Source organism: Sebastes umbrosus, chromosome 17 (assembly GCF_015220745.1).
Source record: "Sebastes umbrosus isolate fSebUmb1 chromosome 17, fSebUmb1.pri, whole genome shotgun sequence".
Lineage (NCBI taxonomy): Eukaryota > Metazoa > Chordata > Actinopteri > Perciformes > Sebastidae > Sebastes > Sebastes umbrosus.
This window is the reverse complement of record NC_051285.1, coordinates 2,924,465-3,068,643: the sequence shown is the minus strand read 5'-3', so window position 1 is coordinate 3,068,643 and position 144,179 is coordinate 2,924,465. Positions and strand designations below refer to the sequence as shown.

At 40.8% G+C, this 144,179-nt stretch overlaps 1 protein-coding gene and 1 long non-coding RNA gene across 3 annotated transcripts; one reads left to right on the top strand and one right to left on the bottom strand.

Annotated features, from left to right (window-relative positions):
* The first annotated feature begins 49,892 nt into the window (after positions 1–49,892).
* Positions 49,893–64,026, top strand: LOC119476276. Its single transcript, XR_005203984.1, has 3 exons — positions 49,893–49,903; positions 53,170–53,174; positions 63,223–64,026. It is a non-coding gene; the product is annotated as an uncharacterized LOC119476276 (long non-coding RNA).
* On the bottom strand, positions 55,707–121,664 carry LOC119476275 (polypeptide N-acetylgalactosaminyltransferase 10-like). Of its 2 annotated transcripts, none has more exons than XM_037749654.1 (14): positions 121,440–121,595; positions 104,651–104,753; positions 102,096–102,234; positions 98,066–98,232; positions 75,823–76,008; positions 73,492–73,675; positions 68,045–68,162; positions 62,873–62,980; positions 60,534–60,755; positions 57,767–57,883; positions 57,383–57,532; positions 56,861–57,097; positions 56,578–56,718; positions 55,707–56,455 (listed from the first exon to the last, which is right to left on the bottom strand). In XM_037749654.1, the coding sequence occupies exons 1-12, from the start codon at positions 121,593–121,595 to the stop codon at positions 56,933–56,935; spliced, it is 1,815 nt and encodes a 604-aa protein (XP_037605582.1). In that variant the 3' UTR covers positions 55,707–56,455; positions 56,578–56,718; positions 56,861–56,932. The 2 variants fall into 2 exon arrangements, with proteins under 2 accessions (XP_037605582.1, XP_037605581.1); XM_037749653.1 differs by having other exon boundaries at positions 55,709–56,460; positions 121,440–121,664.
* Between the last annotated feature and the right edge of the window lie 22,515 nt (positions 121,665–144,179).

The window sequence follows — 144,179 nt, the reverse complement described above, 5'->3', positions numbered from 1 at the left end:
AGAGCATTTGATTTATTGATTGCTGTCGGGATGTAAAGAGAATTTCAACTAATATAACCCTTGCCTCGCCTTTTGTTGCAGACACTGGAGGATTTTTCGTCTTGGTTTCTTTCCCGAAAACCATTAGAGTCCTCTTTATCCTTAATGCTGTATGTAAGCCTTGACATCATACTGGCTACTCGCTGCCTGAGGCAAAAGGTTAGAAGGCCTCATATTAAATGGGAGCAGTAATAATTCAGGACACACACAGTGAGACTAAGGACTATGGTTTCACCTGTTATTTAGAAGATAAATCACACTGAATGTTGTGATGCCACTATGCAACAGACCAGCCAAGCATCTTTGCGGCATTTTGTTCGCTTCATGGAAGTCAGTAGTAATTCCCAAAGAGAGGAAACAATATACCCAAACCTGTGAAGACTTGTTTCAGTAGCAGATTCTGCTGAACAGTATTTAAAAAAAGAAATGGATCCTGACTCACTCCTGGCTGAAGCACAGACTGAGCGCGTGCAGAAGCTGCTCTGTAGGCCTGTCAGGGATCTGCTGCCCCAGATCAGCTCTAGGAGCCAAATGAGGGACAGGTGCAGCAGACAGCCCCCTGGATACGGGCCGAGGAGTCGGGCTTTTAATTACAGCTATGTGGGTTATGAAGATTTCATTTTCAGATGATTAAGATCTTCCACAGACATAAATTCTCTTTATGTCACTGGATGTAAGAAGCCTAAGGGCTCTTACCTAGAGTACTGTCACGCATTATGAGGTACAATACGTGTATATTATGTGAAATATATAGAACATAATAGTTGTTCATTGGGTAAACGGCAGAATTACAACAGCGTTATGAAGCTTAATATGCACAACAGTCACCGGTGAGTAACATATGGTCCAAAAGCTTGTAGAAATTATTTATTTATAAAAAATGACTTCATTTGAGCAGGTGATTTCATCTAAATTGCATAATTTCAAACCTATTCAAGCAAAAACATTCAAATATTTCTATGAAGCCATTATCCATTATTATAGTAGAGCAAGCTATTACATCTTTTTTTGAAGGATACCGCCTGCAAGAGAATCGGGAAGGTAGTTTATTAAGTGAGAAAACATAATGACTTGTTCCAGCTGTTCCAATCTAGCAAACTTCCTGACACAAGCTCACTTTTTTAAAAACACTTATAGGCTCCTGACGTCTCACTTTTTTTTTTTTTTTTCACACCAGCATTGAAAACATGGAGACATGGGATGACAGGAGTGCTTATCTGTCAGATTGGATTCCAACTGCGATGGGACAGTAAGCTGCTTTTGGAGCTGGCAGCAGTATGCCTCAGCACTTCATGTGCCACCACACCGTTATTACTCTGCTGTTATCTACACACCTGCTTCTCCCATATAGAATAAGTTTACAAGCAACATCGTATTTTTCCACCGGAGAGGTTTGAAATAAATCCCCAGTTCAACCCAGTTTTAAAGCCTTTATTTGGATTAAATATATTTAGAGTACTTAACCATAGTTGTGCAACCTTGTAGTTTTACAATCCAGTGTGCATGTGTGTTGGACATTTTAGGTGTCTTCACCTTGTTTTCACTTCCAAATAAGTGGGTCCAGTCATTTCTAGTCATATCCCTGAACTCGGCGTTGTTTGAAAGCCGTCTGCTATGATTTTGGCTAGCATCACTGAATCTCTGTGTCTTTGTCATTAACTTAGCAAGTAAAATATCATAACTGATTGTGCGACCCGATTGACCGAAAGGGTGTGTGAATGACACAATAATGCTAAAGGCAAGCATGTAGTAAGAACGCTGTTCTTGCATTAGATGTCTCATTTGTACACCATGTCGTCTGTACTGACTGCAATGTATAAAGGCATCCACGTAAATATGCTCAGAGCTAGGGACGTAGAATAAAAAGGGAGAAAGACAGCTTATGGTGGGTGGGAAGGGAGGTGGATGGGTCCAACAAACACAGGACTTTCAACCAGGAGATGTTTGAGGACCAGTATTCAAAGTGTTGTTGAGTTATTTTGAAGTTACCTCAGTGACGTTTGTAACATGTTTTCCGTTCTTATATTATGTTGTTTATGTACGTATTATACTTAGTTTACATTATTATTATAAGTGGCAGTAGTCAGTAATAATAACCGTCATAACCTTTCAGCATATTGTAATTCAAGTGTTCTGAGAGACAACTAGACTTATGCATCTAACACAAGTAACCATCAAACACACCTGCAGTTTTCATGTATTTCAAGTGAACTTCACAGGGCTTTAACTTGTTATATTCCTGTCTGGGAATTGTAAAAACACATCAGGCTATATTGGAATCAAACAGGAATACAATCAGCAGCATCCGCCCTCACATGAGTCGATTATTAAAAGGAGACATCAAAGTTAATTAAGGATCAGTCATTTAAGGTAAAATTGGCTTGTGTGCCTGTCCTCCAATCTCTCAGTGTCTCTCTCTCAGCTGCTTTGTGTTTTCATCTGAATTAATTGCTTGATTTAAGATGCATTTCCTGCCACTTGTGAGACGTTGTCAGTTAATGAGCGGCCTGTTGATAGAGACAAAATAGGTTGTGTGGCTCATTGGAAAGTGCCTGCCCGAATGCCCTGCTGGAGTGTTTGTGGTGTTTCTTGAATATTAAGAGGGTGGAAAAGAGCCCAGAGTGGAATGATTTTGTGCCAGCGCGGTGGCTCGGCCTTCTCTGGAGCACCAGAGCATGAGAGTGATAATGTCCAAAATATACCAGGCAGTGTGTCCCACGCTGCAGGAATTCCACACCTTAAAGTGTTTAGAGGGAAATTGAAGAAACCTTATTTATTAGCAGTAAACATGTCTTCTGCTACTCTTGCTCAGTATATTGCTTTTCTGTCAGTGAACAGTGCCTCTGTCAGCCACCAGAAGATCAATTGTTGTAATTATACTTGGAAGTTGCTGAAATAGTATGAGGGCTGCTTTAAAGAGAAAAAATAAATACTCTTACAGCCTTGATGCCCAGTGCATAAACAAGTATTTTGTGAAGAAGCACTTTTTTTCTGTTCACTTTCCCTCAACTTGCATTGTCTTACTTCTGCTTTAGTTAGTGGTTTCCTACCTACAACCAACTCACCAACTTAATAAAGTGTATTAATGACACAAGCTTGTTTAGTTTGTTTGTTTTATGGGTTCATAGGATTGTTTGTTGTTGTTCAGCCTGGGATGTTGGGGTAGATCTCTGCAGCTTAATCAAAGAAAGTGGGAACAGGTTTGCTTCATTATGTCCTCCTAGCAGGTAGGAGCTGGCCACTGTTAAGATTTAGGAAGATAGGTAAGATAGTTCTGCAGTGAATGACATTCTGTTATAGTTGATGTGCTCATTGGTATGGATGGGTGCTCATAGACAGATTGAGGTGTCAGCAGTAACTTAGAGATCTTGTATTAATGGTGTGTTCATTATTTTGTATGATTTGGATTCCTGCTCGGTTTAACTCCCCCTGTACTTACCTGGGCAGGTGGTACGTTCCAGTTAGGTGCGGCTGAAAAGAAAGTAAAATGTCATTCATTAGAGGGAGAGAGGAGTTGGCAGCTTGATGTGAGACTGCAGATTTCTGTTGTTTGGTGTTCTTTTTTCTTCAGTTTAATTTAGTTTTAAGGCGGTTCTTCAACATCCCTTTAAAAAGTTTTCTGATGTCAAACCACCTCGAAAATTGTCTTAATGTAAATAATCAATCCCAGATGTTTCATGAGCATATTTATTACAATGTGTACCCAACTCACCTGCAGTGTCTCCCCTTAACGGCATTACTTTAGTGCAATGTGTGAACGACTGAACGTGTACATGTTAAAGAGGCAATCGGTGCAGTAGTCTCCCTGTATTTCATGAACACTCGACTGTATTTTCTGTGGAGACTTGCTTTGTTATTTAATGTCTGAGTTGCATCAGCCTACAGCTTGATTAATAATGAATGGACTCGACGCAATTACTCCTGCCATTTTCATTTATATTGTTCCACTCGTAAAGATTAAGAATTTAAGCTGATTTCAATCTCTTCGATTCCACTAATTGCATCCTCTCACATGTGAGGTAATTATTTCTGCATTGTGTCGAGCTACTGTAGAGCTGCTGAAACTCATTTCTGCGGTGTAAAACAATTTGTCGAAATAAATGACTGTATCTGCCCTTCCCTGTTTAGTAGCTCGAAAGAAAGATAACACAGGAAACGTGTGCACCTGCGTGCACGTGCGGAGGCCGCCTTCCATTGTCACAGAATTGATATTCTCCTCACAGCGCCATCAAGCATGAAATAGAAGAGCACATTTTCTTTGTGTAAACTTGCAGCTCTCAGCAGTGCACATTTGGCCATTCAAGGAGGAAAATTCTGTGACAAAGGGCTCGGCTGAAAACCAGGAAATTGATGGAATTGAATCTTAAATCCATTTTATTCTTTTAATGTGGAATCTCTGAATAAAATAAGACCTGCAGGAGGGAGAGTGGCCTACACAGAGCTTTATATGTATCTGTACTATCAATAACTTTGTGGGGACAGATATCTATTCACACAATATGGGGATTCTTTTGCTATGAGGGGTATAAAACTCTGGTCCCCACAAAACATAGGTCCCCACAAGGTAAATCTGGGGGCTGGTCCCCATAAAACATAGGTCCCCACAAGGTAAATCTGGGGGCTGGTCCCCACAAAACATAGGTCCCCACAAGGTAAATCTGAGGGCTGGTCCCCACAAGGTAAATTTGAGGGCTGCTCCCCACAAAACATAAGTCCCCACAAGGTAAATCTGGGGGCTGGTCCCCACAAAACATAGGTTCCCACAAGGTAAATCTGGGGGCTAGTCCCCACAAAACATAGGTCCCCACAAGGTAAATTTGAGAGCTGGTCCCCATCATTGGTGTACAGTATGTGTGTGTGAATGAGAGGCAAATTGTAAAGTGCTTTGTCTGGTAGAAAAGGGCTATATGCAGTCAATGCAATTAATGAAATTAATTTAAACAATGAAGACCGTTTATCTGGCTGCCATGTGTGCTGCTGACAGTACAGCTGGTTCCAAGGACTTTTTGGCTGTAACGGAGGTCACAGTTGTTGTGGCTGATAACGAATGGATGTTTCCGTAGTACTAAGTAGTGTTTATCACAAGCAAGTTAGTCCTCGCTCTCTTGTGTGTGTTTTACTGATACTAATATGTGAGAGGGAGTTATGTACAAGTTGCCAGTTTTTAGTTTCACCACATATACCTCACCAGAATAGCCAGAACAACAGTCAAGTAATACATTTTATTTTTCTAAAAACTCATTATATGTAGCTGTTATAAAGTCTGTGTTAGAGAGTTTTTGGTTAAGGTATGTAGCAAGCTGTACCTAATAATCTGGCAACTCAGTGTACGTGATACGGTACAATAACACATCGTAAATCATTACTCAGGGAGAAAAAAGGTTCACTCCACAGTTATATCTGCTTAATATTTGGTACTTTACCCAGTCCCTGAATAAGACATGGGTTATAAATAGTGTATTTCTGCAGGAAAGACAGCTATATTTCAGTATTCTATAACTACTAAGGCAGTTGTAGCAAAACATGCATAACAGAAATTCAATATTTCCTTCATGAGATAACCCTAAACCTGCGAAAAAGTGGATCGTTGCCATGCAGCACATGAATATGCACATTAGTCTTGCACATTAATTTTTCATGTACAGTATCAATACTATGTTATTCTGCTGTACGGTGGGTCTACTGATGAAGCAGACATGCTTTAAAATAAAGATCACCATTTGGTGTACACTCTCCCCCCTATGTGTCTTTACAACAACAACAACAACAACCTGATTGTATCCAATGGTAGTATTGGAGGTGGGAGTCAAAAACCCATTAAAATCAGTGGGAATTAAATCTGACAGTGTATTAAAGTCCGCACACCCGAGTTAATTTAATGCTTAAGGTCATTTTGTACTGCCACTCTCGAGCTGAATCTGATTGGACAAACAAGTATCTTATTACAATTTGTCATTAAAAAATCTACACTCATTAATAATTGATGTGGTGCTTTTGCTGTTTTGTTTTTTTACCAGTTGGTTGTGTGGGCTGACTTGGTGGTCTATATATGTGACAATACATAAAGAGGCGTCCTGATAATTGTGAGAAAATAATGAGGTGGGGGTTGTACCAGGAAATCAGCCATTTATGCTAAAGGCTTTAGTGTAATGGGATGGTCGGTCAATAGTTGAATTTTAGACAAAAATTTATGGATTTACATTAAAGTCAACTGACGGAAACCACTCTATTGATTTTAATGCAAGTCACCCCCTCAGAGTAAATTGTTTTTTTGTTGATCTGTTATGCTTTACAATGTTTCATCTATCATATAAAGGCCTTTACACACCGGGGGCGTGACGGATAAACAACACGAAACTTCGAAATACTCGCCTGTGAATATTATATATCTAGCTGGCTTTTATTGTGAAATGTAAGAACGGAGGGAGTGGATCTGGTATGTGCTGCCTTTGTCAAGGTTAAAGGCGTAATAATTTGCCGTGTCTGGGTTCAGACTACGGAGCCTCCGTGTTGTTGATTCATAAACACAGACACAACTCAATCCGTTCCGCAAAACATGATTGGTTGATACCATCATTCGCAGTGCAAAAGCTCAGAAAAATCAACCTAATTCTGGAAAAAAAATGTTGCTTTTCAACAACATAATATTTGATTTCTGTGTGAAAGTATTTGTGACAAAAACAACAGTTTGAAAAAATGTATCGAGGTGCAAATTAATCAAAGAAAAAAAACACTGCCAGTGTTAAGGCCTTTAGTCAGTAAGAACATATCGCTCCATCTAGCAAGTTCCAGTTAATTTTGAGTGAGTGGTTGACATGTTCGAGCTCCCTCTGACAGACATTTGAGGACTGTGATATGTTGCCCTGGATTAGTACTAGGACTGATTGTACTTAAAGTAGATCTTACCTGGTGGAAGCTCATAGTACAATATACTCAGGAGCTCGGATGAGAATCTAAATCATCCCTATTAACGTCTCTCACTACAATGTCTCTGTGCCAAACACACTTCCTGACCGATGTGATAGCTGGCCTTTCACATTGCCCATTATTTTATTCTTTCAGGCTTTTCAGCTCAGCGATGTTTACTGAACCACAGAGAGCTCAGGCTCTATATAACTTTCTCTTGCTCAATGCTCAATACTATTGCTCAATACCTGTCTTAATCAAAAGTTATGGGTATGGACTCTACAGAGTTCAGCTGCAGGCTTTACATCGGCCTCCGGTGTTTTCTGATCTGATTGATTTCCTTTAAGACTCTTCGTGACCTGGCTCTATTCTATATTTCTCTCATATTAGCCCTGTATGAGCCTGTGCAGAGTTTGAGATTCTCGGGCAGAGGTATTTCTTTTACTTGGGTTGTCTTAGTATTTGTTTTACTGGACTTTCGTGTACTTTATCCATAAGTTTTATTATTTGCTTCAATATAATTGTCCGTTAGCCATGCCAGTGCCGTGGCTCTAGAGATGGCAGGTTCACCACTTTGGTCCAGGCTGAAATATCTCAACTATTGGATGGGTTATCATCAAAATTTGTACAGACATTGATGGTCTCCAGAGGATGAAACATACTCACTTACCTCTGCTTATCTATTTTGCAAGGGCACCATTGCTGCATGCTCTGCTTAGTCCCACTCAAGATGACTGTGATTGGTTGAAAGAACTACAAACAAGCCAGAGCATTTTTTCCCTATAGGCTACCTGAATGACAATATGTGGAGCCAGACCTTTCTATAGCACTGATACAGCGCTGTAGAGATAGGTCTGGCTATGCGAGACTAGTGATCCTAGCGCCACCATGGGGTTGACATTCAGGTTTTTTTCAGGCTCTGAAGCTCAGTTATCCTCGTCGCTGCTTTGCAAACCGCTCCAAGAACGGCAAAATCTGTACTGCTTCGCCATTTTTCAAGCTTCTCCTGTTGACTGAATGAAAACAGCAGCTGGTGGGTAGGCCCTTAAGTGTCCATTGGTTAGTGTGAGTCACGTACGATCTTGCGAGAAAAAGGATGCGGAAGTGAAGAGTCCATAGATTCCGGCAATATTTGAACCGTATCTCTGGGCTGCACTATCACAAAGATATTAATAGAAACATCGAGTAAACACTGCATATACCCGCCGCCACATTTGTCGACCTCACCTGTTACGAATGCCGCGATAATGTGCAAGACATTTAGTGTGCAATAATTGCGCCATTCTTGATTTCCACGTGTCATTCGTACGCCATGTATTCTTTACTGACTGCAATGTAAACGCAACCGAGTATAAATGCTACAGTAAGAGTTAGTGACCTGATATAAAAAGAAAGAAAGACTACTTATGGTGGGTGGTTCTAACAAACAATGGTCTTTTAACCAGGAGACCGGTGTTCGAGAACGTTGTTTTGTAAGTTACAAACAAATGTCACTAACGTAACTGACGATTGTCACCTTTCTTAGTGACAATTGTGACGTGTTTTCCGTAGTTGTGTTACGTTGTTTCCGTACGTATTTAATTTAGTTTACATATTTATTTTAAGTCCAACCATGACGTTTTTCCTAGCTACTGTATGCGTTTCTTAACTGGATGTTTGCTTACAAATGACACGCGAAAAGGTTAAAATGTGTACTCGTGAGACACGTAATGTCCATGTCGTGGTATTTATACGCCTTCCCGTGGTTGAAGATGTAATAAAAAGTCTCTGCAGATGTATATTGCTTAAGTTATGACTGACTAAAATGTCCACGATTATCAAAATAATAACGAAATATGTAGAGTTTAACCAATCACGATGAAACAAAACTCAATTGCCTCAAGACAGGACAAAATCTAAAACCGCTATCAAATTTAACTGTTATAGATTCCAGGACTCTGGGCCACTTTTCCCTCGATATTAACCTTGAACCCACCTGAAAGACAGCTGGGAGAAGAAATTAGATGGATGAAATATAGTCTAAGTAGAGAGGCAGGAGGTATTTTTAAAATGAAATCCCACTCAACCACAATATAATCCATATCTGCCATGTCTTAGACCCCGAAGCTCCTCTGTGATTACTTCTGCTTCCCTCAGGGCGGACAGTAAAACATGACATATAAGGAGGGGACTCAGTCGTCGAAGACTTCCTCTTAGGTCATAATTCTCTCTGATAAGACAGAAGTTGAGTAGGTAGAAAATTGAAAAGGCCACTGGAGGCAAGATATTCTCATAACATTTTTTACAAATAAGCATGACCTATGTGATGGAGATTAAATGCTGTGGACATTTTTTGTTCTAACGTTATGTTACCTATGCAAAGAGACCATAGCACAAATCTGATTAAAACCTTTATGTAAAGGTATAATTATATTAATTCAGTCCCTGAAAACCTTGTATCAGTACTCCGTCATTTTAGTTCCACTAATCAACATCGGAATGAAGCAATGAAGCACATAACTTTGTATAATGTGAAACCACTTGCTTGCAGTGATGAACCCGAAGAGACTCGTTACCTAATTCTGAGCTTTTATTTAGCCTCATTGTTTTGGTGTTACAGCATGTACGGCATGCTTCAGTCTCAGCGCTCTCATCAACATGTGTTCCAGCAGCAGCCAGCTGTTTTCCCAAAACAAGCTCCAGCAAATCTATTGTACATCCAGCCTGTTCATTCCCAGGGCGTCAAATACCGAGGTTTTGTCACGACTGTCGGCGTTCGGTATCGCCGTCACCGCCTGAAAGCGACGTTGTCAGCTCAACTGTGATTCACAGTATACGTCACGCGTTGAAAGCCAAATCATAATAGTTTGTCTATATGTATATACAGCGCTTATATAGGCCTAACGTTGTACTGGACTGAACCTAGCTTGGACTAGCAACAGACTGAACGTACAACTGAACTGAAGATAGTCAGAATGAGCAATGAACGTTGGGCTGTATGAACGGTGATGCGTTCACTTACTGACGTGCATAGTAAAGTGCATTGAATTGTGATGTGACTGCTGAAGGAAAAAAGTGAACAAACTATGTAGTCATCTTGAAAGAGGTGATTTGTTATTTTCACCTGTAATTTGATCCAGCATATATATATATATATATATATATATATATATATATATATAAGAATAGTGGAGCTTTTCATTTGCTATAGGCATTTACTTGTCCATAGTACATCAGGACATTTGGGGTTTCGGGCTCCTGAAATACTTGGTAAGAAAACTTTTTTTATTGACTCTTTCCTCGTATACGAAATAACTTCTTCAATAGATTTATGAATCAAAAGAAACGGTGAGACTACAAACCAAACCACCGAAAGCTGATTGCTTTGCCTTGTGTTGCAGCAGGAACATTACAGAGAATAATGCAAAACAGCTCCCGTGTGCATCCGTCTTCTCACGCAGGCAGCTTAATCAGTTTGAACTATGGAGTCAATGCATGGCTTCGGACCCTTACATAATAAATCAGGGGACAAGTGCAATATTATCACTGGGATTTAAGAGGAGGGAGGAAGAGGAGATTTATCATAAAGTGTGGCTCTGAACCACCGTGTGATGCATAATTTCCTGTTCATATTTCCATTTCCCGAGGTGTTAAATAATGCACTAAAAGTATATGGAGAGAGGAGGCAAAAGAAATGAAACCATAGTTTTACTGTTTTCTTCCATCCTGATTGTGATGGCATTTTGTTTTAAACTCGATGCACAACATATATGTCACATATTGTATATTGTGCAGTATTTTAGTTAGTATATAACTTACAATTTGTGAAATGATGAAGGGAGGAAACACGTTTGGCGTTGACGTGCTTATCCAGAATCCAGAAATGCAATATGAGCAGTTGGACTGATCTGCGTTTTCAGAGATTTGATGTGAATGTGGTTTGAATATAATAATACAGAATATACGTGCCCTTTTTTTGGGTGGAAAGAAGAAAAAAAACATGCCAATAGTTTTGATTTCCTGTCTGTCAGAGAGTGGGTGTTCGCAGTGTGAAGAGCAATGTTCACAGTGAGCTGTCAATAGAGCAACAGCATGTGTGTGGCCCTTTACAGTTGTTATTCTGAGTTATGCCTTTAATTCGGAGCACCCTATACTGTATGTATTATCTTTTTTTGCATTTTATTTTTGTTAACCTGGTGGGTGTTTTTGTTTTGCCAACCTTTACAAGTTCCAAACACTTTTTCTTCTCTTCTGTACACACATGCTTTACCATCGTACTGTAAGACATTCGGCTGTATTTCTGCATGCTATGGCTGCTGTTTTACATGCTATTCTGCTTGTTTGTTGTACTGAACATTGCTTTTCTTCCTGAAGAACTGATTGGGAGTTTAAGATGAGGGGTTCCTAGGGCCCTAATGCGCCCGGTGGCTTCTGCTGCAGACATGTGATTCTGATATTCTGAAAAACAGCAGGCAGCTGAGGCAATCAAAAACTGTGGTTCTTCTACAGGCTACCAGTGTAAAACAACATGGGGCGGTTGTGGCTCATCCTTTAATCACAGGGTTGGTGGTTGCTCCCCTGACTCCACTTGTCCACATTTCTCAAGAGAGCAAGACGCTGAATCTCAAGGACTTTGTTATAAACATGCTTTTTTAATTCATAACATTGCTTCCTGGAAACAGAAGGCTGCTCAGTGACTAGAAACAAACAGGAGCTGAGCATTAACCTGTGGAAAGTGAAGATTTGGAGGCTGGAGTCATGGATGACCTCACACCTCATTCTTTGGGAAGTGGCTTTGAGTGTGATTATACAGTCAGCAGTGTCGCATTCTTCTTCGTCCCATCCATTATTTTCATGTTTAGATGTTATTTGCAGAAGTTGTGAATTGGCGTTGCCGGCCAGACACTTGACATTCAACAAACAAACACACATTTGGTGAAAGTGGCCATTTCCATCATACAGATGGGTGTAATTGTGTTCTACTATGGATTTGATAGCGGGCAAAAGTTTTGTATTTCCTCATGAGCAAAACCTAAAAACCTAAACTTACAAAAGCAATGTTTTGCTGCTTCATCCAACCCTCCTCCTATTTCCTATCAGCCAGTCTATACTTCATCCTGTCATCCACACACATAAACATCTACCACTCTCTTTGCCCACCTCCCCATCCATTCCTCAATGTAATCTCTGTCCACCCAACCACACATCCGTCCATCATTCACCTCTTTATCTGTTCAAGCCACTACTGGAGGCTGCCTGGGGAGAGCTTTTTTTTTTCTCCTTTTTGACAGTCCGAAAGACAAAGTGCTCTTGAGGCTGACAGCAAGCCGGTCAGATAGGAGCAGGTAAGTGGCACCTTCTGTTCATCACTGCCAGCTGAGAGTGAGCACTGAGCAGCCGCACACTTTGCCTGTGATCCTCTGTTAGGATCGCTCCATGGTGGCAATCAGAGATGGAGTGATTTCAGCCACTAGACCCCCTGCTGCTCTGATTCGAGCTCTCATCAGGCTTCGACCCCCCCTCTGGCTCCAACACAGTCTCATTAAATTCTGCTAATGCTCTAACTTGTGGATTAGACACTCGCTTTCGCTTAAACTTCAAACATCACTTGTCCTGTCACTTAGATCTTTGCATGTTTAGCAAACGGCATAGCTGAAAAGTTTGATGTGAGTGAAGAGTTCCTTTGACTTGCACATTTTGAGGTATTATATCAACTGAAGCTGTCTCATGGCGACCAGCAGCCAGGCGCTGTGATGCACTTTAAATCTTGTCCTCACTGTGAGGTTACCAGGAAAATCATTGCACCTGCTGGTATTTGCCAAGAAATAGTTACAGCATGTGAGTCTCAATAAAACCACAACTTTTTTGTGTACTTAATAAACATACAACGTGTTAATTAGCGAGCTTCAGAGGTGTTTGTAGGCTTATTTTTTAACTTTGGAGACAGCCAGGCCAACTTCTTTATGCAAAAAGTATCACATCCTTGCTCCAACTCCATAGTTAATGCAGACATACCAGTACCGTTTGTCCCATCTAACTCCAAGGGAATGAAATGAATGAATATTTTTCCCTATATCAAGCTAAAGTGTATAGTGGTCAAATGAATAATCAATAACTGACATGACATTTCTAGCTTAAAGTATGATGACGGGTAGGACTAGAACAAGGAAGTAATCCTTTCATGCCAGTCCCATTTATTCTCGATTGGAATAAACAAAGTGCCTTTTTTAATTTGTAAAAACTATATGCAAGATTGCTGTCAAAGCACATAATTCCTCATTGAGCTACAAACTTTAATGTATTGTTTATATAAGTGTTGCCAAAGTAAGTGATGGGTGTTATAATGAAAAATATAGAAGAAAGAAATGAATGGTGCACTGTGCCAAGTAAGGTTCTATTTGCTTAATGTGAAGCATCAAACATTGAAGGCATCACTCATAAGTTCGAGTTCGACCTCTCTGTACAAGAAGCATCACTACGTAGGATAACATACTATACATTTTTGTACATATTCTATGATTGACCTTTTGGCAAATATAATTAATTTGTTCATGCATAGTTTATGTAACAATGCTTTATGGTCATTTTGTCACCTTTATCAAATGTTCAAGTCCAGTTTGTGGATAAGGTTCTTTAACACATCCAGCAGTGCGGTCAGTGGGACCTCAAACAATGAGGAAGCAAAGCCAATGTTAACCAAACACAAGAGATAAGATACACACAGAGCGATTACAACAGCTGAACAATTTTTAAATCTAGTTTAGTCCGGTTGATAAATAATTCAGGCCACATAATAATGCACAAGACATTTAGCGTTTTAACATTTTAATTCCTTTCTTGGATTTGGCGTATCATTTTTACACAATGTATCCTGTACTGAACGAGAAAGAACGCTTATGTCGGGCAGGAGGGGAGGTGGATGGATCTAACAAACACAGGACTTTTAACCAGGAGACCGGTGTTCAAGACTGGTGTTTTGTTTTGTAAGTTACGCTAGTGATTGGCGGGTGAAATCATGAGGAGAGCCGCCACTTTGGCAGGCATGGAAAACACTAGTGATGGGAATAGAGATCCGTAGTTGTCCGCTTTCATGGCATCTCATGCCTCCGTGACTATCGATTCCTCTTATTGATGCTTTACGACAGTTACGCTGCACAATGACGCGTACGCACACTGTATCATGTTTCAATTTGTTTGACCGGAGACATTTCAGACCCTGCTTTTTTTCAATCAATCTTACAGCGCCAACAATCAGGAAAGGCCTATGGTTGAAGTATGTTATTGGAAAGTAAGAAGTTCTGGATGAGTTAAGTCCATCCACCAACATACCAGCAGAGGAATCACTGAATACCTCGCTGGCATTAGGCATTCCTTCTCTTCTTTCATTCACATCTCAGCCAGTATCTCAGCAATGCAGCACATTTTCCTCTCAAATTCCTACAGTAACACCTTTATCAATCTCTCTCTCTCTCTCGTAATGCTGAGGCACAGCGGGCCCATTCAGCCTTTCTCTCATTCTCTCAACTTATTTCCTCCCAATTGCCGCCTTAATACCTTCATCAGCCTCCAAACAGCCTTAATGGCTTCAGCAGATGGTGCGGCTGTCTGAGGATCGTCAGTCTCAATCTCGATCTCAGGTGATTTGCCGAGATGAACTGGTTTACTGACCTGTCTTCACATTGTTAACAAAAAAAAAGACACGTTCTTTGGTTTTATGTACATATGAAAATACAACGTATTAACAGTTGTTATATCTTACGACAGTTATTCCTTCTTTTTCCTTTGTTTTCCTACAAATGTCCAGCAACACGTGTCAATTTCCACTCATTACATGCATACGGTCTTTTCAAAATAAACTTCTGTCTTTACAGGAAACAACTTTCTTAGGTTTAGGCAACACAACTACTTAGTTAGGCTTAAGAAAAGATCGATTCGGTTAGGATTAGGCAACAAAACTACTTAGTTATGCTTAAGAAAAGATTGATTTGGTTAGGATTAGGCAACAAAACAACTTAGTTAGGCTTAAGAAAAGATCGATTTGGTTAGGATTAGGCAACAAAACAACTTAGTTAGGCTTTGGCAAGAAAGCTATTTAGTTAGGCTTAAGAAAAGATCGATTTGGTTAGGATTAGGCAACAAAACAACTTAGTTAGGCTTAAGAAAAGATCGATTTGGTTAGGATTAGGCAACAAAACAACTTAGTTAGGCCTAAGACAAGATCGATTTGGTTAGGATTAGGCAACAAAACTACTTAGTTAGGCTTTGGCAAGAAAGCTACTTTGTTAGGTTTAGGAAAATATCATGATTTGGCTTAAAAAAAACTCTGGAAGTGGTGTTACTTAAGTTTGTAACGGGACATAAACACCGGTGTCCTGGGCGAATGTCCGGAATTTTTTTTATTTCTTGATTGTTTTTCAGATACAGTACGGCCGGACTATCTCAGCGTGTTGGGTGTTGTCAATTTTCTGAATGGTTTGAAAGTAGATGAAGAATACACTCCCCCCTGGAGCTACAAGTTAAACTCTTACTTCTCATCTCTCATGCTCTTTTCTGTTTGTGCTGAGGCAGGGAATTTAAGTTTTCCCTCTGAGACATTTCCTCAGGCTATCAGACTGTGTAAACATCAGTCTGAGGTGATTAATTATGCCAGGCAGAGAGAGATAGAGGAAGAGAGCATAAAGGAATGAAGAAAGAAAAAAGGAAGATCATATAGATTAGAGTCCCGAGTCTCCTTGACCTGGCTCTCCTGTGGTACCTGCTTGTCTTTACAATAGGAATGGTATAAATATTTCAAGTCAAATAGAAAGCGGTATAAACTGAGTTTTCATCTTTTATTCATCAAAGCCAAGGGATGTAGATGCACATCCACCAGTCTTGATGCCTGCAGGCCAAATGCTCTGACTGTATATATTTTTATGTGTGTGTGTGTGTGTGTGTGCAAGCACACAACTTAGTATGAAGAAGAGTCCTTCATCCACACAAAGCCAGGTGATAAAAGATCATCTAAAACCTTTTGTCCACTCTTCTCATCTTTTTTTCACTGAGTACTGCAATCTTTTCAGATGTCTGCGGATATTATGTATGCAGTAAAGAAACACGTTCTTCTACTGAATTTTTTATATGCGGATTCCTTTCACATCTCAAGTAGAAAATATGTTAAGAATCCAAAAGATGCAGGGATTGTAGAAGTGTCAGTCTTTCCAGCGAGTTTGCTTAAAGGATAAGGCTTGTGTTATTGTTTTTTCTTAGTGTCAACAAATCCTGTGAAAAGAACAAAACCAACAGTGTGTTAGTCCGTCTCTCAATATTTTCTGATTTCCCTACTCCGTCTGTGCCGCTCAGCCCCGAACACATGGTTCCTACTGCAGATTTAAAGCTTTAAACTCACCTCACAAATATTGACCGTATGTGTTTCAGCAACAAGAAAGTCCTCAGAGTTCTCACACACGGCGTGGGGATCAGCTGGTCACGGTACTGTTATAATAGTCAGTGTTGGTATTTGAGTTTTTGACGGTGCATTCCATAATAACTGTACAATATCATCAAAAAGTTATATGATCACACCAAATTATCTCCTACATCAAGTAATCTGCTGAAATCAGATCAGTCCAGTTTTCCATGAGACTAACTTAACAAGTGTATCAAGCTGATCCTTTGAAATGATAGAATTCATATGTCATTTGTACTCCACTCACATGTCTGCAGTTAGGTTCAGGTTAGAAAACCACTAACTTAGGTTCAGACAAGAAAACCAGTAAGTTATGGTAAGGGAAAACATCATGGTTGGGCTTAAAATAAGTACATAAACTAACACTGACAGCCTCGGGTTTTATAAAGTTAACAGAACATAGGAAGAAAGACCAATTGCACTGGTGCTGCTGGGTCACTCACCACAAAAACGTGAAGAGAAATAAGGAATAAGATCTTTCCCTGACCTGGAAAACTGACTATTAATCTCCTTTTATGTGACTGGTGAAACCAGTGAAATGGATATAAAAGCCAACTGACCTGCTGCCAGGGTTTGATGTTACACTGATCCCAGAAGATCAAAGGTTTTATTGATGACATCGAGCAGGATTTAAATAACACTAGTCCAGGTTTGAGGGCGTTAATGGATAACTAAAGTATCACATCAGACGTGTGGAAGGAGCAGGATTAAGGAATATCTCTTCAGATGAAAGAAGGCAGGATTGGATATTGATCGTGTGTGTGTGTGTGTGTGTGTGTGTGTGTGTGCACAATCACGATTCCTCTCTCTAGAAGAACGACACAAGGGTCAGCAGACAGAGAAATATAAGAAGTAGAATGGACGAGAGAGGGAGAGATATGAGAGTAAAGACAGTGAACAGAACATGCAGATGATGTCTCAGTGAATAAACCCCTTCATTCTCCCCAGACACCATTCTGATAATACAACAATGTTAATATCAAAATGTTCCATTGTACTTTTCACTTCAGGGAGAATAAGAACACACTGATGTAAGTTTTTTGTGTCTAGCATTATGTAGCTCATAATTTAAATGATTTCAAGTATGACAAAAAGCTCATCAGAGAGTTGAGATGACTAAAGTTTTAATGATACGGCTTCAGCTTTCTCAGTTAGATAAATATAGTGAGTATGTTTTGTCTTGGCAAGAAGTACAGCATCTGCATACTCCACACATGACTTCACCCATAGGTGTACTCCACTCCGTAGAATAAAGGCCACTCCAAGCACATGTTTGTGCGAGATGGAAGCTAGGTATACCCAACATCTGTCAACATATCCCCATACATCAGATCATGATATCACAAGCCCCTGCAGTGTTTAGGCAAAGACCAATATGAGGCCCTTCTCAGTTTTGGTTATTGCAGTCATAGCTAGTGAATAAAAACTATTTGGAGGCAGCTCTTTTCAGTTAACAAAGCCACAGAACTAAAGGACAGACCCAAATACTATAGCATTATACCATACCATAACAATAACTGAAGAACTTCAAATGACGCCTCATGATATCAAACACTGACTGCCTGTCTCTGATGGGAACACTCAAATTGCTGTCATTTGATTTGGCGCAAATGAAAAAAATTGACTGTAAAATAAAAGCCCAAATTTGGGTTCATGCAATTCTCAGTGGGTGAACGCGTGCGTGTGATTGGAGGAGAGTATTACCCATAGAGTCCAGTAGAGGGCGGAGCCTGGCATAATAGAACTAGGGTTACAATATCATAACCTTCTTTATGTGACAAATAAGTCAACATAGACTTCTGGTTTCACATGGGACACAAACAGCGGTCTACCGGGTGAAAGTCCGATGTTTTCAGACCCAGTGACCAGCCGTCCAACTCGGCCTCCTTCCTACGCAGACCTTGTTGCTCCTACGTCACCTGGCCTGCCTCAGGATTATGTGGATTAAAACACTGCAGTAGTCAAATTTGCACCAATGAAGCTTGGGGAAAATGTACCCGTTCCATCTGAAAGCACCTTTTTGTGAACTTGTGGTATTTTTGATATGAAAATGAGCCTCAATAATGTAAAGCATGCAGGAGTTTGTAATGCACTAAAACATGCAAGAACATTAAATGTTGAGTGAAATCCGCTGGTCAGCTCCGACCTTCAGACAGTCAGCATCCAGCCGGTCAGACAGAGAGCAGGAAAGTGAGGCGGTAGATGTCTCCGGGGTTTAGCGGTGTCAGACTGCACAGCACAACATATCAGCCTTCCCTTTATTACTTTCTGTCTGCTGCTCTGAAAGCTTCTCCATCATTGGCTCAGCGAGCTCTAAACACCTCCTCACACAGGGAACCTGAATCCAGAAGGTGAAGGGAAGGTGTTTTTTGTGGTTTAATCTCTTCAAATTATTAGACAGTATCTGCAATGTGCTTCAGCCGTTGACCACCTCGCTAGCATTGCACATTTACTCCACAGTGTATGGTTTCCAGTGTGCAGTGAACTGATACTGAAAATGGTATTTTTCATCAATTAAACATGTTTGATTTCATTCGCATAGGGGCATTTACAACACATTGTTTCTTGTTTACAGTGAATGCACTTCCACCCTCTCTGCCTTCAGGCAAACAATCACAAGATACAAACAAACCCAGGCTTTAACCTTTTTCCACTAACACTCAGCATGTTGCTCTCAGTGTTGTCAGGCGGAGGGTGAGAGAGGGGTTAATGCTATAGAAATAAAGGGAGGCTGTTGAATATGGATGTAGGGCAGTGTGTGTGTGTGCGCTGGTGCGTCAGCAGCAAGGCCTGTCAAGGCAGTCTTCCTCATTAGCAGTGACTGAAACAGACGTGCAAGCTCGGCGGCGCGGTGTCTGTCCACCTCCAGCACCGCAGGAGGCAGCACTTAGTGCATAATACTGCCATTCTGATACCTTTTTGCTCCCTAAACTTTCAACTTCTGACTGTTGTTGACTCTTGTTAGCAAAAAATCCCACGTCGAAACTTTTTTTCCCTCTCCTGTGGGAAAGTTTGTGCAGAAGCGAGCGGTGTCGCCTGCATTCGACACTTTAACAGAGACAGAGAAAACTTTGCAGTCGGGGCTGATGTGGGAGGAAGTGCGGCGAGCTTTTAGTCGTCCTCTGTCAGCAGTTTCTGCTTGAAAACCGAGCAACGTGCGTGGGTTCAATGAGCTATCTGCACACACGAATATGGAATCTCAATGACACAAATATCACAGCTTTCTACTGAACGAACTGTGCACCGTGCAGAGGCAGAAAAGTTGTTCAACTTTCTACAGCTTTCCTGCACCGGTCTATAAACACACGCCGCCAATTTTGTGAATTGATTGGTGGATTTTGGGAGAAGCAAACAAAATCTAAATACATTAGCACATAAATAGGTGTAGTACTGGCTGACTCATTAGATTTAAGTCAATTAGTTTTTTGCACTGCAAAAATTCAATCTCATTAAGTTAAGTTTTATTCTATAATTCAGTCCTGAAACCTTGTTTTCTTTAAACGAGTGAAACAACCTGCCAGTGCAGCATGGATTCTTCAAAATCTTTCCGTTAGAAATCAACTTGATTCACATTATGTTCTAGCAATAAGTTTGATCTTAGAATATTTGCATCCAAACTATTTACAATATCATTTTAATAACACAACTCGCAACTCGTAGCCACAGCGTCCTCTGCACAGCAAAACTTACTTTGTCTTGCTTTAAAAAAAAAGGTGCTCCGTTAATAGAAAGATTACTAAATAATTATACATGCAAGATGTGTGATGAGAGGAGATAGAGGAAATAAACTAGATTTGAGCAACATTAGCTTTGCACAAACACACACACACATATATGATTGGTCAATAATTCTCCTCTCGGGCCTTTTCACCACCACCTTTTTCTTGGATTTCATCTCCTAACCTGCACTGTGTGTCACTTTCTTAATGCTGCCCCGCCACATCCCCCAAAACAATGCTATCAACAGTGAACTCCCCAGACAGCAATACCATTTTCCAAGAGAACAGGGGGAGACTGAAAAGCAACTTCAGCAACGGCACTGCAGTGTTTGTCTAAAGGAAAGTAAATGAAAAGTTTGGTACAAACAAAATTAAAAACTATCTTTCACATGAAGCACACAGTTGTCTGGCTGCAAAGACATTTGTCAGCCGCTCACGGTACAGCGAACTGGTAATTTGCTACTCGATCAAAATTTGGTGCAAGATGTTGTGCGAATGTCCCCCTTCACGCATGTATGCTGCATTAGTAATAGAGACAAATATTTATGCAGACTTAGAAGACACATTTCTGCTGTCTGAACTCATAAGCTGCGACTTATAACTGCAGAGAGAAAAAGATACAGTATATTTTTTGTTGTTTTGTTTTTGCATGAGTTTTTGCACGCATACATTGTTTCTGAGCTAAAACTCCTCTGTGTTTTTACTATTTTGCATATGTACTGTTTGCTACAGCAGGTGCTGCTGCTGCATTTTGCTGCAGCAACCCTGCATTTGTACAATTAGCATACATGCTTGGCTAATTGTGTTTCACTCATTCTGTATAATTAGGCTCCTTGCTAATGTAATGCAAATTACTGTTTTTGTTAACTTTACAACTTCATTAAGTCTTCATTACTTGTCATAATTACCAAATGATGCTGCTCGTTATATGGTTTTGTGTAATGTCCTTTAGCAGCTCTCAGAGAGGGAGAGCTTGTGTACTCGATCTAAGTCATATCTGTCTCTCTGAGCTTTCTGTCCTTCCTCAGTCTGTCTGTCTGTATTTCTTTCTATTTATGTTGGAAACATGTTTTAATATCCTGGCTTACTTTTTCATTCAAGACTGCAACTGAGGTTCATATCCTTTCTCCTACAACAGTCAGTCATTTATGAAGCAACTGACAACCAATCGTGGCTCCAGATAGAGTGGACATTGGGTTAACAGCGGCATCTCACAACAACATATTTAGTTCATGAGATGCAGTTACATTTTGGAAAAAAACTTCTATGTAACCTTCACTCTCAACAATGTGTGTTTTTCCTTGCAGTCATGCTGTAATTGCAATTTTAATTCCATGGGTGAATTATTTTTTCAACACTTAGTAAAACATGCATTAAATCCATCCATCCAAATGTGTCCACATTGAGTTTGTATGTTATCTCACGGAACGTTATTCCTCAATTTTCATGTCCAATGTCAATTTCCACTCCAGTCTTTTCAAAATAAACTTCCGTCTTCACAGGAAACAACTTAGTTAGGTTTAGGAAAGATCGTAGTTAAGTTAAACCCACTCAAGAAGAGGTTGTGCGACACCAGATGTGACGTAACATAAGTACGGAAGTTATGTGACAAATCAACACTGACTTCTGGATTCACACGGGACATGAGCGAATCCCTTACGCGGCGTTTGTCGTTCTTTATACCTCCTGTTTCACAATTAAACGTGGATTACATACAGATTGATTTTGTGGGATATATACGAATTACAGTGTGTATTACTTTTCATAGGTATAGCTACGGATGGTGTCTTAGAACAGCCTCTTCCAGCACACAGAGCTAATCAAGTTTTCTGCATGGACTTGCTTGCAGGATTCATATTATTAGTGCAAGAATTTTCTCATTAGAAATTGTTCCCAAAGTCTGTTTAACCCAAACCATTGCAGGAAATAGTTATGTAGGTACAAACTGAACAGAAACATAAGAATTAGAAACTTATTGATTTATCTCAGTTTCTCTTTTGAATTCTCTTTCTGTTGTCTGACATTTTCTGTACTTGAGTGATCTTTGTTACACTTTACATCTTTCAAAAAAATAATAATACTCACACAAATATACTTTTTAAAAGACTGAAAAGTACAGGTCAGTTTAAAAAGATGAAAACTAATCAATACATTTTGCGCAGGCGGAACATAGAGATCACCACTAACAGTGGAATAGAGTTTGTAAGGGAATCATCAGTAGACCACAAAGTGTGCTTTTTTTATTTTCTTCTTATTTTAGGTTCATGTAGTGGCTTCCACACAAAAATAGAAAAATTAAAATCCCAAATCAACAATCATTTGCGTGGCTGTCATTTCCTATCTCAGGGACTGCAGGTTTGCTGCAGGGTCTCGCCGGGCTCGTTGGTGGGCACGTGGGCTGCCGCTGTCCTCTGGCTGTCTTCTCGAATGAGTTGAATGTGAAATGATTCCTTAAGCGATGCTGACTGTTGCACCTCGCTCATATCTTATCCATGCAAACAGATGCTCGTTAGCCACGGGGGGATTTCGTTTGCACAAAAACAACACGAGGACGTGCGACGTGAGGTGTGAGCCGGAAGAATCATACCGCCTTAAAAGTGGAAACCTGCTTATATTGGGAACAAAATCCATAACAAACCCTCTTTGGTGGAGGTTCAGTATCCCAAAGTGCTTTACAGCAGTGTCATTACACTGCATGCATTTTTTAACATGGATGGAGCCAGTGGGCACGCAGGCTTTAACCTCCATACTAGATGAGGACGCCTTTTAACATGTCTACACAGCCCTCTGATGTGTAACATGAAGCGTGCAGGACAGAGACAGAGTAGGATATTCAGAATGCACAGAACATTTTTGCAATGCCTTTTTCTCTCTTTAGCTCTGTGTAATATGGAGCTTTTCACATTTTTTAGGCAGATTGCGTCGCAGCGGACGAGAGAACCGTCTGGGATCCATGAAGCATAATCCCTTTAGCAACACGCACAGGTAAAAAACTGGAATGTTTCCTTTTGGCACATCCTCACTGGGAAGGTTTATAACATGAACAAGAAGACATGTTTTAAATAAGGAACATGTAGAGACCTGTATAACATCATGCCAACACATTCACCTTTACAGCCTCGTTGTTTATACTCAAGTTCATGTGACCATGGTGTAGCTCAATTAAGATAGCTTTTTGCTTCTGGCGAGTGCATTCACACGTCAAAAATCATAGAAGTGGTGTTTATTTGTGGAGATTATTTTATGGAACAAAACATGTAAGTATCATAAATGTTTGTTTGCCAAAGATGTTATTTTCTGCAATAACTGAAAACCCAATGGAAAAACCCTGTTGTTGTTTTTTTGTGGAGGGAACCAGGGCGATGCTAACGTCCGGGTTGACCTACAAAGATAAATCATCCCTGCACCATTCTATGGGGAAATGGGGAATATAAACTAAGATTATAACCCAGATCGGACCTCAATGGCTGATGTTTAAAATGGTCGAGAGTTTGTACTAAACATAGAAGCTTGTCATGGACAGACGGCACATTTTATCTTATAGCACTTTTGTGATTTCATCATGTTACTCACATAAAATGTGCCTTTTGAAACCATATTATGGACTAATTGTAGTATTGTTTTTAGGGATGCACCAATACCAGTATCGGGTCCGATACTGTGCTCATGTACTCGCAAAACGGCTCCGATACAATGACACCGATACCACTTTACGGCAGCGTGACGTTAACCTCTCGTCACCATCTTTCGGGACCTATCGCACGCCATTCCAGGCCGACTAAGAGCCGGTCGTGGCGCACCGCCTCGTATGCGGGACTCCCCAGCCTGCCGTGTGTCGCTCCCACCCTCTGGCTGGCTGTTAACGAGGGTCTTTTGGCACAGAGAAGTACTCGTATCGCTACTCGTTATCGGCGAGTACCCAAATGTATGTACTTGTGCTCGGTCTGTAAAAAAGGTGGTGCATCCCTAATTGTTTTAATCTTGAGATATTTCCAATGTTAAATCAACAGGATTCATTGTTCTGTCCAGCAACAGCTCAATAAAACATATGTCTCTGGTCCATCTTGTGTCTGTGACAACAATTAAACAGGATGGACGCCCTGCGAAGGAGTCAAACTGTCAAATGGATTTGTGTGGGTGAACTCCCACAGAGAGGAACACACAAAGGATGACTTTCCCCAGTTTGCTGCCTCAGTTGCTCTCGAGTCTGTGTTGGGAGTTAACCAGATAATGTAGTATCTGTTTATTGATCAGTGATTCATGCTGCTAACAGCACAGTGTGCTCCCAGGCCCCGGACAATCTGCACACAACACCTTGCCAGAAAAATCCAATTAAAATTTTAACAACACTGATATTTTTTCCGCTTTGATTCAGTTTACAACCTTTAAGATTTCCATCACATCAAACCAATTTTTGATTCTATTTATGGCTGATATGTTACCTGCTATAGTCATTAAATTGACTCTCATTAGTTACCTCTTTATATAGTAGTCTGTATTGACTATATAATAGTCTATATAGACTATACTGTATAATAGTCTGTATTCGTCTTTAGTACTTAGCAGTATTGTCAGCTTGCTTTATGGATTTCCATGAAGCTTCTTCTGCTGCCCTCAAATGCAGCTTTAAGAAGTCCATGGCCTCATGTTGTGACGTACATAGATTTTAAATTAGGGGGAATGGAGAGGATTGGTTTTGGATCAGTATCAGCCATCGGAAATGGTTGGATTGGTGAATCCGTACTTCAGACTCAGTCCTCAGATGGAGATGCTCATCGCTGAACAGAAGGAGACGTTGGCTCAACTAAGCAGGTCCCAAGTGGGAGCGTGGCTATGTCATTGAGCAGGCTGTTGCAGAGAAAATAGCACACATAATGTCCTTCTAATACTCTTCCTGGGTAGATAAAGGTTAAAAGAACTGTAAAGCTATAGCAGCTGCTGGCCAGTGGATCTTGAACATGTCCATCGTGCCCGCAGCTAATAGAACAAGCTCTCAGAAATCCCCAGACTGTGAAATTACCAGCAGTGAATGTGGCTTAGCTATTCAATTCTGTCATCTCCACTCAGTCAAGGAAAAAGCACATCTGCTTTCTGCAATGTTACTGACTGGGAAGCCTGTGGTCCTTCAACTCCACATTTCAGTACAGTATTAAAGTATTCATAACACCTGCAAAACATAGGAAGCACTGAATAGCTGTCAAATCCATTTAGGGAAAAAATACACTGCAGATGGAATAAATAAGTGGGATTTAGGCTGGAAAAGCATCCAACATGACTACTAATTTAGTCAATACAACCAGTTTCCTCCCCTGAAGCGATAGTCCACGTGATTTAACAATGTTGTTGTTGGTGTCCCGAGTATCATTCACATCGCCCCTGATGTAAAACATGTATAGTTTCTGTTTTCACAGAGAGAGTAGCTGTTGTCAGTGCAGATTCATGTCAGTTACAAGGTTTTGCACCAAGAAAAATCTCAGTATGTTCCAGTTGTCTTGCCAACAAATGGCTTTTTGCTTCCTGCAAATTTAAAGCACACTGCCGCTCAGACATTCCAGTCCAAAGTTAGTTCTTTTATTGACACAAAAAAGATAAAACATTTCGGTCTAAACAATATGCAAAACAAAGAAAAATATATATACATAATAAAACCATGAGGAAAAATAAAGAAATATTACATTAAGTTACATAAATATAACGTTAAGTTCTTTATTTGTATGTTTTCCATCCAAATTTAGGGCACATTTCAACCATATTTCAAGATATTCGAAAATTTGAATTAATGTGTTTTCATCTACTGATATGCAAATATTAGGAGTTGGGCGCATCGAAATACACAGCTGGTGAAGTTTATTCTCCAGTCAGGTGCCATTAAACCATTGCAGAAGCAGAAGGTGCGAGGCAATTAAAAGCACACCAGTAAAACTTGAAATGAACTTTAAAAAAAAATATAGAAAACATGATGGAAATAATGCATTCATATTAGCTTGAGGGAGGTTACAGTATCAGTCAAAATGTTCTTCAGTGGACGTTTAAGTAACATGCTTTGTGTATGTCATGATTAACTAGCTAAGTCTGTTTCAATTGGACTTTGTTGCATCTTTTTTTTTATCAATAAACCATTTTTTTGTGATATTTTCAATCATTTCAATTATTTTTAATGCGCAAATTATAAATGCATATAAAAGTTTTTTTCTTGTGATTCCTTTGAGAGGTCCTGAGTCTTAGATTGGGAATCAGGTTTGTTTTATTTGACACTTAAAATCCAAAGCATGATTCCAAGAGCACCAGCAAAGAAAAAAAGAAAAAAATGACTGAAGGTTACTTTCCATTAAACGATGCGACAGACAGTGATTGGCCATCGAGGACGACTGAGCAGCAGCAGCGACAGCCTTGAGTTTCACTAAAGAGAATAATCTGCGGTATTCACCACGACACTGAGCCAGCTGAAGCAGATGGAGAAATTAACATCTGTGTTTATTCAGCGAAGGCATGCATGATGTCGAGAGAGGGTCGAGAGGATGCAGGTTGTTATTTCATTTAATCAAGCACTCAGAAAATGTCACTAATTAAGATTCTCGCTCTCTGGAAGAAGTTGTGCTAATCAGAGAGAGCAACTTGTTTGTCTTAAGTTTGAAAGGAAAAGCTGCATACTTGAGATAGCACATTTTATTAAGGTAGCCTTAGGTTTATAGAGAAAATAGTTTCTGATTTTAATGCAAAACCAATTCATTACAGCTCAAGCAGCAGGTGACACATTCTCTTCTTCTTTAATCACAGTTTAACAGGTAAAGACACTGGAGGGTCATGACCCGCAGGGAGCTCCTTTTAGGCATAATGAGGTCATTTCTGTTTGGAGGCCTGATCTCTGGCTCCCTGGGACGATGCATCAGTTTGCCACACTGCACCGTGCCTGACATCTCTAAAATAGATGTCTGTAGCTTTCAGCTACGGAATGAAATTAACTAAAACCAGAGACCTGCAGGCAGAGTGTCACCTCAACTCACCCACAGCCTGGAAAGAGCAGAGAGAGATATGGGCTGCAGCTTATTGTATCTCTGACAACCAAGGGCCGGAGGGAAGGGAGGGAAAAGATACTCCAACCGCTCTGCAATCATGTTCAAATTGTGGAGCTGATGTTCACAATGAGGGCTGTAACTATGGAGTATTGTCATTATCTGTTTTACAGTCAATCTATGATGATATACTCCCTAATATATGAAAATACAACAAGTTACGAGAGGCAAAAGTGACGACTTCACATTGCTTGTTTTGTTTGACCAACAGACCAAAACCCCAAATATGCAGTGGGCAACTCCGGGGTCTGAAACGTGAAGCAAATTTGGAAGTACCTTGAACTTGCATTCTTTCTAACAGCCAGCAGGGGGCGACTCCTCTGGTTGCTAAAAGAAGTCTGATTGTATAGAAGTCTATGAGAAAATGAGCCTACTTCTCACTTGATTTATTACCTCAGTAAACATTGTAAACATGAGTTTATGGTCTCAATCACTAGTTTCAAGTCTTCTTCAATACAGCATGATGTTCATTTAGTAAATTATGGTCCCATTTAGAGTCAGATAGACGATAAAGCAGGGGATGCTTTAGGGTGTGGCTACCTTGGGGTTGACAGGTTAGCTACCACGGTGTTGTCCGTGTTTTCAGCTTACAATTTTAACTCTTTCACAGTGTTTTCAGTTTATGAAAGTTAATTGTAATATTTTGGTCGCCTAAAAATGTCTTATTCAGGGTTCGGTTGTACTTAGCTCCACCCTCTCATGTCACTTCTGGTTGCATGAATCAAAAAATCAAGATGATGACGGCCAAAATGCCGAACTCGAGACTTCAAAACGGAGGTCCACAAACCAATGGGTGACGTCACGATGACTACGTCCACTTCTCATAAACAGTATATGCAAATATTCAAGCTTCAAGTTTTTTTTATTTGTCCTTTGTTTCCAGTCATTGGCAATGAAAATCTTTGGTCTAAAGTTTCTTCAACAATGCTCAAATAAAATATGTATATATAAAATGGGGAAATCACACAAGTAATAGTAAAAGCAAAATAATAATCTAAGGCATAAAATAGTGCAATATAGAGCTTAATATATACATAAGTAAATATAAAGTATTAATATAAATGTAAATTTGTAATGTTGTGGAAGACAGTATTTGAGATGGGAAAACTAAATGTAAACATGATGTAGTATGCATGCATATGCATGAATGTACGTATATGTAATTTACAATGATATAAAGCAGCACAGATATATGACGGTACTGCAACGCACTGCGTTTTGATGACGCAATGAAGCTCATTCAAATCTGGTTGGTTAATTATATACTGTGATCCTGTTAAAGCTCAGGTTAACAATAACTGTGGTGGTTTCATTACAGCGTTTATGGTTGTTGACTGACATTCAGAAAATGTCATCCAACTGCTACTAATGAAGGCAACAACAACATTTTTTTATTGGATTGTCTTGGAAACAGGAGAAAACTTTCTCACACTAGAAAACATTTTCAGTTTGTAGATTAAATGTCTCCCTAAAATAGATTTGCCAGCATACATCACTGACAGCGCTGCAGTGGAACAAGAAACATTTCCACCTTCAATTCATGTGAAAATTAATCATTATAGTCAGAAAGAAACATCTGTTTACTTCACTGTGCCGTTCGCGTTCAGCGTACACAAACACTCAAGTTTTTCTTTTCTTATTAGGTACCTTGTAATAATCTCAAAGGACATGAGCGAAACTCTGTTCAGAGTACTCCGGGTGTTCAAACTGTTTTCTAGGGATTTCCTTTTTTTCCGGAGGTATTGGAAAACTACAAAGAAGCAGACAATGCGGAAGGAATTTAATTTGATCAACCGGAGCCCTGATGCTGCAATAGATGATGGATTTCCCTGCGGTGCAGCAGCCCTGTCCTATAACTGGAATATTAAATTATATTCTTCAACACAAGTTCCACTGGGTCTTAATATACATACAGGGTGTGTGAGTGGGAGATGTTGGAGATGAGCAGGTTCATTTGGAGTGAGCTCAGGTGGAGATCCTCTGGAGACGCTCACAAGGCCTTTGAAGATACCTCCGCTCCTCATTCACTTTGCATTACTTATGGGAATGTGTTTGCACTCACTATGCATGAATCAATAGTCAAGGAAGCTTGCGATGAAGTGTAACGCCGATGTGCATGTTGATACAGCCCACCGTGAAACCATTTTAAATGCAGGTTTAAGCTGTGTTTGTTCTTGCGGATTGCACTTTGTTAGCATTGGAAATCTCTAGAATTAAAAAGACCATACCCTGTAACATGCATGTTACATTGCTGATGATCACTTTTGAGAGCAATTTTCACAGAAAAAAAAACGTATTTTCTTTAATTGAGCAGATCAGTTTAAACCACCAGAATTCAATGTGCTGAAAAGTAGATACAGCAAGAAACATTATCATCAACGTTTACAGGAGACAAGGTTGTCAGACAAGAAATGGCCACGAGGATTCCTGCGGGGACATTTGTGTGGCGCTCTGAAGTTGCAGGTATGCTTGTAGATCTGTTATTACCGTTAATATCCTGAACGTAGCTGCTGTTGAAAGTTATGTCATGGACAAACAAGTGACTGACAGCTGTGCCGCGTTGCCTAGCAACAGCAAGATGCCTCTCATGGCAAAGAATAAATCAGTGTGATCGGGATCAGAGCTACGAGGGAGGACGGAGGCATCATGGTGAGTCTCACTTTATAGGCGTCCTGGGTTAAACTACAGTGTTTGAGCTGCAAATGGTATTTTTGAAATTAAATTTATCTTGAATTAATTATGGTTGTTGGTTCAGTTTCCAACCATTTGTTTGATGAATAATAATGATTTTAATAATTAATGTAAAAATCTATAAAGATGATCCAACTCAAACAGTTTTCAAGTATCTGCAAGTTGGAAATATGAGAGTGGTGGGAAAAAAACATTATAAAGCAAAGATTCTTTTGTGTTTGGGTCAGCAGTGGCTTTACACTCACACAAGAAAGCTTTCAACTGCTTGCCCGTCGTGCCCCCAGGGCGGGGCTCGGTCCACATAAAAGGCGCCAGGGGTCTGCGGCGATGTCTGCAACCCACCAAACCTGTCTTAAAACACGGACCAAGGAGTCTAACGCACGTGCGAGTCAGAGGGTGTAAGCAAAACCCCGTGGCGCAATGAAAGTGAGGGCTGGCTCGCGCCGGTTGAGGTTGGATCCCGGCCCCGCAGGGTCGGGCGCACCACCGGCCCGTCTCGTCCGCTCCGTCAGGGAGGTGGAGCGTGAGCCCGTGCGATAAGACCCGAAAGATGGTGATGAGATGTTAACGTCATGCTGCCGTAAAGTGGTATCGGTCCCGTTGTATCGGAGCCGTTTTGCGAGTACGAATACATGAGCACAGTATCGGACCCGATACCCGATACTGATATCGGTATCGGTGCATTCCTAGTCTGAACTATACCACGGCTTTTGGGGGACTCATTTTTAGGTGGAAGGGCTCCCCCTTCTTCTGGATCTATCTGTATGCTGCCGACTTTAAAACAGAGAAATGAATAATGGTAATTTGGCGCACAGTCTAAGTGAGTCATGCTTTGCTGCTGATGACAAGAATAGCACGCATGCCGTTATCTTTATTAAAATGATTTAGTGATTCATCACCATCATGCATGACTCATACATCAATAATAGCCTAATTTAATGCATGATCCATGATAATGAAGATACAGGAAAATAGAAATGCATGGCAGAAATAGCATGATGTCAATATTTAAGATAGCCCCAAAGATTTTACAAATTATGTTTTTCCCCCCGTTGCTTCTGTTCTGTTTGCACCCCGCTGACAGATAGAGAGCAGCACAGAGTGCTGTGCCTCCGGGGGTGTGAGATTCACTTGTTTCAGTGTGGTTAAATCAGCAGGGTTAATAAGCACCGCAGGGTGCTGCCGGAGGAGAAAGGGGAATCGATAATCTGATAGAAGGCTTTCAAGACAACACAAGGTGTCCTCCAGCTGTGGTGCAGCTGAGCTGATTGAATCCGACGGGTTTTATTACAAGTCCTGGCATGCTGCTCTGTGGTTTACCACCAATTAAGGCCACCGGCCCTCTTACCCTCTCACCTCTACAAGATGAACACTATGTATCTGTACACACTGATTAATGGCGTGACCTGCATCTGAAAGTAGGAGCCGGTGTCTGCCGGCCTCGGACACCGGTGATCATTAGCCCGTTATCTTCCTCTCGCTCTGTCATTATATCAGACTTGAGGGCAATCCACCCCCGCCAGCGTTTTGAAAGCCTCTCTGGGTTGTTTTACAAGTCCGTCACCCATCTGAACAGGTATGCTTCTGTTTCTACAGATATCAATCCACACTGACTCTGAAAGACATCCATGCAATGTCCATCAAATGGTGTGCATATTAGTCAACATAGTCTTACGGCAGTTCGTGAAATAGTCACGAAATTTAGACACAAATTTCCCTTTTTTTTCGCGACGCTCAGCACGACTTTCCACAACGTATTTTTCTTGCGATTTCCTACGAATGTCCAGCAACACGTGATGCACGTGTCAATTTACGCTCTAGTCTTTTCAAAATAAAACTACTTAGTTAGGTTTAGGAAAAGATCAACTTGGTTAGGCTCAGGCAACAAAGCTACGTATGTTTAGGAAAGGATCGACATGGTTAGGATTAGGCAACATAACTACTTACGTTTAGGAAAAGATCACCCATCCATCCACCCCGACTTCCTGCCTACGTGCGAATTATGTGTGTTACATAATTGAATTTGTACACGAATCAAAACATTAAATGTTGTGACTATTTCACAAACTGCTGTGCGACTGGGCTGTAATAGCAGCCATTCAAAGCACGCAACTCAGTAACTTTGTATTTGTTGTGAACATGACTTTGTCACCATCTGCCTGACTTCGATTTTTTCTTCTTTTTCAAGTGTGTTTTTAATTGAGTGGAAGTCTCACGGGTACTCGGCTGCTCCCCGCTTTGGGCCGAACTCTCTGTCAAAAACCTGGAGTGTTTTCATCAAAACACCTCAGTATTTAGTTTTCATTTTGCCAGTAAAGACTGTAAAAAATACGTCAAAAAAAATATTGTGGGGGGAAAAAAAAGCCCAAAAGGAAGCAAAATTGGCAGTTTCCTCACATTTGCATTTTTCATGTATTTATAATTTTTCAGCAGAGAAGTAAAGTAGAGGTAAACTGGAAAGAAAGCCCCGGGGAGCCATCGAGTTTCTCTGAATATTGTGCTGTTGAAAGTAGAGCTTAGAAAATTCTGCTTGCATTGTGTCGCTATTACTAAAAAGAGAAACTCGTTCATACACCTGCACACATTCATATACACATCTCTCTGTGACGGACAGAGAGATGAAACTTTGTTGACTTTTGTTGAGATAAATTGAGAGTCAAATGAAAACAAAAGGGAACACCAAAGTTCGACATCCAGTAGTGGGACCTTTAGTCTTACTCCCCAAATCGATTGACAGTTTATCTAATGCATCAGTGCTTTTTGATACAGTTAAGGGCTAGTCCAATGAGTTTAATGATTTAATGATGGAAGTAAACATGCACATAAACAAGCCGGAAATGGAAGAAAAGCCACATTAAAGCAGTAGGAAGTCGGGCTGTCCTCTAGCCACAAGGAACAAAAGCAGACGACCTGACAACTAAAAGACGGACAACACACGGACTAAATACACAAGGGACTAATCAACTAATGAAACACAGGTGTGATAGGAAACCCAAAGGCAGGAAGTAAAACCAAACATGACACTTGAGGAGAGTGAACTTCCAAAATAAAACAGGAAACAGACTGCAAAAAATCCCAGCACCGTGACACTCAGTTGAACTATCTTGTGAGTTTTTATTACCATACCACCATATATATTTATTAAGCAGCTCAGAGCTCCCTTTATTGCCTGGAAAGACGGCAGCACTATGGGTCTCACAGCTCTGCACACAAACCTCCGTCAGCGAGACTCCGGTTCCGTCTCTGCCTCAACTTCCTGCTGTGATGCTCTTGAGGCACCGAGAAATCCGTCAGAGAGTTTTGCAGCCGGCTGGGGAAGAAGAACCCTTTCAGAGAAAGTTTGCTGAGCATGCTGTTCTCTCTTTGTGCAGTCCCCGGCTTCACATCGATCCAATCACAACACGGAGCAGCACCAGTGACAGTATAACTGCACGCCACTGGTCTTATCTGTGCAGCCGGTGGGGAACCTGTCTTTGCGTAGTTTATTCCTGGATCTTTTTTTTCAGACTTTTTTTGTCCGACATTTTTCAGATCTTTTTTTTCGGACATTTTTTTCAATCTTTTTTATCGGACATTTTTTCAGACTTTTTTTTCAGAATTTTTTTTCAATCTTTTTTTTCTAAGGTTCTTTCATTTATTCTTTTAATTAATTTATGTATCCTACTTTATTTGTTCGCACAGGAAATTGTGGTGCATTCAAGTGGGGTTGTGTTTTCCATGTTCTTGAGAGAAAACTCATTTATTTTGTAAATGTAGAGTTGTTGATAGCTCAAATGTATTTGTTTTAAATGTAATAACTTTTTTGTTTTTGTGTTTATGAAAACATTGAGGGCAAAGCGTACCATATGTGGGTTAGTTCCATTTGAAGGAGTTATATGGAGTTAGTTTGGTCAAATAAAAACCCAAAGAAATGTATGATCATAAACCCAACAGAAATACAAAACTAATATCATTGCAAAAAATGCTGAAATGTAAAAGAAAAAAAAGTTATTTGCATCTAAAATTGCATTTTCAGCCTGACTATTGCTTGTGTCGGGACTTATTGGATAAATGTTCTAGGAGCTGTGTGGTGATTCTGCTGCCTTTGTATCAGTCCGGTATTTAGGCAGTAGCACTACACAGAGAAAATCAAATTATATAGCTAAAGGCAGATGACATTCTGGTACGTAGGTTAAGATGTCTCAGTTACTAAACTGTATATAGTGAGCCAACACTAGCTATAAAGCTGCTTTGCAGTTTAGCAAGTTAGCTTGCATTACAATTGTAAGCACTGAATTACAAAAAGACTACACATCAGTGACAGTAAAATGTCTGTGTGATGGTGTATGTAACAGGTCTCTGTTGCTCTCTGCGTCTCGTTCCTTGCCATGTGATCTATTACTGCTAATTTGATACCAACAATTCCTCCTCTTCTCCACGCTACTGGACAGATGGACTCACAGGTTTATACACTCAGAGCCAGACAGTGAGTGAGTGACTGTGTGTTTCTGAGACGGGGAGAGACACTGAGTGATGACAAACTGGGACCGAAGCAGTTATTGTCAGATGACAATCTTCCTGTCAACTCCGTCCGCGTCCACACTCAACAAATCCAAGAGGAAAACTGTTCGTTGGCTGTCCGTCCATCTGCTTGCTTCCTCCTCAGAGCTCTCTGCGGATTTCAAGAGAGGTAAGAGACTGTAAGAGAGGCTTGTGTTGGTTCAGAAACTATTCACAAATCCAAATGTGTGTGTTTCAAATACCTTCAGAGAGGAGAAGCTGGTTCCAGATTTTGTTTCCCTCAATGTGGCCCTAATACTCCGTAGTACATTTGCACTTGGGCCCTCACTGCATTAGACTTATATACTATAGACTTAAACTATAAACTGTGTTACCTTCATCACAATGATCAAATGTGTTGCTGCTCCAGACAGATTTTCTTTTCTTCCTAAAATGTCTCTTTTGATAGTAAAGGTTGCTGACCCCTGCCTTAGAGAGTATCAGGGTGACTGAGGAAAGCCTGAATCCAAACACACTGGAGAGTTTATATTTCCCAGCAGAACTGACAGCATCTAGAGATCTCCCAGGAGGATCTACGGTGAGGAAAGGGACTGCTGGAGAAATCAACAAGTGAGCTCCCCCGCCTGCTCTGCTGCTATCTGAATTATGAATCTGACATTTTATAAATGGATGAAATGCTTTTTGTATGCTGCTGAACTGGTCAGTTGGGATTTAGGGGTTAACAAATGTCAGACTCTTTAAAACTTCATATTCCTGCTGAAAGGAAGGGAGGATGAATGAGGGGGACTTGAGTGGAGCGATGAGAGGGGCGGAGGGCTTCATACATCTCATTTGGGTCTCGCTACTTGATTAATGTGGCCCCTTCTTTTCAGATTGGGTATTCAACAAGAATTCTGATGAGACAATCATATTTCCACTGTAACGTTATTCCTAAAGCACAATGAATGGATGCACTTTTTTATAGGGCCCATTGTTTTAATGATGGATTGCATGCTGCATCTTGAGAAAATTCAATACATTAGAGATCAAGTTTTAACAAGATCATGGAAGTTTTGCAAGCTCTGCTCTTCTACAAATACGATGAAAGTTGAAGACATAAAGCTACCATCCTTGAATTTTTATATTTTTGATAGTGATATATTAGATAACACTGAATAAAGTGACTGGGTAATGTGAAAGGGTCTCTTGTTATGCTGAATCCACAAAGAATGAACTTTAGAGTTTGGCAGGTATAGCGTAACGTTGACTAGTCTGACTGGCTGTAGAGTCAGAAACTTGACACTCAAACATTTAGTTGACCACTGCCTTATTGAGCAATACATTGCAACAGATTATTTAAGTACGAAGTATTATGGTTCGATAAGGGACATGACAAGGTGTCCTCATATATCCAGTGAAAAAATCATGATGTTCTTTAACCTGACGCGCAAGATGGTTTTGTTTCACAGAACCATCTCAGAAGCTGTCATTGGAAACTGTTTGGAAAAAGGGCAGGCACTTTCACAAAATACTTGGCAGGTGATTGGATGAACTATCTGTCAATCAAACTCTTGCTGAAGCCAGTCGGGAGAAGAGCGAAAACAACTTCTTTCAATGAAGAAATACTCCCCAGTTCTGATATAACTGATGCTATTGCAGCATCTAACCTCTTTAGGAACCGCAATTGTTGTTTTGAACGAACAGTCACCTCTCCGTAAAGCGTTACACATTTCTAAACCACGCCTGTAGCTGCCAATAGCTCACAAGACTCTGATTGGTCGGGACACAAGTGCATTACTCGAAGTCAGGCGATGGATTTTCACATGATTGTGTGACGTCTCAAGAATCCAGCTGCCATGCAAGGTAAGGTGTTCTTAACCTGCTGAGTCCATTATGTTTTATATCAGGACACCTCTGTCTTTATCCTCATAAAATGTTGCATGCAGTTCACAAAGACACATTTCATTCACTGTACATTTTGATAGTGACACTAAATAACATCTCAGGATTCCTGACGTAAGGTCTGAATCATAGAAATAGATTAATACAATAAAAATAGCTTGCTAATCTGTCCAGTTAGCATATAGATTTAATGCCACTGATATTTCAGTATCACGCATACAAAAAAGGATTGAACGCTTTCTGAAGCCTGTAGAGAGAAATGTAATAGCACTATCAGATGTATCATGTTTGTTTGATCGAGACGGAGCAATTTACAAATGAAAAGAGTTTTCTTTATCAGTACAGCCAGCTGTGTCCCTGCTGTGAAACACTGGGCAGGAGCTGGCAGGAGAAGAAGTCCTCAGCATAGTGATTTCACTGATAAGCACACCTGTAATCAGAGGGAGGATTAATTAGTGAAATCACCTGTGTGCTGATTGGTTTGAATGCGATCTTGCAGATCTCAGCTCTCCATGAAAACTATGACTGACAAGAAAGGAGCTTGAGGAGTCGCTTTGTTCAAATCAAAGTTTATATATACATACCCAAATGAGTCCTATTTACAATCTGATGGTCCACAACTTCATGTACTGACTGAAACTCTTTCCTTTAGTTTTCCTCTGGAAGTTAAACTGTTCGTTTTGTTATCATGGTCAAAGAGGCTCACTTATTTGCCCACAACTACTGTGTACTGTCATCCATTACTGTCAAGATAATACAAAAAACTGTAACTCTGGTGCCAGAAAACAGCTTTATTAAAGAATTCTACATTGTGAGGCGTCAGCTTTGTGCCACTTTTGTAAACCTCAGCAGCTTTAAATGGGCGGTGACGGAGTAAATCAATCAGCTGATGAGCTTTCCAATTTAATGTTGGGCTGACAATTTGATTAATTAAATTCAGATTCCAGTTGCTTTATGACTGATAAGTCCGGCTTTTCAGCCACTGCTGAAAAGAACCTTTGATGCAGGTTTTGAAGCGTTTAGTACATCAGAATTGAGTCAGGTACTATTTGTGTGTGTGTGTGTGTGTGTGCGCGTGCGTGCGTCTTTGTGTTGATAGATTCTTGCCCAATTAAATTTCTCCATCCATTAATCTTTTTAATTAACCAAAGTTAATTGATCAAAGTTTAATAAAAGTTCCCTGTGCACCTGGGGACAACGTCTATAAATGGCTCCTAGTTTTTGAATCAGAGCAAATAGATGTTGAGAGCGGGACTTGTTTCACTTCCCCATCCAGTCAATCACAGCTTGTGAAATGAGGCAGGCCGACGGTGATGGTGATGGTGAACGGAACAGGTGAAAAACAATGACAGGCTGCCTCCCGCACTAGACGGGAAGAAGCATTTCATCATGCTCACAGTAATTTCTCCTCACAGGAAAATGTCGGTGTTATTAGAAGGAGACGTTTGAAATATATGGACTGTTTGGACTCACCTACGAAGGTTGAAACCATAAACTGTCATTACAATGTTGTACTTACAGTATATGATGGGAATCCAATTTCTAGTACTGTTGCTGTTCTGTATAGGATTTAAAATCTCCTAGATCCTCGACATGATGTTTCTATGCTATCAATTTGCTACAGCAAATAGTTTCAGGGAGAAATGTAATGCCAACAAAACATGTTTTAATGAATGAAGGTATAATCAAACAACAATTCTACACATTGTGGTTTAACGGCAAGTAAAACTCTGACTTAGACTTAACTTAACCTGTCCCTGAAAAAATAATTAAGCTTATCTTAACTTCAACGAACTAATGTGGCCGTAATTGATAGATAGACAAGATTAGTAACTTTTCATGGGATGATGAAGGTAGGATATTCATACAACCTTTGGTTGATTGGAGTCATTAACAAACACACGGCTTTCAACCACGAGACCAGTGTTTTGTTTTGCAATACAGTTTGTGACATTTCACGTCACATTCTGACGTGTTTTTCCGTACTTATGTTACATTGATACTGTACATATTTTACTTAGTTTCCGTACTTATTTTAAACCCAACCATGATGTTTTTCCTAAACCTAACTAAGTGGTTTTGTTGCCTGAAACTAACTGCTTTGTTGCATGGCGTACAAATGACACGCAAAAAGCAGCGTGCAAATGACATGCGAAAGCCTAAAATGCATCCTCATGACAAGCGGAATGTCGTTGGAATGTCGTGCTATTTATACGCCTTCCCGTGACACCGGGTTGAGTGATAACGCATTTTAGGTTGTGTGTCATTTCACGCCACAGGGTTAACGTTGTGAAACGGCCTTTTGCGTGTCATTTAATGCCACGGTGTTACCGTGAAACGGGTGCGGTTATGTTTAGGAAACAAAATTATGGTAACTGCCGCAGTTTAGGCAACAAACCCTAGTTAGGTTTAGGAATAATGTCATGGTTGGGCTTAAAATAAGTACATAAACTAAGTAAAATATGTACGTAAACAACGTAACATAAGTACGTAAAACACGTCACAATTTAACATCAAAATGTCCTGTGTTTGTTGGACTCATGCACCTCCCCTCCTCTTTCTCATTTTTGATGCTACGCCACTAGCTCTAAACGTAACTTATCCATGCGGATGCATTTATGTAGCAGTCACAACACACTACGGCTTGATATGACACACCATAACCAAGGCAATGTTATTGCAGACAAAATGACTTACAAATGCCAAATGATGAGACCGGGCTGAATGAAGTAGGCGAGTCCACTTTCTTGCTCTTACCTTTGAGATCCACCCCCCCACACCCCTCCTGCTCCGTGACCTTACGTCGGGACTCCCAGCTCTGGGCATGGCAGCCATCTGTCAGACAGCCTGTGAGCTGTGATGATGTGTGGGAGTGGGGGAGTTGGATTGATGTAATGAGCCAGAAAAACAGAGACGGAGGAGAAGCCATGTGGAGGAATCCTGCATCCATCTCTGTCTGCAACAGGTCACCTGGTGACCTTCACGGGTCCGAACCCTGAAATCTCTTGCGTTCAAAGACAACAAGCCCTGGATGAGTTTATGTCTTCATAGTTACCTGTGAGCAACATAGTTAGGGTCTGAAATATATCACATTTAGTGTTTCCAAGTGTCCTTCAAGCTTGCAGTAACAGAATAGAAAACAAGGTAGATTGTGCAACAGGTAAACTATGGGGTGCACTCACCATTATCAACTATATGAAACATTTGTCACTGTGGATAATGATAAAAAAAAGCTTTTTTCCTTATTAAGTTATTGATAACACTAATTGGCTGCTGGGTGTTCGTATATGTATTATAGTGTTCCATATTTTGTTATATCCCTACTCTGCTTACATACTCAAAACACAAAAATAGCCCCAGCCAGATCCCACCCACACTCACACGTGACTCCTGTGACCTATCGGACCTCTGCATCTTTACATGGCCTTGCCTGAAGGCAGGCGCACATACACACACACACACACACACACACACACACACACAGAGCATCAATTTTACAGTGCAGAGCATGCACGGTGATATGAGGCTGCATCATTATCCCTGATGGCACATTCTGCTGCCGTCTTATGGGTTCATATGTGCTGCTGCAACGTTTTCTTGCTGTCATATAAACAAAAAAAAGAGAGTGGTTACTTTCTTCTTTTTGCTCAGTAAAGCAAAACAGCAAACCGCTGGGTCTCAAACCAATTTAATATAATTGTTCTTTCATCATAGCACTTCCCTTGTTAGTGTTGTATGAGGACAACAAAATGATTCAGACGGACAGATGATCAATGGATTTTGCTACAGGTGTAATTAAGTACTATTTTTAGATGGGTTTTTTTATACCCTTTCACATTTACTCTGGTTGCCTGTTTGAATCCTGCGTAGCCAAGCTACAAACAGAGCCACCTTTCAAGCCTACAGGAAGTGGAGTGTTTGGGTGGAGTATTCCTTTAAAAGTGCATTTACTCTTAAACATGGGTCGATAAAAAAACTAAAAGAAAACTGATTTACATTTGTAATTTCAAAGTCAATGGTCAAAAACAAGTTATAATTAGTTATTGATCTATTTTAAAATATAATATAATAATGATATAGAGGGCTGTTTTTAGCGAATGTGGGATTGACTGATAGGTGTCTCAGCCGTTGTGTTTGCTCGTCCCACCTTATACCACCTGTGAGAAAGGTGGTATATTGTTATTTCCTTACTCCATTAAAGCTGAAGTAGGCAAGATTGGAGCAAATATGATTAAAAAAAGTATTTTTTTCTAAAAAGGTTGCTATATTGTGACAGTAGTAAATGAAACAGGTAACCTGGAAAAAAGTCATGTTCCTCCGGTGTCCTCTGGTGTCCTCCAGTGCTCCTAACGGCATCTGCAAGATTTCACAGACCGGAGGAAAACAAGCAGTAAGAGCTGATCTGAGGTCTGCTGTCCAGCTGCCGTCTATGAGAGCCGGCTGTCAATCACTTGCAAACTCCGACCAAACGGTCAAACTAGGCAGCGCTGATCAAACATGAATCAATATTCTGTTACGTTAATGCCTATTTCTCTCCTCAGATGTTCTCAGAATCATCTTGTAGTGCACGGTTTAGCTGGAAAATGATAAAGTTTGTGAATCGGTAGCCATTGTTTTCTCAATTATCTTGAAGGAATGCCAAACTACCGGTCACATGACCGGAGCACAGCCAATAGGAACACTCTCAATGAAATGACCTGTGATCGGTCAAAGTCTCCCGTTTTTTAAAGCCTGAAAACAGAGCCATGAGGAGGTGCAGAAGTCTAGTTATCTCTCAGAACACTTGAATTACAATATGCTGAAAGGTTATTATGGATTTTTTGCCAAATGATCCCAAACATATACTGACTACTGCCACTTTAACACCTTGAGAATTGTATTTTTTTAATAACAAAAGATGACTAACAGCAATGTTCTGCACTTTAGTGGTTCAGCTCTTAAATGATATCGGGGTTGCCCTATTGTCATTGTGCAGACTGTGATTAACTTTTATTTCAAGAGGTTTCAGATTGAAAAGTTTTTGCTTCACAATAGTAAACAAAAACAACATAAACATTCACTCAATATATCGTGGATCCAGATTCACTGGGATGTGAAGCATCCATATAACAGGAGCTGAAAAACAAAAAGCCTTTCCTCATTTATTATTTAGTCACTCTCTACTCGCTCCGAGCTTCTTTTTAAGTTTAGCAAAACTGGCAGGCTGTGTTTACGTTCAGCTCCAGTCTATTATTTATGCAAGATAATCGTCAGTGTGCATTTGTGTGAGTGTGTGGGTTGGTACTGTTGACACAATACAGTATGCATGTACAGTATTACTGTGCCGTGTGTGTCACTCAACTGCAAACAGTCAACAGAGTCTTGGTCTAAGCATAGAGACATGGAAACTCTGTGAAGATTTGTTCTGGGGTATGAGAATGTCAAACTGTATGAATATATAAAAAGTTTATTTTGTAAAGACTGTATGAATGAAAATTAAGGTTGATGGACATTTGTAGGAAACAGGACGGAAAAGTAGGAATAACTTTTTCGTAAGATATCAAACGGACCGTTGCATGAGAATGCGTTGCCTCTGCAACTCTATGTCTGAGACTGACTCACATCAGCGCCGCTCTGCATGAGAAACTCATGAATGTTTCTGTTGGAAAAGGCTGCCCTTCTATTAAAACCACCACATCACTTGTTAAGGTATTCTTTTTCAAACCAGAATGAAAGTCAGCGAAGGTGTCCTCCTCCTCCCGTGAAGCTTGACAGAACAGAGGAAGCCGACAGACATCTTGATATAACACTGATTCTTGTCAGAGAGGAGAGGGAGAGGACAGTACCGGTGAAGTGTAAAATCAGCGCCTGTGTCGGTATGACTGCAGCTCTCTTCCAGAATCTGAACAAGCTGCTTTCAAGTATGCTTTACCTTCTTTTTTTTTAGTACTTATTAACAATGTCTAAACTGGTATTGATCCTAATAGGCCCAAAACTCTTAAGTGGTTCTACTTTCCTTTCTAATTCCTCCGTGCTGCTCTGTGCACTTTGGGCTCAGAGACAATTTACCGCTGATTAGATTAAGAGTGTTCAGGTGTGCTTCGCCTCTTGAGGTTCTCTGTTTACTGGAAACAAGACTCGGTCAAAACCGAGTATATGTATATATATATATAGTATATTCCGAGTATATTCGGCCCTATTGGACCCTCCAATAGCATGCATTAAAACATTTACTATATTGTGCTTTACATTGGATTACAACATTTAATCAACTTCTTCATACTCTATCCAAAGACAGGATAGGGCAAACACACTCTATGCATCTGATTTGTAAAGTTGTATGCATTTTTTTTCTATTTTATTAACCCCAATTATTGTGAAATTATGCATATATGCACAAGCTTAATTAGCCATAACTGGATGTAGAGATAATCTTTCTCAGCTACTTCTATACACGTATCCCTGTTGGTTCTACCAGTCTTTAGACAACGATATGAATGGCAAAGAATAAACCACATGTGAATGTGAAACTAAAAAAGCTTATTGTTGAGGAAGTGAAGAGAAAGGCTTTATTCAGAGGCCATAGTTCAGATGTCAATGACAGAATGAAAAAAAATATTGAATGGCAACATGTGACAGAAGCTATTAATTCTGTCAGTTCTGAGTCGAAGAATCTGACAATGATGGAAAAGAAATTGTGCGACTACAAGAGCGAGACGAAGAAGCGCATCAGTACGCTCAAAGACAGCGTGAGGGCTACGGGGGGAAGACCACGAACCTCAGCTCTGATGGATGTATAGCCTCTGTTCTGGGATAAAAGACGTTGTGTGACATTGTTTCAGCTCATGAGGGAGACACAAAATGCACAGATGGAGGTTTTATTAAACCGATACATATTCAAGTTTGCAAATAAGATAAGTTCCACCAATTCCGGTGGCCTAGACGTCCACGACGCCTCTCCGAGGATACAGGAGAGTGAAAGTGAGGATGCCGCTTCCAGTCTGTATCATCCTCCTCCCCCGCTGGTCATCCACCAACGCATGTCCTCACAGCTGCTGCACTGGAGTCACAGCATATGAATTAAAGCAACTGATTACACTACAATGGCTACAATGGTTGCAAATAGTTCTTTTTGCGAGTTTGAAATAGATAAAATCATCAACTTCCTTCAAGAACTTGGAACCTTTGTTTTCTACAGGTCGACACATCACACCAAGATACAATTTATAGCTGGTGTGAAAACCCATTTTTCCTGATCAAGGGTGCTCAGGAGGGAAAAAGCCATACATCAGCACAGGTTGATAGAATAATCTACCACCACATGATTCCAAGCCCAGACACTTTCCCTTAGAAAGCTAAAGCTCCACAACAGTGGGAACATTCATATGGTCTACATAAATGCAGTCAACAGCGAACCTTTGTGTAATTAAATTAAAAAAACAATGTCGAAAATATTTGACCAAGAAGCCATTCATCAGGTACAACTTGTAGTTTTCTCCTTACACTGCTGCGACTAATGAATTATGGGTTGAGTTTCTAGTTTACATATACACATTCATCTTTCGTGCATTTGTGGATGTAGTAACATGCCAGTTCTTGTTTTGTTTTCTCATTTTCAAAAAGGAGAGTGTTGCAGATGGATGATGCAAGTTAATGATGTGTATTAGCAGGTATTCATCACACAATCTGACATCCGTCGAAACTGATATCGTACAGTCTGACACAGATTAATTTGATAAAATCCAGCACTTACAGTACGCCGTGCCATTACCTGTACGACTGCTGTTATCACACTGTGTTGCAGAGGTCTTTATATGACATCAGAGGAGTTTTTCATCAAGACCAGAGCAGTCATCCAACACGTAAGAATCCGAAATTGCTTGTTAACAGCGACACCTGTGGCCGTTAAGTCAACGAAAGTCAGCGTCCTGTTGCTCGCGCTTGTGCTCGCTCTACATAGACATGAACGAGCTTCTCTCAAAACAGTGAGGCGACACACGTCAGCTAAAAGCACAATATCACTCTATATTTCAGCTGCTTGGCAGTAATGTTAGCTGACCAGACGAAGGTCTCTCCATGAATCAATGCTGATCCTAGTGTTGGCTTTTCCTGCCTCAGACTCCCGACCGCGGCCGGAGGGAACAGGGGAGACACTGTAGTTTTGGTCGGAGACGAAAACGTTTCTCTCTGCGGAGCCCCGTCACTTCACAAGACACGGGAAACCTCTGTTGGTCTGGAGGAGCTGCAGCATTTATTTCTGCACAAACATCCACTGTACATTCACTAGATATTCTCAGAGCTAAACTAACTTTCCTGCAGTGTGGAGTGTGCGCGCATGCACGTGAGAGTGGAGCGAAAGAGCGAGTGAGAACGAGCGCGGTGTTTGAGTGAAGGTAAGCAGGCAGAGGAGCAGAGGATCAGAGTACAGCAGAGACTCCGGTCCTGGAGACCAAAGCTACGGTCTCCCCCGCGTCCTCCGACCGCGACCAACACTGTTTAACAGACGGGCTTCACTAGATAGAACTTTGCGGTTTTGGTGCTTCCGTGTAGTTTCTGTTGGAGTCTGAACAGCTTAGCCACACGCGAGCGCGCATCGGACACTGACCCGCAATGATTTATACGTGTAAGAAGTTACAAACAGTCCCTTTAAAGATGTGAGTGGAACTGGACAGTGACAAAATGTCGTCTCCAGTTACTGAGCTCGGCGTTTTGACTGTAAATGGATGACTCAGCTACGCTCAAAAACGCTGTTAGACATTCATTTTGTTTTATGACTGAATTTCATCGAACACCATTTCATTTTTTTTTTTGTAAAGAGCACATCTTCTCACTGACAGAGCAGGTAGGACACTTCATGAATAACACTCTTGAGATCAAAATATGTTAAGTGCTTTGACATAACTCACATTCCTCGGATTTCTAGTTCTAAGATGTGTGACAAACACCGGCGCAGAGATGAGGTTAGTGCTCAAGTACACTTGAACAGGACACACACACATCGACTGAATCCGGTTCCAGTAATGATCCGTTCACAGAGTCCCCTTCCTGCTGACAGCTTTTGGAAAAGCAACACTGATGTGAGAATCCATCTTAAATTCATGAGGACTAGTGCTAATATTTAATATTTCAGAGTGTAAAAAACAGAAGACAGCTCGTGCTGCGAGCTGTTTGTATATTTGTAAGCACTTAACAGTTGATGGAGAGAAAAGCCTGGATGTGACAGATTTAATAAAAGCTGTCAGGCCGTCATCAGATACATCTACTTGCACCTATTTGGCGTCTATTTTTCATCTTGGAGAGGATCAACAAACACTCCAAAATGCACTGTTTTGTCTACTACAGTGCAATAGATGCGTCCTGACACAAGTTCATGTGTTGTCGTGGTTTCTCCGGGGAAATTTAACTTTCATCAGTCACAGTTTTCTCCCCTTCCTGAAATAGCTTTCAGGCCATTACCGGAGCAGCTGGAACAGAAGAAACTGCACCAAGTTTTTGCAGAAAGTCATTTGGAGCAAACGTAGTTATTGACTTCATAGGACCCCCGTGAGTATTATCGTGTGACCTCGTCGTCCTTCAGAACACTCCTTCAGCCAAACTGAACCGATGTCAACGCGTTGGGACGAGTGGTAAGATTCCATTCCCAGCTCGGCTAATGTCGCGTTAATGAACAGAACCAATTTCCACCAAATTAAAATCCATTTGCATTAAGGCTTAAGTGCATCTGGCGGATACATTTCCATAAGCCAGACAGGGCTTAGGGGCAGCACTTGAGGCGTCACTGTGCTTGTAATAACTGAATTAAAATTTTATTAGAAGCAGCTAATTTCAAGTGAAGAAAATTACTCTGACAAGTCGGAGGGGTTTTTGGGACACTGAATGGAGGCGAGGCGGGCACATTAGAGAGGCTCTTCACTCTTCACGCTTCTTTATGTGACAGATTCATGCTGCCGAACATGGAGCAAGTTTCTGAAGGTTGCTCTCAGTGTGTGTGTGTGTGTGTGTGTGTGTGTGTGTCAGTGTGTTTCAGTATTTGATTTAATGTCTGCTATGGAAATTGCTCCATGAAGGATTAATGAATTTTATGTGCTGGATGAAACTGAACTAAGTAGGTCATGTTTACAATATAAAGTCTGAAGATGAACACACAGCCAACACATGCATTGGTGATGGTGAAAGAATCCGGCTCAGTTTGGGAAACTTTAACTTGCATGTATCAACATTTTTAATATTGATGTTGAATCAAATGAATCTGTAATATGAAAAGCTCACAGAGCTGAAATCATAGAGATAATTATCACCCACTTCTGCCAGATTAAACATCTTTTTTTAGCCTCTTTTGACTCATAGTTCTAGTTTTAGTTTTGCATTGAGTTGTGTTTGCTATCTGTCTAAGTAAGGAGTTGTATGCAAAGGGCCGGGTTACGCGAGAAAAGTCTGTACGACGTGTTGTCTGAACACGCCGGTACACCTGTTCCAAAAGGCCTTATTTAAAGGCGGGGTGAAAAGCTTAAAGGTTCCATTTTGTAAATTGTATTTTTACATTATAAAGCAGGTTTAAGTGCTATATAAATACTGGTAAACTATCAAAACTCTCAATATACGGAGAAATACAAACAGCCCGTATTCAGAAATCGTGCCTTTGAAACAAGCCGTTAGGATTTCTGTCCATTTGTGATGTCACAAATATACAATATTTAGACGATTACGCGGTTTTAAACGTAAATATTCTAAATGTGTCCCAGTTTATTTCCTGTTGCAGTGTATGTGAATAACATCAGCTGACAGGAAGTAAACATGGACCCAAACTGTTGCCTAGCAACGCAGTTCCGTTGGAATTCCGTTGCAATTCCGTTGAAATGCACTAAAACGGAGCGTTTCAGACAGAGGGTAAATACAGGTATATTCAGGCAGACAGTACGAGGAAAATAAAGTGTTTTTTGAACATTTCAGCATGTAAACATGTTCTAGTAGAAACATAAAATACAAGTATGAACCTGAAAATTAGCATAATATGGGACCTTTAAGTGGGTGGGAATGTGAGATTTTCCGTTTTGGAAAATTACAGGAATGGTTGGACACAGTGCCCCCAAATCTGCGGTCTGAAAGGTGTATATGGAGGTGGGTTTCTGAAGCTATTCGGCCTTTACATGGGCTTGACAATTCAACAACAACCTCAACTCCAATGGCAGACGGAGCAAGGAATTCCTCAGTTGTCCAAGATCACATCAAGCATGAGTGCAACACTAAAAATATTGTTAGTTATAGAATCATTTATGCATTTAACATCAACGCTTCACAGGTCAATTTACTGTAGATGGAGCCTTTAAATGGGCTCCATTTAAATTGCGTCCATTAAGGACTGATGGAATTGTATGAAAATAAAACATGTCTTATTTTATCACAACCCCAGTTCAAGGATTTAGAGTAATTTGCCCAGTGTTCACAAGAGCAGCAATTTAGCACTGGATGGTTTGGAAAAAAAGGATACAAATGTAAGTCTTCATTCCATGCAAGGCTTTATACTACTACTGATATACTAATGTTACTTTGTCTTTGTGAGACACATGCAGGTGAGGCGCTCAGAGTGAAGGCTGTGTGTCTGAGGGAAGCTTTAGTTCACAGACACTGGTTCTCCCTTGTGGAGATTTCCCTTGGATAAGAGCCCAGAGGATGAGTTCTCTGAAAACCTCTCTGCTCAGCGGCCTAGTGTGAATGGTTTCTGAATAAACCAAGTAGTAAATGTGTTTATTTTGTTTCTTCCTGCAGCTGTGTTTAATTTAAGGAGAAAACAATTTAACAAAGCTGTTATGGCAGATGAAACGGTCACTTCATCCTTGCCAAAACCCATTTCAAAATGCCAGGATGTGATTGTTTCTTCTCGCAGTCCTACTTTTTCAGCAGTAACTGGTGCTTTGAAGCATTCATATAGAATATCTACCATCCACTCTGCACAGTTAGTTTATCTGGATGTGTCTGGTGATATGGATTCAGGTAAGTGTCGGCATAATGAAACCAGTTTTGTATCTCAAGCTATCGTCCAACCACCTCCAATTCACAAATTGCCATGAAATCTGCTTTGGACATTTTAGTTCCCCAGAAGATGAATCTGAATGATTTTGGCGACCCCTTGACCTTTTATCTAGTGCAAAATGTCCCTTTAACCAAAACCATGCTCCATGTAGAGGTTACTAGAAAAGCAATGGCCAGGTTTCCGTAGAGTTTTCTATTTAATATTCAGGCCATCAGCGGAATAATGTTGATTTATTTGACCTTTCACCCACTGTACAAAATAATCATAAAAATCGAATGGAAAGTGCTGCAAGGAATTCACAGACTATATTCACGCTTTCCAGACAATGCAGCAAACCTTCCTATCTTGTTACACTCATTGTCATCCTCAGATATGTGATCACTGGTTTCCTACTGTTGGTTTAAAAAGCAATGAAAGCTTGAAACTTGTGTTTGCCACTGCTTTTTATTTGATTAAAATTTGGGCTATTCTACACTAATGAGAAGATTTGCAATTAAATTTACTCAGCAAATGAATGTTCCTAAATAAACCCATTTCATTTTCACATTTGGTGTGGCTCTATAAAATAACAATATCTTCATTTTCTTCTGTTTGTTCTGTTCAACACATTTGTTTGTAGCCTTGGGTGTATTGAACGTTGCCATATGTAGTTGGGCTTTAGTATTTAGCGTTGTTTCCACCTCCTTTTCAGATTGCTTTGATTGCCTCGACATTTAGCTTCCAGTGCCCTGTCTAATGTTCCAATTTAATTTACTTTCATTTATTTAGCAATTGTCTTTCTTCAGCAAAACTCATTCATCGTGTACCCAAAGAATCGAAAAAAAAAAAATGAAGACAATATGCTTTTTTTCTGTCGTGTGGTCTGTAAGAGATTTCTCTGATCCATTCATTATAGATCGTCTGTGATGGCCTTTTCTGTCTTTTCTGTTTTCCTACCTGTGATTGATTCCACTGTGGGGGGATAAACACCAAACATGAGAGTCAGTGTTTGTAGAGGGGCAGAGAGAAGTTTAAGGTTGACTGTAGTTTTAGAAAAATCCTAACCCTAACATGTGCATTGATGAGAATCAGCTTGGGGTTTCCTTGGTTACCAACATGTTCTCATTGTGGTTTTCTTCCCTGAACCTAAGTAAGTAGTTTTCTTGCCTAAATGCAAGTGCGGATGTTTGAGTGGTGTACAAATGACACGCAAAAGGCGGCTTAGATATTTATACGCTTTCCCGTGAGACCGGGTTGGTTTGTTGGACTCACCCAACACCCCTTCCGCCCGCCAGGTGTGTGTCTTTGCTCTTAAAAACTACGTCACCACACTTTATTGAAGTGTTTACTGTTGCTGTAGATGGGTTGCGGTGCAATACCAGCGCTTAAGGGTGCCAGGTGCGGCAGTACCGGACGCCGACAGTCGTGACAAAGCCTCAGTATTTAACGCCCTGGGAATAAGAACCGGCTGGGTTTGCAAGACATGAATATGTAATGATGCAGTTGATTCAGTAGATCAATAAAATACATTAATAATAAAAAATATTTCAAAATGAGAGGAAGTGTAAGGTTCCTGCTATGTGTGTTGCTGAAAGTATTATCATGCCAATTTTAACGGGACTGTTGAAAGGCACTCTGGGAAATGTAAAAAACTACCAAGTGAAGTAGACAATGCAGGGTCTGAGTGTAAATGGGTATGTGGAGATTAAATTACACCACTTGATCACACAAATAGCTCCTGCAGTGCAGTGAACTTCACAGAGCGGTGATATATAGCGAGGGGAGAGGGCAGATTTTTCTTTAGTTGTCATCACTCTATCAGAACAAAACCCTCGAGCATTGAAATAAATGCTTCAAATTTAGGATTGAGCACACCGCATGCCGTGAGATGCGACTTGAAACCAGATGAAATGGAATTAAAATGATAGGCCTTCTCGGGGGTGCAGAAAGAAAAGTTTCCTTTTCGGCTTTCAGGCTTTCAAGTGAGCACTTCTGTGTGATCTTAGAAAACCCATGCTTCACATCCATCTCAACTCCACCCTCCCTTATACAAATCTGTCACTTAGGTGAAGAATGGTGCTGCTTTCTTTTCTGCGGATTGTCTTGATTTTGCAGATGTCATTCCACAATGTGCTTAGAGGATTCAGAGCCCCCAAAAGTAAGAGTCTCAATCTCCCACTCGTGTTATATGAGTTATCCTTTTAAAGAGTTTAATGTCTCCTGCATCATATTCAAAGAAATAACACTTACCTTAAAATACTAGTGTTTATAGCGAAACAAGACTAAAAGTCTAAAACCTCACTAATATGTACATATTGGACAGAAAGACAAACATACTGACAATTTTGCTATTCTAAGAGGCTTACCAGTGGTTGAGCTTAACCAGAAATTTATGTCCAGATGATGGTGCTTCAGGAAAGGGTATTTGGATATTAAAATCTAGAGGGTTCATCCTCTGGGTACCATGAATTTGCTCAGAAAAGATCATGGCAAATTACGTATTTGATTAGGATAAACATGTGTGCAGAGCAGCACATATAGGGTGCTGGAGGTAAGGTCCTGCAGGGCTGAATATGTAAGGGGTTCATCCTCTGTGGATCATGAATATGCTTCTTAAATTTCATGCTGCTGATCCCATTACATTTTCAAATGTCTTTGTTGTTGTTGTTGTTTGTTTTTATGTTTTCCTGCTTGCATACTACCAGAAAGGTAAAATACATTTGTATTATTCCTCTGATGGCCTTGAACTTCACAGCAAATTGTATGGAAATCTGTCCATTTCAAGACACTATAAACCAAAGTGTTGGTCAAGGGGAATCTTTGGTTTGACTGTGGCGAAAAAATGGAAGATTAGACGTCACCAGAATGCCCATTAGATTTTGTTGAGTTTTTCCTTGGCCAAAGTTTTGGTAAAAAACACATTTTGAGTTGATAGTGGCACTAGAAGGAAGATGAGGGGTTTACTAAAATTCGTAATTATCCCCTTGGGACTATGCATGTCAATACATGTTTCTCTTTTTTGTATAAGGTGTGCTTCACAGTTCCACCCACATACAAACGCAAGCTTTGGCGGTGGTTGGTTGCAAAATAATAAAATTGTCACTTGAATAAATGTTGGTTGGACTTAAGAACATTTGAGGGATCTTGCCAGTGTTGCTGCATGTTTTGCTGCATTTACTTTAAATCATGAACTACTTTCATCAATGCTGACCATCTAAAGCATAGTTGCTTTATATTTTTGAATATGCTTTTCCTTTCCTCTATGCAGTCTGTGATGTTTATGTTAATTTCTGCACACTAAGAAAATCAACTTGCAGAGACTTCAAACTTGCTTGACATGGGTAATCCATCACAGGTGACATCGTGTCAGCTTTTATTTTTGTCAAAATTACGTGGTTCTGCAGCGCAAATCAATCTGCACTTTGCATCAGCATGAAATTATACTGTAATTTTGATAAAAAATATAAGAGGACATTGTCATGGCGACTGCTGCTCACTTCGTCGTACTAGCCTCTGTGTTTTTGTATGCAGCAAAACCACTGATTTATGCTTGTTCAGCTGTCTGACAACAGCAACAAAGAAACCAAAAAATACATGAGAACAACTTTACAAAAACAACATGGAAACATAAGTGTGGGTGCACTTTATTTCCACACATGAACTGTGTTTTCAGATTTAGCAGAATTAGTGAGGACAGTCTGAAAGCCTGTCTGACCATCAAGTGATCTCTCTAAACAATGTGCTTCTGGGCTCCGAGTCCTGGTCATTGCTGTTGTTCACTGTGATGGAGTACTGAACTCAAGTATGTTTCTGTGTGAATTGATTTTCACAATGTATTCAAATAAATAGAAAAGACTGGCTGCAGTGTAGTGTGGAAAAACATAAAAAAACTAAATTACAACAGTAAATTGTTGATTTGTAGTAAGTGGACTGAGAAAAACAAAAAGACCAGTAAGGACCTTGTTATGTAATGTAAACTCTAAACTGGCAAAACTGATTCTTTATGGCTTTCTCTCCGCTGAAGAGCAGTTTGGCTCCTGTACGAGAGCTGCTTTTGGACATGTGCCTGGTGGAGGCAACCTGAACAGAATATATAGCGTGCCGTATAAATCTGCTCAAAAGACGGAGGTGACAGCAGCATGTGTGCATCGCCAACAACAGCGAGCGACTGACTGCCGTACAATGAGCTGCGGTTTCTGCTCGTCGCTGTCAAAAACGCTGGTTGTTATTCTGCAGCTTCAGTCTGTGATTTACTCACCCGGGCTGAATGGGTTTATGTAAATATAACAACAGGTATTTAACTAAGTCACTGAGCCTCACACAGACTGCCGAGTGGTAAAATGTATTCGCTTCACAGGCAGAAGGATGATGATAGAAATATGCAGAGTGAGGGGCGTGCTGTTATGTTGAAGGTTAGGAAGTCAACACTTCAAATTTGGAGTACAATTTTGACAATATCATGCTTTAAGAGGACAGGATGGACTATTTCTTCTTTCTAAGTATTGGCTACCAATGATATGTGTTTAGCTGTCCACCTGTTGTATAGCTTGCAAACATGCTCCAATTGTTAAAGCAGCAGAGCTTCATGACGACTCAATTGTGTCAGGTTACCTCAGTTGGAACTTTGGGAACATAATTTACTCCTGCAAGAGTTGTTTACCCAGAGCAAAGACCTTCAATATTCAGGTACAAGTATTGTCACAAAGCATTTAGAGAAACAAATTATAGATAATTCTGGAGTGCACTGCAAATATCACTCATTTAGCCTTTAAGTCTGTGAGTGGGCGGGCTGGTGTCTGTGTTTGATAGCTTAGCCGGCAGGGGCACAGAGACGCAATGCAAATAAATTACGATGCTTAAGTGTTTTCTTAGCAGTGGTATAAAGCAACAAATATCACATCTGCAGATACAGTTTTCAAAATGCGAGCTGATCTGCTGAATTAGCCAACGTGATCTCATCCCTTCTCGTCATACTTTGCCGCTCGGGCAGCCTTTTTGCGTAGTATCTAGATGCAGAACGTTTGTGCTTGGTTAACGTTGTGACACGTAGTTAACGTTGTGGAATGGCGGCGGTTAGGTTTAGGCTACAAAACTACTTGGTTAGGGATAAAAACATCATGGTTTGGCTTCCGATAAGTACGCTTGTGATGTGGCTTAAGCTACGGATCAAATGTCATGTGACTCTGGAATGTATTCTCATACAACGGTTCGTATGATATCCTACAAGCAACACATGTCAAGTTTTGCTCGTTACATGCATACTTTTTCAACATAAACTTCTGTCTTCACAGGAAACAACTTCCTTAGGTTTAGGCAAGAAAACAACTTAGTTAGGTTTAGGAAAAGATCGTGGTTTGGCTTAAAATAACTGGAGTTAGTTGAAGGCCTTGTGCGTCTCATACAGACGCTGAAGGGGGCCTTGTACGCTGATGGCCACTGCCGTAGCGTCGGTGTTTGACGCCCCTGGGAGTGAGACCAGGCTTTTTCTCCAGTGAATGTCCCTTTGGCAGCTTGTTCTGCAAGCAAAGATGCAAGACGTGTCCATGCTTCTATATTAGATGAGGGAACAGCTAGAATATGAGGCTTTGTTGTGCCTTGTCTTAAGCTGTTGTCTGGCTGTCAGTGTCACCTGTTTCATGAAAAAAAAATGTGCATTGTAGTTATTTGTCAATGTAGACAGTAAAACAGTCCAGACTGGGATATGCACAAACAAGTCTCGAAAACATCCTTGAAGAACAGCTCCAATCTGCCGTTTTTAAACAGCGAGGCCGACGTGATAAAGGATTTGACCCGAATACGTCCACCCAGGTCCCCGGTGACTCGAGCCTGCCGCCGCGACGCTGCCACGGCCGTGATTTTCCATTAGTGTGTGACAGCGGGGCCGTTTATAGCAGCGAAGCCCTGTGGAGAAGGAGGTTAGCTGTAATTATTCAGCTGATAGGTCATGAGCAGAGCAGGCCTGTCACACCTCTCCTGGTTCTCTGGACCGAGCCAATCAGAAGCCGGGAGGAGCGCTTGGTTATTAGTCAGACTAGCAGTAAGCGTCTCCCCAGAGACAAACTGCACTTTCACTAGTAGTCATGTCATATTTCATTTGAGGACTCTTTCAGTCTTATCTCCTACATGCTACTAATGCTACCATTAGCCTGGTTAACACACATGCTGATACAGTTGCTGACCTATTTCTGCAAATATACTTGCCAGATATGAAAGATACAAGTTGACACTAAAGATGGTTTTATTTTTCAGTCAGGGCAGGATTTAATTACCTCTTTTTTGGTTTCAGCTTTTGTCTCCGGCTCGCATCTATCAGTCCATTTCATGCCGTCTGATGTTCATATTGCACATCATCAAAAGGAGTGGGTGCAGGGTCATGATGTGATGGAGGAGAATGCGGAGCTGGATGTGTTAGAAATGTAATTTTTAGTGACAGTGGGTCTCTCCCCTCCTTTGTAAAATTGACTCGACGCAGTGCATTACACACGCAGCTCTGGAGTCGGTAATTGCGAAGATTACCCGCCATTCACTTCTGATCGTCTCTGCGTTTGTTTAGAGCTTGAGATGGCAAAGTTTCCATCACACGTCTTTTCAAACAGCCCTCACAGTGACGAGCAGAAAGTGAATGGAGATATTCTATTTGATGAAAATGTGTGCCAGCCTGTCGCTTCAAACTTCACTGGAGAGCAGCACGACCAATGAGCGCGTCTACCATCGTTTCTTTAAGCTTGGATTAATTGTGTGGGAAAATGTTTATCTTCATTTTTTTTAAGAAGTGAGAAGTCAACTCAATCTTGGATTTCTTTTACTTTTAGAGCTGCAGACATCGAACGCGGAGGAGGCTCTTATGGGATTAAATTCCAGGCCAGACAGATTAAAGGAGCAGTAACACTTGTAGGGCTAGAGGTTTCCTGTAGATGGCTTATCTGCAATGAACGGCTCCAAAAACAGCATTATGTCCAAGAAAGGAACTTTTGTTCTGACCGTCAGAGGACCAATATGGAAAATCTGGTCATTAGAGAGCAACCATGGTTATGCATTGGCTTCCATTGTTTTCTTTGTTTGACCTTGGTGGCATCAGACAGCCAATATAAGACCCTCAGACTCGCGGTGTTGGAATCGCCACTCAGGTTGATGACTCACTCTGTTAATAAAAAAAAAGTGAAAGTGGCAAAATGATCTTTGGGCCTCTGCAGCTGCTGTCCTCTATAGGGGAACGTTAGCTTGCTGTGCAGGTTTCCTCCCCAGACTGAGCAGAGATGATGAGTTTGTGTGACCTTGTTTTTTTATCAGATTTCCAATAAGGCTTTGCTCATATACAGGTGCTGAGTCAAGGACCTGAGTGGTCAAACACACATCGCTGGAGTGCAGGCACACAAGCGATTATACGATAACGAAGACAATATTAGCAATCCCTGTTTCATTATCATGTAAATGTATTCACTGTGGATGACATTTATTTTCAGCTCCGATAACCCGATTTAAACTAGAAGTTTCAAGTTTGTTTTCATTTTTTTTAAAGGGACTGTTTGTAACTTCTTACACGTAGAAATCATTGCGGGTCGGGGTATTCCACTTCGGACCAAAGTTTTCAGTTTGTTAATAGACAGACATGCTGTTGAGTTTTCACTTGATAGTAATATATCCCGGCTGATGACACATTCTCTGTATTCATTATACAGTGTGTTCTGTATAATTCCCTCAGGCCTTTAAGGAATCTGATTCATGAACGTGTTTGAGCATTAAATTGTCAGACAGCACAAAATATTATAAGCATTTAACAAAACAAAAATCATCTTGTGATAGAAATGGACATAACCTGTGTAATTTTGTTGCTTTATTGCTCAGTAGAAAAAACAATTGCACTTTAAAGATGAGTCCGTACAAGATTGTGTTCCGTCTATAAAAGACATATTCTTGCAATTCATCTGCACACTGTGCAGCAATGATTGTTCCAAAGATGTTTGGCAATTCCAGTTTCCATAGAGTTTTTGGCTTGCAAAAGTCCCGCATATGTCCTCATATGCTTGATTTGGTACCTTGGATGGACGCATAGGGAGCAGGTATTTCCCATGGTCGGAATTGTTAAGGCAACAATTGAAAAAGACGAGGTGAAAAGAGGCAAAAGACGAGACAATCCATTAAATCCAGCAGAGTTTGTGGTTTTTGACTCTTGGAGATTCTTGAGGTCCAAACTTGAGCTCTGTGTTTTCTCCACAGGACCGTGGTTCTCCTACCCTGGGGATAGACAGAATACAATCATTTTTTTTATCAGTATTTTTAAGTAATGTGATCTTCAATAGACAGTAGATTGACAGACTGTTGGTGTCAGTCAAGCAAGCGTGTTTCTTTTACCTTCTTCCTCATCACAAGCTCACGCTGCATGATTGTATTCTGGGGGTTGTTGTGTGGTCCGACCAGCGCACTGGATCACTGCTGTACCACGGAGGATGTTTCTGGAGCAGCACGTTATTCACTTGTAGCTTCCATTCTTATCTGGACAGCAGTGAAACAGAGGTCAGATTAACAGGCAGGCAGTCTGTTTTTCTTATTGTCAACAAATCCCACAAAAAGTTGACTTGAACGAAAGCGTAATTTTGTTCCGGAGAAAACAAGGTCAGATAAATGTATTATTCACCTGATCAAAGCTGATCATTGTTTCATGGTCTTTTTTTCCGTGGAAGACGCCTCATCTCACCGTCCAGTGGCCTCAGTTGGCGCCCCGGTTGAAGTGCTCCAGCACGGTGGCGTTGGTTCTCTCAAACAGCCACTGCTGGCTAAGAGAGGAGGGGTCGCACGTGTTCATGAAGACCCGCCGCTCGCTCGGGCTGCTGTCGATGCAGCTGTTACTGACGGGGTGATACAGACTCTTATCCTGGAGGAAAGAGAAAGAGAACTGCTATTTATTTCCTTCTTGATATGATTTTGGGGGCATTTATGTGAAATATTAAATCACATACTTTGCATTACACTCTCGCAAATAAATACTCCACCATGATTTGTTATGTTAAACCATTATACCACTCATCCCACACTTATTTCTAAAACGGACTGTTGTGAACAACAGGACAGTTGGAAGGCTAAAGAACAGGATGCATGCTGTAAATGCCAGCATTTTCTAGAGGTAATAAACTCTCAGTTTCCTCTCCCCCTGCCGTACCTCTCTGTAGCGCCACAGCTGGTTGCCCTTCATGCCGTGACAGTCGTAGAGGGTGACGGGGCTGCTGTGGGAGACGGCGTCGAAGCAGACCTTCCTAGTGTGTATTGGGTCGCCCACCCGGATGTCCTCCCTCCAACCAAATGTTAACACCTGCAGGGAACACATCTCAACTGTAACTAACAGCACACTGTTTCCCTCCTCTGTTGCTCTTCCTGAGGTTTCTAACAATGTGTTTCCTTTTTACGGTGCTTGTTTTTAGAGTTCTACTGGAGTATGAGGATAGTGTGTCATATGTTGTACAGGTTGGACTGTTGGATGAAAGCCTCCCAGGTCAGGAGACTCCTGAGACATTTTACTGGAGAAAGTGTAATGAATGAGCCTCACCTGTCCATGGCTCCAGGCCACCTCGCCCCGCCCCTTCACACAGTTCTCCAGGCGGATGGGGCTCCCTGACACAAAGTGTTTGATCTCCATGCACATCCCGCTGCCCACGTTCCTTATCTACAAAACACACACACAAAAACACAGAGACATGGAGTCACAGAAACAAGGACAGCTTGCTCTTTAGTTATGGACAGTCACAGCACAGGATTTATCAGATATTATTTTTAATCCAGCATAGTCATGGCTGGATTAAGGCCTTCATGGGCCCCTGTGATTTTAATTTAAAACCTTAGATGTTGATTTATTGCAGATCATGTGTGTTGTGGCCCTGCTGGGGGAACATTTCTCACTGCATTTCATCAAACGTTTCTTGTCACTTTACAACCTATAAAATGACATTTGACTTTGGATCTGCATAAAATAATCCTATTTCAGTATATATCCTCTCTTACCAGTGCCCTTGTTTAACAATTATCTGATCACACATCTTTTTTTTATACACAATTGAACATATACCTACATTGCAAAGGACTCTGTGCTGTCGGTTTGCTGTTTGTGCCCACGTAAATTCTTTTTGTTTTTGTTTTTTGTACACTTGGAAGGGCCCAAAGGCATGTTTGGCCCCTGGGTGTGCACCCAAGATGCATCTGATGATAGTTGCAGCATGTAGGAGGAGAAGCCATAAACCTGGTGTTATTGCAAACATGTTTCATCACTGTTTCTTCTCTGCTTAGACTACGGGGGACTTGGCTATTGCTATCTCCAGCCCGATGCACGCCCCTCTTTCAACTGGGAGAACTCTCACTAGTATTTCATTTCTGGTAAATCTAAAATCTTGTGTTGAATTGAATATGTGCCCGATGGTCACCGTTGTCTCCGGCACACTTTGCAGTATTTGTGCAGGAAGTAGTTCAAAGATTTGTAAATATTGTTCTTCCGTGACTTGATTCTGAATATATTAAAGCTAAGCTGGCAAAGTGCGGTCATGGTGAATGCACTAATTTCAAAGTGTCTGGTTGTTCGGAGACCCAGAGTCGGGGAAGCAGCCTCAAGGCATTAACAAAGTTTTCCAGATAATTTAAGGGGGAGGTAGAAACCGCTGACATTTTCAAACAAAGGATAAAAACAGTGTTTTAACTTTGCTTTTAGCGAAGGAGCAGTTTATACTCATTTCCTCCTTCCTTTGATATTGTTATTCCTCTTACTTCTGTCTCTGCAGATTTTCTTTTTTATTTCTGAAATAATAAGAAGGTAGAGGACTCTCATCAGATCACGAACAAACTTTAAATAACCGTTAGTGCTGACAGTGGGGGGGAATTCATTGCCTTATTATTATCTCTACCAGGAGATTATATATTTGGTGTGTGTGTGTGCGTGCGTGCATCACTGTGTCTGTCTGTCTGCCCGCGGCTGATTTTGCATACTGCCGGACCAATCAGCCTTCTATTTTTTGTGCTCATTTATGACTGTATGCTCAAGGACCTCTCGTGCTTGCAGTGATTCACACTTTTTGAAAAGATATTTTATTGACCGCTGACTGCTGAATCCGCACTACTCTTAACCGGCCGGTAGGAGCTGCAAGTGATCAACAACTGCTTCAGTTTGGACTCCGCTACACATTACAAATTGTTCCTCTCTTGATTTGCACACCTATGTAAGACAATTGCATGTGTCATGACCCTGACTCAAGGAAGCAACATAAAGAAAAAAAAAAAAGAGAGATGAATAAACTAAACTTTGAATTTGAATAAGTAAACAAAAGAAATCAATGAGCAAACAAAGTGGTGAGGGGAACCTCTGCTCCTGCAGAGCCAACTGGTTGGGAGTGTGGCTGATAGAGTGCTGCTAGGTGGAGGAGGGGCTTTTAAACTCGGGTATTCAAAGCAGGTGCCACAAATCAAAAATTAGTGCTGGAACGCAAGACTCTGGCCCTGGATCACAACCCAACTGAACAGACAGACATGGAGAAAAAACATCCCCAACACCAGTACTGTACCAAATCAGACTACAACCCAGGCCAGAATAAATGTCTTAGCACACAATCATATGTTTTCTCGATTTCCAAATGGAAAGCAGGATAGTGATCATTAGATAGACGTAAAGTATGTATGTATGTAGAACTATCACTCTACTGAGTGCACTTTTCTAGTTATAAGATCACTTAATTCTCCCATGCATTTGTCAGTCCAGCCCAGTTGCACGAAAATACATATCAATGACATGATAATGCGCAAGGCAAAATTGTGAAATGAGAACGCCATTCTTGCTTTTGTACGCCGTGTTGTCTGTACTGACTGTTATGTAAATGCATCCGCGTAAATATGCTACGTTCAGAGGTAGCGATGCAGAATAAAAAAGTGAGAAAGACTGCTTATAGAAGGGGAAGTGGATGGGTCCAACAAACACAGGACTTTCAACCTGGAGACCAGTGTTTGAGACTGATGTTTTGTTTTGTAAGTTACGTTTGTGACGTTTATGACGTTAGTGACGTGTGTTTTAGTGATGTTTGTAATGTGTTTTCCGTTGTTTTGTTACATTGTTTCCGTACGTATTTTTCTTAGTTTACGTACTTATTTAAAAGCCAACCATGATGTTTTTTCCTAAACCTAACTAAGTGGTTCTGTTGCCCTCTGCTGGTACTGCACCTTCATTCAGACACGCTATCCTCTGGTGGACAGTATTTCTCTGTACATTTTCTTCTCCATGCAATCTGTGAAACATCTATCTTGGATCGTTCATCAAAGCGGTTCCATAAACTAATCCTTACTTCTCCCCAAGCAGCAGCAGGCGGCTCCACCATCGGGTAGTGTTTGGGCAGATCCCAGGCCACCTCGCTCATGAACCACTTGAAGCTCTTGCAGTTGAGGCGGTTCCTCAGCTCCTTCTGGGCCGTCATGTCTCCCGCCGACAGGTGGCGGTACTCGGGCCGACGCTGGTAGACGTATTCGGCGTACTCGTCCATCCACACCTCGGCCACGCGTTTTAGATTCTGGAATCAAATCAAGGAGAAAGTCAGCAGGAGAGATTCATTCACTAAACAGCCTAGTTTTCTCAGCAGGCATCTGGCAAGTGTGCCAGAATGTCTATGAGCCTCCCACAAACAAACACAAAATCCCTGGCAGTGACGATGCTCTTGGGGAACCACATTGGACTGTTTTGTGAACATAAATGTTTACATAGTCTGCTGTCGGTACTGCAGATTGGTCTCAGGGAGTCTGCACCGACAATGGCATCCATTTACTGACTCTGCTTTGGAATAACCCAACATAACAGCAACATTATGCTACTTCGCTGCAACCTTTTCTCAATAAAATCCATTTTAGCCAACTGAATTCAAGCTGACCTTTTACCGGTTGGTTACCATGAATGCAGTTTAAGTTGCAGTGCTGTAGCACTTCAATGAAAAAGACAAAATTTAAAGAATGATACAAATTTAAGAGGGATGAAACTGATGATGAAATTTCAATGTTGTGCAGGGAAGACAGAGTTCATTTTCCGTACCTTTGTATAAATGGTCTCCCTCGTATGCAGGGTCAGGCTGATCCAGGACCATCAGCATTCCACTGAGGTTCAGTATAAAAAGTCAAAAACAAAGGCCAGCGCCTTTCTATTCCGTTGCATACTGAGCCAAGTTCCAGGCTGCGGCAGAGGCATACGTAATAAATGGTGTTAGGCTATACACCCCAGATGATTTAGCGCTTTTAGACAATTTCTCATTCCGTGTAGGTACTTCGAAGCATTCAAGGAACAAAGAAACTTAAGCTCATTCTTCACAGTAAAGGCTAGAAGTTGTAGATAGCGGATACACTGCCTCTAGTCTGGTGGTCTTTTGTTAGTAGATGCTGAGCCGACTGTAAAGTGCTCTGGTGCACGGAGGAGAAAGAGGAGAGTACTTAGTAGAGGACACACCAAAGCAAAACGCTGCCATTTGTTATACTGCACCATTTAAAGACTATAGCTCACATCAGGGCGATGTGTGTGTATGAAGTGTACAGTATGTGTTTCCATATGTGTTTATGTATGTTTAATTGTCTGTGTACTTGAGCTTAATTAGACAAAGGTTCATTCATTCCTTCTTGTTAGCTCATGTATTCACTTACATGTCATTGTAGTTCAGTTTCACTGTTCAGTGCAGTACAAGGAAACTGAAGTTGTTTTTGCATGAAGATGATGACTTTCCCACATCTCTGTACTTCAATAACTAAATATTTCCTTTGCTGGAATATATTTTCTTTCACATCAAACCATATTTCAGCACAGAGCCAAAAATGTTGTTTTTGTGAACTAAATTAAACTGTAATTTAAATGCTGAAGAGTTCTGCGTGTGAATACCGCAGAATACTAACAAAGTTAAAGCTATTTTTTTTATTTTGCAACAGCATAATCAGATTTTGCTTCATTCTTTGTTTGTTTAATCTCACTAATTTGACATAAGAACAAATAAGTGTAGGTGCAAATATGACTATTATAAACATGTGAGCTACTGTATTGTTACTGTGAATGAGCTTTGTGGTCTGTGCCATTCAAAAGCAACAGAATACCTGACTGGTATTGTAACATTCAGACCTGATGAATGGAAATATTACAATGAAACAGTCCTCCGGGTTAGAAAAACTCAGCCGGTGTTAATGTTGTACGTCTTGTTATATGTCTTTTGTGGCTCTAGAGGAGCTTTCTGTCTTCATCCTATGATGAACAATATACTGCAGTTCAAATGGAGTTTTACAATGTGGTGCACCAAGAATGTTGCTAAAACAAAAGCATTGCAAATACTGTAGGTTCCACTTTTGCAGTGGAGCTCAAAGGAGTGTCGGACAGCAGGTCTACCCTGTGGTTTATGCTGCCTGAGCTCATATGATTGTGAAACATAGGATCTGAATGGATCAGCCCTTACAGATCCAGTATGCTTCAATGAGTCCTACTTACAATATAATGTAATCCATTGTTGTGTTGTGACTCAGATGTAACAGAGGTGATGTGACAGCATTGTGCTGACACTAAGCCCCTGTGTCAGACTGCTATGGTACACGGAGAATCTGTGACTGATCTGCTGCATTGTATTCTGTCATGAACCGTGGAGGCATACAGTACAGTGTGACGAATTACCTTCGCCAAGCTGATCCCACCAGGGACCTTGTAGGGGACGTACTTCCTATAGATGTGTCCTACCCTGGAGCAAGGGATGTCCTCCATCCGACCACCGCACATCCACACCTATAGAGACACACACACACAGGGAGAGAGAGGAAGCTCTTTCATCAGACGGATCTGCTTTGTCCGTCTTAAAAATTCAAAGGCAGAAAGTGGTGGAAAAGGTAGAAGGGAGGTGAAGTGAGGAGACGATCAAGGAGATGAGGAGGAGACTGATGGCTGAGAAGAAAGAGGCATGAAGTACAGTGGTTCTAACAGGCTTATAAATCCTGGGAGACTAAGAGGAGAGAGGAGTGAATTGGGAGGGGGAGGCAATAAAGATGAAATGGAAGGATAGTGGAGGAAGAAAAGAAGACACCAAAACCAATTTATGGTTTGATGTTGACCTGACTTCACCTGAGCAGCTGGGTGGGTTCATCATTGGTGCAGTATACTATGAGTGTTTAAGCTGATATTGGAGAAACAATGGCAACTGCAAAAACGGCTAACACTTTTCAAGAAAACCAGACATGCTGTCTCTTTGAAATACTTAAATTATGTAATGAGATTTGATGTTTTAAGCACCCTGATTGTCTTAAGTAAAAAACAAACCTTCCGTTACAGTCATTTTATGTTTCTTTTCCCTTTCCCTCGTCTATCTCTCACAACCGAGACACCCAGCAGAGGCTGCTCATTTTAATCCTCCCAACTATAATGAAGACAACAGTGATGATTCTCTTTCTTGGCTTGCAACGTTGAAAATAAACCTTGAGAAAGAAAAGCGAGGCAATGAAGAGGATGACGATGAAAGAAAAGACTTAGAGACAGCAGGCGAGATGGGGGGAGAAAAAAAAGGGTTTTGTTTTAAAGACAATAGCAAAATGAAAAGTAGGGAAATGAAAAGCTGGATTTAAACATGGAAACAAACGAGCTACGTATGGGAAGAAATAGGTGTAGGGCTTGCAAATTGTTTCTGCCGAGTAAAGTCCTTTAATATGTAAATAAGATGCTATTTGAAGGTAAGAGGTAGGCTGGAGCTGCTGGAGTAATGGAACATGAAATATGCATATTTTACATATGATTTCAAGGTGTAGGCACGTACGAACACAGAGTTAAAGGGGATGTAAAGGCAGTGGTTGACCTCCTGCCCTCCTGCAATTTTCTGAATTCAGTGCATTAAAGGTGTGAACAGATGGCCCAACTCACTGTGTTCCTACATGTACAATACATTTAAATACATTACGCTGAGCCTAATACGGAAATCTAAGCAATAATGCTTAAAATGAATGGTCCATTTATATATAACAGCAACATTAAGTCCGGACCAAACACGATATGAAAAAGATTGCGGCATTCCACAATGGTTGCCTGAGAAGATGTGTCATCTTCTGGCCTAACAAGATGGTAACCTTATGGAACAAAAGCAAGAACATCATCGGCGAGGTGATTGCAATGGCTGGGTTGTGTGTTTCAGATGGAGGCGGATCACATCCCAAAGGTTTTGACTCATCCAGGCAAAAGAAAATGACCTGCTGCTGAACTGTGTCGGACAAAGCTATACCGAAGAAAGATTTAAATTGGGACGAGGCCCAATATGTCGCCAAGGTTAAGGAACGATTGAGGGAGCTGATTGAGACCTGATGTCAGGGGATGTAGGGGATTAGGGAAGGCTGAGTGTCCATATAGAGTGTTTTTTTTTTTTTTTTCTGAGCGCCAGCATCTTTTTTCAATTGTTCTCAATGAGAAGAGAGTGTATGCGGCTGCATGAGGCTGCCTATAGAGAAAAAGCGCTGCGTCCAGCATCTTTTTTCAGAGCGCTTTAACTTTTTTGTGCGGCCACTCAGCGCTTTTCTGCCAGAAAAAAATGCTATATGGACATGCAGCTGTATAAGTATTCATGGTCCCTAGAGGATGATCCCAAATGTTTAGGCCTTCTAACCTTTCTTCCGACAAATACAAATGTACTCCTTAGCTAAAAAACTACAGATTCTAGCTGCTCTGACTCGCGCGTGCGTTAGACTCCTTGGTCCGTGTTGCAAGACGGGTCGGGTGGGTTGCAGAAGCACCTTCGCCCCGAGCCTTTCCAAGTCGACCTAGAGCCGGTTGCGGCGCACCGCCTCGTATGCAGGACTCCCCAGCCTGTCGTGTGTCGCTCACACCCTCCAGCTGGCTGTTAACAAGGGTCTTTTGGCACAGAGAATTTACTCGGTATCGGTACTTGGTATCGGCGATTACCTAAATGTAAGTACTTGTAATCGGTCTGAAAAAAGTGGTATCGGTGCATCTCTACTATTAACTATTAGGTAGCGTACAGTTCATTGTTTGTGTTAAGCTAATTTTTGCACACATTTGTGGTTGCCTAGCAACAATTGATAAAAAAACAACAACTGCAAAACACGCTGTCTGATCAGGGCCTTAGGCTGTTATGGGCTTTTTATTCAACCTTTTTCTGAAAATTGCTTGTTTCCCTTTCATTTCAAACTTTCTCACTTAGATGGAGTTTGTGTTGTTACAGAACAACTCACCACATGGGAATCATTTAACAACTAGCATTAAGCTATTAAACCATCCAGAACCAAAAAAGTCCTCATTGCCCTGTGTTGACATCATAGTCACTGCAGCACAACCAAGACTCTCATGGTCTGCTGCAGATGAAGCTTCACCACCAGCGAACCGACTCAGATCGGCCGATAGAGAGAAACTACAGAACAACAGAATTCACTCCAACTGCATGAATAAAACATATCGCTGCAAGACAAAATCCAGCGTTGACTAAAAGTGCAACTAAAACTCGAGTCATCCCTATTGGTGTCTTTGGATAAATAAAACATAAGTTCAGTATATACTGTATTGCAGTGGCTCTGGTAATGTGTTTGCTTCCACTACATGAATAATAATGTCCTAATGTCCAACGGCTGGCAGCAATAAAGTCTGAATAAAATGTAATGCTTCAAGGTTAGTACTGGCTGCCACACCAATCTGAATGGACTGACCTCGTGCTTTTGAACCAACAGATGGTTTTCAAGTTAATTTTTTGTATTTGCTCGGTTTGACACCTGCTCCAGAGGACAATACAGAAAGCTGGTAATAAGCACGATGCAAAAAAAATCCACATGCCATTAAAAATTAAGTTTGGCCAACATAGACTGTTTGCTGGTGTTGTCATGGAAACAAGCATCAGAAAGCCGGTTGCATTATCATGGTAGCAACAACATGACCTTATCAAGCATACCACTGGCCAATATGTGAAAGTTTATGCAAGTAGCCTATTACCTATCCAACATTCTGACTGCTACATTTAACATCATGCAATTTATTTTTTAATGTATGCTTTTAGAAAAAAAGTTTCTCCTCTGCCAACTGTTTGCCAGTTAGCTAACTTTTACTCGTAATACTTCCTTTTTTTGGGCTCCATCCATGGAGGTTTAATTATTTCTGCCTCCAGAGCAGCTCTCTCTCTGACAAATGTTTGCATAACTTAAACTCCAATCTGCCGGAGCGGTATAACAAATCCACCGTCACTTTTATGCCTTGCACTATCCTCTCCCTTGGCATGTGAGGTCATATCGCCTCTGTGCTCTGTGTGCCTGTATGTGCCGACATTATTCACTGTGTGAGCTGGAAATGCTTGATTTTCCCATACCAGTGTGACCGAGATGGAGCTTTAGATTAACTGTACCAGCGAATGAAGTGATTGTGTTCCATGCAAGCCGAGCCTGGCTGTCTGCGGGAGCAGCAGTTTGGTTGGAGGGATTAGTATGAGAGCCTGTTACTCAGGAGATTGGCTGTCTGCTCTGTATCAGCTAATGGGGATCTTAATAAAAAAGAAACCAAATTGAATATCTGTGGGCATAAAGTAGGGGTTAAGAGGCACAGCTAGGCATGTGCTGATAGCTAAATTTAATAGTACGATAATCTTGGCCAAAATAATAACCTTGGTAAGGGATATTATCTCAGTAATTACTTAAAATGAAAAACTTCAAAACAGTGTTAAGAGCTTTTCACATCAGGCTCAGCCCCGGGGTCTCAGATGGTGTCAGTTGAGGCCTATCGTTTCACCTTTAAAGGTAAGAATCCTCACCTTTTGCTCAGGGTTTCAAAAACACTCAACCGCAGACTGAGAGTTAAGGTGGAATTATACTTCTACATCTCAGTATACAGTGGTCAAGTCTGAGGTGCCTCAGGTTTAGGAATTGATTTATATTTCAGATTTCATCCACCACCACAACACTATAGGTAGGTAGAGGCTGTGTAGTGATCTTGCTTTATACCCCCAAGAAACTGTGTTGGAAATGAGTTTGTGAGAACACAACATATGTCCAGTGTGAAAGATTACTGAGCCTTTCTTCAACAACATCAACATTCACTACTCGCATAGGAACAATTGCTAAAAGTACAACAACAAAATATGTTGGTGCCTTCCAAAATAACCCATAATGAGCATTTTCTGATCCGACACTCCTCTGTCACCAGGACGCCACAACCTTGCTTGTCAGTATCCCCCAACAACTGTTACAACTGACTATAAAAATATAATAACTCATATGAATGTTTTGCTGGATTAGAAGTGAGGAGAAAAGAAGAACGGTCCCGTGAACATCCGTTTTCCATTTATACCCATCCGTCTGTCAACGGCCCTGACACTGAACCTGGACTTAAATGTGAATAACCATTGTCTGTGTTTTCAAAGCTGTCTGGGCTAGTTGAAACATGTGGACAAAGAAAATCTAATGAGTTTGAAGGAGAACATTAGAAATAGAGCAGGACTCTCAAAGACAGCGTCCTTGTGGTTTTGAAACAAATAAAGTCCTGAGTGAACAGAGACATAAAGCTTTCATTATAGATGAGACAGAAACCAAAAGAAAAGAGGATGATGCCATTGCCTGGGGATGGCATTGATTTCCAAGAGGACATATTATATTATAATGCTGCCGTGACAAAGGGCTAAACAAGTTGGCAGAATGGCTGGTTATAGATGTATAGAGAAATATCATCTGCAAAATAAATAAATTTGTACAATAAATGAGCATTCAGTTAGCCAGTGGTGTATAACCATACAGTACAAGGAAATTATTTGACCATCCCATCCACAAAATGAGGAAAACTGTCTTTAACTGCAAATTAAATTTGCACTTTGTTCATTTGTACCTTGAATGAGATCTCATACTGTTCTCCTCCCCAGATCTCCAGACCCGTGTCGTATCCTCCCAGCTCCCAGAACCACTTCCTGTCCACAGAAAACAGTCCACCTGCCATCACTGGTGACCTGCGGGACACACAGAATACAACACACACACTCACTACTTGCAGTATATTTTGTACAACAGCTGCACCCAAAATTTTAAATTACATTTGCATGCACAACGGCAGCATCGCTTTCCATTTCTCACTTGCCAAAGAAAACATCGAAATACATGTTAGATTTACTCCCAAACAACTGCAACAGCTAACAAGGTCCTTGAACTCATCACTTTTTTCCGAGTCAAAGGAACAAAGACGGAGAGAGAGAAAGCAAGGAGACAATCAGAAATCATCACTTCTAACAGCTGAAATGTCAAAACGTCTACAGCGGGAACTACTCGAGAGAGAAATAGACGGAGACACAAGCAGGAGCGTATTGATTTCTTAGTCACTTTATAAACTTTATCCTTGAATAATAAATTATAAACTTTATGTGTGGAGCACTTTTTCATAACAGCAGTTTCTAAGTGCTTCACAGTTAATAATGAAAAATGAATAATAGTACACAGCAGATATTTAACATTGACAAAACATAATTAAAAGAAAACCAAAACCAAATGATTTGCAAGCAACAAAATCATAAATATACCAGCCTATAAAAGTGTTTTTTTAAGTTGTATGTGTGGTACAGTCTCAGCTGACCTGACGGGGAGGAAGAGGCAATTCCATGGCGTCGGAGCTAAAACGGTAAAAGCACGGTCCCCCTTTGTTTTGAGCCTGGACCGTTGGATATTTAAGAGCAATCGGTCAGAAGATCTGAGTAATCTTGGTGCAGAGTATTGGGTTATAAGTTGAGATATATAAGAAGGTAAATGCAGGTAAACAGTCCGTATGGAAAGCATTGGCTGAAATGCAATCTTGGAATCCACCGGCTATTATCTGACAATGATTTAGCTTTTTTAAGGAAACGTTTTAGCTTGTAAACTTGCTACTTGGGAAACAATCCAGTCGTACACGTCGTCTCTCAACTCCAACTATAAAATCAATCTTCAATATTCAATATATTCTTATCCGATGTGCATGTATCACCTCAGCGTCTACAGTATATCCCATATACTGAATTCAACCTGAAAGCGCACACAGCAAGAAAGGGTCAATATGTATGAATCACAGACTTTGTTTTTCACGTTTATTTCACTTTTGCAGCAAACTATATTCCTATGATATTGATAAGTTCAATATGTTCACGATATGTTCACATATTGGCGAAATGATTAGTGTTTGAAACAAACTGAACATATAAATTGTCCGCAGAATATTGGATTGTGCTGCAAGAGTGGTTTAAGAGGTTTTTTTATGTATGTATGAAGCTACTGTCCACCACGAGGGAGCAACAAACCTTTCAGCCTACATGATTAAAATCTCAAATGACAAAAAAATAGAAGAAAGAGAGATGGAACAAGAGAACGAAAACAACACACACAGAGACGCAGACGGAGTCAGAGTTCATGTATTTATGATGGCACTATATCTCACCAGATAATGAAGATGCACTGAACAGTGCAGAACCAATTAACCCATTACAGAGCACTGTGGCTTCTGTCTGCTGTGACAAGCTCCGTGCTGCTGAGTGCAGGGCTTGTTAGCTGTTGTATTGCTGCTGCTGTACGTGACTGTAGTTGCTGCACACCTGAGGCTGAAAAATTGGGGCAGCAGGTGCAGACACACACACACATATATATTTGATTTCTTCCAAAGAACCCAACTCTCTCCACCAACCCGATTAATGTAACACTGATCTTCAATCTTCAACAATCAATCAAAAATGTTTCCTATCTTTTGATCCCCCCTTTCCCAAAAGAAAAGCGGTCCTCTTCAGTGCAGAAATATCACAATACACGCTTGCAGGTACACCAGGTTGTCATAGTTACAAGCTTTTCATCGAGGTAGAAGTCGGAGGCAGGCAGCCAGCAGGTAGTCTGCTCTCGCCAAAGTCGTCCCTGAGGAGGATCAATTAAAGGCAAACAGGGCAGCTACTGTACTGTCAGCAGTGAGAAACACTCAGGGCCTTCCCACGCCTCGTGAGCAGTGAGCAAAGATACGAGTCCTGTGGTGATAACAGCCGGGTTTCTGCACTTTTCCTTCTCCAAGGGTGAAAAGGATGAAATGAATCCAGCAGTGATTACTGTACAAACACCTCTGTATTCTCTCCGACTTTCTTCTTTTTGTTTTATGTCTTTTAACACATATGAATCACTCTGGCCGAACAGCGTTGTCTTTAACATTCCTACTTCTTTATAATTAAGGTAAAAACAATTTGGAGTGATGAAAACATTTATGTTTGCTGTGCCCGCTGTGGGTTGAGCTATCCTGATGGGTTTCTAAATGTGTGATAAATGAATGGCTGTGTTTGCTGTGTAATACAATTGACATCATGTCCAATTTACTTTCTCAATGGCAATAATATATATTCACTATCAGCATGTTTACAGACATTTACCAGTTTGCCATGTCATTCCAAAACCATGGGAATTCATTTACTGCTTTTAGAAAGGCTTTCCAACCAGCTTTTTTGGAACTTGGCCGCTGGGATTTGCTCCCATTCAGCCACGGGAGCATTTAGTGAGTCCAGCCACTGATGTTGGGCAAAAAGGCCTGGCTCGCAGTGTTCCAATTCATCCCCAAAGGTATTGGATGGGGTTGAGGTCAGGGCTCTGTGCAGGCCAGTCAAGTTATTTCACACCAAACTGGGTAAAAAACATGTATTCATGAAGCTGGCTTTGTGCATGGGGGCCTTGACTACATTTACATGCACAAATATTCAGTTTTTTTGCCCTGATTCCGAATAAGAAAATAGTTCTACTAAGCTTTTAAATGGCTAATAAAAAATTAATATTCCACTAATATTCATGCATACTCCAATTAAAGTAACCTGTGGTGGACAACCTCCCTCTTTCATTTCTTCAACCACCTTCCTGAAAAGGTCGGCGTTGCGATATTTGTGCATATCCAAAACCTGTTGATATCCAAGTCTTTCATAATGTTTAAAACTAGATGTGTTTCTCCTTTCCGACCAGAAATGTGGGCTTTTCTTTTGAGCATGCATCTCTGCAAACTGTCAGCAAGTTGAATTGTGTACAACGCGCAGAGCTGGTCATAAACAGGGAAGAGGCCGTGTGTCACAAACTGCCATAAAACCCCCAATTGAGACGCATATTCCGAATGTACCAAACTGTTGCCACAAAGTTGGAAGCACACTATATGGACCATTGTTCATACACTTTGGGCCATATAGTGTAGAAGCACTAAACTAAGTTGTATCAAGCAACAAGTCAAACAATTTCCTCCAGAGATGTTTCCATGTTTCGTGCTTTGCTTTTACCTTCATAACAACAACAGCTACAGTCTTCAGTTCTGTTATGCACATACATTAGAAAAAATAAATAAACATGAAGCCTAAAAGATGCTTTTTGTCACCGTTATGAGTGAAACATGGTCAACAATGTAATGGTAAATGGTAACAAAAATAAAACAAAATGCAAAAAATACTTGGTTAGATTTAGTAAAAAACATCATGGATTGACATAAAAGGACTACGTTTGATACATGATTAAGCTACAAACGTCAATTAAAATCAGTGAAGGTTAACATTTAGTTTCACATGGGACACAAACAGCGGTCTGTTTAGGCAAAGTCCTGTGTTTGTTTGACCCATCCAAAGCATCTTCCTCCTCGGTACGTAGAGTTCCGCGGACTACCATTACAAACGTATAGGCTTCCCTCGAAACGTAATTCACAATGCAGTTAAATTGTATGGGAACGTCATTTTTAGGAGACGGGGCTCGGTGTAGACTAATATGAACTGAAGTGAGATTTGATCAGATATAGGCATGTGTGTGGACAGGGTGCTAGATTCTCACTGGCTGGAAGACTTTAATGTGAAACAGCTGCAGTCAGATTACACGACAGCGTTCGACTTTGTCTGGAATAATAACCCACTGCTCTACAAATTGTTCTAAATCTATATTAGTGTATACTTGAGCACAAAGGAACAATTTGAGTCATTGCAAAGGGAATGGACTTAATTACCACTGAGACAAAGTGAAGCAAAGGAGTAGATGGAGATTTAGAAACTTCAGCTTGTGTGTGTTGTGTAGATTAAAAAACTCCTATTGCAGTAACAAACATACTGTGTAGCTATAATTACCCTCAGAAATGATATAATTGTCCATTGTGCACACACACATGCACTTCTTCCTTCCTCCCTTCCCCCACTGCCACACCGGACAAGAGGCAACGAGGAGCAGGTGAAGGCCATTTGGATTTAATTAGCTGTCTCCAACACCAAAATGTTCTGCTCTTACTGATAAAGTGACCAAAGCCTACAGTATGCAGATTATTGATACAGAAAAAAAGAATCACAAATGGGCATCTGGCACATGTACGTAGGTGTTACACATGTAAAGTGCTGTGGTACAACAGTGTGGCTGCAAGTAGGAGAACCACTGAGCATGATGTTTAATTCATGTGTTGACACAGTGTCTACAGTTAGAAGAGCGCTGCAGTGCACCAGTGAAGTGGCTGCTCAGGGGGTGTTTGACTTCCACTGTACTGCCTGTTTTACGAGCACATGGACGTGCAGGGCTCCAAAAAAGCAATAAAACACTCAGCCTGTCCCCTCCTACACACATCTGAAACATAAAGTGAGGTGGTGAGTTTACTGTTTATGTACTTATCAGAGATATACTTAACAGTACTTAAGTATACTTTGCTTGTATTGACAAGTATACAGAAAAGTCTGAGTATATTTGGCTTATGCTTACTTTTTGATAGAGCAGCCTATTGGCCTATTACTTTTTTTTAATCGCATCACAAAATATCAATTCAAATAGCAAAGGTCTCTTTATGTAATATATAAATCATTGGCTATAAATAAAGGGTACTTTCATAAACTAAAAAGGGGCTACAAGTGTATAACTAGTAAACTAACAGTATACCTATAGGTTCACTTTTAGTATAGTTCATATTATAGTTGCAGTACAAAATACAACTAGGATGTAAACTAGTTGTGTACTCAAAGTTTACTACTCTTACATTTAAATTATACTTAAAAGTATTCTTTTATTAACTAAAAAGTGGGCCAATTTAGTCCCAAGAAGGATTGAAGTAGTACACTTACAAGTATACTACTAGGACACTGATTTAAGTATACTTATTACATAAAGTATACTTGGGATTATACTTGAACTATACTTAAGTTTACATTATAAAATAAACCTGAAGTATACTTCTTTTTTGTAAGGGTAGTGAGACTGAGCTGAAGTGTTCATCCCCATGAGTAAAGTCTGTTGGAGGCTACGACACCGAAGATACCATCACTGATAGACAATATGATTTTTATCTAAGTCACTCACTCGAAGGGTTCACTGGGGTCGTCCTTCTGCAGCTCCGGAGGGATGGGGATCCGTTTGTAGTACATTTCCCAGTCGAACGCCCCTCGCATGGCGTCCCCCGCCTGCGTGTCGTAGCCGAAGTTGTCGTGGTCGATCACGTCGATCATCGGACACACGATGGTCTTCCTGTTCTGGGCGATTCGGTCTGAGAGACACAGAGGAAGACAAAAAATAAAGTTATACCACTGATTTTCAATGGAGAACCAAAGCAAACACAAGCAAGGATTTAACGTTACTGGACTTATGTATTGTGTGTCCTTCATCTACAGTAGTAAAGGAGGAAGTCAGTGGGTGCACAGGAAGATAGATTGTGTGTGTTCGTGCACTACGCTCCTTTTCTCACTCAGCTCTCGACACATGTCAGACGCAGATCGACCGTCTTAAAAAGGTTCGCCAGCGTGTTGACTCCGTGAAAGACACCCACTCTGAATATATTCTCTGAAAAGTTCAGCTTCTGTTTGAATCATTTCTTAGAGCAAGTCTAGCCTCATCTCCAAGCTCATCTCTGGAACATTTTCAAGGTAACTTGTGAATGAGGGTGCAGACGTGCAGTTTGTCTGACTGGATGACATTTGGATGAAGTTCTGTACTGTAGGTGCCTGCTCCTTTATGACTGATTTTCCCCCCCTCTTTTGAATTGGAAATCATAGATCATTACAGATTATTATATTGTTGTCACACGTGATGCAAACCTGCATGTAAAATGAAATTGTCACACCCTCCTTACCCTCTCTTCGTTATTAATATTCCAAGTGTCACAACGTGTTGTAATGCAAACAACGGCCGCCTGTTTATGTCACGCACCGGCAGACACTCATTCTGCTCTAAGTATTGTGTGAACAGCTTGACATAGAGGTAACGTGGGTCATGCAGTTTGTTGTTAAAATGGTAACATGTGGGATGGCGCCATGCTGGGAGACAGAGCCGAACATGGGTCCCTAATGGAAAAAGGGTAATTGAGAAAGTGAGACTGTTTGTGAGCAAGTCCATCAGCCAGATGAGGAAGCGCTTAGTCTCACAGCAGGGGTGGTGTGGGTGTTTGTGTGTGTGTGTGTGTGTGTTTGTTTATGTTTGTTTGTGTGCGCTGTCACTTCAATCTGCTGAGAGAGGACCTTGAGATTGAGGACATTATATTTAAAGAGAGGGCATATTGGAAAATGAAAATCTTTTGGAAAGAGGACATTTTTAATATGAAAATTTTTTTCTGGTTAAGTGAGGACATTTTGAGAAGGTGAAGACGGTGGACAACAACCATGATGGTCAGGTGGAAGTGGTTCTTTTTTGCGTGTTTTTGTGAGGCAACGTATGAGGCGGACAAAGAAGAGGACATTGCCGGTGACTGTGAATACATGCTGGAGTGTCTGCTTTCTTCAAGAGGAGAGATATTTGGTGCAGATAACATGGGAAGTTCAACATTTATTAATTGAAGCTATTATAATTAATTGAACTGACATTCTCTGTTGCTTTGTTCATTTCTGTGAATCAAACTATTTAACGTATCTTCATGCAACGCTTCGTATGATATCTTACAAAAAGTTATTACTCAATTTCGTGCGTTTTCTTACGAGCGTCGAGCAACATGTGTACATTTTCGCTTGTTAGATGCATACAATCTTTTTTTTAAATAAACTTCCGTCTTCACAGGAAACAACTTGGTTAGGGTTAGACAACAAAACTACTTAGTTAGCTTTAGGAAAAGATTGTGGTTTTGGGTTAAAATAACTCTGGAAGTGGCGTATATTAAGTTCAGATGTTACATGACAAACAATTCAACGCTGACTTCTGGTTTCACACGGGGTATGAACACCAGTCTGCTGGGCAAAAGTCAGGTGTTTTTAGACCCGCCCATCCACCCCAACCTCCTCCCTACGCAGCGTTTGCCGCTCTTTATACTTCCTGGTTCACAATTACGTGGATAACATACAAATTAATTTTGTGGAATATATTGCAGTGCATTACTTTTAGTAAGTATAGCTATGAACGGTGTATGAGAACAGCCTGAACTATTAAATGCCCCTGAAGGACAATGTGCCTTAAGTTAGCTGCAGTTAAGGAAGGTTCAAACCTTAGCAACTAGTTGTTACCTACAGCTAATGTAACTACTGCTAATGTAGGTAACGCTAATTGTAAAGTTGTGGGTAATGAATTCAAGTTGTTCTTTTATCTGCCCGTTTGAAGCTGAAAAAGCTGAGAAAAAGATGTCAGTCAGCTGTGATAAACTTTACATTCTTACATATCTTAGCAGTGATTTTGATGTAGCTAACAATGTATATGACTGTTTGTGTTCCTCACCCAGCAGTGGAGGCAGCCAGTTGGAGTTGGCTTCACAGTGGGAGTCCAGGAAGGTGATGACTTCCCCTTTAGCGGCGCCGGCTCCCAGCAGGCGAGTCCTGATCAGCCCCTCCCTCTTCTTGGTCCTCAGGATGCGAACCTTCGGCATCCGCATCATGTACTCCTCCAGCGCCGCCTTTAGGTGCTCTGCATAGAGGGGGGGGATACAGGATGATCGTTACTGAAGTGCAGAAGTTACTTGACAAATAAGTCACTTCTGGTTTCACACGGGACACGAACAGCGGTCTTTTGGGTGTAAGTATGGTGTTTTTTAGACAGACCCTTCCACCCCGACCCCCTTCACTGTTACATGGATTATATACAAAATGATTATGTGGGTTATGTAGGAATTATAGTGAATTACTTTTCATAGGTATAGCTACAGTGAATAAGAACAGCCTAAATATCTGGCATCACACATAGGAAACAACATTGTTGACCCAGAATTAAAGGGACATAACTGATTTTAGGAACTTGGGATGGACTTTTCCTTTGAAGTGTGTCTGTTTAGTTGTATTTACAGCATAGGTGTAGCAGTGCAGTGGTTACTGCAGTACCCTGTGATAGACTGGCAGCCTGTCCAAGGCGTACCTTGCCTCTTGCCCGCTGCATGCTGGCAGTTGGGAAAGGCTCCAGCCCCCCGCAACCCTGCACACGATAAGCTGTTGTCTAGAAAGTGGATTGATGCTTATACTGCAGCAGCGGTGAAGGACAGATTCAGGATGGGGAACTTTTTAAACAACAAAAGTCGTACAGGTCCCTCAATGCCTTTACATAATACACCTCAACCAGAACTTTTCTTCAGTTTTCTGCCTGTGGGATTTTTACATTTTCAATGCAGACAGACAGAACATTAAACCTCACAGGCAATGAATCAGACTGACAAGCTGCAGAAAAGTGTGGCTTTATTGATGCAGGACATGTTTTAAAAAAGAATAAAGTAATGAATGGTAGTTATATTCAATGCATTCTCATCCCAACTCGTCACATAGCGCTGCTTTGTCACGCCCCTTGGCATTAAAACCACTAGTTACCCTTGGAGTCACTTTAAGAATAGGCAACACAACCACTATAGTTAGGTTTAGGAAACGGGACACTAACGAAAAGCTGATTGTAACGCGAAGCACGGGACACAAACAACTGTCTTGGGATGAAAGCCCTGTGTTTGTTGGACCCATCCACCTCCCCTCCTGCCTGCCTATCGTGTGTTTTTATCTCTTTAAACCACATCACCCCACTCCCGGCGCAATTTCTCGGAGCATTTACTGTTATAAACATTGGTAGAAGAGACACAGTTCTCTGTTTGCAGATGAAAAGCTTTATGCAATTAGTTATTTTCCATGTACGGTTTGACGGTAGGGTTAAACTTGATACTCTTGTAAAAATGGTGCAAAACTATCAAGTGTCAATTAGGGAGGATGTTGCAGCCTCCCCTCGTGTATTTTGGAGGTGAAAATTAGATTTTTCTTTTTCAACATTAAAATATATTTGTTTTGAGGATAGCAGCGTGAGCCCCGAGTGCTCCGCAGCGGTTTGTAAAGAAATCATCCTGAAGCAGTCAAAACATGAACTATAACGTTGACAGATTCTTTACAAAAAGCCAGAATACTGCCTGTTGACGAGAGCAGAGAGAGAGAAACTATGACAAGTTAAAAGGTTGACATTTTAACTTCATCTGTTGGAAACTTTGTCTACTTTCATGCCAGTTGCAGATTTAACTTGGCTGAAGTTGACCGAGAGTAAGAGACGACTTGCGTTGCAAATTACTCGACGGCCTTGCCTCCCCCTTATGTCAAAGTGGGTGTCAATTTTTACAACTTCGATGAGAGGATGAAGCGGAACTACTTGTCAACTTGACTGAATATGCTGCATTTCTGTGTTGCATTTGTTTTCGTGTTGTGTTTTTGACTTTGCTTTGTTTCTGTATTTGCAGCATGTTCGCTGTTAATGTATTTGTTTTGGCTTTTTCCAGCACTTCAAATTTACATCTTTTCTGAAGCTGCAGCACGTTTCTCCCAATGGAAATCTTTTGGGCCATTGTAACACGGTTGCCCTTCTCAGCCACCGTAATGGAGGCACAGTTGTTTATCCTTGATGGATATTACACTGCTAGCTCTACAAAGAGCTATGATATCTGTGTGTTCTGGTTAGGCTGAGTTACGACCTCATGTATGATTCTTGGCAGGGATATGTACATTCATTCTCACTCAGTTCAGATGCTGTTTGTAATCACACCGTGTCCACTGCGCTGCATGAGGATGCAGGTTTAGTGTTGCACACTGAAACAAGACTTCAATACCGCAATCAGTTCAGCAAATAACCAACTGTCACCTCAACCTTCAAGCTGAGTGTTTGTGATGCTGTTTAAAGCCATCACTCTCATTTTTTTTTTTTTATCTCTTATCGTCTTCCTCTATATCACCCCATCAAAAACGAATCCCAAATCTAATCCCTCCATCACCGATTTTCAGATTTATGTGAAGTCTGTCTCTCCTTCACAGATCCTCTCTGACCCCAGTGAAGGTCAACCATCTTTATTTTTCCGTCGCTGTGTTTATTGCGTCGCACAGCAGCCGACCTACACGCTGTAAAGTATGACATTGCAACAAGGGCGGGAGGGCTCCGTAAGGTCGGCGCCAAACTGCGTGGAAAAGGCGAGCTGCCCTCCCGTTTGCTCCTGCAATAAATCAGCCCATTAAAAAAGTGACCATTACGAGCAGTGACTCCGGCTCTTTATAAACGCTCACCCTACACAAAGTGACGCTTACATCATCCCGCTAATGACAGGAAGCGAGGCAAAATTAATCAACGAACGTTTCGCCCTGCGTGTGAAGAGAGCTTGTATGGGGAGAGGTGAGGGAGAAAGATCAGAGCATTTAATTATGATTGGTTAATTTTCGCTGAATAAATTGGAATACTGCTCACAATGTTTACCAAAAGCAAGGAGGCAATTAATCACGCTAATGAGAGCGAGCTGATGTCGGCAAACACATTAGTCTTTATTAAAATGTGAAGCGGAGGAGATTGGAGGGCTGAGGCGTCATAGATGTCGGGGTCATTTCACAGCGTGGAGCAGAGGGATGAATCGCTCATCACACACACCAGGTTGATGATATAAATCCAGGCCATTTATTCAGCACAGACTAGACTCCACCTCAACTCCCAATATACCATCAATCCCTTTCTGTTTATTCATCTCCCTGCAGTACGTCACTCACTTATTCCTCCTGTGGACGGTGCTGGAGCGGCCCGGCCTTCTTTCATCTGCTCACACGGGGCTGTTCTCAAACATGAATTAGCGGTTAGCAGATGAAAGGCACGGCGGTTGGCCTCAGGCACTTGTCAAAGTGTCTGTGTTAATTTCAGATGTCATTGATAACGTGAGTTTTTTAGCTTTATGCATGTCCCGTGAATTGAAATCACTCCTGATAACTGGAGTGTTTACAGGTGCAGTTAGTCAACTCAAGCCTTTCATGACATCATAAACACCTTAACTGCAAAATGTCCCTCAGCTTGTTATACTTGTGTGGACTCATAATATATCCTCATACTGTCTGTCCGCAATTTCTGAATATGGGCTGTGTGTGTTTCTCCGTATATTGAGCATTTTGATAGTTTAACAGTATTTATAAAGCACTGAAACCTGCTTTATAATATAAAAGACATGAAAATCTCACCCTTTACAATATGGGACATGCAAGTTTGTAAATATATATCAACATTAAAATTTATTAAATGCTTTAATCTGTATTAACTAATGACAAAAGTGATATGAGCTGTTTGGGATTACAAGTGGGCTTCCTGCATGAAATGAACACAATCTTATAGGTTCCCACACACACAGACACACACACACATTTCCACCACAAACATCTCATCCTCGCTAATGCATTATAAAAAAAATAAAAATAAATTAGCATCGTTGAGACACAGCGATCCAACGTGGCACACTGAGCTGGGTGGTGGATTAATCCCAAGATGCTCTGGCACGCCACCAAGGACTGGAGCTGCTCGTTTATTCCCTCAGCAAAAATATTCCAATGCCCTTGTGAACTCCATCACACTCTGTCAATTCCTGCTGCAGCTCAAATTTGTGCTTCTATCGTTAAAAAAAGGGTTCTCGAGGGAGTGATTGAGCATGTTGTAGGTCAGCGTTTGCCGCATTGTTAGCAACAGGGAGGTTAGGGAGGTGCGTGACAAACCGATGACGTCAAGCTTCAGCATACTTGCGCATAAAACTCATCGTTAATACCTTCACCAGCACAGTCCAGTAACATCACATTACTGCAAGACTGAGATATCCAAACTCCCTCGCTTGAGGCAGCAACTCATTCCCAACCTGAAGTGGTCAATTCACTGCTTACTCTGACAGTTTTTTATTCTAATTAAAGGAAAGACGGCATACAAGAACGGACTGCCGTTAACTCATTATGTCAAGTATAAATCCAGCTATATATTCGGCTGTAAAACGTTCCATTGTGTGCTGCAGGTTACAGGTCGATGAAGCCAGTAGAACAACATCATCTGCAAAAGTAGAGATGCAATCCTGAGGCAAACCAAATCCGACAACCTTCACTTTGTGAAAATCAAAAAACAGACAATCGTGACAAGGACCAGCCTTGGCAGAGTCCAGTGTGTTAAACCAAGATGTTAAAAGTCAGGAAAAACAGAGGTGGCAAAAGACAACTTACATGGTTTACTGTACATTATTCTTTAGAAATTTGGAGACTTCCATATCCTAAGTTCAACATTGAGACAGGGAAAACCAACAAAGAGACCTGCAAGAGGAGACGAGAGACACTTTCAAGGGCACAACCCGGGACAGATGATGATGTACAATGAAGACATTTCTTAAATCATGTTTTGTGGTTCGTGTGATTGAAATTAAATAAGCCAAAGGTGTTGAAGAAATTGAAGGCTTGTCTTATGCTTTCATTTAGGATGATATTGTGAAGTAGAGGAACAGAGAGACTATAGGGGAGAAGAAACAAAGAAAAGCATTAAAATATGTCTTGATGCATGTCTAAATAAACATGTGAAGGTCCAAACTAAGCAGTCGTTGTGGATGGTGAAAATATTGTGGATTGTGTTTCTTAACCTTTAAAAGGTTTTCCACCCAGAGACGCTACCCCTGAGTAGATCTCCGAATTGTAGCTCTATAACAGAGTTTCACTGATAGATTGTATCTATGCTAAGTTTGAACTCCAGAGTTCAGACCAGTAGAGATAATTAAATCCCTATTGTTCGCTGATTTTCTAAATATACGCTCTTTCTAAAACCGCACATCAAATAAATATGCATGAGTGAAAAAAACATTGAACAAAGAACAAAAACAAGGAATAATGAACCGTAGAGGAAGAAATACTTAAAACTGTCAAGGGTGAGAGGTTGAACCTGCAACCTCAGTGACTTCTTTTTTTTCTATCTGATCCCAATGTACTGATGAACACATCTTTGTCTGCCTTTGTTGACTTGAGAAGTGTGTGTGCTGTATCTTAACCTTGAAACAGCCAGGAGCCGGGCTGGTTTTCTATTTGAATTTCACACGGGGACACCAATAGCGGTCTCCTGGACGAAAGCCTTGTGTTGGGATCGGGATGGGAACTCTGATTTCCGTGGACTATCATTACAAACATATTTGTGATACGTAAAAAACAAATCAGAGACAAAATGTATTTCCCTGGAAACGTAATTCACAATGCAGTTTTGTTGTATGAGACAGTATATTGTATACTACTCCGGCACTAATACAGTATGACTATAGGTCCTCTATTACAAACCACTGAATGCATTTATAATTGAGAATGCAAACACTATTTTCCACAGGTGTGTCTGGTATCACTATGGGTCAATCTTATACCGGTGGGTCTATGCAAGTGCTGACTTCACTCCTCACATAAATTCAAATTCAGTCTCATCCCATTTTTGCAATGATTGTGGTGGACATGGATAAAATCAAAGTTCACTGAAAAAAATTTAACTGGACATCCTCGTACCCATTAGTGCACTGGAGTTCTGATCAGAGACATGTGAATTTGCTCAGTGGCTTTTAAATGAAGCTCCAGATGACATTTTCTAACGCAGAAGCCGATAACTACATCGCCAAAGCTACAGAAGACAACATTTATTTTGTCCTCACACAGAGAAAACGTGACTCGTCTGATCCGCTCCCCTTCAGAAAGAGTTTGAATCGATCAGCTCCCTCTGAAGGCTCAACATCTCTAAATGGCAACACTTAATTAGCTCCTTTTGTCCTCTGTCGTCTGTCTCCCTCTCAACCTCCCTCTTCATATCACTCTCTCCCTCGTCTCTCCGTCACACTTCACTGAGCACCATTATCTCATTATCTCCCTACACCCTCAGTAACATACACAGACAGACACACACACACACACACACACACACACACACACACACACTGGGCATGAATGAATAAACATGCTGAACTTTGTTCAGTCTCTCTGCTCTGCTGCCTCTCTCTGTTGCTCCGTTCTTTGCTTCCATCGCAGTCCGTTCCACAAATCGTCTCTTATCTCCTCATCAATGCCACATCCTCTCTCCGCTCTCATTGTGTCGATGGTTTGGCTGCTGGTGTTGATAAGACTGTTCAAAGTAGCTCTGCGCTGCTGACAGCAGCTTTCTCAGGCAGCCAAAGCAACTTAATCATTAATAAAACTGTCCTGAAACTAAATCAGTCCATTACGTACCTGGTAGAAACTGTGTTTACAGTAGGTATTTTTATTTATTTATACGCAAGTTCGTCCATCAATCACAAACACTTTGCTCCAGAGCAAGATGTTCTATCTTTACAATTACTGGCCAGATTGCTATGACAATTACTGTGAATATTCATGGTCCACAGAGGATGACTCCTGATGAGGTGACCCCTTACATTTCATCTACCACCACCAGATCGACATTTGTCCACAATCAAAAATATGTCTTTTACAAGATATCACGGAAAATGTACATGAAACTTGCCGTGGACATTCTTGGTCTCCAGAGGATGCATCCTAATGGCTTTAGCGCTTTGATTACTTTTCCTCCTGAGCCACTATCAAGCCAAAATTTCCAATTGTACAAACACAAATTTCAAAATGTAATGGTCATCTCCAGAGGTTGAACCCTTTACATTTTAGACACTCCAGGGACTTTCCTGTAGAGCTCATTTCAAGCCAAACTATCAACTTCACAAATGGCATATCTCATACTATCTCTCAAATAAACAGATCACAATGAAATGCACTAAAAAAACAGGAATAATCCACATAGGATGAACCCTCTGATTTAAATGAGTGTATGACGTTACGTCTGGTGCCACCTTCAGAAATCTGATCATTTGAAAAAGTCAGAAAATTAAGCCAGCAGGTTTTAGGAAATTATCCAGTATTATTTGTTGTTCTGAGTTGTGTTCAGTAGCTTGCAATCCAGAAGGAAATTGCACAAAGTAGGATCCTAACAACGAGTACCCAAATACAATCCGGATAAATCAATAAAAAAAGGAAACCAGTACATAAAAAATCTATGTTTTTAAACTAAACCCACATGGACACAACACAAGAAACCATATTTCGAAGCCTCTAAAAACTAAGATAAATACAGACACTCCCAGGAAAAATTGTCTCAAGCATGGCAGAGATCTGACACACATCTCAGCCCCTCAGACTCCATTTGTGGCATTCATCTATGTTGTACTCACAGTGTGGTGTAAAAGCAAACTCAATGGCAGTAAACAACAGTATCTTCTTGATGTTGTGGCCATTCTGACAAAAAAATTGTTTGACTTTTTCATTTTTCAGTATTTCATTTTGAAATTGGCTCTTGCTTTTTCACTACTTTATCTTCATCGTCAGAGCAAATAAGACACAACAATATCTCTGGATTCAGTCCACAAGTAGTTGCGGTTGGCAGCGCCGTGCACCAGCACTGGCAGAGGTTCTAATCATTCTCCTTCTGAACACAATGGAAATGCACACAAAATGTGAGACATACAGTATTTCTGCACAATTAGCAGTAGAGCCTGTGGCTGCTCCAGGTTGTGCCGACACCTGCTGGGAGCCACACTGTCTGACCGCCAAACTGCCTCTACATCTGCCTGGAAATACATCAAAAGTCACTCTGCATAAGAGCAAGCGTGCAGCAGAGCCCTTCTTATTTGAAATGAAGTGTCGCAGCCATTTGCTCAACTGATCCCGCTGGGGAGCAGAAATAGGAAAGTGATAAATCAATCTGCCAATGGCAGGTTTCCATCAAAGGGTAGCTGATAGCGTTCTTGTTCCATCGCAGTCGCGATGAGTAAATACAGGCTCTGTTACCGGATGTGATCACATAACACAGGGCTTTTTCATTCTGAATAAAAAACAATCTTATTGACAAAAGCAACAAAATAATAGAATAAAGTGTCTTGTTTACAGCCTCTGAAGTGGGCAAACATAAAGGAGAGTTTTCACATGAATCTAACACTCCACCGTGGTTAAAGAAGAACCTGGATTGAACGTTTGGCTCAGCTATTGGTTTTACTGCTATGCTTTCTACTGAAGCAACGTTTTGATCAGCGTAAATTGGACAAACCAAACTCTGTTAACCTTTTCCTGCTTGAGCAAGAGTCGATTACGCTCCAGTTGCCGCTGCTCTCTCTCTCTTGCTTCACCACTCACTTCCCACGTACACACACACTTTAAACACTGGCTCTGCTAGAAAATGACCTACGTTAACTCTTAACAACAATTGCTCTAGAGAGGGCCGTTCACGTTTTTGCGTCGGCCACCGTAGCTCTCCAACATGCTAGATATAGTCAGATCCTACACAGTGGACCTTTAAGTACAGTGCAAATAAAATTGTTAATTGGTCTAGTCCTGTCATCTGAGTCATGTGCGGAGACCACTTTGCTTTAGACTTGTTTAATAAATAATACAAAGAAAAATACAGAAAAAACCCAACAGTGGCCAGAATAGAACAAAGACACTGGAGCTTCCAATAGCATGTAAACACACCACAGAGTAATATCAGCTGTCAGCTATAATCACATAACAGCCTGCAGCAAATAATTAAAATGAAGTGCAGTGGTACATGGGATAAAACAATCAAAATGCACCAGTATGATCCCTTAATATTGTTTATGAAATATGCAAGAGTAAAAGAAAAGGAACCAGTGAATCACTGTTATATATTCAAGTATACTTGGCAGCACCATTTGGAGAAAAGTTAACACAGACTTATTCAATATAGGCTTCAGCTCGGAATTGAGAAATGCAATGTGTTTTTCAGACTGAACATTGCTCCATACTGTTCAGAGAATAGTAGATTAAAAACAAACCAACTACTTGGCAACTCACTTCACCCCTTTGGAAACCCCGCTGTGACATATGGCCAAGGGAAATGAATGAATAACACCTTCCCCTGCATCATTAACTCCTGTCAGACTCGTGAACAAAGCTTTCAGCCCCAAACTGCTCTACTGGTGCTGTTTATGTGCCAGCAGATTCAGGCTGTGACGGTATACTGGCCGGCTCCCAGGTGTCAAGGTGTGAATATGCATAACACTCCCCCGCAGCTATGGATGTGAACAATGCTTTTTTTTGTTAACTTGATTTAATTGAAGATCACTTCATTCAACTTTAAAGTCCCAAAGTGAGTGTTCATGTGGTATCAAAATCCTGGATGTGAGAATGTGGTGGCGATGTGTCTGACAAAAGAAACAACTTAACAATACAATACTACAAATGTGGTTTCAAGCTAGGGTTGGTAATCTTGAGAAACTATGCTAGATTTTTAAAATTATTATTAAAGGTTGCCAACTCTTTTCCAATGAAAGTAGATAGCAGCACCAGCTCCAAGTCGGCACAGTCCATCACTGACAGTCCGTCCCTTCAGGCCTCCCTCCAAAGAAACTCCCCCCAAAATTATCATCATGATGGAAACAATGAACATGGCTATTGTTAGTAATCACAGTCAGTAGGCAATTTGAGGAGGAATGCCATCCCCATTGTTAGCAAAATTACCTAAATGCATGCAAGAGAGAGTGCAGGGGCTGCGGGGGTGTGTAGTTGAATATGTTAGTCTAGTCTGCATGAAGCATTGACCCTTTATCTCACTGAGGTTTGAGCAAGTTAGAATCCATGGCCCCGAAAATATCAGCAGCCTAACTGTGCTGTGTATTGATCAATCCATGGTGTTGAAGTAGCAGACGGATTCGTTATTGTGAATTTTTCTCTCTGAGTCCCGCCGTTCTGTCAGTGTCGTCTTGGATCTATAATGTTCTCTAAATTATAAAGCCAAATAAGAACCAAAAGAATCGTTCATAGGGCGGTTCGCTAGTCGTGGGGTGAATGAAATGAACCGTGCCCCCTGTTAAAAAAACTAACAAATCGCCTACTGCTCACAGCTGTCAAGCAAGTAGCTCAAGGCTGGCCCACACTGAAGGGTTATTCAAACCCTAACAGATGTAGAAAATGTGAGAGAGCCCACACATAGCAACATGTTATGTAAAGTTTTGTTCCTATCGTGTGTGGTGAGCAACAATTTGGCCAAAACAGCACACCACACACTAACAGATGACAAGAGTCCTGACTAAACAAACGGAAATCTTGCAAAATCTCTCTTGCGATCAAACAGTGACTTTAGTGTAAACAAACATTGTGGACGACGGGCAGGAAGAATTGGCGATGTTATTTGTTACTTTGTACTGAAGATTCACAAAGGATGAGTGGATGAAACACTTGCGTTGTTGCCACAAATCAACCAGTTGGTTTTCCATTTCTGAGCTCCATCTTACTACTACTTAATGCTTCGCGTTTTGCATTAGCTCATGCATTAGTTGCGGCCGCTATGACTGCGATTGTTGTCCTTCCTTCTTCAGTCAGTCTAAAGGCATTTCTTTAATTTAACATTTGCAACTTACTAAACATACAAAGGGAGTGAGAAGTTTCTATGGGTGTTTTGGTACTTTTTCTCCTTGAAAAATTCCCAATTGGAATCAATTGTAACTGCTCTGAATCCAAGGTGACTACAGCTTCTGTCCACCATGGAGGAGCGAGCTACAAACATGTTAGAACCCAATTTCAAGGCTACAATGGGTGAGCATTTGACATTTCCACCCACGTTTTTGGTGGAGTATTCCCCACTGGATGATTTTTTTTCAACAGCAGTAGGGATTGGGAGCAGAGGTAAGGCTTGACAATATGAATCCTGCAGTGACTGAACGGATTCTGGCGGATCTATGAGTCAGATTTAGGAGCTTTGTTGATCTGATCCCAAGAAAAGCTGATGGAACATATGAGGCTCCGGCACACAGGCACATCAACTGTAACGCTGTAACGCACACACTCTGCACTTACATACAGCGTTCCTTCTCCTCGCCTCACATGCACTATTTTCTCTTCCCTGCAATGTGGAGAGGAAGGAGGCAGCTTTCTATTCTTTTCTGTTTCCGTATGTGACACGTTACAGCTACTTTCCGTGCCCCGTCTGGCCATAAATCCGTGAAATGACTTGGGCTCCAGCAGCAGAATTCATTGCTCATGCTCATCCACCAACGCTAAGCTGCCAGACACACATGCAACCGTTTACCCAGTGTGACCGTCTTTACACAGCAGCAGGGAAGCTACGGGCATCACTTTGCTATTATAATCACATTAGTAGAGTTAGGCGATATATGACAATAATTCTGACTCATACCTTTGTTGATGATGTGATGATATTAGGGTTGAGGTTAGGATAAGTGTGGCTAACACGTCATATGATATGACACATTACATATTTAATCTAAACAAGGAGTGGCTGATCAACAAGAAAAAATAATCTATATGACGACATCTGGAAAATACATTCAGTATCTGCATGAACACAAGAGGTTTCTCTCATTTGTTAGAGTCTAACCAAAACACTGTTGAGGGCGTTTTCACACCTGTAGTTTGTTTGCTCTGGTCCTAATCAGGGACCAAGTGTTACCATGCTGCATATTGCCTCGAGTTTGGTTCGTGCATAAGAGCAGACTTCCAGAATGCAACAATGGAGGGACAACTACTCGATCTTGGCCCTGGTCATCTTTTTTTTACCTCGTAGCAATTTTTCACTCAAGGCAAATGATACAGTTTGAAAATGAGGCGCAGAAATCAATGTATTGATGCACTTGAGTTGCCGAAGTCGCATATCAAGACGTACGGAGGACGGAGGACGGAGGGGGAGGCGTTATTTAACCCTCCTTAACTGTGACATTCTCATCGGCCAAAAAATATTTCTGTAGATCCATCCATGTGAATAGCGAGGGCAAGCGTTGGCTCTTTTGCAGTAATGTTGTCTGGTGTTGACATGCACAGCACAGCTCGCTACTGGAGCTGGTTTAAACCAAAAAAGGTGCAATGCTTTCTCCAGTTGGGCTGGATCGAGGTCGGATCATGTTCTCACCACAAATGAAGCATACCGAACCGTACCGTATTTTCTTTGGAAGCGAACCGAGACCGCCCCTTCAAGAAGGTTCGCTTGTTTTGGTGCTGCACCCGAGTGCGATTGCTGTGTTCACACGTGCCCAAAACGAACCGCACCGAGAGGGTAAACACTCCAGGGTTTGATTCAACCGAAGTAAACAAGGCAGGTGTGAATACGCCCTAAATTAGCAGTATAATAAGCTCCAAAAGTGCTGTAAAGACAATTTCAATGCAGTGCAGAGGTTTAAGTAAAATATCGCCAAATCCAGTGTGATTCTTTTATTTTCTGCTGCTTTTTTGGAGGGAATTAATGTATGACAGATCCAGAGTAACAGCAGACAGGAAAATAGTTTACATACTGTACTAGGGTTTAAATTTAGATATTTCACAATTTCTAAGGACTCATGCTGTATAATAGTGGAGGAGCGAAGAAATGAGGAGATATAAAAGAGCTGTTGTCAACTCTGATAGCAACACTTGCTCACTGTCTGTAGCTCAGTGTCACGCTTGAGCTGCTGACTGTAAATCAGAGCTGCCTCAGCTGGTCACATGTGGTAACAGAGAGAGGGTGAGAGAGAGGCAGAGCGAGGGATAAACAGAGAGGCAGAGTCCTCTGAGTGCCGGAGGGAGGGGTGGTGGATGGGAAAAACAAAAACAGGACTTTCACCCAGGAGACTGCTGTTCATATCCTGTGTGAAACACAAAAGTACTGACGACGTTATGTCCCATGATGATAAACCCAACCAATGATCTTTTTCCTAAACCTAACAAAGTAGTTGCCTAAACCTAACTGTGACCATTTCACAATGTTAACCACGTGCAAAACTTCTACGTCAAGATAATAGGCAAAACGAGTAGCGATGAGATCACATAGTCAACTGAAATTTTGTAATTAAAGGAAATATGAACAAATTGTAAAAACCTAGAGAAAAGGAGACGGTGTAGTGAAGGTCTGAATGGGTTTTATTATTTACTAACAATTATTTATTAACAAGACCGAAGGGCCATGGCGTGTAGGAGAAAGAGGGCAGACGCTTCAGTGCAAAATGTGGAATCTGCCGCAGTGTGAAAATTAAGAGCATAAAAAGGAAAATGAAGATGCTTCCTCCTGATTTTATACCATTTGACAGCAGGGGGTAATTTCATGGAAATCTTCTTTTTAGTGGAAAACAGTTACATTTTGGTAATTTGAAAAGGCGAGAAAAACACCATTCCAGCATGGATAGTACCAAATAAGCATAATGAGACAATTTCCAGTCCCCATCTAACTAAAGAAAGAAACCGGTTTGAGAATCTAATCACAACCAAGGACAGGAAATGGCAGTGACACAAGATGAAACTTGATTTCCCATACATTCTGTTTGATTAGTTGAGTGAAAACAAAATAAGTCAACATTGACTTTTAGTTTCGCACAGGACATAAACAGTGGTCACCTGGGTGAAAGTCCTGTGTTTGTTTGACCCATCTACCACCCTCCCGCCCACCAAACACAGACTATCATGCTCGTTATACTACATCAGCTGCTCTGAGCGTCTGATAACGGCGTGTTTATATCGGAGTTAGTTGAAAGCACGATGTGTTGGTATCAGATGCCAAGGGGCTAATACCAAGCTGCAGTATTTGACGAGTTGCGAGTGAGAACGGGTCGGCTAAAGTAAAAAAAACAAAAAAAAGGGCCAGGTATGAATAGACAGGTGCATGGTTCAATGAATGAAAGGACAAGAGGTTAGTCCCACAGCCAGTTTCCCCATCTTGTTGCTATGATACCTCTTCAAAATCACTGCCACCTGACAAACATTTGTCTGTGGCTTCTGTGAAACAGATGGCGGCTAAACATGGAGTTAGTGCACGTCTCCTGGGAGCCACTCAGACATTTGGTTTTATTCTTTAAAAATCTGTTGATTGGAAAACTTTGAAATGGTTTATACCAACACTGTTTTTGTACATTATCCTCTTTTGCATGTTAACATCACCTGTAATGTAGGCGTTATAAATACATGCATTAAAGGATTTGCATTTTGATGGTCTTGTTGCCATTAGCCAGATCATTAAAGCAAGAGGGGCAAAAAAAAGTGACAATTTTTTTCAGATGCAAAGAGATGGTCTTCGCCGACAACTCTCTATGATCCGACAACGTGTCGTGATCCTCAGAAGATGACAAAAGCATTCTGCTGGAACTTGCTGCGCCATGGGAGGAGGGCTGTGAAGCCTCAAAGCTTTGGCCTCTGGTGCAGGACTGCAAAAAATAAAGGATAGCAAGCTTGGCGGCGCAGCGGGTCGACCGCAGCATCAATATGGTGATTGCTGACACCGTTTGGCATCGACAGAAAGGGAAAGAAAGATGTAGCTTGCTGGATGAGGCATGACGCATCGAGAGCCTCTTGAGTCCTCAACTGAAGGATGTTATGGGTGAAACACCTTATCAATGTATGCTATGAATGTTTCTCATATAAACCTTATGCCTAGATTCAATGAGTAGTTTAACAGCATTAGGGCTTGTTGGGCTGAAAAGTTCAAAATAGGGCTGCAATAAATAATTATTTTCATTATCACTATATCTGTTGATGACTGAGGGCTATTACTAAACATCTCCGAAGTTTAGGTATGAAACCTCAGAGATTTGAATGACTATAGTGACATAAATGGGAGGAGAGCGGCTGTTTCATTTTAGCTAACTATGTATAAGCAGCTTCAAACGTCCACAGCAGGTTGATAACTGTAGAGAGAGAAAGGCTGCTATGGAAAATGATGCTACCATTCAGCAACACTGGAGGGATCCTTTAACGACCACATTAATAAAACTGGAGGTCATTTCTATAATTACAACATGTGTATTCTAACTCACCTTACGGGCAAACGTCACAATGTTAAAAAAAAAAAAAAAAAACCTGCCTCATCATAAGTTAATTTGCCCCAGGATAACTGTTACAAGCAGTTCTGGCACATAATGAAGTTATAAATATAACAGGCCATTAGTATGACTGTAGGCTCTGTAGATGCTGTTAAGCAGAGCGAGGTAACTCCGCGTCAGCAGAACTGATTGGGAGGGTTTCTTCCCATCTGTGTGTGTGTGTTATGAAAGGAGAAGTACCTTTGTCAGGGTGGGCCGGGCCGTTAATGACTCACACAGATTGATTCCGTTTTGTGAATAAGAATTAGATCATGAACTGCTTAAGAATAATCACATTTTATTTCAACTCGCAGTAAAGAGGAAGTCTCCGCACAGCACCGTACAACATGAACAAACGGTTGTATTAAGACAGCTTTATTACAAATTACTGGCTTATTACCTAAATCTGGAGATACAGTCATTTCTGACACATTTTTTCTTGGATTTGATTTTGTCTGATTAGTAACATTTGTACTTGTTGGCTTAAAACAGCTGGTAAACTGTATCTATTGTTAGATTTCCCACCCCTGGAGTGACAGAAGTTTGGCCGTGTGGGAATGAGCTCAATATCCTTTGCACCCACTCAATGAATTGCCAAAACGTAAATGCGTAATTTGTAATTTAAAGGTCCCATAATGTAGAAAGTGAGATATCCATGTCTTTTTTTGATTATAAAGCAGGTCGAGATGCTACACTCTAAGTAAAGAAATCTGTAGAAAAACAGATAATGTCCTGGCAGAAAATTACCAGGACATTTTCTGTTAAGTTTACGGACATTTCGTCAACCCTAAAATGGAAATTTCTGTTGATTTACAGTATATCCTCCGTATCGAGCCAAATAACAGACCCAACCTTTACATTCTGGAGGGAAAACAGACACTAGCATTTGTACGTTACCTATCAGTCTCTGCGGACCTCCTGAGGCTAAAACTGGGGCTAACTCTACCTCACGTCCACTGAAGTCTAAAATATAAACATTGGTAAAACGTAAATTACGATACCAAACTTGCGATAGTCTCAAAATAAGTCAGCAAAATATTCCTGGCGTATCCGGTAACGTTAACGGTCGACAACAGCTGAACTAAACAACAAAATAGCTTTCCAACTAAAACAACACTGAGCTAACGTTAAGTCCTTAACATAAATCATTTTGATTAGACCTTAATTGGTGATTTTCTTTACCACAGAAGTGTGAGAAAGGTTTCTCCACATCCGAACTAAACTTTGCCGTGCGCGATGGTCTCTGCCTCTCCCTAATTTCACGCTAGCGGAGGTTCTTGTTCCCACAATGCAATGCGTATTTAAAAATAAGGCTAAAACTCCTGTGAACAATCGATAAAGAAAATTCCTTCATATTAACACGGTACATTGGCATTACAGATTTTTCTTAGTCACACATCCGGTATTTAAAAATGGTGCCTTTTAAACGAGCTGTCGGGACTTCCCAACCCGTTCTCTTTCTCAACTCATCACATACGGACGTTTTGGTCAGGACCCCTTGGCGTCGTTGTCTAACACACTGAGTAGCCCTATGCGTCAAACTACAATGCTCAACTATGGATGCAGTGACCACGTGGTTAACGTTATGAATTCATCAAAAACTGTTTAGGCAACAAAACTACTCGGTTAGGTTTAGGAAAAGATTGTCGTCTGAGTTACAATAAGTTAACATAACTTAAAATAGTCAAGTTTTGGTTTCACATGTGACACGAATAGTGGCTCCCTTGGTGGTCCTGTGTTTGTTTGATACGTCCATCCTCCACTCTGACCCGCCCTAAGTGGAGTAATTGGTCTTTAAACTACGTCACCAGACTATCAGACCCCAACAGCTGTGACAAAACGTTGGTATTTGACATTAGAAAGGCCTGAGAGTCTTGAAACAACAACACACAATACCATAAATACAACAGTTCTTTTAGAAGTTCACAAACATTGCACTCTAATGATAAAAGACCAGCAACTATCTAAACCAAATTAATGTATAACTGTCTACAAAATGAATTAATTATTGAATTGATTTATTTAAAAAACACAAACACATTTAGAATGTGAGGTCAGTGTTTTCTGATGAGTTGCCTCCAATTGGTTAGAGGTCTTCTGTCTCTACATAATACTACCACTAATAAACATTTCAGAAGTGGCACACATTAACTTCCATAACCTGTTAGGTCTCATTGACGTATTAAACTTGGGTATTCAATGTGAATGTGGATCTCTCTCTCTCTCTTTCTCTCTCCCTGTGGATACGGTGTTGTGTTTGAGTGATTGCCTCAGTGGTTCCTGGTGTGCTGTCCTTAAACTCACTGCACACCCCCACAGGTGTTATCAGTTCTTCTGGCTGATTACAATTCTGCTCAGGTTGAAGGTGACACAACTATGCTGGGATGTACGTGAGGCCTCCGGATTCCTCCTTTTCAATGATAAAGGTGTAATTTGTCCCATGCTAACAGCTGTCAAAAAGCTAACAAAAGAGTCAAAGAGATGTCAGTCAAACACAGTCTGTACACGCCTCAAACTGACCTGAGATGAGCTCTAATCAGACCGAATGAGTCAAAACACCTGTGTGGGTGCACCAGGAGCTTTGAAGTGCCTTCATGCTCTCTTATTTCCACTTCAAACAAGTCAACATGCCATTGTGTGTATGCAAATTGTATTTTATTTTACTACTAGATGTAGTTTGGGCAGCCTTTTGTTGACAAGTGATTTATGTTTCGAGGAGTTCTTTTGTTTGTTTCGATATTTTAAGTTCATAGACTAAAAATCCATTTAGATTATTTGTATGGGCTGTGTTCCCAACCTGAAGCCAACACTCCTTTAACTTTGGAAAAAAAAATCTTTAAGCATTGAATTATAGTCAAGTAAGCCGCGAATGCAAATACAGACACACTCATGTTGCTGCTTTTTCCACCACATTCTTACAGAAAATGATTTCTCAGCTAGGTGAATTAATGTGTGAACCAGGAATTAAAGCACCACACTGGAAGGCTGAACCACACTTTATAATAAATCACTTTTTCTCTCCTCTATAATGCACTTGCTCCCTGATTTATTATGCAAGGGGTTCAACGCTGAGCATTGATTTGTGGTATTCTGCACAGAAACTGTCCAGGGTTATTCTCTCCGACATTGTAACACCGGCCACTCAACCGGAGACCAGAGCCGATTGAAGTTCACTTTGTCCTCGGGTCTCTAAAGCCTTAATTACAGCCCGACTCATTTCTTATCAAAGGACAGTGGCAGTGCGAGGGGGGTGTTAGAGCAGACGGCCTGCAGAGGTTAAATCCCTTCCCTGCAGCTGTGTAATGTTCTTCCATCCATCCTGAGGACAGAGGGGCCCAGAATCATCCTGGGTTCCCGGCTAATTTCACACCACTGACTTGTTCTTCACTTCCCACTCACACAGGGACGTCTGAGGGTGGAAGGGAAGGGAGGAGACAGCCCGTTCTCATTCCCAGGGCGTGAAATACAGAGGCGTTGTCACGGCCGTCAGAGTTCGGTACCGCCACAGAAAAGCACACTTTAGCACCGGGCGTTACATTAACTACAATGTAAGCCGATCCGCAGCAGCAGTAAACGTTCCAATAAAGTGCACGGGGAGGTTGGTGACGTAGTTTAAAGAGCAAAAAGACACACATCGGGTAGGCGGAAGGCGAGGTGGATGGGTCCAACAAACACAGGGCTTTCATTCAGGAGACCGCTGTTCGTGTCCTGTGCATCACGTTAAAATCAGCTGTTTGTTCGTGTCCTGTGTTCACAACGTTCAGTGTTGTTTTCACCATACAAACGTGATAGTTTTAAGCCCAAGCATGCAGTTCTATCCTAAACCTATAGTGGTTTTGTTGCCTAAACCTAGGGGCGAGACAAAGCGGCGGTATGTGACGAGTTAGGATGAGATTGTGTTGGAAAAGAAGGTTTTCTTCGTCTGAATCCTAAATTAAAAGTTTGCTTTATTGGATGTTTGTCATGATTTATTTTGATTAAATGTGCCAAAAATATAGCTTATGAGACTCCTTTGTCCTTGTTTGTCTATTCATATTATTGTTTTTTTCTTTATTTTATGTTATTTTCCTTATGACAAGGATATCTTGACAAGCAAATAAACGATTATGATGTCACTGGTCATGTCCCCACATCCCTTATTTCCTTCCCAAAGACCTGTATTTGGTCATTAATACAATTAAAGAGAGCTGTAATTCAAGTGTGCAGGTACTCCTTGTATTGCAAACTTATTGAATTTCTGTATCACTCCGCCTCAAACTATTTCTTAAAAAAAATACTACACTATCGTAGTACTACTTTGCCCATTTATTGTTTCCACTCCACTCAGCGGCAGCAGTGGGAGGGTTCGGTCTCTGAGCTCTGATGGGTGTTAACCTCTAAATGAGTCTGAAGGCAGCGGAACATCTCATTACCGTGGAGACGAGAGGTAAACACATCCTTCAACGAGGGACCGTGACAGAGAGCACTAATTAACAAGGAATTAAACACTTTCTTAAGAGGGGCTGGTGAAGGGAGAGTGAAAGAGAAAATAACACAGACAGGTGCACGCACATACACACACACACACACACACAAAGCTATGCAACAATGGAAAGGAGATGTTTACTGCGAAGAGCTGCTGAGGAGCCGGAGACACTCTAATAAAAGCAAAGCCACACATGCTGAACAGAGTGGACCGGAGCGGTACACACTGTAGCAGAGCAGTCTTTTGTTTAGTAATATACAATTATACTTTCATCAATCCTGTGGAAATTGGGCAGCCATCATTAAATGACCAATTACTGCAGTCCTCAGCTCACAAGAGACATGCTGCTAAACAGATGTGTGCTACCAACCCTGTTTCCTAAAAAGTATGTTCCCGTACGACGACGACTGCATTGTGAATTACATTTAGAGGAGATAACGTTTGTTTTTGACGTATAACAAATATGTTTTCTAATGATAGTCAGCAGACGTCTGTGTAGGGAGGAGGTTGCTGGAGGGGTAGAGGATGGGTCAACCAAAGAAGACTTTTACCCAGTAGACTGCTGTTTGTGTCCCACGTGAAACCTAAAGGTCAGCGTTCACTTATTAGGGCCCGAGAACCGACAAACAAGGCCCTATTGAAACTGTAGTGTTTCTTATTATCTTTTTCTTTTTCTTTTCTCAAATGAATCACCTTTTTGAGGACCTTAACATGCTCGAAAAGTTGTTAAACTTTGCACACTTATCAGACGCGGTGAAAAATTCCGGTTTCACCTACATGTATGAAATTTGGCAGACAGATGTAACATGTAGAGACGCACAAAAAAGCCTCTTGGAGGTATACGCAAAACTCAACAGGAAGTTAGCCATTTTGAATTTAATGTGCAATTTTTGCCCATTTTCGCCCATTTTTGGCGTTTTATAGGCCGTGTACTTTAACGAACTCTTCATACAGATTTCATCAGATCGACTTGAAATTTGGTCAAGACCATCTTAAGACTTTAAGGATTAAAAGTTATTCAAATGGTGAGTTTTCACTGAACGACCTGACCGTGGCGTGGCGACCATTTTGAGCCATTCGCCATGAAACAGGAAGTTGTTGTAACTCCACTGTACATAGTCCGATCTGCCCCAAATTTCTTGGACATGATAAGGGTCCAGTCTTCAGGACATTTACATGCAAAAATGCACTCATAGCCCTGTCCCAAGACGTCAGCCACGCCCCCTTTCATAACTCATGAACCGTTTGTCGTAGAGTCTTGTGGCAGGCGGCATTGCACTCGTCAGAGTTCCTGTTTCATTGTGTAATTAATAATTTTAAGCCAAACCATGATGTTTTTTTTACTAAACCTAACCGTGTATTGTTGCGTTTTTTGTTTTGTTTTAATTTACAATGTGTTTAAAACTGTTTAAAACTGCAACTGTTATCCGGGAGAAAATATGTTTCCCTCAAAACGCAATTGAGAATACAGTTTAGTTGTATGGGAACATCATTTTATAGGAGGTTGGTGCCACAGAGGTTTGTCTCCGAGCTTTTATTTAATACATCTGAATGAATCGGTCGACTTTTCATTCATTAAGATGTAGCCATTTGCCACAACAGATGCTATTATTACTTAAAGAACTTGTAGTTTGGAGAAATTAGTATTTTACGTTCACTTTCCTGACATCAGGGTTTAAAGTTCTAAGATCCGAACTGGTGACTTTTCAGGCTTTCGTCTTCACACCATGTAGCGAGGAACACACACCTACCTCAATAGTAACATATTAAATAACTTTATATACATATAAATACTGTATTGTTATCATATCCATCTATCTTCTAGTGCAATACAATACCGACTGTGTGCAAAAGGTTTGTTGGGGCACTTGGGGAACTGAGCCGCTACAAAACACACACACACTTGTAGGTGAGTAAATGGCCAATAAACAGCTCTTGAATCTTAAATCATGTCTCTATATTGAGACCACGTTCTTTTTTTTTTCTAAAGACAATAGGTCAATGAGCAAGATTCAGGGAAAAGTTTCTCATACCAGTGGCTATTGAAAGGACAGAGATGTGGTTTGACTACTGAGCCTGTCGAGCAGGTGGGGCCGTCCAAGCCTAAAGCAGCACAGCAGTCTTTGCTTGGGTGAGAGAAGGATTTAAAGGCAGCTAAAAGGTACTTTAGGTCAGAGCGAGAGAGTTGTGTCTCCTGTCAGAGGGCTCATTAGATTCACTGCAGGGACTAATGGTACGTGAAAATATCACTTAACAAGAGGAAGGCTCACCCAACTTTTGGCACATTCCTCTGTGTATTGACAACAAATGGGAATATCGATTCAGGTGTTGCTTAAGGTTGATGGAATATATATCATCGGGCAAAACACACAAACAACATCATAACTTTAAAATGCCATTCCACAATGGTGTGTCCTCTGTACCTTTGTCGCTGAAGTCGTCGACCAGGATGACCTCTGCGATGAGCTGTGGAGGAGAGCGGTTGAGCACGCTGTGGACCGTCCTCAGCAGCGACGACCAGCCCTCGTTATGGAACGGGATGATGATGCTGGTGTTGGGCAGCTTCTCCGCGTACAGCTTCGGTTTACAGCTACACAAACAGGCAAAATAAATACAGAAATTAAACACTTTTACAACTCTCTTTTTTTCTCCATCCACCTTATTGAGAGAAGGAAGAAAGCATCTGATTCACATTCCTCATTCAGCAACCACCTTTCTTCTGGTTACACACACTCGCCTCCTCAGCAGATCCCGGGTCGCTGAGGTTACATATGAATTCAGCGCTCAAATGGATGTGTTTAAACGGGCTGGAAGACAGCAGTTCCACATGCAATCTTCTCTGAAATCGCTATTCAATCCATTTTCTATCATTTGCTGTTACAGTGAAGATTGTATTTGCTTGCCTCTCAGAGAGAGATGAAAAAAAATATATATTTTCAAAGAGCCCATTACATTTCATATACAGTATACATACGCATATATTTTTGGCTTTGGTGCCAAATTGTCTCCAATAATATAGAATAATAACAATACAAAAACTCAGATGATCGTATTCTTGAAAGAAAATGCTGTTTTGTCAGTGAAGAGCTATAGCTAGAGCTAACAGTGAATGGTAAAGTTGAAATCATATGTCAAATAAGAAAGCTCTCAAAGCAACGTGTGTTGCAGGCTGCTCTGATAATGGTAAAAAAACAGCCCCGTATACTATAAACTGCACAAAACTGCATTGTGAATTATGTTTTCGAGGGTATATTCTGACAGATTGTTTTTGATATATCTCGTTTGTAATGATAGTCCACGAAGGGAGGACGTCGGGGCGGTAGATGGTCAAACAAACACAGAACTTTGACCCAGGAGACCGCTTTTCATGTCCTGTGTGAAAGTAAAAGTTAACGTTCACTTATTTTAATTTATATCCGTAGCTTACTGTAATAACGTATAAATAGTTAAATTACTTAAAATAAATAGTTTTCTTGTGTTTTTTGTTTTGATTTGTTTCAATTTAAAACGTTAACCACGTGTTTAAAACTGTTTAAAACTGTGACCGGGATCTGTGTGAAAATACGTTTCCCTCAAAACGTAATTGTGAATGCAGTTCAGCTGTATGGGAACGTAATTTCGTTGGAGACAGGGTTGAAAAAAAAAATTCATTGCTCGGCAATGGATACAACCACATAAGCTTCCTGTTGGACAGAGGTTATGATTATTTAAAGACATTGTGATGAGGATACCTTTGCCAGAATATACAAAGCTAAATCTTCAAAAACACAAATGTGGGAAAAAAATCTGCTTCAAGTCTTCCAAACCAAATGACAGAATACGTTGTTGCCAAAATGGTAACAAATCACCATTAAAACATGATTTATATGAGTGTTTCCTGATCTGACATATGGATAAGATTTGGTCAGGTTTAGGCACAAACATGACTTGGTTCGGGATCATAGATTATTATCATAATTAAAAGAAAACCAACGTTGACTGTTGATAGGAAATGAACAGCGTGCTAAGGTCCGGCGCTTTGTCCTCCCTATGTGGACTTTGAAACACGATTCCTCCTGTATCACAGACAGCTTTAATGTTATTATCATTTGCAGCACATACAGCTGTTATCAGTTGCCGTATAGCTGTTAACATGCGCTCCTTTGACGGGTTACAGCAATCGCCTCGTACATGAGCATCGCAGCGAGCGGCGGGACCCTCTCTATAGGAGCTAATTATGGGAGGAGAGTTATGGCCCCTCGCTGACGGAGAGAGAGGAAGTGTGTAGCGAACTGTGTCAGTCGATCAATGTCCGTGTTGAACATCAGCCTGCGTGTTATTCATTCAAATATGAGCGCTGGGAGACAGGCAGGCGGAGTGATAGGCAGGCAGCCGGCTGGTGCCTCTTAACAAACCCTGTCCAATTCCAGGGGGGATGGAGGTGTGTGTGTATGTGTGTGTGTGTGTGTGCGTGTGTGCTTCAATTAAATGTTGTCAGCGTGCAGAAATCGAATGTGTCAGTCGCAGGTCTGGGACTGGCTGCCTCTGAGGCACCGACAACATGCCAATCACTAGGAGGCAGACGCTGCCTACGGGGCCGACCGAGTGAAAGAAGTCGTGGGGAGCAGCCGCTGGTTGGTGGCGGGAGCAGGTGTGTCCATATGATTGGTCACAGAGGAGTGACAAGTGTCTGGCAGCCACCGGGGGCTCCATCAGTCCTTAACACTATTTACATGCTAATAACTCAATTACAAGCACACTAAAGCAGGACTCTGATTAGAGCAGTTTGTCGTGTAAACACTTGTACAGATAATGGATGGAAGGAAGGACTTGACTTGCCTATCTGAAGACTTGATTTGACTTGAGACCTAACAGCAAAAATATTCAAGTCGTGAGTTTTGGCCGGCTTAAATCCTGGAACATTTGTCCACACAGGCTTTGTATTGCTACACACCTTATATATATGTATTGTTCTGAACAGATGTGCTCTCAGTTATATAAAAGTAATAACTTTGAAAAGAAACAATTGAAATGTTGGCATTGTAATGATCCAGTCCGTTCGCATGAAAAGGTGTATAAATGCCACGATAATGCACAAGGCATTAGTCTGTTAGTCTGTCATTAGTTTAGTCTGCAATAAGTACGCCTTTCTTGATTTTTGCACGTCATTTGTACACCATGTATCCTGTACCGTCTGCTACGGTAAGTGTTAGTGACGTAGAATAAAAAGCAAGAAAGAGCACTTATGATGGGCGCATAAGTTACCTTAGTGACGTTTGTCACGTGACGATTTGTCACATGTTTGTTTATTGACATTTGTGACATGTTTTCCATCGGTGTGTTACGTTGTTTCCGTAAGTGTTTTACTTAGTTGGGGTAAGCAAAAAAACTGTGTATGTTCGCGTGTCATAAAAATGACACACAAAAAGGCTAACATGCGTACTCATGACACGCAGAATATCCATGCACAGTAATGTCGTGGTATTTATACGCCTTCACGTGAGCTTGGGTTGAATGATCAGCATTTAGAGACCTGAAAGACTCACATCTTGACTTTCAATCTGCTAATGAAGATATGTCTCAGACCCAAAAGGACTTTAGACTTGACTTGAGACGTTGCTTGTACTCGCCCCTTCTTAAGACTTCAGAGCAGCTCTGTCATCTGCATGTACGAGTGTTCAAAATGGGTATGAGTCGATTTAATAAGAAGTTCTTTCCATGACTGTCAATTAAATCATGGCCCGTACTAACAAATATAATCTGGGGTTGATTTGAGGTGCATTTATTCTAGAGTACCATTCAGCACAGACCAGTTACAGCAAGAGATGGGTCAAGGAAGGCCTGCTTTTATAAACACTGCTAACAAAAAGAATCAGAGTCCAATCAGAATCCTTGTGGGGAAACTGGCAGAGAAGAAGCTGCTTTCCACATGAAAGGAAATGAAGGGTCAAGAGTCAGATGATCGTCCGTCAAGCAGGCAAAAGAAAAGCTGTGATTAAAGGCCTTCCACAATACCATTCTGGGATTGAAAGGGAGCACACAGGAGTCTGAATAGGTTCTGGTTTCTAAATTCTACAACTTCTAAAAGTAATCCTTGACACATACTGCACCAAACATTCCCTCCACGACCTGCTGTTCCCATACAGATGAATACACAGGTGGAGGTCAGGGACTTCAATAAACTTCCACATTTTACAGAATAAAGCCACAATATATTTTTTTGATGCACTACCATGCAGTCTAAACACTTCTATACTATATCACTCCAGATAAGGTTTATTAATCGCCATGATTGTGATTATTAGAGCGTAAATTACAGGGTCATTTTTGGCAAAATATGTTCCTTATTTTGGCATTTTAGCCAATGCATTCACCTCGCATGCATTGTTGACTGTGAATAGCAAGTTTCTGACTTTGTTTAAGGAGTGCTTTCATACATTTACCTGGAAGCACACACACACATACAGGACTTACTTTGCATGGCGGATGTCAGGGAGGGAGCGGTTGAGGGAGATCCGGTCGCTAATGTAAATGTTGAAGCCGTTTTCCCTGTAGGCCTGGTCCACCCGGTCACTTTCTGTCAGAGGAAACGGCTTCCCCTGTTCACCGTTACCTGCATCACACAAACACACACACAGTACCCATGATACTGTGTCTGCATCCCAGACATATGCATCAAGAGTCAAACACAAAGCTAATTATGCTCCGAGTGTTCTTCATGCTTAAATGAGCAACTGTTTGCAACAAATACAAATACAATATGCAACAGAGGTTGGATTGAGAGGCATGAATACAATAAATACAAATTTGGCTGCACAAGTGTGCTCTCAATTGCATTGCTCTCAATAAACATGAAAATCTCTTTCTGTTTTACAGGATATTTAAGTGTAATTAATTAATCAACTTATCATTTAAGACGTAGGCCGATAGAATCAATATAACTATAATATACATTGTAGATACTGTATATACTGGCTAGCACATAGCTTAGATGTAAGACATGTACTCACATGTGTGTACCTAATCGCTCTCCAACAGCCCTTCTCCACACACAAACATTATGAAATCTGAGCTCATTCCAGGAGTGCATCAAATTACACTGTGCTGCATGTTTCATTAGCCACTCTTCAATGCACTCCACACAAACACACAAAGACGCATGCATGGAGGCTGATCTATAGTCAGAGGAGAGCATCAAATTAAAGTGAGCTGCCTTGTTCCATTAGGCAGAACTGATCTGTCTACATTCCTGCTGAAGGTAATAACTGTGAAAAATAACTCCTCACTTTAATGGCTCATTTCAGAGATAAACTCTCCTACTTAACGCTGTGCTTTTCTCTGCATAATCAACTTACACAGATCACTTAAATTAGCTTTTCTGGTCCTCCTCAGGCAAATCTGAATCCTGAGATTTATTTTGAAAATTATCTTACAAGATTGACTGAATTACTGATTGTTTTTTTTTTCCAGTGCTTTTCTTCAAATTCAAAATGTTTTTCCTGGGCGATGCACGCTTGCTCTTACTTAGCTGGCGGCATGTGTAGCGCTACAGGTTTGGGTATTGAGACATACACGTGGTCTCCGTCTCTCTCTAGGCAGCTCCTGTATGTTTAAATATTCAAACACAAGCTGTGCCCCATATTCATAATACATATTTCTCAGCTGTTTATGTCGTATGAAGTTTGTGTTAACTCCAGCAAAGTGATAAAATAAAAAAAAACATTTTTGTGTTTCTTTGTGAAGTTTAAGGGGAAACAATTTTAACTCATAGATATCACCATTACATTTCCCCAGTTGGTTTATTACATTAAGACAATTAGATTTTTTGAAATGCCATGTTTAAATATGCAAATGAGACATTTTCTAATGCCAACATTTGGTGAATTTAGGAGAAATCTACAGACGCAAATAGACAATGTGAAGTTAAATAAACACCTAAATGTGTCTTTTGGATGTTTTCTTTCGACTAGTCTGAAAAAAAGACCTGTCATGGAAGCACAATAGCCCAAAATCTCAACACAAACACCGGACTTTCAACTGAGAATCCGGTTGTTCGAGACAAGTGTTTTGTTGTGTAAGTTACATTGATGACGTGTTGTGACGTGACGTCTATTAAACTCTTCGATGCAATATCAGGTTGGCTGAATTGACCCAGAATCAAAAGCACGATCACTTTTCTCAACAGCGTCAGGCTGTTCTTATACACTGCACTGAGGAATAACTTTTCGTAATATGTCATGTGAACCATTGTACGAGGATACGTTGACAGCGTCATCTTCCACCCGACGTTTGAGCTCTGTTGTTGAATGTTTGTTACCCAAATGCACCTTGGAAGTCGAGGTTAACTTCTCAGATTTTCTGCTTTTTATCAAAGATAGTTGTTTATCTACTAACGATTCCTATAGAAGCTGTGGAAGTGCTTAAAATGGGAGTTATTGTCTATAGAGAAAAATGAATGTGACATTTACTTACGGAACCAAGGGGCTCCCATCACTTCACCAACTCTCTAGTCTCTCGATGTGCGTCTCTCCATGGTGCTTAAATAAAACCCCAAACATACTGTATGACCTTTCCGAGTGTCAAACCACTTGTTACACTCTCAGAAATCCATCTCTTTTGTTTCTTAAGTACCTCCTAATACCATATAAAAACCGGCTCAATCTGTACACTTGTAACAAAAAGACAAAGGTATGTTTCCCACTCAAGGCCTGAGGCTGAATCGATGCTTATGGTAGAAGATTAACTGTGTTTAATTGCGAACTGCGAACTGTACTCGCAGCATTGATTCACATTGCTTCTGAGAGAGAGAGAGAAAGAGAGAGAGAGGAATCCACTTTGCAAGGAATTAAGAGAAGAAAAAAAAAGACAGAGTTGAACTAGAGTGCTGCAGTGTGTGTGTGTGTGTGTGTGTGTGCGTGCGTGTGTGTGTGTGTGTGTTTGTGTGTGGCCTTGAGCTGAAACACAGCAGATGTTCTAAGCAAACATCCCCAAACAGATCAGCAGCATCAGCATAGATTCATTGGACCTACCTGAGCGAGCAGCATCTCTCCTCATCGCTTCGTAGTCGTGCCAATCTGTTCGCCGCACGCCATCCAGTCCCACCTGAGCGACCTTCCGCATCTGGTTCAACCCCTGCAAGAGCACAGAGAAGAAAATATAATCCATTAAGACTTACATTGTGTCTTTTCAGCTGGAATATAGGAATCTATATAGTCTATTCAAGTATTGAATTGGCAGTAACATGCCTGAATAAAAGATACAGCTCAATCTTTCGACAAACGCACAGACTCGTATAGAAACAGACTTTATATCTACTTCAGGCCAAAATCTGTATGAGTTTTATTTGTCTTCCTAAAGTGTGCTGCTGATAACTGGAGGTTAACACAAAGGCGGAAAAAAATCTGTTTTTATTTGTATGAGGCTTAAAACATGGCATTCATTTCACTGCTGTAACACACATACACACACATACAGTACACACTCTCATCACCATAAGCTATTATTCTCTACTCAGCATTAAAATGCAAAAGCAGCCGTTTATGAAATTCTCTCTGCTTTAGAAATGACTTTCGGTGACTGTGAAGATATTACGGGATCACGGCACAATGATAAATCAATTAGCTCCATGGGAGGATGCAATTAGTGAAATGTTGTTAATACAAACGACACGTCTGAGTGCATGGAATACTATTAACCAGGCTGTTAGCTGATACCACAGTACAGTCAAACAAGCCACTATGGGAGTGTGTGTGTGTGTTCATGTGAGTGAAAAGTGCCCTACAGCAGCTGCTTAATTTGTGCATTGCATTGTGGGAGAATAGCGTACATAAATAGCACATTCAGAAATAAAGCATTTTTTAGTATGCATTCATAATTGTGTCACTTTTACAGCATGAATACCAAGATAAATAGATAGACATTACAAGGACATTCAGAACACATTTCAGCCTTTATGTGCGTCATTTGTGTGCTTCTTTTCGCGTGTCATTTTTTACGCTTTGCAACAAAACTACGGTAATGGCCAAAGATCAAGAAAACCACTTAGTTAGATTCATCATGCTTGGGCTTAAAATAAGTATGTAAACTAAGTAAAACTCGTACGGAAAACACGTCACAAACGTCACTAACTTCAAAATAACTCTTTATAATAACACTTTGGAACAAGAACACCGGTCTCCTGGTTGAAAGTCCTGTGTTTGTTGGACCCACCCACCATAACCAGCCTTTCTCACTTTTTATTCTACGTCACTAGCTCTGAGCGTAGAATATTTACCCGGCTGCGTTTACATTGCAGTCAATACAGACCATATGTCATACAAATGAGACATGTATATTAGGCAAATCAAAACAAATATATAATAATAATATTAGTAGTAAGTTAGTGTGGCATAAAAGACTTGTGTAATTGTAAGTAAAATGATAATGCACAAGACAAAAAAGAAACCAAAGAAACCAGATGAACACATTTTCAGTGTGTCTCCATCAAGCTGAAAATTAATAAAACCGGACTCACAAATGAGAATAACAATGCATAGAATGCAACCAAATGAAGACAATCTATTCATATATAAGTATGAAAAATAAAATGTAATTTCATGCAAAAAAAAAACAACATGAAACTTCTCTTAGCTACAGCTGAGTTTGAGAGGCAGCGAGAGGTTTGACAGACAGTTTTGACGGACAAACTGGATTTAAAGCACCAGAGCTTGCATTTAAAAACACAGAGCATCAACACCGCAGCCATTTAAGTTTAATTAATTGTGGAAAATCAGCATTCTGAGTGTTCGGCGCCACCTCTTTTAAGAATAATTAGCGGCTAATTATTCTGATTGATGGTTTAAGCGATGTGATGCATTCTGAATGATTCGTAAAAGGTGGTCATTGAACTGGAGCAGCCACCACTCCCATTCTGCAAAGCAGTATGATTGTCTCACAATTCCAAACCCCTCTCTCCTCTTTTTGATTCATATTTCATCTCAGTGTGTCACACCATAGGATCTGACACGAAGCCAGAGTCCATCTGTGTGTTTCCTACTAAAAGGAAGCGACTGTGCCAGCAGATGTGGAGGACGTTGCAGAGAACAAACAACCAGAGGAATCTAACTCCCAGAAAAGCTGTCTTAATCACTCAACAGTAATATGCAGGAGATGAAACTGGACACCACATTAACCCAGTATTCTAGTGGAACATCCAGTTCCTTCCCCACCATAGAGGCACATTCATTTTCATTCAATTAATTTCAGTTCAGTTGAATTCAGTTCAGTTTGAATTTAGCGTCATCCTGCATCACACCAGTGCATAGATAAAGGGAGTACCTCTTCTCTTGAGGTTACAGTGAAAACTAGTCGATGAATAACCAAAACATAGAGTGCAATAAGCAATAGTATATTACAGTTTGAACATACTAGGGCAAGGTTGCAGTGGTGTTTCATGTTCTGCTATATTACATTTTGGTGTCAGTCCCTCAGATGTCGAAGGGCTACAAGTTTTTTTCGAGAGCCGCCTTTTTGCACCAAAGTTCAACAATCATTCAAGGAAAAAATCCACTGCAGAGGAGCCAAAGATGTATTTCTACACCCACGGTGAGGCCAACAGGCAAGGATGTCATGCAGCTGTAAGCCAAGTAAACTGTGCTTCTTATTTTTGGTCATCTATTCATTGCTCTTCTAGAGGAAATTATTTTTGCAGCAAGGTGAAAAAGTACATAAAAACGGCAGGAAATAAGACTACGGGGAAAATGAACCCGATGACACAGAACCACAACTCTGCAGCTCTACAGAGCTTTTTTTAAATTTCTTTTAGCCCATTACTTTGGTTTTACAGCACTTTTCAGTCTCAGCACTCTCATCAACATCATTTCCAGGAGGAAACAAGCTCTGATACACCGACACGCTCTCACTCACAACTCGTCAAATACAGCAGCTTGGCCATTGGCCCTATACGCTTCAAACTATGACGCTTTAGCATCAGTTTTGGACATGTCAGGGACGGTGTTTCAGTTTCCACTTGTTACATGCATAGTGTCTTTTCAAAATAAACCTCTGTGTGTTTACTTCGTTTTTAGTTTTACTTGTGCAGCAAAACTACTTGGGTAGGTTAAGGCACCAAAACTACTTGGTTAGAATTAGGCAACAAAACTACTTGGTTAGGTTTAGGCAACAAAACTAATTGGTTAGGATTAGGCAACAAAACTACTTGGTTAGGTTTAGGCAACAAAACTACTTGCTTAGGTTTAGGCAACAAGATGACTTGGTTAGGTTTAGGCACCAAAACGACTTGGTTAGGTTTAGGCAACAAAACTACTTGGTTAGGTTTAGGCAACAAAACTACTTGGTTAGCTTTAGGCAACAAAACTACTCGGTTAGGTTTACAGCCAAGCACTGTTGTTGGAGAGCAGGTTGAACTTTTAGTCTATCTCCATGTGATTAAAAGCTTGAGTGTGCAGATGGCGTCATGAGCATTGGCAACAAAACTACTTGGTTAGGTTTAGGGAAAGATCCTTGGAGTTGTGTTTGAGTGGGACTATGTTTGTTACGTAACTGGCGTTAGTTAAGTACGGAAGTTACGTAACAAAAGTTGATTTGGTTTCACACGGGACACAGGACTTTCTCGCTCTTCATACGAAGTTGGTTGCTCTGCCTGTCTAATAACTACGCAGATGGGTTTACATTGGAGTGACATGACTCCAGTAATGTGGCTGTTTACCAATATTTTTGACCATAATAACTTATGACCCAGTGATATGGTGGTCACTTTGTATCTGTCAGCTTGTTGTAATGTATTTCTGCTCCCCTTGTGGCCAATCAGTTATTGCAGCTTTAAACATCAATTATGAAATTCCCTTCACTAATAGAAACACCTCCTCACCAAAGCTGGGCAGCCTTCAACTCAGATTGGGAGGAAGCTTGCAAAACCACGTTGGGTCAATTCAAATGTCAATAGTTTGGTCTCAATGGGAAATTAATTCCAACATAAAACCAGTAATTTGATTCTCAACATGCAGAAATTAGGCAGTCAATCTATTGTTCAAAAGATACAAGCAAGCCTTTCAGCGAGCCTAACCGCCATTTATCTTCTGTCTCACAGTGCCTCACTAAACAAAACCCCCAGGGTTGCCTGACCCTTTCTCATCCACTCCAACACTTGATAAAAGATCCAATTCAACTGGCGAGGCAGGTGGGGTAGGATTTCAAATAAAGGAGTGAATCTACACTGCTGCGTGTCACCAATACCCACCTCATAAAAGCTGGTGTAAGTGGCATTGTACAAAGAGGAACAGTAAACACAGTCATCGTTATTCTACCGGTTGTGTTGCTTCCTCTGCCTCCCTGCTGTGTGCTCTGCTGATACCTTCGTAATGGCCATCATCACAGGGACGAGGCTCCACGCTGCCACAAACAAATTTCTGCCGCGGGCGCTTTTTCTTCTCCATCTATATTCAAGGTGCAGCATAAACTAGCTAATAGGGCATGACAGGAGCGACACCGGAAAACCATGCAGCCCATGTTTTATCACCATCGACTCTTCAATCATTAATTACAAAACATAATGTCCGATAAGTGACAGACTGCGATGGAAATTCATACGTTATCAAGGAAAACATTCAGCTGACAGCCAAGAGAGAGAGAGAGAGAGGAAAGTGGCCAATTTCACCTGCTTGAATGATCACTAATTAAGTTTCATGTAGCCTTTTAAAGGTCTATTCATCCATTCATCTAATGTCTGTCGCTTACAAAGTATCTGTCCTTGGGTTGGGAGAAACATAAGTTCCACTTTGAAGTGTTTTTATGGACTCTATTTTCACAATGCAGTACATCATCCCCCCAGACAATGATTGTACAATCATAGCTTATCTTCTTTTTTTAGTTGTTTAGGGTTAGGGTTAGGGTTCCAAAATTGTTGAAGATAGCAGTTAACCATACAAGTTTCTCCATTCATCCATCTTCAACCGCGTAACAAGGAAACCGGATTCACAAAAGTGTAGACTTATCTGTCAAACGAGTGCATTACGTAGCAGAACATGAGCTCCAGACAGCTAGTATAGAGGCTACAGCTACAGTTGTTGGTAGAGCTGCAACGATTAATCAATTAATCGATTAGTTGTCAACTATTAAATTAATCGGCAACTATCTTGATAATCGATTAATCAGTTTGAGTAATATTTTAAGAAAGAAAAAGTCAAAATTCTCTGACTCCAGCTTTTTAATTTATGAATGTTTTCTGTTTTTGTTTACTCCTCTATGACAGTAAACTGAAAATCTTTGAGTTGTGGACAAAACAAGACATTTGAGGACGACATTTTTCCCAATTTTCTGATATTTTATAGACCAAACAATTATTTGATCAATCAATGAAAATAATCGTTAGTTGCAGCCCTAGTCGTTGGCTTAGAAATGAGAAGCCTGCTTTAGTTTACTTTAGTGGAAAATCAAAGACCCATTGTGTCAAAACTTGCAAAGAATTGTGAGTGATAAATCTGCCCCTGGTATCAATTTAAACTGCATTTGTGCCATTGCACAATGGAAAGCTAAGCGAATATTCAGTTGTTGAGGAATATGAAAGATCTACCCCGTTGCACCTTTTTCAACTCTTCTCTTTTGTAAATTGTTCTACATTACTTCTTATTCGTGACATATCCGCTAACTACATTGTGCCATCTCCCACCGGTTTCTGAAAATGTCTAACACGTCACACCTGACCAGACTTGAAAAGGTCTTCGGCACCTCAAAAAAACTAATGAAAACTGCACCACAATGAGCGGAAATGCCACGGTGACCTCCGAGGCATCGCCTTTTTTCTGCAAAGAGTTGCCCCGTCATCATGCTTTGTGGCAGTGGCTTTATTCTTCAGTAGATGTATTATGGCACAGGGGAGAACCTTTTCTCCTGAGAGATAAGTGACAGCAAAATCAGAAGAAAATGCCAGCGACCTCTGAGGTCTCACATGTACCTTTTAAACTTTCTATCAAAGCCAGTGGAAAACTTCACAGAGAAAAAAGCTAAACCCAGGAGGGTAGAATGTTTAACACATGGTGGTTGCTGTTCAGCCTCCAAACGCTTTGTCTCTGTTTGAAAACACCCTGGTTGGATTTTTCTAAATAAATCCCACAGGGGGTATTATTTGTATTGCTCTCTGTATGTTATTTATCATATTGCTATGTAATTGTCAGGCTGTTATGTTGTATTACTGCATTGAGAAGCATTCCCAAGAGTATAACCAAACTGCCAAGTCAACAATTTACAATAAATACACATTTATATTTTCATTTGTGAAAGAGTATCTGTTGGCGTTAGCTACACTGCTGGCTCTATCTCCAGATAATTGTCCATAAAAGGCTAGCTTTGCTCTCCTCTCAGCTGCTTGGCATTAACATTAATATATAATAGTTAATCCCATGCCTGAGATGGGTCTAATACCCTGTAGGAAGACCTGCAAACTGTAGTATGTATATTATATTCACACTAATGGGACGGTAAAGTCGGTCAGATTATAATAGTGTGATAGATTTAAATTAAATTTGGTAACAGCATTCATTATCCCAGGACTTGATGACCCCATGAAATGTAATGACTTTGGTGTGATGTAATCTAGCGCCAGCAAGAGGTAAAAATATCCACTTGATCAACACTTTGGTTCATTAATTTAAGCAAATTTCATGTGAATTTGGAAATCGGTTTTAATTATATAACCTGACCTGCCCAATGGTTTGTCACACAGAACCATCCTGTGCCCTCGTGGAGTTCAAGTTGAGGGATATCGTGACACTGTTGCACAGCAATTGATAGAATGAAAGAAAACAGCAATGTTTGAGGTTTTACTTTATTCCCTAAGCTTTTTATATGATAGCTGCTGATGGCTCAAAATCAATATCAGCCCCAATAGTTGTTGCACTTCTGCAAGGCATCGTTGCTTTCTTATAACAGACAACACTTTGCTCGGTTTCAGCTTCTTTCAGGTCTGTTGTGCTGAACAAAGACGTGGAGTGAACAAGGAGAGATTGAGGACTACTATTGGACCGCCTTTGTTTGGCGTGGGGGGAAAAGCTGGTATTACCAGCAGTGCAATGTGTCTGATAAGAACAGAGCTGCCCATTCTACCCTGAGGAGGACGGATCAGACCACCTTAGGTCAATACTTCCCTTTTCTGTTTCCTCTCCAGTAAAAAAGAAGCTTTTCTGTTCTTTTTTTCTTCCCCTTCCTGTTGTGTCAGATCACAGACAGATCCGCCTCGACCCCCAGAGACACAATTACCTGTCTTTCCTATTCCACCTCACCCTCTGCTCCTCCTCCTCCACCTCCAGTCACTTCACAGGCAAGTCGATCCATGCTGGAGGCTCACAAATCCCCCGTTACCACCTCTAAGAACATGAGACTTCTTGCATTCACTACTCCTGTTTCAGTTCAGTGAGAGGCCAGGCCGGAGGTAGATGAATAAGGCCTTTGACTGTCCATTCATAAGTCATAACGCTGGCTAAAAAGAGCAACAGTATCACCCCAACTGAGTTGTGAGATACGCCATTAAAAAATAGGCGTTTGTGCTTTAAAACATTCAGCCCTGTTTTGATACAAATGCAAATGTCTATAGGCATCTGCTGTCTGAGCCAGACACAAGCTCGAGGCAGAGGACCTCCAGGCGGAGGCCCTGCAGCGCAGCACTCCAAACCCCCTCAAAGAGATGCTCAGCGAGGCCACAGCACAGTCCGTTATCTCCCAAAAGGAGTCATTATCCATAGTCCCGCTGAGCGGGAGAGAGCAGGAAGAGGACCAGAGCGATGTCAGGACTCGTGGAGTCCTCCGCCTCCCGCGGTCTCACGCTTTCTGCTGATGGATTGTGATGTGAACGCTGGTCTTACAAAATGCTTAAATCACCAGCACGGCAAAATCCAGATGTATGCTCCCTAAATCAAAGTAAAGATCAAGGTAATGATGAAGACGGGGGACACAAGAACATGGGATTCTGCAAACGGGCGTGTTCACACACAGTGCACCAAGAGCAATGAACAGCAGCCACAAAGCTTTTTTTACAAAAGGTGCTGCACTCTGTGGTTTTTAGAGCGCGGTGTTTCCAGAGAAAAAAAATCTGAAAATGTCACATCAAGCACCTTTTTCTCAGCCCGTCAGTCATGACAAAGGAGGTGGTTTCATTTTTTGTTTCACAAAAAGGACAAATGAAGATGTTTTAGTCAAAGATGAAAATAAAGACAAAAAAAAAATGGAAATGGAAGCAAATCCTGCAGCCAGGTTCCAACATCTTGTGGAAAGCCTGAAACCAGAAGAGAGAAGGCTCTGCAGCAACAACAACAACAGCAACAAAAGAAAGAACACACTAAGAGAGAGAAAAAAAGCAAAAAAAAAAGCACCTGAGAGTGAACTGTACAACTGTACACAAACACCTCCCGCTAAAAGCATTCCTGCTATCAGCCGACTACAGAGGCTCTTCCAAACAGCTTAAAGGATATTAATAAAAAACTGTTGGCGTATACAGCCGGGGAACATGCAGATATCTGAATTTAAACTAATAAAACTCTTAAGTGCGTACACTAAGGTTTCCCAAGGTACTCTGAGGTATTTCAGGAAGGAGAGAGAGAGACTGTGGAGTTTTTTTTGGAAGTCATTTTCCAATACATCAGAACAGCATATACGAGTACTTCACAAAAAGTCAAGGCCACGCCCCCTTTTGGGGGAAAGAAAACCGAATCTCCCATAGGCTTCAATGCAATTTGACGTATGTTTGTAATTTTGACAAGTTCATATCATCATTCATCTCTTGTTTAACATTAATAATAATTTGCAATCCTGCCTGAATCTGAGCGTTCGTGATACCTTAATAAAGGAAGGTTGATCTTCCCCCGTCCAACACAGTGGCCGAATATTGCTCATCCAAGCATCTTTACATATTTGATTGATATTTGATTTGGTGTGGCCTTAGGTGACGTATTGCCGGTCTGATGTATACTTTGGGACACACACAAAATTCCATCCTCCTCCATTGTACTGGGATGACTGCAGATGTTTCAGAGACGCATATCTCAAAACCTTGGCACATGAAACTGAAAATATCTGAGTGGCCAGACAACACCCGCGGGGTGAGTTAGAAAATACATTTTTAGTATTTTGGGTGAACCGACCCTTAGGGAGCGGAAAAAGCATTTTAAGCACCCTTGCACAGGATTTTGACTTGGCCATAAAGGAACACACAAAAACACATCACGAGCTTTAAGCCTGGTGTGAGGCAGCCGCTGGGGGGGGGGGTTCAGTGGTAATTTACAGCTGTGTTGGTTCTGCCTCCACTGGCTCCAGTCCAGACCCATCTGAGCTGTTCAAATAAGCTCCTTATTATCATGTCTGAGGGAGAGGAAGGCAGGGGAATAACAGCATAGAAATACTGTACGGTGGCCATTAAGTGCTGAGCCGTGGTGCTGCCAGCTCAAAGAGGAGCTCTCGGTCCCGTTCTGGTTAGAGGCGAAGGCGAGGAAGCAGTTTAGTGAATGGCAGTTTATATTTTTTCACATCATAGTGGAATTATATCATGTTGGTTCAGCTGAGGTTCATACGACCTATTTTGTGGTTTAGGTGTGAGGACTTGGTGCTTGACCTCACACTATGCAGTGGTGCAGTGCAAATTAGCGGTCAAGATACACAACAGAATCTGCAGCGTGGTGTTGTCATTAGAGGCAGAGCCCTGTTCTAGTTATAAAGGCCACCACAAACCGTTTGTCTTCATAAGAGTCATGTTTTTAGAGCTACAAAGCTTTAAAGTCATACTTCACCCACAAAATTACTATTTACTTCTTGCATGCCTCTACGGCGAATGGAAAAATAAAAAAAAATGGAGAAAAGTCTTGATGAACTGAAGTAAATGCAGGCCGCGTTAAATCGTACTATTATGTGATTAAGTGTTTTAAAGGTCCAGTGTGTAGGATCTGGCGGTATCTAGTGGTGAGGTGTGGAGATTGCAACCAACTGAAGCCTCTCCTGTGTGCCAAGCGTGTTGGAGAGGCACGGTGGCCGACATGAAAACCCTCTATAGAGCCATGTGGATCAGAGCCAGTACGTAGAATGTGATTGTACATGTGAAGTGAGTGGTGAAGCAAGAGAGAGAGCGACGGCAACGAGAGCGAGTAACGTTATGTTACTGTGTGAAACATGGCGGACTCCGTGAAGAGGACCCACTCCCTATGTAGATATAAACAGCTTCTTCTAAGATAACAGAAACAAGACAACTCTTGTTATCAGGTGATTATACGCTAAAGAAAACATACCTATTAATAGTATATTCCATTTTTGCCAATAAATCCCCCTAAATGTTACACACTGGTCCTTTAAATAACGATGTTTTAGCGAAGAAGCTCGAAGATGTTTTATTTATTATTACTTTTTTTTGGAGGAATGTGAGAAAAACAAAGTTTTCTTCAATAATTCAAGGTAACACAGGGTGAGTATTTGATACACAAAGGGTCCTTTTGTGGGTGAAGTATTCCTTTAAGTCACCAGACAGGCAGCAGCAGCAGCCCTGCATTCTTCTCTCTGTGTGAATGCCTCTCCGTCAGCAGAATGAAGACAACAGATGAGTAACTCTTCTCTGCTTGTTGCGTCTGAGCTGGTCACCGTTCAACAGGAGGCTACTAACAGATGTGACTCACCTACCTCTCCTCCCAGCATCCCTCCAGACTGTACACCCCCCCCTCCAACGCTCTGCTGGGCCTGAGTCACACTGAAGCCTCCTTCCCTCTACTACACTGATCAATGCTCAGTACGGTTAAGAGGCACAATTACAAAACACAAAGAGCTGTCAGAGTGCTGGAAGGCATTTAGCCACCCTGGTGTATACACTGCAGGGCAAGTTACCCCCAAGGCCAATTTAGTTTTTAAATAACAGATAGCAGCTTTTGCTTCTTCACTTTATACCTAGTATCACAGTAAAATGTGGCAAAAATCACACATTGATAATCTAATAATAAAATGGAAACTCTTTGTGTTCAACATGCTCTACAATGAGTGCTTTTCATTCAGCTAATTATTCTCCCTCCCAGCTTCGCTCCTTCGTCCTCCAGCCCGACCCGCAAACCAATTGAGGTCCACTTATCATCGAGGATGTTTCAACTATGCAAGTCCTTGAATGCATCTCGCAGGAGATGAGAAACGAGGAGGCTTCAGATGGTCTGTTTAGTGACTGGGCTGATCTGATGGGACAATAAAACGAATATCAAAGAGTATAGAAGCAAAGAGGCGAAACTCTGGGGCTTTTTTTACAATGGCCGCCATTTTGGACTGTAAACGCCAATAAGTCCATATATTGGCTGTATTTCATCACATTTATTATCTTCTAATACACCCATATGCTGTAAGGCCTGTACTGTGGTGGATGTATTAATGTCTCTGTTCCCAAACAACCGGCTATCGGCCAGTAGCTAGTAGTGCTAGTAGCATGACATCAACAGAATTTAATGGAATTGTAGGCTTTTTACTAACACGCAGGATCAAAAGCACAGGGCACATCCTCTTATACATCCATGGTTTGTGGTCTATTGGACATCTGTTTTGGAGGTCCTTCGCATGAAAGGTTTGAGATTGCTCTCAAAATCTGTGTGCTGGATTTTTCTAACTTCCATTTATGTCCATCGTTCATTTTAGGCTTTCTGGGAAGCGGCAAAAAAGTGCAATAATTAAATAAGTAAGTAAGTAAATAGTTATAATAGTATGCATTTTTATAATATTTTTATTTTTCAACACGTTAAAATTATGACAATAGAATAGAAATCATTTTGTTTTACTTTTGTAGCTCTGCTGCTGGGCGCTGGCGTTGCAATGGAACGTGTAATTGACTTTCACTTCTTAGCAATATACGTTCTTTGACTGTATATACACACTCACTGGCCACTTTATTAGGTACACCTGTTCAACTGCTCATTAACGCAAATATCTAATCAGCCATTCACGTTGCCGCAACTCAATGCAAGCACATAGACATGATCAAGACGATCTGCTGATGTTCAAACCAAGCATCAGAATGGGGAAGAAAGCTGATTTAAGTGCCTCTGAACTTGGCATGGTTGTTGATGGGTCGAAACTGCTGATCTACTGGGTGTTCACGCAAGAGAGAATATCCAGTAAGCAGCAGTTCTTTGGGTTTAAAATGCCTTGTCGATGACAGAGGTCAGAGGAGAATGGCAAGACTGTTCCAAAACAGTGAACAGATCTATAATCAGCACTGGAACGGCAGTCAGTACTTACTTATTTCAACACATTTTAGGTCAGTACAGCCTCATGATTCATTGCAATCTCCTCAAAATGACGCTGGACTGAGCGAGGATGCCTCGGTTAGTAAATACATCTCCTCCGTAATCCACAGAACACATTTCTGTAGCCAGTAAGTCCAAAGAAAACTGTTCATAGTGAGTTGCAACTGCACTTTCAATCTCCACAGGGCAGCTTTGTGTCAGGCAGTCATGCTCTCTCCAACCTCAACGCTGCTGCTGCTACAGTGCGCTGCCCTAAAAGGATTACTCAAAGAATGTATATTTTCATTATAAAATTCTAACTGAAAGTATGAAGCCTGGCCCTTTGCAGAGGTCAGCAGCTGCTGTCAAACAATTGTTGCTTCCACGATACATTTCAATATTTTTGGCTGAGCTTCAGAGCTATATGTGGAGATGATGTATTCAGTAACGATGGAGAAACTATATGTTTAAGAACATACTGAGTGAGCGTATGGTCCGTGGGTCAGAGTGGATTAAGCTGCAGGAGTGCTTTGAGAGGATTTAATGGATGTTTGGATACTTTTTGACACTAGTTTGGCCTGACTGAGTGTCGACATTGGGATGCACTGTGAATCCAAACTACTGCTGTAGTTTTCCTTGAAGGAGCAAGAAAAAACTGCAAATTCATGAAACTAAAATGCTCCAGGGCAAACAGCAGAAAACTAGTAACACCACCGAAGAAGAGCCGTCTTCTCCTCCTCTCTGGGTAAATAAATCTTTTAAAAAAACAATATGTATGAATGTTGTTCATTTATATTCTATTTTATCTAACACATCAGAGGGTGAGATTGTGAATGAATGAGAACTGAGACTCATTCTGTTTATGTCTAATCCGCTCTGCTCTTATTCTGATGTGTGTCGTCTACAAGCGAGGCAAACAGAAAGCAACAAGGGGAAGGAAACATCCGCTACAGATGTCTCTAACAAGACTTATGTGGGAAAAGGGCTGAATGGGATAAGGGTATTGATTTTTATCTACTTCAGTGAAGCCATAACAGCCCACAGGGAGCACTCAAACACAGAACACAAACACACATATTTGTTCCTTCCCCTTTTTTTCCCTCATTTGTCCTTTGTTCCATTTGTCTTTTGCTATTAAAAGTTTGCAAGTAAAAATAAAAAAAACAGAAGATGAATGCTTGCAGCCAGTTTCCAGTGGTGTAAAAAGGGTTCTGTTTTATATTAGAGGCTAAAATAAGACATATGTTAGCGCTACCTGATGCGAGTCTGGATGTCATGACACTGACATATTGGCACATTAATGTCATGTCGAAGTTAAACCAGTTCCCTTCCTCACAATAACATCCAAGTCCAATGACGGCTCCAATATATAGACCTTTATAATAGCGATTTGCGATTTGATTAGGCAAAGATCAACATCAAACCAATTGTATTGGGTGTGATCATGTTTTACTACCCAGCCTCCTGCACAGCCTTTGTACTGAGGTATAGAAAAAGAGCTACACAAAATCATCAAGGCAATGCAACCCTAAGTGACGAGGCTGATTGTGAACAAGTTTTGTGTAATCAATTTCATTACCCTCCAGAACTATATATTTTTTTCAGATCTGACGCCCCTAGTGGCAGGACTACATTGTTTGTCACTGCCTTCCAAAATTGTCACAAATTACCACTATAAAAAAAAAGTTAAAAAGGACCTACTATGCTTCAGGTGCATACTTGTATTTTGGGTTTCTACTAGAACATGTTTAGATGCTGCTTTAATGTCAAACAAACACTCTACTTTTCTCAGACCGGCTGTGCTGCAGCACCTCTTTTCACCCTCTGTCTGAAATGCTCTGTTTGAGCTCCATAATAGGTCCCCTCTAAGACACAAGCTTTTATCCAAAGCACTTTGCAATGTGTCTCTTATTCACACACGCTCACACACCGGTGATGGCGAGCCACCGTGCAAGGTGACCTGACCATTTTTGGGAGAAATATGGGGTTCAGTGTCTGGCCCCAAAGACACTTCAAAACACTCGGAGCAGAGGAGTCGGGGATCCGACAGCGAACCCCGTCTTGACCTGCTCTTCCTCCTCCAGACTAACTGACTAACAGACTGACTGCTTCGTGTGACTCCCTCCATCTGAAGACTTTGTTGCTCTCCAACGTCAGCCAGAGCAGGATTACAGCCTCAAATACCTGACATGTTTGACAACCTACCAGGATAATCCTGCGCTATAACCACTTTATGTCTAAAAAAACATAAACAGAACCAAATTTAACAACTCACCACGGTCAAAAATGATATCAAGTTCACATCTTTTCTTTTATAGTCGACAACTTTGGAAAACCTTGAGAGTCTACAACCACCATTCAAACAGAACAAATAGTGTTCAGCATGAAACACTGTTCCAACACAACTCAGAGATGAAGATACATTATATAATTAGCCTTTATGTTATTGAAATCAGGAGGGATATTAAAGACAATCTATGCTAAATGTTCTCTCAGGATTCAAATGCAATTTGATCCGCATCACAAAGCGCCTGAGAGTTAGTTTACAACAGCAATACATTACATCTTTACAATATATATATAACACAGTACCACAAAAGCATTCTTAAGGAAAAATAACTGAGGACTCTCATAAAAGGGGAAATGCAATAAAAAATGAATTGAAAAAAAACAAAGTGATTTCGCAGCGACAGTGAGGAATGTTTCCATGAACCCTTTTCAAAAGAGAAAAAGGAGAACAACAAACTTGTTACATCTAAATTGAGCCATGAATCACAGTTACGTGGTTGCTATCCCAACGATCAGCTTATCCTTACATCAGTCAATAGTGCAAATAGCCAATGGTAGGCTTAGTTGCTCCCCCATGGCACCAGCTACAGACCAGATATTGAAGGGCACTAACATCAATTAAAACAGTTGCTTATCATAAAGGGAAAACCAGAAATGCCATTGCTAGACACAGTACATCCAAGTTTAATAATATACCGAGCAAGTTAAGATAAGATAAGATAAGATAAGATAAGATAAGATAAGATAAGATATACTTTTATTGTCCCCATGGGGAAATGTTTCCTGGACTCCGTCCAACTGCAGTTACAAGCACTAAATGAAAACAGCATCAACAACAATAATAACCGATTCCACACAAGACAGGGAAACAGTTTCACAGAAACAGATGTTTCAACACATACACAGTCCACGTACATAACGGCACATACTATCACACACACCATGGCAGGTATTGCACCCAGGTAGTGCACTGCACCGTCCACCGTCTTGCCCGTATTGCACAGACAATAGCCCAATATCACACAGATGCAACATATTGCACTGTCCCTATTTAACACATTGCACTGTCCAACCATATTGCACTGTCGTTATGTTAGCTTTAAGTTAACAAGACTAAAGTGACTTTACAGGAGATGAAGCGCCTACAGTATAACCTCTTGCCATTCTATGCCTCTATCTGTCTTAAGGGGCTGCTGGAAATCTCAAAAATGACTGATTTAATTCAGTCCACAACTACACCATAAGCTAAATAAACCAAAACAATCTTAAACTGTGTCGACTGATTGGACATTTCCATGCTTTATTAAGGCAGTTTTACAAAACCAAGCTGCCCTTCTTGCCTACAGTATTCAGCTGAAGTCGTGGCACTCTCCATGGTGCTGAAGTACCAAGGCGCTGTCCATGGTGCTGAACCTAAGATGCGCTGTCCATGGTGCTGAACCTATATGGAGCTATCCATTGTGCTGAAGTACCAAAACGCTCTCCATGGTGCTGACTCTGCACCGTTGATACAGTCGGTGTCTCAACCTCCTATACATGATCTATTGTTCCTGTCTCAACTGATTTCTGTTCTGATTACTGTCACTTCTGAAGTGCATGATTATGAATACCTCTATCTGTGCAATATATCCTTGATGCAATACACACCTCAAGTGCAACTTTGTTTACATTTTATTTATTACATCTATACCCTACCTATTTTACAAGTGCAATTACCTCTGTTTACATTACATCTATTTTTTTTTTTTTTTATATACTTCTGGTGTAATACTTCTGTTTATATCTATTTATTACATCTGTTTTATATTGCCTTATAACTGTGTGTGTGTGTTTTACCTGTTATATGTTTTACCTGCCTCGTTTAGTCTTGTCAAGTATTTGTTTTAAAAAGCACTGAGCAGAAGTGGTAACTGTGAATCTCGTTGTATTTAATACAGTGAAAATAAAGCTTTCTATTCTATTCTATTCTATTCTAAAAAGAACATGCATGTAAATGGAAGAAAACAATAAAGAAGTCATTAATGTTTGTTGTGTCAATAAAACAAACAAACAAATAAATATATATATATTGCAATATCAAAGGATAAATGTAAAAAAAAAAAAAAAAAAAACTTTAATTTTAATCAATGTGAATCAACAATAAAGCTTTCTATTCTATTCTGTGCTCTTTGTTTCAGATTGTACTGATTTAAGTAGAAAACGAGGAGACAATTAAAGAAAAATGTTTTCTGAAGACTCCCTGAAGATGAGAGGACTCCAGTTTGAGGAACAATGCATGAGGAGTATTATGATAGAGAGACTCTCTGACCTGTATCCGGAGGATGCCTCCAGGTCCGTCCGTGTTGGGCGAGTTGTCGAAGACTCGGTCCCGGTACAGAGACCACAGCCCGACGTTAGGGAGGAAGAGGAGAGCCGCTATGAGCAGCCCGGCGACCTGCAGCAGCCTCTTCTCCTTCCGCCTCATCTCAAGCCCTGTGAAGTGAAGCAGCAGCAGCAGCAGGAGGATGGAGGATGGAGGTGGAAACTAGAGAGTCCAGACCTCTTCTGTTCCGAGAGGAGACAACTTTCACTCTGACTGTCTCAGACTGGAGGTGGGGGGATGAACTCACTGCTTTCAAGCTACTTTAAATACCCCCTATGGACGCTACGTCCTGTCAGGACTTTCACAATAAAACCCCAAGATGCTTTGATTTTTCTCAAGTGCAGTTAATAAAATAAAACATGCAAGAAAGGCTATGTTTCCTGTAAAAACAGTGACTGTGGTAAATAGTAAAATACCAGGAAATTTTTTTTTTTTTTTAGGTTGCAGATTCCAGTTTCGCAATTAACAATTAACATTGCACTGAAATTGCAAACATATATGCGTATGTTTTTGTTTTTTGCATTCACAATGAGATTTAACTCCGCATTTTGAAATCAATTAAATCTCAGTAATTATTTTATTTATTTTATTTATTTTATTTATTTTATTTATTTTATTTATTTTATTTTTTTACCTGCATGCAAAGTAAACAATCTTAGTGTTTTCACAGTCCACCAATGTTCATCAGACAATGTAGGTCAAATGAAACATAAAACAATGATGAAAATTAAAGAAAAAGAGTAACAATGAAACCCCAAGTTGCTTTGATTTTTCTCAAAAAAATAAAACAGGCAAGAAAGACTCGTTAAGCTTTGTTTCCTGTAAAAACAGTGACTGTGGTAGATAGTAAAATACCAGGAATTTTTTTTTTCTTTTGAGGTTGCAGATTCCAGTTTTGCAATTAAAGAGACATTATCGATTCCCAACATGCTCATTAAATTTCATGCATACGATATGATACGATACAACTTTAATGTCAGTTTGCACTGAAATTAATTTTGCATCCATAGGCAGCTCAGTTATACATATACATATATGCGTATGTTTTTGTTTTTTACATTCACGATGTGATATTAGATTTAATTCCGCATTTTGAAATCAAGTGAATCTCAGTAATTATTTATTTTATTTTATTTTTATTTTATTTTATTTTATTTTATTTTATTTTATTTTATTTTATTTTATTTATTTTATTTTATTTTATTTTATTTTGTTTTACATTATTTAATTTTTATTTAATTTTTCTCTTATTTTCTATTTTTTTTTTTTTTTTTTTGCCTGCATGCAAAGTAAACAATCTTTGTGTTTTCACAGTCCACCAATGTTCATCAGGGTAATAAGAAGCAGACAATGTAGGTCAAATGAAACATAAAACAATAGATGAAAATGAAAGAAAAAAAGTTTAAAAAAAAAAAGGTTATAGGTTTTATATTTCTATTAATTGTATAGGTATACTTTGATTTATTTTGATTAATGTTGTTCTGCACACCCACTTCCTGTTCCCACTCTCTTGCAAATAAAAAAAAATTGATGCTTTTGTTTTGAAGGCTAAATCAGCTAACTTCCTGTGGCTTTCTGATGTTCTCTATCAAACTTGATGCAATGAATCATTTCGGTAGAAGACTTGGAGGGATAACCAGTGGATCACATGTTTGACAAACTTCTTGTTGTCTGAATTTAGTGTTTGCTGTGTTTGCAAAGGCATAAACATGTTGAGATACCAGATAGCTAAAGGTATAAACCATGCAAAATATGTACAGCATGTCTGATCAACATCATTTGACAAAGATACGAATCTATGATTGTCAGTGCAGCAGCTTTATACACAAAACCGAACAAAAAGAGAGCAATGGAAGACAGTATCAGTCTCTAGGTGTCTGACGTCAAGCGGTACTCTCTGCTTGGAGTTTTGTATTTATAATCATCTCAACTGAACAGACAGAGACGGTGAATAAAATTGCTGCATTATAAAGTGCATTGTCACTGTGCTACTCACTTCTTACTTAATTAATGCCAGCCATGCTTGACTCTAGACTCAGAGAATCAGAGCTTTTGCAAAACACCATTCCAGCTGAAACCTGAAGGAGAAGGAGCAGAAGCAAGTGTCGGTGTGTTCTTTCACCAAATGACGTGTACAAACACCAGCAGGTGTCTGCCGTGCTGCAGTGCCCTTGAACAAGAATCTTGATGGTCTCAGTGCCCCTCTCAGTACATCCATTCTTCCATGTGCACAAATATCTGAATCAAAAACTAAACATCTGTAGTGGTTCTTATGGTCATCAGCAAATACGTATGCTTACACCACATTTAGATTTTTGGATAGTTCATTCCTTGCTTCATTACACTTACTATGTAAGGGGGATCATGTTATTCCATGATATTTGTTTGAAAGACTATAGTTGGCATTTGTTAAGGGGACAAAAACTCTTTAGGAACATTCACAAGTTACACAGATTTGGTATCTTGTGTATTGCTTCCAGTGGGCACCCTCCGGGTCTGAAAAGTGAAGCCAAGGCAGAAGTGCCTTAAACTTGCATTCTTTCTAACAGCCAGCAGGGGGTGACTCCTCTGGTTGCAAAAAGAAGTCTGATTGTATAGAAGTCTATGAGAAAATGAGCCTACTTCTCACTTGATTTATTACCTCAGTAAATATTGCAAACATAAGTTTATGGTCTCTTATGGTTATTTAGTAAATTATGGCCATAAAGCAGTATGCTTTAGGGTGTGGCTACCTCATGAGGGAGTTGTCCGTATTTTCATATTTTAACTTTAAACGTTTCACAGTGTTTTTAGTTCATGAAAGTTAATTGTAACATTTTGGTCACCAAAAACGACTACGAACTTGAACGACGGCCAAAACCAAAGATGGCGACAGCCAAAATGTCGAACTCGAGGCTTCAAAACGGTGGTCCACTAACCAATGGTAACGTCACTGTGACTACGTCCACTTCTTATATCCAGTCTGTGATTACTTCAAATATTGGAGGCCACTCTTTAGATGTATTTTTTTACACAAAGTGGACACAAATATTGTGAGATAATGAATGAATGATCTTCTTCTCTTATAGCCAGCAACCAAAGTGCATTACCGCCACTAGACAGTGTGTATTGGTGGTTTGCTCCGTTTCCTCATTATATACAAACACATTTCTAAATGAGCTTTTTCTATTTATTGAATTATTTCACACTGTATTAGACCTGCTTTATATAATTTGTAATGTAGTTCTGTAGTGGTTAATGTGGACCATTTTGGAGTTTCATTCACAAAGAGCGTTATATTCACTCATATTAACATATTTTTTTCACATCTGTGTATTTCTATTGTTCCTCTTAAGAGTCGTGAGGAATGCTTTCTGTTTATTTGGCCTGTAGGAGATGATTTTACAGCTCACTTCATTGAGACAGAATGATGCTTCGGTAATTGCTTATTAGGGAAGTAAGGCACAGCCCTTTCCTGAATGAGCTCTGCTAATGGCTTCCAGCACCGACGAGTCAATGAGTGATCTGCCATCAGACGACATTAATTCTGGCATTTCCTCTGCTTTGATGCTCTTGAGAGTTACCTGTGTTTTTTTTTTTTACTCAACCTCTTTGAAATCCACACTGCCTGTGACACGAGCGGGAGGAGTTATAAAGCGTAAATCCCCACCACATTCAGAGGTTGCAGGGTTCATCCATAATTCATGCAGGAAGACGCTGAACAGATTGAATTGTCACAACTCAGGCTGGTACAGATGGAGAGAGAACGAGAGAGGAATGAGCCGTTTTCTCTCTCTCTCTCTCTGAGTGTCCAGGGCAGGAATAGAAAGAGCGGGATTAGCAAGGGGGAGAGACTCCAACACATCCTGGGTTCAAGTCCACTCTGTTAAACAATGTGTCTAATCTTCAGTTAACCCACACTCATTCTTTCTGCTCTGTATATGCATGCCTGTCAAATACAAGGGTTAGAGGAGATTAGAGGGATGCTCGACTGGTTTAGAAATGAGGATTTGTTCATCGTGTGTGTCGGAGGTTACGGGGAAGAGGCAAATCGGCTGCCACTCGAAACAATAATGTATCATGGGACAGTTTGAGGTCAAGAAGAGGAGGTCAGCGTTTCCACTGTGCTATCAGTGACTGTCAGACTATGCAGTAAAGTAAGTGAGAATTACTTTAAAGTAAAAATGAACTGAGCGAGCAAAACCCAATGAAGCTTTGGGCAGGATGACCTCGTAGTTAAGTGTCCGGTACTCATCTGGCTGAGAGGCTGAAGGACAATCACAAGTGAACTAATGGAGTGTAAAAGAACATTTAGGTGTGTATGTTGATATTACAGTAATTCTTCAGTGCAAACATCTGTATATCTCTGACACCATGGTGTGTTCACACATGTAGATACAAAGTTGTCACTCACGAGCCTGAAGCTCGCAGGCTTGTTTGTGATGCAATTTACACACCAATTGGACAGTTATGTTCTTATGTTCTTATATCAATTCCAGAGTGAGGTGTTTCCAGGAATCGTTACCTCCGCCAAGGAGGTTTTCGGTTCAGTTCAGTTTGTTTGTCTGTTTGTCAGCAGGATTACTGAAAAACCACAGGCCCAATTTTCATGAAACTTGGTAAAAGGGTGTAGCATGGGCCAAGGAAGAACCCATTACATGTTGGAGTGAATCTGAGTCATGGGGCTGATACACACATTATTTTTTCATTTTTGTTAACATTGCGAGATAGGGCATTTGGCCTTTTGCGGAGGTCTGTGCTCTCCAAGTAAATTCTTTGTTTTTTATTTCATTACCTCTGCCAAGGATGTTATGTTTTCGGTTTGGGTTGTTTGTCTATTTGCCAGCAATATTACAGAATAAAAAAACACCAACCCGATGTTGATGAACCTCGGTGGAAGGGTGAAGCATGGGCCAGGAAATAAACCATTCAATTTTGGAGTGGATTGGCCTCGGTGAAGGTCTTCACTCTCCAAGAGCCCTTCTAGTTTTATTATGTAGCGTATCCAAGCCCTGTTAGCTCCTTAACGGTGCTGAATGTGAGGGAGCATATATATTGCGTCTGCACAACTCTCAACATGGCAACGGCTGAGCTGGTGGCTTGCAGAAAGCGATGCTAACAGTGCAACCAACGGCAACTGTGCTGACAGAGCTAACAGTGTTTACCTGGGGGGGGGGGGACCAGAAGGTAGATGCTACTCTTCCGCAATGGCGGTCGGGACGACGTTATCAGCTTTAACCGCCATATGAGAGCAGTGTAGCTCACATACACTAAAAACATGCGCAGTCGGCCCAGCTACTGTCTATAAACAAAGCACAGAGAAGTTCTGATTACAACACACACAGAGGGAGAGCGACTTCATTCTCTGCTCAGGTAGACATTACTCCTCTATATCTTTACATTGCAAATAGTTGTTTGTTGCTATATTAATGCTCTGGATATCATATAGAGCACCTTTAAAGTTATATCATAAAGAATTGTGAAGCTGTCAGTCAGATTTTCCTTCATTTTCTTACATTACATATAGTTGAGGGGAATAGAAAACTGTGTTTTTCTGTTTCACGAGGGAATCAAAACAAGTGTTATTGGTTGTCTCCAGGCTGTGGAGGACAGAGGACAGTTGCATGACGTTAAACCTTTGTCAGCTTCCCCATGTCACACAGCTAGATGACTTTAGATTTAGAAAAATGGATTCAATGTATGATACAACAGGAAACCTAATGTTTAACAGTTTACTGTGTATTGAAATTGCCTCTAAATTGAAAAGTGTGTTTCTGTTGTCTTTGTCGTGCTCATTGTATCCATTATTTTACATTTTTGTAGTCTGCACATCCCATTAGATTAGAAGGACACTGGCACATGTGTGTGATCTTGTGTCAGGGATACACAGATGTTTTGCATCGGGGCTAATTACTGAGATATCTATATATACACGCAGTGTTCTTTCACTCTGTTTGCCCTGCATGATTGAAGGTCTGAGACTGAAAGCTGGCATGTAATTAGAGAGTGAAGAGGCTCCTTTTTTTTGTATTAGCATGACTACAAACATTCACGAGTGCTTACTGGCAGAGCTGCAGCAAAAATATAAAGCACAAAAATAAATCTAGATACTGTTTATGTCATCACAAACACAGTTTTCTGTAATAGCCGTGTGTGTGAGATCATTGTAACACCTAATTAACGGAATATTGCCCTTAACCTGTGCCATGCACATACTATTTCTGTTCCCTGCTTAACGTGACAACGCGTTTTTTAATTGAGCTGAACTGTGATTAGCTGAGCATTACTGCTGGCACTGCTTTCCTGGAGACAAAACAGATAAATGTGGGCAATTATTTCTGCAGCTTTAGGTAAAAACTAGCTCACCTTTCTGTAAGTGACAAACTGAAATTCTCCCTGTGGAGAACTGAGCAAGATTCTGTCTGCCTTGTAGCATAAAATGGCTATCTGTGGGGATTTGATAAGGGGTGTTGATCAATACCGGTGACTCCAAAAACTGCTTCTCCGGGTGATGAGTCATCTGCTTCCCAACCTCAGTGTTCAGCCTGCAAAACCCTGTCCCACTGGCGGAATGAATCTCTGAGGTAGGGCTGCATCTAATGAAATGAAAACAGGTATAGGAGCCACACAATCCTCTTTTCTACAACGAAGACCTGGAGAGAGCGTAGACCACACACATACACAAGAGGCAAAACACCATTCACACAGAAGGAGAGAGACAGCAGGATGCAGATCCAGAATGGATCTATCATTATGATAATCAATAAATGTAGTCATTTTGTTAGTCAAATGACAAGCATTCTCCAGTTCAAGCATCTCATTTGTGAAGATTTGCTGCATTAATTTGTCTTATGTGAAAGTAAACTGATTGTCTTTGAATTTGGACTGTTGTTTGGACAAAACAAAACGTTACTTTGGGCTTTAGGAAACTGTGATGGACATTTTTTTTCACCATTTTATAGAACAAGCAGTTCATTTAAAAAGATATCTGTCAATTAATGTGGAGCTGCATCCCTTAAAGCAGTAGTATTATTCATTAGACATTTTTGTCGGATGTCTGCAGTTGCAGCAAGCAACATATTACAACTAGGGTTGGTAATCTTATTCTTATTCTTGCTCTGGCAAAAAAAAAAAAAGAAGAAATGTAGAGACTTTTGTAGCTAGTGCTGCTAGAGTTAGCAACACTAGGCTGTTTTGAGGTTGGATTGTTTTTAAAATCTAGTGCAGTCTTTCTGGTTTCTCAAGATTACCGACCCTAACTTTTAGTAAAGGTGTGACTTGATAATGATAATTGATCAAATCATATCTATATAACACAACGTTTGACATCTCTGGCCAATCAAACCTCATTTTCAAATCCTATTAAAAAGGGTAAAAAAAAAGCAAAGTGAGAAGATGTGTGAAAGTCAAGTGATGAACAGTGTATTAAAAAAAATATGTATATCATGCATCTAAAAAATGACATGCATGGTTTTACATAAAAATGACTTAATATGCAACAGCACCCTCTGAGTCAGCAGGATGTGCTACAGATTGATATTCCCTTGCAGCCTGAGATTTGTGTACATCTCCAAGAACACCCTGTTATGTTTTAATGAATGCTGCTGGTGAGCACATGCAGGACAGAAGTGCATTTAATCACTAATATAGCCTATATGGCTGGAAAAACATCCCATAATGAAACTCCCGTGCTGCCTATGCTTTCTTTCTGTCGGTGATAAAATGGCTAGAAGAACACACTATATACAGATTTATGTGCGAAAGTGCCCTTTCTTAATGCCATGAAAGGTCAAAAAGTAATAATTCACCGGAGAAATTACAGCTGCACATGCAAAGAGCGAGGGGAATGAAATAAGGCATGAATGGCGTGCTGAGTGGAAGAGTGGAACTGATTCGTTTCATGGTTACACTTTACTATTCTCATCTGATGCTTTCTTTATAATTGCTCAGCTTTTCTGTAACAGAGCAATCTGCCGTGTGGCACAGGAGAGTTTAGGGAGGAGGTCCATCCCAAAGAGGAAGCTATTAAACCTCTATATGTTATGAACAGACTACTTAGTGTGAAACTGGCTGCCCATTCCAACATGTTCTCATCCCAACTTGTCACATACTAACTAATAACACGTGCTCACCGTGGATTTAACAAAAACACTTGCTTAGGTTTAGGCAACAAAACCTCAGACTAGCTAAAGGTGAAAGTTGGCATGTGGCTCCCTGTGGATTTTTAAAAATGGAAATAAAGTCATAGGTTTACAAGAAAAAAAGTTGTGATATTAGGAGAATGAAGTCAAAATATTATTAAGTAGTAATTTTTTCTTGTTATGTTATTTTCTTTTTTTCTTGTAAAGTTATGACTTTATTCTCGTAATATTACGACTTTTTTTTCTCGTTAAATTATGACTTTGTTTTGACTTTATTCTCGTAACATTGCAATGCTTTTTCTCGCAAAGTTATGATTTTATTTCCGTAATATCATAACGTTTTTTTCTCATAAAGTTATGACTTTATTCTGTAAATCTTAGATGTTTTTTCCCTCAATGTGGCCCTAATACTCCGTAGTACATTGTCTCTTTGGCCCTCACTGCATTAGACTTATATACTATATATTTAGACTATAAACTGTGTTACCTTCATCATAATGCTCAAATGTTTTGCGGCTCCAGACAGATTTTTCTTTTTTGTTTTGCCTAAAATGGCTCTTTTGATAGCAAAGGTTGCTGACCCCTGACCTAGACAATGGAGCAAACTGATCAACAGGCTTTCAATGTGGATCATATCGGTTTAAAGGACCAGTGTGTAACGATTAGCAGGATCTATCGGCAGAAATGGAACGTAATATTAATAAGTAGGTTTTCTTTAGTGTATAATCACCTGAAAATTGTTGGGTTTTTGTTATCTTATAGAATGAGCCGTTTATATCTACATTGGGAGTGAGTCCTCTTCATGGAGTCAGCCATGTTTCATGTTACAGTAGCTCAGAACGGACAAACCAAACTCTGTTAACTTTTCCTACTTGTGCCGGACTCTATAACATTACATGGTGTTGTCGCCGCCGCTCTCTCTCTCTTGCTTCACTACTCACTTCCCACGTACACACACACCCTAAGCATTCTGCTCTTACAACTGGCTCTAGAGATGTCCATTCACGTTTTTGCGTCGGCCGCTGTAGGAATCCACGCTTGGCACACGGGGGAACTTGTTATCTGCAACATCATCACTAGATACCACCAAACCCTAGACAAGGTTCCTTTAACATTACATGAGAAAAGACAAAAGTTAAACAGTAATACATCACTTTAATGACCTCTATTTAGCATTTACAGCCAATAAATTAGCACGTTAAATTGTCCATCACTATAGTGCAGCTGTAAACAGATTTATGGACGTTTTTAAGTGTTAACAATGCATTTGCCAACAATTATGACCTCTCTTATGAAGCAAGGGTTGGCAGTTAAACAAACCAAAAGGTCACTCCTCTTATATGAGAGTTGTCAGTGGGGAAATCACTAGACAAGGCAGGTTGAGGGGGAAATAGAGCCATGTGGTCTCGTGTAATAACTCCTGGAATGCACTGAATGTCACAGATTAAAATCATTTGCCACTTGAATTCATTCAGTTATTCATTTTGTGTTTTAAAAGTCTTCCGGCTTGACTTTATAACACAAACACCATCATAACTCTGTTTTGTGGTGTGTGCCAGCTAAATCAAACATTTCCCATGCAAGGGTCCGTCTGTGTTGACAATAATGGAGTCTGCTCTCTTTGTGTATAAATTAATTATGTGACGGCATCAGTATTCCCTCAGACTCGTGGTGTAACTGGCAGAGAAAGAAAGATTAGACTCTTACATTCCCAGAGCTGTTCCTGGACCAGTGCCCCTCTGTAAATCTTTCTCCTCTGGTCCCACTGTACTTTCTACATCCCTTCCATTACATTAACTCTGTATTTGTTTATGTTCCCTGACAGCTTTGGTTGTAGTTTTACTTCCTTCTTTAGAAATATCACAAGCACTGCCAGGTGCTCGTTTCATTCCCAAAGTAATTTCTGTCATTGCTGAGAAGCTTGTTGGACAAAATCACAGTTGTGGGACAATAGAGAGGCCCCATCATCCCAGTTTACTGTCTGCTGTGCCCATTTTCAGACTACAGTTGCCTCTTGTTGGTTTTTGTTGCTCTCCAATGTGTCAATTCGGGCCCCCACGCGGCTCATAACGTGCCTCTACTCTCTCTTGTATTGATGTGAAATTGCTGACCTCAGGTTTTATTGGAAGACTTGTTGTTTGAGTGCATCAGTGTGTGTTTCAGAAGTCTCTTTTTGCTCTATATTATGTTTCTCACCAAAGGCTCTGCCTGTCTCTTGAGTTTTGTCCTTAAGGATATACACGTTTGATGTTGTATTTCTCTGTGGTTCTGGTCTGTGTAGATTTTTCAAGAACATAGTATAGATCGAGAAAAATAGTAATGCTCTTGCGTCCTGTGGAAAATGACTCTCTTCTGGACAAATCTAAACAGGCCAACGGACAGATGATCTCTTTCCTTTTCATCCTGCATCTATGCACCTATACTTTATAAACGTAGTCTTACTGCTACATGGGGAGGCAATTAAAGAATGCATTGAACAAAATGCTGGCTGTAAATACCATCAAAATGTGGTTTGATATAATTAACATTTTAGAAATTATAACTTTAATCATTTAATTTCCAAACCAAGGAATAATAAAAAAGGTAATAACTGAATCTATCATTGAATTATAGAATGGAGCGTTGTGAGTTTTCCACACACCGAAGTGCAGTCATTGATGGGCTTTTTTTTACAGATTGCCATGATGTTGTAATTGAATGTTATCTGGAAAAAAAAACTCTAAAGAGAGGCTTCCAGGAGATGTATTTATTTATTTCTCCCAAGAAGGATATTTGTTTCCACAGCCAGTACACAGAAACATACAGATATACACAGAGCAACATACAGACAGATTAGATAACACACAAGTAGTTCACCAAGGCGTCCTGATCAGATGCCCGAACCACCTCCGCTCGCCTCTTTCAATGCGAAGGAGCAGCGGCTCTATTCTGAGCTCCTTCTGGATGTCTGAGCTCCTCACCCTATATCTCTGCCGGCACATTTCTACCAGATCCGTTAACGGAGGACGTCTCAACGCTTTCCATTTAATTTCACAATGGAAAGCAGGAGAAGCAGTCGCCCAGTGGATAACAGAGAGTTTATAAGCCATACTTCGAAGGAAGCTCATTTCGGCCACATGTATTCGCAATCTCATTCTTTTGGTCACTACACAAAGTTCATGACCATAGGTGAGGATTGGAACATAGATGGACTATCGAGAGCTTTGCCATCTGGCTCAGGTCCTTCTTCACCACAACAATCTGGTGAACAATACCCCGACATACTTGAACCCAACTCAGAGGGGGGGCAATCCACCATTTTCCGGCAAAGAACCACGGCCTCAGACTTGGAGGTACTGACTCTCATCCCAACCGCTTCATACTCGGCTGCAAACCGGCCGAGTGCGTGCTGAAGGTCACGGTCTGATGCAGCCAACAGAAGCACATCATCTGCAAAGAAAAAATGCAGATTTTCTCTTTATCTCAGGATAATGCATGGCGGTCATACTGTAGTTGTATTTTTAATATTATGTGTGAGCTTGCTCACTACCTTATTTGCAAAACCATCATCCTTTGTAGTGTTTGAATGATGTCTGAGATGTGCTCTATACCTCACAGTAATATATGTGAAGGGAGCTAAGAGCATCAATGCACCAACCTTCAAACAGGTGCTTCTCTTAGTGTGATGTATTGGAGCTTTTCACTGAATCAGCGTTGCATGTTCTGAGCAACACTGAGAGCTTTTCCTGCTTTTAGCTCATACAGGCACTGCTACATCCATATTGTTACCATTATGGTCTCAGGGGCGACAATAAAAGACCTCGAGTTTCATCTGCCTCCATTAGGAACAAAAGTGAGAGTATAACTGCATGCAACAACATGGTTCTTCAGTCATTTTGCACCTCTCTTTCTCTCTGGTGACTGGTGGTCTCTAAATGCTGATCTACATCCATCCCGCAATCCATCTCTATTTTCAAAATTATAAACATACAAAAACAATGCAGTGTTTCCTATCATGCAACCATAACACTTTGATCGTCCTCTGTTTGTCGGTCTCCCTCTCTGCCACTGTTTGTCCATCTCTGTCTCCTCTGTTTGTCTCTTCCTGAAGCCTCATCAACCACTCTGAGTGGTGATCACACCCAGCCAGCCAAATATATTCATTTCCCTGCAATCCAAAACACCTTCATCAACATAGCCAGCCCATCCACTTTTCCTCTCATTTTCTAGCTTATTTTCTTCCCACTGCTGCCTTGATAGCTTCATCAGCCTCTAACAAACAGATGGTGCTGCCAATGCATCTACTTCAGGACAGTGAGTTTTCCCCGAGATGGAGCGATGGAAGTAGGAATAATAGTTTCTAGCGAGCTGACCTTCAGATGTGATGAATGTTGCATTTAAGGGGACAAACAGGTGAGTTTGCCCATTTTATCCAATTAACTAGAGACTGTGCCGACCACTTTCCAAAGCATACATTTGTAGATTAATTGTCTATGTGCTTGTCAAGCTTTGTTGCCAGCCCTGTCTCCTAAAAATGGAGACTGTTCCCAATCAACAAAACGATATTGTGAATTAAGTTTCAAGGGAAACGTATTTTGTTGAGGATTAAATTTGCATTAAAAACATTTCTAATGACGTTAATGTCTGCAGAAGTCAGAGGAGATCGGGGTGGTGGATGGGTCACACAAACACAGGACTTTCACCTAGGAGACCACTGTTTGTGTCCTATGTAAAACCAAAAGTCAAGGTTCATGTTGAATAGTTGTGTGGGAACGTAATTGTGTTGGAGACTAGGATGTGCAGTTTACATTCAGTGGCCAATTCACCACTCAAAAAACAATGTGTCCTTGATTTTAAATGGATGTACAAAAGCAGACTTCTCATTTCTAGCCGGTGATCGTCAACTCAGCCAGCCGTAATGATAACTGTCCCAACCAGATTTAATCAGCTCTAGTTAGCCAGCTAATTAGGCTAAGGATTGCTCCATGTGCTTGTTTAAAACGCTGTCTCCACCTGACTTTGTAATATTTCCACCTGACTCGTTTTAAAATGAGAAACGTGAAAAGGCCAAATATGTTCATGATGGTTACATAAACCGTATTGTGCTAAAAAGGCTGAAGCTACATGTCCAAGGCTAGAAGATGGCATCCCCACCTGTTGATGATCTCTAGAAGACGGTAGATATTACAGTGTAGAGCGAGTTAGAGTGGATGATATTTAGTTCTAACATAACCTGGTTGACCGCTTAGCTTAGATACTTGGACAAGCAAGAAAGAGGTTGGATTTATGCTTTATTGTTCATATTTTCAAACAGTACATTTAATTAATGTTAATTAATAATAAAAAAAACTATAAAATCTTTGTGTTTGTATGCCCAAGAGGCAAAGCGTGGAAACAAGACTTATAAAGTCTGAATGTGAGACAGAGACTGAGCAGACTGAGGGAATAAAAAGATGAATAAGATCACACAGCTACGCTTCAGTGCCTTCTTGCTCCAGTCTTCCAACAAGTGCCTTGTCTTTGTGATTGAAAAGACATGCTAGATATTTCAAGTCAAAGAGAATGGAGTGTTATCAGCTGGAGCTTCTTCTATCTATTACAGTGTTATTTAAAGTCAAATCATGCAGGACCTCATCAGACACTCAGGATGCCCATGGGGGCCATACGCTGGGACATCAGCTCTGTTTTCATCCAACTATCAAGCAAATTCTTCACCCAGTTCTTAAGTCAACTTTAGAAAAGTTGTAAACCATAAACCGAATGTAAATGTGAATTAAATTAACTGCATTTCTGGGGGAAAGGAAACTGGTAAATCAGGCCTATAGTCCACACGTACTCTGGTAAAAAAAAATCATGTCCTCACAAGCACGATTTTAATAAACAATGTCTGTCCAGACGAAAACCAGAACACACAATTGAAGCACCGTCAAGGCCAGTGGGCAGGTTGGGCCACACACACACACACACACACACAGGCGATAGGATCTGTGTCGTGGGAGTATTGCATTGTATAATGGAGCAGTGACCTCTGTAGTGCATTCTGACACCTCTCTTCCTCAATGTAGTGGAAGGGTAATTGTACATTTATGTGTCAACATGTGAAGAGTCCTGTTAGCAGGTTATCCGGCCATGTCCTTGGTTCATGGATGTATTTATACCGCCATTGCACAACATGTTGCCTCATTTGTGACGCCACACAAAGGAGATAACCTCGCACACCCTGCCTACACGTCAACACTGAAAAAAAAGAGTTTCTGAAAATCTTCACCCTGGCCGGACTTTTATAAAAGCTCTGTTCTCAGTTACTTAAAACGCTGTTTCGGTGTGGACGAAAGGCCAAAACACGTAGAAAAAGTTTACACAAATTCCCGTGTACGTCACATTGATGTCAGTCTAATATAAGATAACCATTATGACGTCTTTATGACATTATCAAGGATATTTTCAGATTTTAAAAAGCTCCGTCCTGAGGCTGAGCGGTACTTCACATGACGAGTTGACTGACCTTCTACAGTAAAATAGATGGAGTTCATATAGGCCATTCAACGTTAATTAATTAGTAAACTCAGATTAATCTTTTCACTTTTGAATGGCACTTTGTATGTACATTTACTTCAGTAACAGATCATGACGGTTGGGTAGAGCTGGTTGGTGAATGGAAGAACATTAAACCTTCAATCGTTACCACCCGTCGTTGCGGGGAAGAGGAGAACCTGCTGTGAATAAAAAAAGGTCAAATAGGCTCTTTTCTCCCCGCAGTGAGTCTGCTGTCTACTGCATTATATATATATAATACATGGGTGCCCCTACTGCTGCTCAGGAAGTTTTTTCCTCATTGTCACACTTTCAACTTCCCAACTTCATTTTAAAAACCCAAAGTGATGTTGATTCACATTGCAGGTGTGTGTGTGTGTTTGCTCCGCAGCTGTCAACAGTTTTGACAAAACAACTGGGACATTCAGGGCAACAGAGCTTTTAAATGACAGGCGGTTGTGAACCACATGATGTGAGCCCTCGGTGGGCGGATGAAACTGACAGCGATGAGCTCACAGGCTCAGAGAGAAACAGATTAGAAGACATTTTTAGAAAGTCAAATAAATATGAGGTTCTGCTGTGAATCCTGCGGCTACAGTCAAGTGGTTTGAATCAATCAAAACTGGTGCATTTGAATCAGAAAATAAATGTATTACGTGCATTTGTTTGTTTATATTAATACTAATGGCAGCACTAAAGGATGGCCAATCAATTCCTCAGACGTTAGTTCACTTTGGTAAAATTTCACATTTCTTCTTGGTTCTTTTTTTCCCTCCAAATGCCGACTTTACATATTTCCTTAAGTCCTCTGTCTCCTCCTGATTTCGGCTGTGAATGACTCTCACGGTATCTGCCGTTGTGCAGCTTCTTTTGCATTTAACAGCTTCAGATCCTCGTCTGCATGAAACCACATTAAGCAGAGAGATGAACCACTCAGGCGCAGAGAGATATGGTCAAAATGAATTCATAAATGAGGGATTTCTTCACCCCATTCTTTTCTCTTTGCCTTTTCCCCTTGTGATTTTTCTGCATGAAAGCTGAGCAAAGCGATCGTTTCCATATTGATTGGCAGAGAAAGATATACAGTTTGCTGCTTTACTTATTCCAGAGACTTTCATGTGCGAGTGGAGAAAAGGCCGAAATTATGCTTCATGCATTTCATTATGCAGTCATAAGAATCCTTACAGCTTCAAGAGATAGCATCAGTAGAAGCATTACACAAGTATTTATGATATTCTGTATTTACCTCTGATGATGTGAATGCATATGTGTGTGTAGCTAATGGTTTATGTATGGATGTGTCTCCTACATACATTTGTGTGTGCATATTAAAGTGAGCTTCAATGCTTCCAACTGTGCTGTGACATTTGAAGGAAAGCTGTGCTTCGATGTTAATATATATATATATATATATATATATATTTTTAAACTTCCAATTACATACAATACATTATCTTAAAGGGCCACTGTGTTGTATTTTGGGGAATATATTAGCAGAAATGGAATATAATATTCATAACTATGCTTTCTTTAGTGTATAATCACCTGAAACTAAGAATCGTTTTGTTTTCGTAAGCTTAGAATGAGGGAGAGGGTCGTCTTCACAAAGTCCGCCATGTTGCTCCCCCATGATTCTACAGTAGCCCGGAACAGACAAACCAAACACTGGCTCTAAAGAGAGACTTTTACGTTTTTTACGTTACCTGAAGGCCACCGCAGTTCTCCGACACGATTGTGACACTGTTGTAACCGTGTGCCGCCGTCTGACTTCCGTTGCTTCTAAACTAGTGTTATTAAGGATGGCGAACAGCGTCACCACGGTTTTACCACTTGGCGGCTCACGTTACCGTAGTTTTTGGAAAGGGAGGAGTGAGCGGAGGGGTACTCAGTTGGTTGCAATCTGCAACCACATGTCGCCAAATCCTCCACACTGTACCTTTAAAGAAAGAGAGGCTGGAAAAGACAAAGACGGCCTGCGATCAGGACAGACTGTAACGCTCATTACACAACAGAGAAGCAATTTAATGAATGAAGGAAAACAACTTTGCTATTCTCTCATGTTTACCACAACAATATGTAAAGTTAAAAGCCACTTTGTTCATTGTGCATTTAAAGGGAAACAAGATTGGATTAACATTTTGTCTCATGATGAGGAGCAGCTTCTGGATTGCTTTCTAGTCCTAGAAATTACTTCTCCTCGTGATAATAGTATATTGCATGTTGTGTTTACTTCTATTAATGCAGCTTCAAATGAGCTTACATCACTGCAGCACTTAAATCCAGAACAGTGTTACAAATGATGGACTACTCATGTTACTGTGTACTTCCCTCACACACACACACACACACTCTCCCCATTCATTACACATTAGATAAGAAACTCACTGCTGCATCAATAGACGTGGCTCAGGCCAGTCAGCAATCAACTTATTGATAACACAGTAGATTATTGGACCTGATTAATGAGCTGCCCTTGCACAGTGTGTCTTCAGTCCTAACTCACCACATGCATTACATTAGATGAGTGATGTCAGTTTGGCCTCTAGCTGAGCTCTATTGACAGTCTGGACTATGGAGCTTTCACTGTCCAACCCGCACTGTATCAATGCATCTGACCGAGAGCGGGCAGAAATCAAGTAATTGATAATACATTAGACCGCTGGATGATTCAGCTTCGGCCCCATCCATTACACAAAGCAGTCAATGTGACAAGACTGGAGCAGGCTAGATTCATGAGTGGATTGATTATAAATAAGAGCCGACGCCTTGGAGGAAGTAGTCATGTCAGCCTCCAGGAGGATGTGGATGTAGAGACGACTCAGCTTTGAGGTCTTTTACCTGATGAACTATCAGGAGGTTTGTCAACACGAGTTTTAAAATGTTCCAAGGTCACACAAAAATGACATGATTATAAATGTTATATCCCCAAAAAACAGTCAACTTTATCAATGAAAAGCATGAATGTCAGGTGCAGTTCTTCAAATAAAAAGGTGCTGAAACACCCCCATTCCCTACCCCTACACCGGGTAGGGAATGAGTCCTTACCCCAAGTGAAGGAGTTCAAGTACCTCGGGGTCTTGTTCGCGAGTGAGGGGACAATGGAACGTGAGATTGGCCGGAGAATCAGAGCAGCGGGGGGGCGGTATTGCATTTGCTTTACTGCACCGTTGTGACGAAACAAGAGCTGAGCCGGAAGGCAAAGCTCTCGATTTACCGGTCAGTCTTCGTTCCTACTCTCACCTATGGTCATGAGGGCTGGGTGATGACCGAAACAACTAGATCGCGGGTACAAGCGGCCAAAATGGGTTTCCTGAGGAGGGTGGCTGGCGTCTACCTTAGAGATAGGGTGAGAAGCTCAGTCATCCGTGAGGGACTCGGAGTAGAGCCGCTACTCCTTTGCGTTGAAAGGAGCCAGCTGAGGTGGTTCGGGCATCTAGTAAGGATGCCCCCCCCTGGACGCCTCCCTAGGGAGGTGTTCCAGGCACGACCAGCTGGGAGGAGACCACGGGGAAGACCCAGGACTAGGTGGAGAGATTATATCTCCACACTGGCCTGGGAACGCCTCGGGATCCCCCAGTCAGAGCTGGTTAATGTGGCCCGGGAAAGGGAAGTTTGGCGTCCCCTGCTGGAGCTGTTGCCCCCGGCGACCTGACCACGGATAAGAAGTTGAAGATGACGGTGATGACGATGAACACCCCAAAAAAGAGCATGAAATTCTTTAACTGATCTGAAAATGTTAAAATCACCAAAAGAGGAGTTTGCACTAGATAGAAATGAAATGCTCTTTTTACCTGCTAAACTATTTACCTTTTCTTTTTGTCTGTGAAAAAGGAGTTGGGATTCAACATTCAATTCAATGTACCCTTTTCTCAATTTCCTGGAGCCTCGGATGGTTGCCTGGCAACTGCTCCAAGCCAAGAAATAGTCCGCTAAACAACTCCCGGTAAAACAGCTCATTGTCATTTATTTTTTACACTTATTGTAAATATTAAAGAAACAATATATGATTAATTAGTGAGCTTTTTAAGTGCTTCTTAGGCATTTTAAGCATAATAAACTGAGGCTGTATTTTCCTGATCTCTAAATGATACCGTGGGCCAGAATATATGTGTCCCCCCCCCCCTTTCTAAGGATTTCTAACAAACTGCAGGACTGACAAAGAACGTGCAGTCTAACCGAGACAACAAGAGCAGTGCATCACTTTGAACAATGTGGAGCTGCTCGAAATGACAGAGAGGGGGCAACCACAGAAGGCACTCGACTTCCAACAGCTGTACCCTCTTCAACGAAATGCAAAGAGAAACCTTTGATGGAGGGGGGAGAGTGACAGAGCTGCAGAAAAATGTGAAGGCAGATTTTCAACTGACAGTGTGACTGATTGTGTGCGTGAAATCAGGATTCTGTGGTCAAAGTGTACGACTGTGTGCCTGCGCGCTCTCTCATAGCTTACATCTTGATTAAGGTTGGATTTGTTTTGTGCTCCCTTTACTTGCAAAATCTGTCACCAATCTGTGTTCATACCTCAATCTAATATATTGTTTTCTAATTCCTTTTTGTCTGTGTTCATGTGTCTACTTTCTCCCATGGGTGTCTGTGCCAGTATTCTGTGATTTGTATGTGCACTAATGCTTGTGTTAGGCCTGTACAACCTGTGTTTTTGTTCTCCTTGTGCATTTTATACTGCATGTGTGTGTTTGTCACACAGTGTGTAATCTGGCTAGGGCCTGCAGGAGTACAGGTGCTGATCTGCACCGTCTCTGTGTACATGTGTGTGTTCTTCCCGGTATGTGTTGATGTGTAACCTGGCCGGGTTCTGTGCTGTGATAAAGGGCCAGCTGCCACCTCAGCTCTCTGCCATATGGAGCCAGACCAAGGCTGCTCCTGGACAGAGAGATTAGAGAATAAATGACTGATAACCGCGAGCCAGAGAGGCTCCGAGAGCACAGAGAGAAGGGGAATCACAACCTACAGCCACTAAAGACAGAAATAAGTAAAAGTGGAGAGGTAATTGACAGGCAACGATTGGGTCTGCGTTGCATCAGCAAAACTGCATTGTGAGTATATAATTATGCATTGATGTGGAGGCTGGATTTATGCAAATGTTTATTTGACGCATTTAAGACTGCAGCATGGCAAAGCAACATTGTCTAATTAATTTGGATAAAGCATAATACACTGGGTGGAAGAACAAATAAAAAATGTAGACCACATCGCTACGTAAATGGGTTCATTCTATGTGTTTATGGATCTCTGAATGCAGCAGGGTGATCATCCGAGATCGTGCAAATAAACAGTTTGACAATGGCAACTGCAATCATCTACAGTAAAGCAAAAGAAACCTTTAATGTTACAAAGAGTGACAGATGCAATAGCTAATGTTCACTAACTTAGGTAACAGTTTTCATGTGCTGACAAACTTTAACTGCACAGCCTGCTAACTTTGCTGGTAGATTGTCAATATGTTCAGGCTATTGACACCATTAAGATCAAATAAAAACCTGTTTTACACAAGTTAAAGACATATTGGAATTACCTTGACTTGAAGAACACTGCATCCTTCTGTGACAATTCCTACTAATGTTATGGATATAGAACTGCAGTAACTAATGTTGCTAATTAGCCAATTCAGCATCTTTATATTATCCATACATGCAGTATATTCAATGGCTTCACTTTAGGTAGCTTCTGCTTTCTGAACTGTATTCTGTGGTGTTTGCAAACGCAGCTTCCTCTTTCCCTCCTGCAACAGATATAAACTAGTATAGACGGGTCATTAGTGCCCTGTTAATGGGAACATGATGACGCCTGTTGCTATGGACACAGTTCACTGCTATAACCACACAGCCCCGTGCAGGTCCCTGCGGTATAGCTTTACATTGGCTGATGATGAGCAGCCAGCCACAGTGATATTATAGAGCCAGGAGGTACAGGGCTATGGATAACATACAGAAAGATCTGTCACAAACGTCCCTGTGTTTAATATTTTTATTTTGTTGTTGATATAGAAAGAGAGAGTTACTGTGAACTGCAATTTATATTTCATATTTGAATGATTTACCTTGTATTCATTCTCCAGGGCACTTTTTCATTGAAGGTTTCAGCCCATTTTAATGAGATTCAACATCCTATATTTATAAAAAGAGGACATAATGACGCACTAGGAGACTCAATTGCAACATGTCCTCCAACCCATACGACCACATAGGTTGTTTGTCCCTACCCTCTAATATGACCCAAACTAGCACTCCTACTGGTGGCTGGAGATCAACACGTCCTCATACCTAAACCCACTTTAAACTTATGGTGTTGAGAAACGATCGCAATTTGGTTTAGGCTCAGGCAACAATACTACACAAGTGACGTACATAAGTTAACCTACGTTACGTGCGTGACGTAACTTAAGTAAGTTACTTACACATGTAAGTTGAAATAACTCAACGGTTGGTTTTACACGAGAGACGAGGAGTGGTCTCCTAGGTGAAAGTCCTGTGTTTGTTTGACCCATCCCCCAATGACCTCCTCTCTACACGGACTTTGTCGCTCTATATACTACCTGACTTCCTCCTTTAAATATTGCCATAATAAGATGCTTGTACAAACAACCTATGGGGTCGTTTTTGGGGGGAGGACAGTCTCAATTGTGTTGAAATAAATTGAGTTTTCCAACATATTGTGTTTATGTGTTGTATTACAGAAAAGCCTGTACTATTATTTTGGTAATACCTTTTTTATCTTGACACTTGAGTTTGAAGTTTTCCCTGGTATTGAACTCACTAAAGGGAAATAAACGTAGAACCAAGTTCTGTCTTAGCAACAGAGTTTCAGTGATTTAAAAAAAGTCTACACAGTAAAATTAAACAAGTGTACTGTGAGAGAAAACTAATCTTTTCCAGCTCAGTAGTGTCCAAATCAACTTTATGGCGTCTTAAAGAAGGCCAGCCTTGACTTTCCCGATCACCGCTGAGGGTGACATGAAAGTTCAGCTGCAGTTCTGCAGGCTTGTAGTAAAAATGTTGGACTTTGGCAGGGCAAAGGCTACATCTGTCCAATAATTTATTGTTCATTACATTTTATTTTTGGAGCCAGGGTACTGGCCTGTAAATGTTACAAGCCGGTGGGTTCTGTTTTTCAAGTTTTATGTTTACGTTGGCCTTCGAGCTACAGATTCGCTGGCAGTCCAAAAGTACTTGGCCGAGCTGAGGCGGTTTACAGCCAAGCAAAAGATGTGTTTGTCTTGGGCAAAAACATCATTCTTGTTTTATTGTTTCATTTTGCAATATAGTAGGGGCAGCACATTACGCCAGAAAGCATTACTTTAATTGGACCATCATAGAGAGATGTATGAGTGGGCGTGTGTGTGTCTGTTGGTCATTGCTGTAATGGAATGGACACATCTTTCCAGAGTCACCAGATTGCAGTTGATGCTATATTCTGGCGGATGTTAGCTACCATGTAAAGAGGTTCATTTAACTGATGGACACAAAGCAAAGTACAGCTGAGCATTCAGTTTCCTCATTTACTCCTGTGCTTCACCTGTGATTAGTGGATCCACAATAACCTGCATGTATGTTTTTCAACTGAAACTCTACTTTTTGAGAGTTTGTACTGTCAATTTTCACAATTTGCCCAATCATAATGGTAAAATCAGCTCCTTTTAATGTGATAATGTGGCTGCTCAGGGCCAAGTCTCATAGGTCTTGCAGTAGGTTTCAAATGGCTTATACCTGTTTTATACATTTTTGTATGTCTAATAATAAAAAAAAGTATATTTCTGAACTTTTGAATAACAAAAAAGACAACATAGTGCATGCCATGCTTCAATAAAGGCTGCCAGTTGACCACCACAATCTAAGCACTGGCGGAGTACACAGTATGTCAACATACAAATGTGATGTATTTACGTTGGATATTTTAAAGATTTTTTTCTGAGCATTTTTACCTCAATTTGATTGTGGCAGAAAGACACAGACAGGAAATATGGGGGTAGGAAGAGAGGGGGTATGGCATGCAATAAAGGTCTCCTTATTTAACCATAGATGTTGCAGTTCAGGCT

Excerpts from the sequence above, each read along its gene's own strand:
- LOC119476275 (XM_037749653.1), bottom strand. The coding sequence starts at position 121,595 with ATGAGGCGGAAGGAGAAGAGGCTGCTGCAGGTCGCCGGGCTGCTCATA. Across the intron at positions 98,233-102,095 it reads CCTGACATCCGCCATGCAAA|CTGTAAACCGAAGCTGTACG; the intron begins GTAAGTCCTGTA and ends CTGTTTGTGTAG. Across the intron at positions 62,981-68,044 it reads AGTATGAGATCTCATTCAAG|GTGTGGATGTGCGGTGGTCG; the intron begins GTACAAATGAAC and ends GTGTCTCTATAG.